The following is a 144,179-nucleotide window of genomic DNA, read 5'->3' on the forward strand; positions in this document are numbered from 1 at the left end:
CACCCGGCCAGATCAGAATCTAGCTTCTCTTGACTGCACACATATCACTGCCTCAAAATTCAGTACTTCATATAATTTTGATTCTGACAGTAAAGGCTGCACTGAAATCTCATCTGGGCTTGTTAGTGATATATTGACTTAAAATACCCTGCTTTAAAGAAGGCTAGGAAAGCAAAGGAAGAAAAACTCAAATCTTCCAATGAAAGCCAGGCCTTTCAAGAGAGAATGAGCAGTTTGTGGAATAGAAGCATTTTCAGTCCAAGGGAGACAGATAATGTGTATTTCAACAAAGCCAAAATATTTCTGGTTTTAGTGGTCTTAATAGTTCATGTTTTAGTAAATGTAGCTAGTGCCACAGTCTGAAGCCACATTGGTAAAAAACAATCACTCACCTCGTGCTGTCTATTACCAAATCCTTGCTGCAGCCTCCAAACAGCTTAAGCTGTGCTGGCTGTAAAAGAACTTAGAAAATTTTCCCAGTGCAGGCAAGCTTGAAGAAGAAACCAGTTTATTGCAATTCATGTAAGTGAAAAATACGTGACATTAAGTTGCTTCCCAGAGGCATTGCTAAATGAATAATGGATAAACAATGTCACTGACCCCCTGTCACTGAGGCACAAAACTGAGGCACAAAAAAAGAACAGCAGTGGCTGAAGGCTTCATTCAGCCTGGTGGGAAACTTCCCAATAGAAGGAGTTCCAAACAGAGAGGTATCTGGCACTGCTTTATATGGAGATTACTTTCCCCATGACCACTCATTTTGCTATAAATTTCTTCTGCTCTGCGGATTTACACACTAAAAATATGTAATAGGGAAGGAATATAAACTCTCTCTTTGTGGTATCGCTGGCTCACATATTGCAGCTCAGCAGTCATGGACAGCATCCAGCATTAACACTCAAAGGGACCTGCCATATTTATGACTTCTCCAGCCTCACAAGAGCAAGAAAGTCTGGCAGAGAGTGATTGAAGCACAGCTGAATGAAATGCATAGAAAAAGAGGGCAAAAATAAAATATTTTTAGAGTCTGAATTCCTAGAGAAATGAGATCTGTGCAATGCAACTTGTCTGGGCAAGGATGTGTGTGGTGGGTTGCTCTTTCCACAAGGCCCACACCATAGCTTGATTCTGCTCAGCTGCTGCCAATGACTTTTAAGAGGAGAATGTCAGCAGTTTTGGAGGCAATTCATTTGGTCCATCATGGATGGAAACAGATGCTTATGCCTAATAAGCTTATGCTTATTAGCCTTATGGAAAGGCTAACAAATTCACTACCATTAGGTGTCAGACTCCAAAAAGAGGGTAAAGGTTCTTGAAACTGCACTCACCTAGCCTACAAAACTTCCCCTCCATGGTTTAAAGTGGCTGAAAAATATCCCTGTAGGTGTTTCAAATGTATTTCCAGCTTATCCAGGAAAAAAAAAAAAATTGATGTACAGGACACCTGGGAAGAGGTGACTACAGTCACAGAGTCTTTTTCTTCTGCAACTGTCTGATTTCTCTGAAACCATCTGCAAATGCAGTTGCTCCTCTGTGGGAGCAAGGCTGCCATCACCCAGCCCAGGCTTTGCTGAGGGCACAGTGTGTGCTGCTGCTTGTTATTTACATCAGTGCACATGCACTGTGGAGAGGATCCTTGAACTGATACTATCTGTTCAGGCTTCTCAGTAAGCAGAGAAAGTAAACATCACCATATCTACAAGTTGGGCAAAGAGCATTGGGAAGGTTTTCCAGTCTGTGTTCTGCCACACAATGAATGATTTTTTTTTTTTCCCCACAAACATAACTGGCAAAATTTGGTTTGGGGAAGAGAGAGAAGTTCAAAAATATATAGTCAGACATTGTTTTGCAAGATCAACAATTTTATACATATCCAAATGAACTGCTTCCATTAAGAAGATCCCCAAATATACTGATTTTCACTGTAGGCAGAGAAATCCTAACAATTAATGCAATGACATCAAAGGCAGCCCATTACCAGTGTTTATAACTAATGTGAACTTGGTGAATCAGTGATGAATAGATATTTACTGCTTCTTATTGCAAACAATAGTGGTACCCAGGTTTTTGCACCCACATTTATAATGGAAGAGAGAGAAAATTGCAAAACAGTGGCTAATATCAAATACCTCCGTCCAGAGAAAGCTGTGAACATACTGTCTGATGTTCAGAGGTGAAAAAGCACCAACAGTTTCCATTTTTAAAATCAGATCACTTGTTCAGGTGCTGCTGTGATTGATAATGCCAGTGTTTGCTTCAGAAATGTTCAGGCTCGCACCTCTGTGAAGAATATCCAGGACTAGGAAAGAAGTTTTGGCCTACACTGCATCTGAATGAAGTGGAGCTCACACTGTGGTACTGATTATTTCAGATCTGTGGAATTGAAGAAAGCTCTCTCTCGCCACACGCGGTATCAGCTTTCACTCAAAACCCTCCCAAACAGTAAAAACTTTTGACTTGATTGCAGCCGCTAAAGCAGGATTAAATGTGTAACCAGTGTATGAACTGAGATCCTTTTGACTCTGAAGAGAGCCTCGAGCAATGATTCAAAGCTACATGAACTTTCAACTTCACTTCACTCAGGGCCGTGGGGTCTTCAGTTGTAAGCTGTGTTCTGCCAAGCTTTTTTTTTCTTCTTTTTCTTTTCCTTTGCTACAGGGTTCATTATTTTTCAGAGGATGGGTCTTTCTGCCCTGCAGGGATCTATCTATCACTGCTGACTCTCTGCATCTTCTCCACATGGAAGAAGTAATTGAATTGTATTTTCTGCACACAACCAAGACAGCAGGGGAAACCCACTGCTGTAAGCCAGAGAACCAAGCTGTCTAGAGAGTAAGTACCTGATGCCTAAGAAAACGAAATATCTGGGTATAACAACAAGATCTTCCCTTTCTTTCCATGGAGGAGCTGAGACATGCTGAACTGCATTCACCAGACTGCTCAGGAAGGTGAGCTCTTCCAGGAGCAGTGAAAAACATAAACACCCAGACAATCCCTTCAAAAATGCAGCCCAGGGGCATTAAATCCTAATCATGTGACTATACAAAACAATAAGTATGCTGTGGGATGCTAACATTTCATAAAGTTACAGTGCAATTATTGCAATATCCAGTAGCTTTTTTACACTGCCAGGGCCTCCATGTGCTGCCACATGGCTGATGTATATGACTGTGCAGGACCAACTGCAACACCAAAGCCCAGACAAAAAGGCAAAAAAAGCACTCTTATTTTATATATTTCCAGATTGCATTGTATTTATAATTACTATAATGCTGCAAAATGCTATGTTGTAGTCTTAAACATTGTGCTCTTTCTTTTTTTTTTCTAAGAACACCAAAATCCTGACATTATTATATTTGGGGAAAGTGATGGGATTGGCAAGGCTTTATGCTGTTAGTCTTTAAGAATTTAGTAGATGTATTACTTTCCTTCAAATGAATGCCTGCTTGTCATTGTCAGCCTTCTACTGTTTGTCACCCCCCCGCCCCCCACCTCCTTAGATCCAAGCCTAGAAAAAGTATCTCTTTGGAGCTGGATGTGTTGCTTGTAGCTATGTTAGAGGAACTGTACTATTCTGGGAACACTCAGGCTCCTCCAAACATCTCTTCCAGCAGTAACATCATGCATGGTTTTCATCTCAGCCTTAAGGACTTTCATTGATCTACTATCAGGCCTCACCAGCCAAATCCCAAGTGCCACAGGGAAGGAACTGCACTACACCAGAATGTCACCCCCAAACTTGTGCTTATCATCGTCATAATCATCATCACCATCATCGTCATCATCATCAGGTTTCCCATGCAGGTTGATTTGTTCTTTTCTCTCCAATAAATATTTTATCAACCTTGACTGGAATAAAAGCAATGACACAGGAGGAACACTGTCTGCTATTATTTTCCACTTATAAAGAACACAAATCTGCATGATGAGCCGAATTCTCCTATTGCAAAGATTATTTGTTACATGAAGTAGCTAAAACAGCAGAAAGAACCCATTCCTGGAATTTATGACAAAAAAAATTTTCTTTAGAGCAGCAAAACACCACAATTGTCCCACTCAGCATATTAACACTCCCAGTAGTGATGGCAGTTGCAAAAATGTGGGGGAGTATACGATTAAATCAGTATTTCTTAAATAGTTTTGGAGTGTGCAAGTTGATATTTTGGAACAATAACGGAGAATGTACAATGTTCTGAGCTGCCAGAGTTTCTGAGGGGGCAGATTCAAAGGTCTTGAGTCACTTAATGCCTCCCAGTCTCCAGATTAATGGAACAGGGGCAGCAGGACAGGGTGTTGTACTTGCAAGTTAGATGAGTTATGATTTGTTTTCTTTTTTCTTTTTTTTGAAGAAAAAACATAATTTAAATGCTGCTGTCATGGAATACTAAAATTACACAGTGCCATACACAAATTTCTTATGAATAATAAGAGCTGGTGCATATATGCATGCAGGTATTTGTGTTGTAATTTAAAACATAACATCACTGCAAGCTAAACAAGTTTAGGAAACTTCTCTGAGAGAAATTCTTTACCTCAGGAAGAGGATCCACGATAATGAAAATCAATGTGGCAGACAGAAATAGCATTTAAACCTTTACTAGCAAGATATGACACATCAAAGGAGTTAAATTGATCTTGCAGCCTTTTGTCCCAAATATTGCTGCTGCAAGATGAGCCTCCCTTTCTTTGTGCTGACAGCTACACAGTGTTCCTGTCCTCATCAGTGTACATTGCATGCTGTCTTTGCCACCCCCCTCTCTCCATTGCCAATCATCTGAGCTACAGTCAAGAGTTTTGCATGGGCAGTGATGCTGTGAAATCAATGAAACCCAAGAAATGTGGACCCTGAGCTTGTGAGCAGCCACAGACATTGGAATATCAGTAAGCAGCATGGCTGAGGCTAAACTTGGTATCATAACAAAGCGTGGCTCTAAATAAAAGCTGCCTTAAACTCCCTAGAGGTTTGCTGGTTCTACATGAGGACTTGTCAGAGAGTAGCTCTCCTACAGGAACAGCCATACCAAATATAGTGTGCTGGAGTAAATGCAAGAGGCATTGCTGGAAGAACACTAAAATTGTTTTGTTTTCTTGCCTTTTTTTTTTTTCATGGATGCTGCATCTTAAGACATGTGTGTATTTCCCTCTCTAGCTCTATGATTCCCTCAGTTATTGATACAACACAGCCATTTTCAGAAGCTCCAGGTGTTTCTAAAGGCCATGTTTTGGGCTGAGAGGCTCCGTCCTGTGCCAGCCCCAGAGAAGCTGGTGAGCAAGTTGCTCTCTGAGATGTCTTGTCAGCCGCCAGGAGACCCCAATCATGTCACCTTTTCTGCTGGTGTGCTGCTGGTCAGTTGTATAGTTAGCTTTGGTTTAGCTGTGTTTTCACAGGCAGCAAGGTGCAGCTAGGACAGGAAGCAGCCAGACACAATAATACAGACATTTGCCCACTTTACCACAATGTTGTCTTTTTATAGAGTGGTAGAATGCCTTAGGTTGGGAGAAACCTTAAAGACTATCCAATTCCAACACCCAGGGACATCATCTGCTTCCATGGGTGGGACACCTTCCAGTAGACCATTTCAGCAGGCAACTTCCCTGCTGCTCCTTCCCTGCTGCTCTGTTCAGGATGGCACGTGTTCCTCATGCAGCTGTTGTGACCTGCAGGAAATATGCAGGCATGTCAAGCTATAGGACCTGTAAAGACAGCAAGTAGTGACCTTACCTGGAAGCCTAGGTACACCAAAGATGAAGGCAAAGCTCTCCTGGTTCAAAGAATCCTGGATTTTCACCCATAGGTTTCAAGGCACAGCAGGCAGTAGCACTTATGGGAAGTTTCATTCTTTGGACCTTTTTATTCCACACAGTCTTCCTCCTCTGCATCTTCTTTTTAATTTTTTTTTAGTTTGGAGTTGCTCAAACTTCAGCACACAAAGCAGAATTTAGTGAACCCCTTGTATGTCAGTACAAAACCCTTGCTAGAAATGGTTTTGATTGAAGCCAGGCCAGGTCTCACCTGCCCCAATCCAAGACCCTTTCAGCTCCCCTGAGGAGCAGCCTTGCTGGAAAACTCTGCAAGCCACCGAGTCTGGTGCAGCTCTGTGGCAAGCCAGACTAAAGCACAGCCACACTCCTAAATTCCCCTTTGGGCTGTGAGAGGAATAAGATGTCCCAGCACTTTTGTGTCGATACAGAGTACATTTCCACACTGCAAAGTGTGGGTCTTGCTTGCTGTGGGGAGGGACAGAAACTGAGCGGTACCTTCCCTAATAACCTGTGCTATAACGCACCCCTGTGGGTGTCAGAGGGAGGTTAGCCTAAATAAAAGCAAGGCTTTGGACTGCTACAAAATAGGAGATGTCCTAGGAGAGGGTACATGCCTCTGAATGACAGCTGAGCCATCTGTGGCCACCCGCACGGCGGAGATCACCTGACACTTCAGACATCATCAGCAATCTCATCTATAAGCCCACGCCTTTTCCTTGTAAAATTAAAGTAATATTCTGAATAATAGGAGTACACTCATGCTTGGAAAGAGTAGAACACATAGGATCTTTTCTATTTCAGTGTTAGAAAAAAGAAGGGGACAAAGCAACAGGTATTATTGTTTCTTCGCTGAACTCTTGTAGACTGAGTTTTGGTCCAGAGTGGGTTTTTTTGTGTGACTCAGTGGGAAATTACTGAACAAAGAACTTTATGATATAGAGACAATACTTGTAAGGAGCTTTTAACTCTAGATGTGCTGGAGGTCATTTTGAGAACTTCTGATATCTTTTCTTTTCTTCTCACAGCAGTGCTTGCAAATGGATTGAAATCTTCCTTGGGGGTTTCTGTAACAAAGTGAGTAAAAATTTAAGTGCTTTGTAATCTCTATGGGAAGAGATAGTATCAGGTAGAATAGGTAATTTGAATTACTTAGAGCAATGATACTTTTGAAAGCCTTACTTTACTCTTGTGAAAACTGGTTGGTAGCAAAATTACATTCCAAAAGCTTCTCTGCATACTCCCCTAATGAACTTCTGATTTACGTGCAGTTTGTAGATATGACTTCTTTCTCCTAATGTCATTTTCTTCCTTTTATTCAAGGCAGATTTCTGGTTTAGGGGGAAATATTATGTAGCGTGTATAGCTGCTGTGGAGGAATTATTGCAAATACCTCATTTGTAATCCTTTTGTTCTCCCACTCTGAAACCCCACATCTCACTTCTCCAAGGAGGAGAGGATATTGTGTTTGACTTATTACAAAGCCTGAAGCATTCTTAGGATTAACTGCAGCTAATCACTAAAAATATGCTTTCTCATTTTGGAACTGTTGTGACTCTACAACATGGGAAAAGTGCTTCCTACTTAAAAATCTATTTTTGTTTCCCTCCCAAAGGCTGGGCCTGGGCCTGGGCCTCACCAGCGTGCCTAATAATGTCATCAGGACTAAGGACATGAGGAGGATGAGGTGTCCCCTACCCAGCAGTGAAACATCCCAGTACAAAGATCAAAACAAAATGTGACTGGACCTCAGACAAAGGAGGAGAAGGGAAGTTGTTGAAGTCCCCACACAGATGTCTGATTACAACTCCACCAAGGTGCATTTGAAACTGTGTCACAGCTCAGCCTCTTCTCCCCAGTGCCTGTGGAGGCACTTCCAGCATTACACATCACATCTTTGACTCACCAATTACCTGGCTGGAATTTCAGTATGAAAATTGGGCAGATATTAACTTCTTTTCACACACTGAAACTTTGTTCTACCTGTGAAGCAATATATTTATGTAATGTTTTCAGCTTACACAAGACTATGGGCTGGAGTGAGTAGGTTTTTGAAGGATAATGCTGAAGAAAATGATGTCAGATACTGTCAGCGCTGGGGTTTAGAAAACTGACCACTAATGAGTGTTTTCCAATAAGCCACCCTGATTTACAGCATGGAATAAAAGTTATCTCCAAAAGTCATTGAAATAAATTTGTTCTTCAAGGCATAAACAAGCTTCATGTGAGGTTGGGATAGGAACAATATCCCTTTCTGACACATTGCTTTATAACTGTGGAATGTGAAACTGCTTGCATCTTTCTCTGAAGGGTCTAGTTCGGGCACTTTTAGATACTATGTAAGTAATTTTTAAAATTTATAGATTCTCCTATTTCTTTCAAAGGAAATATAAGTTTTCAGGGATGTTTTACACTGGTCAATTGCTATGTAGAGACCAAGAAGTTAATTTCCTCAATCCCATTTCATTATTGCATTAGAAGGAGTTCACAGACGCCCAGAGACCGATGAAGCACACGAGGAAAACCATGAGACAACTTAGATGAAGAATCAGATTCTGTCTGACAGTTTTCTAACACCTGATGTGTTTAAATCGATGCTTGATTTTTGCTGTTTTTTTTGGTTTTTTTTTAATTGCAGAAGACATGCCTCAATTCAGCTTGAAAATAGGAACTTAAGGAAAGAGCTTGAAAGTCTGTGGCAAACTTATAAGGACTGATGTACGACACGATTGTAAAGTTTAATTCTATACTGAAAATCAATGGATAGACAAAGATTCATATTTCTAAGAAAACAAAGACATAAATCAACAGCCATTTTGACAAACAATGTGCAGATTTCTCCTGGGGAACATGCAAAGACGGCCCACACCTATGGAAAGGCTGTCCCAAGATTATGTCACCTACATGTATCATGCAAGAATTTTCTTCTTGGCTGCTCAGAGAAGGATTTTTAACATTTGCCTCCCATTTACTCCACAACATTTCATTGCTGAGTAACTTGTACTTCTTCACACCATTTTAATTTGATGGCATGTACGAGTAATGCAGAGACCTTTCTTTCCTAAGGGAAATTAAGAAAGTAATTCATTCTTTCACTCAGTAACTCAACTGAATTCAATTTGGGTTCACTGTTTTAGGAAAGGTGTTTACCTAGTTCTATCAAATTAAAATATGGAAGGAAAATGTCAATAATACTGATCATCTTGTCATCACAATTCTTAGTTCTTTCATGCCATGCTTCCTCCACAGAGACTTTAATTTTGCAGGGGGAAAAACTAACATAAAGTCTTAGAAGGCTTAAGTCACATCTGTAATTTCTTCATGTTACTAAATTCTAACATACACTATGTGAATGGAGCAAAACTTCAGTAAACCAGTTTTCACATTGATTTGTTTTTTTCCGCTCATTTGCAAAGTTTTAATTTTAATCTTTTTTTCTTACATTTACTTTGATATATATTTGCCAGATGAATTGTATGCACAGAAAAAGGTGTAAGAAAAGGGCAGGAGTATCAGCTGCATTATGTGTTCCTAAGAGACAGAGAAAGAACATTATTTGGAAATTTCTGTGGCACAGGGCCCTGCTGTCAGCTGCTGATCTCATTCCTATCCCTTCCATGGGGTCGTTAACATAAGGACACATATGGGAATGGCTGAGGACTGGAGAGGCCATGACCAAAGTGAATATTGATTCTCTCTTTCCTTGGTGTGGCTGCCTGTGTAGAAAACATCGATCAGTAGTGCAGCCTGAGAGAAGGCTGAATGAATTAATGGAAGAGAGAACCCTCTCAGAGCTACTGAATCCACAGAAAATCAGCCTGGCTCGGGATGTATCTGGGCTGCAAGTGCTTTGCAGTAGAGAGGAGAGGCTGCTTGCGGTTCTCCGGTCTCACGCTCCTCGTTCCAACATCAGCTCTAGGGCGTTAGCATTAGCTGTTCTTATTTCATTATGCTTTTATTTACTGTTGGCAGGAGAGGAGGACTGGAAGCTGCCCAGAGTGCTGGCTGCAGCCACCGAGACCCCTCTTTCCCCAGGGCTGGCTGCAGCACAGAATTGACGGGTGCTGAGTAAATGTGTTTCATATCCAGAGCAAATTTTCCAGAGTGCCTAAATGGCTTGAAACTGCAGGTTCTGTTGGCCAAGATCAAGTAACTTGCTTGGGAAACTGCTTCCAGTTAGCTTTCTCTCTTTTTGTCTATCTCCCTGTGTTTGTGCATTTTCAATTATGCAGAATGTATCCTTTAGCTCCACTTCCCTTTATTTAAGCAGGCAAGGAACAGCAAGCTTCAAAACTGCAGGATATCTTGAAATCTTTTAACTTCAGCCATTCTGTTTCTGATAGAAGAACATGTATTTCCTTTTTAATTCTCAGTCATGTTAACTGGTACTGGTAACTTTGTGCCCACAAGCACAGAACACTAGATGGATAGACTGAAGCAAAACGAGTTGCATTTGTATTTAGAAACAAGTACCTTTAAAAAATGTACCTGTCTGCCAAGACTTGGACAAATGAGAAAGCTAGTTCAGCTCAGTACACAGAGTAGTTCCTCACTGCCTGACTCTCCTCATGGCTGCTGGGAATGCCTGGCATGTCAGGTAACACATGCTGAGCAAGAGCCAAAAAGCCCTTCGTTGCTTGTAAAAATGAAACAAGCTCCTTCTTGGAAAACAGCTCTTTTCAGAGGCATTACAGCTGCAGATGATGCTGTAGCCACTCTTCTCAGCCATCAGGCAGAGTGCCTACCAGGGACCAGCTTTCAGCAGTGTCAGTAGGTAAGGTGTACAACAGGGATAGGTCCAGTTGTTCTGTGCCAGGGCATCCTACCTTTCTTTATACCTCCGCTGCACAAACAACACACACTAACAGCAAACATTTACATGAAAAAAGCAATTATTAAATATACCTATTTAATTGTTCACAGTCTGCTAAGTCAGGAGAGCCCCTGGGTCACCCTGCACTGTTTTGACCTTCAGTTCTTTCCTGAATCATCTGCAGCTCTGCTGTTTCATGTTGGGAGATCTTTCAGTTTTGGCTTTGCCCTGCCAATAGCATCTGGTGCTGTTCTCTCCTGGCATGACTGCAACTCTCTGCCCCTTCCTGAGGAAAAGAGATGACTTTTTGAGGCTGTGGTGATCTGGTGTGGCAGGTGCTGTACAGTCTCAGATAGAGGTCTCGACTAGCAGAGTCTCCTGTCTGTTCAAGAGCTTCCAAGCTGAATGCCTTTGTAACCTCCTCCTGGGCTTGAGGGTGGCATCAGGTGCTGGGCTCTCACACTTTCACACTGCAGGGCTCGTAACATCTGGCTGATGCCATGGGTTATAACAATAAATGACACCGCACACAGCAAACATCTCCAGGCGTTTCTCCAACTTCAGTCTCTAATCTCTCAGGCTTTCTATGCCCCGTATCTGTCTATAATGCCTTTGAAATGGCAGTCCTAGTGATTTTGACATTGAGGATTCATGTGAAGCTGGTGCAGAGGCTGGTAAGAGGCTGCCCTGACCCTCTGGGCCTGGGAGTGTCACATTCTCTCTGCATTTGAACTGAAAGTGGAGAGGGTATGGAAGGGTCAGACAGACATCCGTATGACCCTGCTTTCCTCTGTGTCATGGGACTTTGTGCACAACTGGCAATTACAGATATAGCCCAGAAACTTACACCAAGCTGCTGACCTGTTGTCACACACTATTTTATGCAGCATGTCATGTCCAACATGACTGTAATGTCTTCTGTCTTACTCACATCCAGCTCTGTCTCCTGCTTTTTTTAACTTCTCTCCCAGGAATTTCTCTTAGGCAGACTTTTCTTCCATTATTCAGACTCAAATCACTTTTCACCACTTCTGTTCCACATCAAAGCCTGTAGCCTCACCCCCTTTCCACTTACGGCTCCCAAAAGCCTAGAAAACTGTTCTGAGGAAGCTGGTCTTAGTGGAGTTGGGTCAATGAGCTGGGGTGGCTGTACATGTTCCTGTTATTGAAAGCAAACAGACCTGTCCACGCTGTTTCATTCCCTCCCCCCAGGGGTTTGGCTGGGCTGTCTCCCTGCCAGTTCACTGTTTTCTCTGTCTGATGGTGTTTGCTGTGGGCAGTCATGCTTGGCCAGAGGATATGCTCCATGGCTCTGCTCAGGCAAGCCTGTCTCCCACATGTTCAGTGTATGTTGTGTAAAGAATGCCAGACCTTTGCTGGAGCTACAGGGTGGCTTCTTAAGAGAAATGCTGGGACTCAGCGCAGGCACATCCTGCAGTGCCCACTGTGGGCTGTAGTGATTGCCGGAGCCTCCCTTCTGGGCTGTAAAGGTTTTGCAAATAGCCCTTCTGTGTGGTACTCTGTGCAGCGTATCCAGCTTGCTGTATTCCAGAGACATTGCTGGGCATTACCTTTGCCTCACCTGAGAGCTTTGGAAGCCCAGTGACATGTGTTATACTTGTCTGAGAGCTCAGCAGTGACCTTTTTGTGATGCTGGCTGATCTCTCCAGGGCTGGATCTGTTTCTCTCAATAATTTCACTTGCACTCTGGAATCCCAGAAGCAACTCCTGTTTTTAATTAGTGGCTCCATAATGTCTCCAAAGATGTGTGCAGTGTCAGAGATCTTACATCTGAAACATAAGGCTCAATTGCCTCATATTTTTATTTTTGGTTTTGAGCACAATTACTGAGTCCCTCTACAGTCTTATTCTGTCCAGGTCAAGTCTTCAAATAACTTTCTTGATGGTTCAATTGCTCCAAGTATTATTTTGAAAATAATAAGTGACTCTCTCAAGTCACTTATTGTCCTTTTTGTTCAGTGAGACAGTGAAAAGTTTTACTTCCATGTTTTCTCACTTTCATGGCCAACTCCATGTATCAATTCCCTGCTCACATGAACACTTCAAACTCGCTTTTTTAGCTCTCAGTGACTCAAGTCCCTTCTGGCAGTTTGTCTGCTTCATTCCCAGGATGTCTTTCTGTGTCTACTGCACTGGCTGATGACATAAACTCTGTCTCACCTCTCAGAAAGGGACAGTTGATCTCCAGCTGCAGTTCATCCCTTTGGAGTAGCACTGCTACTGGTGTTAATGAGAGAGAAGTCCTGTTTGAGTCTGTAACAAACATCCCTCAGGTAGCTGCAGCAAATGAGGAAATATTTACAGGTGAGCTATGTCCTAATATCATCTGTTGGAAAGGACTTTATGTTTCATATATTTCATGTTATTGCTCTGAAAGACTAAACGCAGGAGCACATTTCCAATTGAAATGCTTGTGGAAATTAAATCCATGTTTAAATGAATTTGAAACTTTTAATGCAAAATTGAGCACTTAGAAATTTTGCATCAACTCCAACTTAATTAAAATTAATAAGGTTTCAGAGAGTTTTAGTTGGGATAGATGAGGAAAGAATTTGGCCTTAAATGTGTAATTAAAATACAATTACTTTGGAAGGAAGTAATTATTGAGGTTGTACCTCAAAAGCATACCTAATGGGCTATCAGGAGACAAGGTTTATGTGTTTGGTTCACCAGCTATATAAGATATAAAAGGATGTAGTCACTGAAAGAAAGAGGTATTAGCAAGATCATTTAAGTAGATAGTAGCAGCTCTTTCATGATCAAATCATTCTGGCTACATTTAGGAAGGGGACTGCTTCATCTTAGTTTGGGGTGTGCAAGCACCTCCGTAAGTTTTCCTTCTGACACAGTAAATTGTTTCCCAGCCCTCTCATGGGGCTGTGAGAGAAGGAAGCATTTTTCAACCAGTGTCAGCCATTCTGGATGAGGAAAAAGTTTGCACTTGAACACCTCAGCTGTCTGATTTTAGGAGCCATTTGACAAAGGACTTCTCAAAGTCAAGGACCTAATCTGACCCTGGTTAAAGCCATGGAGGGAACACTCCTCTTGGTCCCTGCACCAGTCTGCATGAAACCCTGAGCTTAGAACCAGAATTGTGGTGTCAGTTTTGCATAAACCTAAACTTGGTGGGTTTTTTACATTATTGTCCTGGCACACCTATGAAAAATGGTTTAATAAATATGACATTCCACAACAAGCACAAAACAGACCAGGTTTGGGAGTTAGAGTTGAAGTGTGAGCATTAAAAGTGAGGTCACTTTGTACTCTGTGGAGACAGAACAATCCATCATATGTTTGATTTGTTTTGTTTTGTTTTGCTCTTTTTTTTTTTTTTTTTTTTTTGGGTAATGTGATATGTTTTGGTTTTGAAGTCAGTGGTGAGGTGTCTGTTGACTGTACTGAAGTTTGGATTAGGTTCATGGAAATAAATTAATTATATTTTATAATAAACTATATAGATAGTCAAAGATGCAAGGTTCACAAGCCCATTTGGAACAGCTCCTTTTCAAAGGTTTAGAGTCATGGATTGCATCAAATGTCCTGGAACACCTGGGTGTAACCTTGAGTTTAAATCACATCAAGATGATTTGATTGTAAGTTCTTGATTTAACCTTGTTTCTTCATATAACTTTCTGAGGTGTTTAACTGTGATTTTTACAAGTTCAGTGTGTATTGTAGAAGAATGTGGGAGGGGAAATGTGCATCTCTGGGCTGTGCAGTGTCCCCTGTGATACAGTATCAAACACAGTGTAAGTAGCCTGATGTTTTAATCAACAGATACATTGGCGAGGAAGTGATTTTAGCACTTAGTGAAATTCACTCTGCTGAACTGTTGACATTCAGTTCATAGTCGAACTTTTATTGGTGATGAGAAACACACCGTTTGTATTGAAGATTTAGCTCAGTGAAATAAAATTTGGTGACAGACATTTCTCTCTACCCTTACATTCCCTGTAGCAATGCTTGTTATTTGGATAAGAAACATGTAGAGCTTGACTTAGACTTTTTCACACCAAAACCAGATGTCTTCAGTTATACTCAACCAGGATATTTTTCAACTTTTTTTTTTTTTTAATGCAATACTTAAGATGTGGGATTGTCAGTGTTGTGGTACTTCATCACCTAAAATTGTTTCCACATTAGAGCTCCCAAAGAAGCCCGAGAAGGGGTGTTGCATGTATGACATTACCAGCACTTGTCAACAGTGCAGGACTGAGTGAACTCAGCCTTCTGTGGCTGTTATAGCACATGCACTTCCTTCGCTTAAATAGTTTCTTTATTTTCCCCCAGGGTCTTGCAGAAGCTCACACCTGAAATAAGCAGCCTTTATATCTTCCTGAAGCTAATTAAATACAGATTCAAGCAGAGGAGCAATATTGCTAAGTGTCCTTTTGTTAACTTGTTGGTCTCTGAAGGTTCTCACATTTCAGCCGTGACCGACCTAAGTGGCAGCAGAGTTCTCAGCCACGGAAACCGCATCTGGAGAAAGCCCACCTCTCAAAATCACAAAACTCTTAAGGATTTACATGGGGTGACATTAACTACCAGGATGAAATAAATGTACTGAAAACATGCTCCCAGTCACGAAGGTCACTGAAAAGCCATACAGGTTTGGCTTATGCTGAGTTTTGCCTTTTTGTACCCATATGAAACATTTTTTTAATGCTTCCAGAATGGGTGGAGAAATTCATCAGAGCAACTAATGGGCTGAAGTACACTACTGAAACAGGCAAAGACTATTGCTTATGTCCACACAGCATCAATATCAGCATATTTTCAGTGTGACTTGCCTCGTGCAATCTTCAGTTTGCCCCAGAGGCGCTGGTGGAGCAGGTGCTGTCAAATGGAGAGCATCATGATGGCTGAGCCCTATTAGATGTGTTCAGAGGCTGGATGGAGGCCATTCAAGCTTTCTCACCTGTATTTTATACCAAGTTTGGAACAATGTGTTTTAATTGATATGGTGGTGTTCAGCCAAATGTTGGACTTGATGATCTTGGAGGTCATTTCCAACCCTAATGATTCTATGAATATAGGTATTCACTGACAGACATCTGTGCCATTCAGTTTACAGGATTGTCCAGGTGCTAGGGATTTGTATTTTGTTGTATTTACACAGATTAAAAGACGTCTTTAGTCTAAGTTTCTAATTTTTAAGCCCTGTAACAAAACTGTATGAGTTATGTCTGAGAATGTCAGGAATTGGCAACAGTTTTGCACAGGGACATGGGATAATGCATACTTCCTTTTTTTTCTTTTACTCATTAAAGGTGAAACACAAATCTGTGCATTTTTAAGCAGCTCTCTGAAATTTCATGGCCTTATAATTACAATCTATCAGACTGAAAACTAAATCTGAAATTAGACATAAAAATCACAATATTACCAATCCTGGATTTAAGGCTTATATTGCTGTGAATTTCTACAAAAAATATTTAAGAATCAATTTAAATGCTAATGGACTTGTTTGCCATAAAACTAGGCAGTAGTCATACTCAATAGCTGCTTCAGAGCCATAGTATGGGTCTTTCCTTCACTGGACTTCACTTGTGACATTAAATTTAGAGATGTTGCTGTGAATCAGAGACCTATGCAAAAGCTGGGGGGAATGGGGAGGGAGGGAGGGAGTGTTTTCCTGAAACACTGAAGAAGGCAACTTCTCAAAACCTGAAATTGCTCATGTGGACTTTGAAAATCTGATTGTAGAGCCAGACATGAACTTGTGGAATCCTGAGGAAGAGTTGAAGGCAGAAGTACTTGTCTCTTCTTGCCCTGTACCTGGTGACTTGCTGTGGTCCCCAGCATTGCATGTGGGATGTCCTCTGTAGTTCAGACCCTTCAAAACTGGATCCCTCTGCCAGCTTTGTGCAGTTCCTTTGGGCTGCCTTTTTGGGGATCACTTCCGTCTCTGGGTGGTGGTGGGGTAACAGCCCATTAGAGGCTCTTTCCATTTAAATCAGGACCAGTTGCAGCATTGCTTCTGCAAAGCACATTCTGTGACCTCTATCACACCATCTAGGGCTGGCTCCCAGACCATGTGATGTAGAGGAGGGTGAGGTGACTCCTCTGCCCGGAACACAACCAGCAACCTTGTTAAACTTCTGATGTGAGGGCCTGGGAACAGCACTTTCCCGCACATTTTCTGAAGCAGTCATGGGCAGCGCTGTACAAGCAAATGGCCCTGGGTCAGGCCAGCCACACAGACCTGGAGCACCCCATTCACAATCACTACCAACTCAATCCTGAGCTGATGAAAACAAGTTTATTGTGAGGCTGTGTTCTGTGTTCAGGATCTCCAATGTCAGGAGATTACTTGGTGTAGGTTCCTGGCTCTCTGCTATCTGGCTTTCATCTCTGCTCAATTTTCAGGCATAACCATTATATGCATCCATCTGAGAAAACAAGATGTGGCTATGGAAACACTGTCACATATACACAAGCACAAGATGGTGGTGGCCCCTTAAACCATTTTGGCCTGTGCTGACCAGCACTCATCCAGCAATTCCTGGACATGATATAAGAGTCATATAAGGAAAAAGTTGTTGAATCATGTGGGCAAGAAAGAACTGTTCTGTGCCAGTGAAACAACTCCAGACATATTTAATTCATTGTTGGATTTGTAGCATTTGAAGCCACTTTCATTTGATCAAAATTGTTTGGAAACTGCCTAACAAATCCCAAGGTCATTTGGGAGAACTGGCAGGGAAAAAAATAGAGAGAGTGAAAAAGCAAATAAACACATTTGCCAGTAGCAGTTTTTGCTAAATAGCTAGGCTGGGAAAAAAAAAAAAAGGTGAAGAAAGCTCCCCTCCTGGTACTTGTGGATTGGGTCAAAACAGAGCAACCATAGATATCCACAAGCATGTTCATGATCCACAAAATGTGTATGCAAGGAAATTAAAGATCTGGGAGTGTCAAGTTGAAGGAGAGTGAGAAAGTTGCTCCAGTGGAGCTGTTGATGGAGGAAGGCTGCTCCTGGTGTGTCCCCACAGAGTGCACTCACCGAGACTGCTGAAACACCTTTGGACTTTCTGTCAGAGGAGGAAACGTGATTTTGTAATGCAGCTCAGTCTGAAAGAGGATGGAGGGACAGGACCCTTGTTAACCTGGTGATAGTACAGACTGTGGGACAGAGAAGATAGGGAAGCTCTGGAGAACCAGACACTTGACAAGCCCAGCAGCTGCACGGTGCATGGTGCCATCTTGTTTGTACTGTGTTTCTGCTGTGGTTGTACCCAAGAGAGCTGTGGCATGAGTGTGGCTTCTCTGTGCTAGGTGTCAGACACCCCAAAGCAGCAGAGAAACGTGGCCCGTGCCAGCAGACACTCACACCAGAGAGCAGAGACACATTCACTCCATTCTGCAGGCAGAGGGAGGGATGGGGAACCATGACATTCCTCCCTTCAATGTCTCAGTGACAGCAACAGCCTTGGGTGGGACCAAGGTGTGGGGACATTTGCCTGCACCACTTCTGAACAATTGGAGACTCATTTTGTTGATTGCTCATCACATTGATTGTTAGTGGGTTTGGAATTTAAATATTAAAGTACAGCTTCAGAATTAGGCAGAAACCTTAGCCCTTTTTCATTAAGAAAACATCTGGAGGCTTTTTTTTTGCCCTCCTGAATAAGGTTTGAAAAGACAAGTTGTCCTCATAAAATCTTACAAACGCCCACAGGACAATTTTACTTTGAAGTATCAATGTGACAGGGCAAAAGCAGAACAATTTGATAGTAATGATTTCAGTCACCATCCTAATGCTTCATGTTTTAAAGATCATTTTGCAATAAAGACATCATGATTTTACAGTCACATTAGAATAATAAACCGTAGCACTTAGTGAGCACTTTTCCTCTAAGACATGAAATAAATTGGAACAATAAGTGTTTTTCTCATTTTAGAGTTGGAGAAACTGAGGCCCAAGGACGTGACCTTCTCACAGTAGAGTCTGGGAGAACCTCACCTGTCTCCTTGTTCTGGGGCTGCTCTTTGGGTCATGCTGTCCCTCACCTGCTAGTCCAGACAAGATGACTGATGACAACTCTCTGTAGGAGAGAGCAGATGCAGATTGATGTTCTCTCTCCCTCCTTTGTAACTTCAGGCATTGCACCAAGACATCTCAGATAGGAGTACTGAAACTGTCATTAGAAACAAAATAAAAGCAGAAAGAAGAAGTGTCCGGATCCATTCACAATAGACAAGCTGAATACAATTCACCAGACCTGCTGATAATCTCAGGAGGGAGGTGGGGTGGCCACAGAGTCACCTTTTCCCATAATTTTTGCTGACACATTCTCTGTCCTTTCATTTGTCTGAGAGAGGCAGTAGTGTTGTCCCCAGCCTGGGTGGCTGCATCTCACCTGGTCTCACAACAGGCTCCCTCACTGGCATTGCAGTCACCAAGAGGTGGGAACACAGGGACGTGCAGCTGGTACTGAGCATCCCTTTGAGTGCAGCGAGCACAAAGGCAGGAGGCCGATGATATGTCAGATTTCTAATTAAGATTCACCAGTCTCCAACCTGACTCAATTCATTATTCATCTAGAAATTTTCCTCCCTAGCTTCCTTCTTTTCTTTTGCTGTCACCCACTAGGCAAAGCTATTCTTTCCCTCCCAGAAGCTCCATCTCCAACTTTGCTATGTCGTCCTCAGATTGTGACAGAAGAGAAAGAAATTGTTACAAACCACGTCCTGGAGCAGTCATCAATATTTACAGGGGTCTGACAATGACTTATCTTAGACCATTTACATTTAAACTACAGACATGCAAATGAGGTGTAGTTTGCATTGTGAGCAGCAAGGATGGGCTATTTCTACAGTAGTAGAGATCTGTTGCTCTTCCAGAAATATTTTTTTTTGTTGCTGCCCTGGCATCTTACTGAAACATGCAGTCAGGTATTTGGTTAGGAAAGGCAATGCAAAAGGCAGAGTGGGTTTCCTGGCTCAGAAACAGGTGTACATTGCTTAAAATTTTGGCAGAGGAAAGAAGGGACCAAGTCTTCACAGTTGTTCACCATCAGAGCCTCTGTTGAGCTCTTTTGTGGCAGTTACCCAGTGAGCAGTGAGTGATGAACTGATATAAAAGATTGATCCAGATAAAATATTTAGGGATTGACATGATTAAATATGCAGGGTTTGAATTTAACATTTCACTCTCCACCATTCTTCCCCAAAACATGATCCCATTTTGCACACTGTGGGTAAGATGGCATGGGGAAAAAGGAAAAATAAGGAAAATCTCTTAACTGGATGCTCTCATTTTGAGCCTTCAGAGGAAATAGAGTTTGTGCTGTTGGGGATGTAATCCTCAAGATGAGGTTTCAATGCAGGGTACCTGCAGGGAGAAGGAGTGCTGCCGGCCTCCCTGCTGCCCCAGGGAAGGGCCTGCAGGTGCTCTTGCTGTGATGGTCATGCTCACTCACTGCAGCATCCTGGCCCTGGGACACCATTTGAAAGCCATCCAGGGCATCAGATGGCACATCAGAGAGCAGAAAGCAATTTCAGCCACGGGATTGCTTCTGGTAGCAGCACTCATTGCCAGTTGAAGGTTGTCAGCCTCCCAAACTGACTTTTATTCTCAGATAGGGTGGTTGTTTTTTTTCCTTAACATAGCAATCTTTATGCTAGGCATCACTTGCAGAATTGGCTGGAAAGATATAGATTATCATTCCATCAAGTTCCCTAGATCTGAATCTTCATTTTTTTGGTCTTTGCATGACTGAGGAATGCACTCAGGGCTGCTCTGGGAGTAGAGGCTGCCCTCAGGAATAAGGAAAAGTCCCAGGAGTGTAAGAGATAATTTCACTACATCTTGGATGTGTGAGATGTAGGAGGACAACCCCCCTCCCCCCTTTTTTCGCTGCTTGCTTATATTGCTGTGTGAGTTATTTCCAAATGATGAAAGTGTTTGCCAGGATTAGACAGGTTGCTGTGAATGGCATAGCTTTTGAATTCTGCTTATAATTACCCTTCTTTCCTGTACATTTTTCCTTCCTTTTTTTTTTTTAATTTTTATTTTTAGGCCCAGTATCTAGTAGATTTCTTACACTAAAGTCTTAATAGTCCATTGCTTGATTTCCATGCTAATTAAGCGTGTGGCTTCTCTAAATAACTACCACATCCTCACTTACTTAATATGTACTTTTATACCCTTAGCAATGATCTGATAACATTGTCAGAGCAAAATACAGAACAAGAGACTGCAGGGATTAGATATCAAGGAGGACACTGTAGGGATTGTGTTAATTGAGGCAATCAGCAAGATTAAGATAAGTCTTGCTGCTTCTTCATATTGGTCTTAATGACACAACACAGACCCCAAAGCACTTTACCTGCTGTACAATGTGGTTAAGTCACTCTCTTCCCTGGGGTGTGTAATCTAATCTGCTAGATAAAACACTTAGCAAACTCAAACCAGCTGGTGTTAAAAGCTGTATTTCCAAGATACAGCAACCTGTGTAAGGCTTTAGAGACTACTAAAAATAGTGAAGGCCAATAAAAGTTGTCATTTGGTGTGTATGTGCATGCACACAGAGACAGAGGTGTGTGGGTGTGGGTGTGGGTGTGTGTTCATGGTGTGTGTGAGTGCACAGACTGCACTGACCTGGGTTGATGCTGTCCCAGTTTCAACACTGAGGCTTGCCCAGGTGATCCCCAGGGGATCCCTAAACAACATTTCCAATAGAATCCATGGGCGTGCATGTGACACTATTTAGCATTACAATTTTAAAAATTACTATTCCTGCTCCAAAAATATTAGTTTTTCTTCCCCTCCCCCCCCCAAGGCTTCTTTTTAAAATTAAAATGAAAATACCTGTAGAACAAATGATTTTGCATAAATAGTCTTTGAATAATGGAACTGTTGACAAGTAAAAGAAAAGCACTACCGAAACCTTTTCCAAATCAATTCCTGACAGACTTCTTCAGAGATAAACATTGCTTGTGTAATGATTTGCCACATGACCTTGCACTTGAAGTGCCAAGCAAGTGAAAAATAGCACATTCAAACAAGAAAAAATGCTGATTTTGATTCCCAAAATAATGTTTTTGTAGATGGAACTATTTCTGCTATGGACTAGCATGCACATAGAGAGAGAAAGTTAAGATTTTTCCTACCGTAATATATGACATTTCCCTCTCAGCTAGATAACTGAGAGGCTATTTGGGCTCACTAAAAATACTTCTGCACATCTGGGAGCAATACAGCTCAAAAGCAATTCTGGAGGAAGGATAAGTCTTGCAGTCAAAGTGGAGGATTAAAAAGGAGGGTTCAGTTCAACCCTGTCTTGACCTCTGAGCCAGCCTCTTTCTCCCTCCAAGCTTCCCATTCCCATGAGTCTCTGTGGGTCAGGTTTTTCTATTTCACCAGAGACCCTTCCCACCTTCTGTGTCATCAGAGTCCTTGTTTTGCATGCATTTATAGATAGCTAAGAGGAATTTGGGAAACAAGCAGGAGAAAATGAAAGTAATCCCTGATGGGAAGAAATCCAATGTAAGTGGCTGCTGAAACACTTGGGAAGCTCTGTATGATGTCAGTGCTCAAAGTGCTGGATGAAACCTGCCTGGGCAGGGCACAGGCTGTGAGGAGGAAGGTGACACATTCCCCACCATTGCTGGTTTGGGGATGGCAGGCATCAGGGACAGCAAACCTGCTGTGCCTCTGTGTCAGGGAATGGCTTCATAAACACCAGACACCTGTGAAACCAAAACGGTGTCCTTCGGAGAGAAGGGACCCTTTGCAGCCCCAGTCCTGGTGCAGATTGGTGGCCTCCTTCAGCAAGGAGAAGTTCCTGCTCAAATGGGAAGAACAGGCTGCCTAGGGATAGCTGCCATCACTGCCCTGACAAGCTGTGTAACTCCGAGTGCCACATTCACTCAATAGTTAAAGACACTAGTTTCCGAAACTGGAAAAAAGTTGCAAGTGAAACTGAGTGTAAAAAATTGTTAGGCAGAAGCACATATTAAATGGCCAAAAAGCCATTACTTCACAGTAAAGGAGCTGAATAATACTGGGGAAAAGTACATTCTCTTTCAGTGGAAGAGTGAAGGCAGGAATAATGAATTAAAAAGCAATATGCAACATATGGAAAAAAGGGGGAAGTAATAAAAATCCATATAAATAAGAGTTTATGAGGTGTAGAAAATTGATAAAGGGTACTAAAAACATCAGAAAAAAAAACTTCATGGCTGGTCAGACTTTGTTTAAGAAGGATTTTTTTGAAAACAAATAAATATTAGCAGAAAAACTATCAATGCCATAGACTCATTACTAGTTAAAGACGGCCCAGTCAGTAATAACAATTAAGAAGAAAACCCCCAAACTATTCAACAATTATTTCTGCTCTCTATTTGGAATAATGCATTTTCTGACGCACTAATTACAAAAGATATTGAACAATTTTCACTAGGGTTAACCCCTTTTTTAAGTTGTAAGGTCCACAAAAATGGCCCACATGAGCCAATGCAGGATATTTTTAGCTTGTGTATGTAAATTCTTAATATTTTGAATAATGGGGACATTCTCATAGTTCAGTGTCAATACTGTGCAAAAATTCAGACATAAATGAAAACATGCAGGTAAATATAATCCAGTTTACTTGATATCAATATCAGTCAGAGTATTAATGAAAAATTTAATTAATAAGGAGTGATAAGAGAGGCATATAATTAACATGGCCATACTGAGTGGAGTTTGTGGTTTCAGCCTGACCACCTGAGGTGGGAAGCATGGTTGCTAGAGGGTGACCAGGCAGGACCAATCTGTTCAGTGCAAAAGGCTCGAGCACGCAGCAGAGCCAGGACCAGCACAACAAAACCCAGTGTGCTGCTTCCCTTCATCCAAGACAAGATTCTGTGATTCCTCTCTCCAGCTGAGCCCCAGCCCTGCAAGGGCTGCGTAACCCCCCAGCCGGGTCACACAGTGGTAGGTGGCACTAAGGAAAAGCCACAGGAACTAGGGATAGAGTCTGAAATGGTTTCCAGAGTGGAAGGTGGAGGAGCCTGGTGGCTCCTGGTGGCAGGGGGAGCCCAGGTGGCCAGGACAGTGGATGCAAGAGGGCTGGGGCTGAAACAAAATGCTGGGCACCAAGATAGGGACAGGGCGTCACTGAGACAGGAGTAAAGGCAGCAGAAAGGCAGTGGGAGCTGTGGGAGGAATGAAGAAAGTCTGAATTTGTCAAAAAGAGAGCATTTTCTGAAAGGGCTACTTCCTGGGCAAGAGGTGAGACAGGCTCCCGTGGACAGAACCATCAGGTCTTGTGCCTTCACTGTCACATGTCACATGCATGGTCTTCATAAAAAAGGCAAGCTTTCAACATTGACCAGGAAATCTCAAATGGCTTTTCTGTTTTAATTTGTTGTTCTTTAACACAGAAAAGTCATTCAGGTAAATAAATAACGTGGTTGTGCAGAAACTTGCAAAGCCAAAAATGAAATGGGGGCAGGAAGCAGGGCAGTTTAGGTGCTTCAGGAAGCGAGGGGAGCAACTGGGCTGTGGGATGTTCAGTTGGCAAAAGAATGAAAAAAGGAAAAGAAGGAAAGAGGCATGTGATACAGACTTTAGAAGTTTCATCAAATGCCCTTAACCAGCTTTCATAAATGACGAGTGTGTGGCTGAACTACCCTTTCAAAGGAGTGCTCCAGCAGATTGGAGGGGAATAAAATGAAGGGTCATTTTTCTCTTGGAGCTCTTTAATTCCTTTCTTTTATTGAATCAGTGAATTGCAGATTTTGCTTATCAAAGGTCCAGGTTCCTTTGGAGATGTTTGATGGTGAGCCATATTCTGCCTTGACTTCCATCCCAGGCAACCCACCAAGTTCAATGGCATCTTGTGGAGAGTAAAGCAGGACAGACTTTAGCTTGATGTCCTTAACAGTGTCGTGGCTGCTAATGAAGCATGACCTGATCTGGTACTGCTGCCAGAGTCTGCAGTGGAATAGACTGTCTTTAATGTGAAGATGTAAGTGATTCATCAGTACATCATGTATACAGGAAAGTAGAACAAGTTTTCTCTTCTGTTTTGTTCCCATTGAAGAGTCACTTGGACAAAACATGCAATAAATCATTTGGGCATTATAGGCAGTGAAAAGGTTTCTTTTCCCCTTCTCCTGCCTCACCCAAGAGTAAAGGAGCTGATTACCTTGTTAGATAACAGTGGTAAGTTTTAAGACTCCTATAAAATAAAGGATAGAAATGTTGCTTTTATAAGGAAGAATTGCAGAACTGGAAATGATCCATATTTGGGACATGAATGCAAGCTGTTATGCAGATCAAAGTATCTATTTGAAGCTGAATTACTCAACAGCATCTATCTATGCCTCTTCAGCACCTGCAGATTAGCAATGTAATCATGTGGAGGTTGCTATAGCTACATCTCTAAAGCAGGTGGAGTTCTTCATCTCTTGGAGCATTATCTTCATTCTTTGCAAATAAACCATGTAAAAGTATATTTAAAATGCCACCTTAGTGGTATCAGCTCCTGTCTCTTGCTGACAATGTCATGTCTAATCTGTCCTTACCCTATTAGTACCTATTGTTTTCCCTAGAAACAATATTCTGATGTTTAGAAACAAATGCCACTTCCATCTGAGCATCAAGCCTACCTTACAAATACACGGGAATGAGCACCAGGGCCTTGCCAACCCAGACCTAGTAAGGTCATAAAGCAAGTGCTTGAGCTCAAGCTAAGGAGGACTGCTCAAGTACAGCTAGCAAATGTGTAGGCTTGCCTTGGGGCTGATGGCATGTAAGACTGTAAGCTGGAGCTAAATACAGCATGTAGCAAAACTACCAGCCTTCAGCAACAACACTTTCCAAGGCCTGAAAAATGGTCAAACAGCAGGAGTGCTGGTTGTGATGGTTTTCAGCTGGTTTTTGCCTAAGTCTCTTTCAGAAGAAGGGCTCTGATCACTCTGTTTTGGGTATTTTCAGTTGTTTTATATTTTTTGCCTGGAATACTTTAATCTTCTTGTTTGGGTTCCGCTACTGTTTACTAAGGCAAAGGGCTATACACATAACCTTTCCTTCCAGCTGTCTTTCTGCAGTGAGTGGCATATACTGTAACCCTTAACCCTCTGCCAATCAAGACCACAACATGCTAACCTGTGTGAAAACTCAATAGCAATTCCTGTGCAAAAAGCTGATAGTCTAAAAGAGGAGCCCTGAAAAGTAAAAAAAAAAAAAAGTGACAAGAAACTAAGAAGAGAAAGTACCAAAGAGTAGATAAAAAAATCATGGTGCATTGACTTGTCTAATTTTGTCATTCTCCTTGTTTGTCTTTTGCTCTAGCTCTGCATCAAGTGCAAACTTTTCATTCCCCAGTGAAGGTAGAGAAGGAGAGATATCTTCCTAAAAATTGACAACAGCAACAACAACAGAGCATGTTCTCCCTCTGTGGCAAATTTTAATTACTAGACTAGAAAGCTGAGTATCAGAAAATGCTCCAAACATAACATTACTTCAATAGTTTTTCAGTAGAAAACGCTGTTTTTTCCCGGAAAGCTGATGCTGTTGAAAGGATATTTAGCAAAATAGTATAAATTTTTGCCAATGCTCTACTTCATTCTCAGTGCTGGTCTGTTTCCACTTGCTTCTTATCCCTCCAGCTGTCCCTTAAGTCATGTCTTTGATACACTGACTTTTAATATTTTTACAAATTACTGAAATATGGATGCTCCTCAGAGCCTGCTAATTTTTGTCTGCCCAAAAAGCAGTGCTGTAAAATTTATTTCTATAAATGCAGGCAGATAAAAATATCCCATGTTGCTTTGGGAGAAATCCATCTTCAGGTCAATTGGTGCATTACATGTCCTAGAATCATAGAGTCATAGAATTCTAGAATCATTTCAGTTGGAAAAGACCTTTGTTTCTCTCTCTGTCTTCAGGCTTTTTCCTTTCTGCTGTTTTCTTCGACACGTTCTCCAGACTGCAGGTACTGATGACAATAACAAAGAGGCCACTCATTAGGAGAGAGGCTGTTTAGTGGCAGCCTTTCCATTTACTTCTCTAATGGCTGTTGAAAAAAGGTGAGCCAGACAAAGGCAGCATAGAGAAAATCACGTCAGCCTTGTCCTTCTTTTCTTCTGATGCTGTCATTGTCATAACCAGCAATCAAAACGTTGCCAAACGCAGCAGTGTGCATTCTGGCTTTGAAAAGGGCATGGCTTTAAAACACGGAGATGAAGCCAGCGACAGTACCTGTGCTTTGAGAAATGGCTCCTCCCATCTAGGTGCCGAATTCCCGTCAGGATTGAGCCATTACAGAACAGGAATTAAGCTCTGGTAAATGTAAGACTTGGGAGAGGTGTGCCCATGTGCCCAATGTGAAAATGGATTTGTTTGTTTTTTAAAGCTCCAAGTCCAGTAGCTTTTTTTCCTCTTTGAGCTGTTTTTTCTCTAAGGTCTATTAAAATTTGTAAACTGTTAATTTTGTACTACAGCAAATTAAGAGTAACATTTGTTCATGATTTAGCTGCCAGGAACTTGATTTTGCTTTTTGTGGCCTGCCTGACAAACAAAAGACACACACAAATTTGCATGACCAAGGTTTTCAAAAGCAGTTGGCAATGTGGGCGACTGTGTCTCCCCACCAATGTGGACGACTGTGTCTTCCCACCCTGAGACTCCTGCAGTGAACTTCCTTCCCTGAAATCCTTAAGATATCTCCAATCAAGCCTTCCTTAAGATATCTCCAATCAAGCAAACAAAAGGCATTCCCCATATCATTTGTCAATTGTTACCATGATATTTTATGAAAAATCCTTTGCTAGGATTTTTCCCTCCTGAGGAGCTGGGAGCCTCAAGAAAGAAATGTAAACAATAACTATCTGCTGCTGTGGAATGCAACAGGTGCATTTTTTAATAGTCCATGTGGATTGTTTTCAATTGATGACCAATCACAGCCACTTCTGTCGAGGCTGTGAGCAGTCACAAAATTTTGTTATATATTCTATTCTTGTTCTTTCAAGCTTTCTGATCACTGTTTTTCTTTCGGTTCTTTTAGTATAGTTTTAATGTAGTATTTTAATATAATATATATCATAAGATAATAAACTAACCTTCTGAAAGAAGAGTCAAGCCTCGTGTCTCCACACATGAAGAGTCCTCAACAGTCAATATTAACGCACGCCACCTTAACCATCAAAAATGAAGAACATGGTCCCAATAATTGCCACTGTGCCTCAATTGCCATGGGCACTTGCAGAACTTCTCCTGAAAAGGAAAAACTCCTGCTGGTAAGTCTCCTGGATGACTTTGTTACAGAGAAAATAAAAGAAAGTCAGTCCGTGTGAAGTGGTAGCAATCAGTACTCAAGCTGAGGCAGAATCTTTTTTCTTTTTTTTTTCCCCTGAAAAAAATCCAAAGGGAAGAGAAAAGCCCACAAAACATGGCATCTGTTTCTTCTGAGGGGGAGCAGAGTGGGAGGAGGAAGCTAAACTCCATCCCTCGGTGCAGCACTGTGCTCACAGCCCCCTAACTGGGCTTGGCCAGGGACAGAGCCTGTGCTGTGCCCTGCCCTGGGGTCCATCAGTGGCAGCATAGTCCCGTGCCAGCCTGGTGCATCCGCAGGAGCTGTGGGTGGCAGCCCCAGGCACACCGGCTGGCCCCTCGCTGCCGGGGCAATTCAGAGGCCAAAGAGCTGCAGTGGGTCGCCCACAATCTCCAGCACAGCTTCCTTTCTATTCCCATTGCTATGGAAATTGTTTCTGGAGGCAACCCTAATTTTCTTTTCATCAATCAATTAGGGATAGGCTTTTCACTGGGCTGTTTGTTTCCCCAGCACTCCTCCATTTGATATTATTTTCTCCATGACAAATTAACCACAGCTGGACCTGTCTGAAATTGCTGAGAATTCTCTTATATAAAGTGAAGGAAAAAAGGGAGAAAAAGATAGAATAAGCATGAGAAGCAGGAATAAATTGATATTTCATAGGAGAAGGAGTGGAAATAGCAGGGACCTGACAGCTGCCAAGGGAAGAGAATGTCCTCTGATTGCCTGTCTGGTCAGGTCCCACCATCTCCCAGGGTCAGGCAGGCTAACAGTGTGATTCAAAATCCATAGCTCCTGGGTGTATTAGTGGTGACACTTCTTGTTATGCTAAGCCATGTAATCAGCCAGAAGCTTTCTGGATAAGTCCAGTTGTGAGGTGGTCCCATATCCCTTTACCACAGACTCGGTCAAGCCAAGACTCCCATGTTCTACATAAGGACGTGTCCTCCCAGGGAATAAGGAAAAAGCAGGGTGGGGGGGAAGTTCTTTTTATTTGCTACTATAAAAGTCTGGTACAAGGAGCTTTGAAATTCTCACATCATGAGTTCCTTCAGTTCAAACAAACTTGTTTCACCTTCCCTCTGCCTTCCCCCATCTTCTATGCTTCCTTGCTGCAACAGTCTCCCATAACACATTAACAGATTGAAAAAAACCTTCTGCCACCCTTCGTCTACTTTGGCCAATTTAAAACTAAACAAACTACCCAACTACCCCAGGCACTGTGGAAGTAATGTGCGCACATGTGTGTGCATATGGGCTCTGACCTAAAGGGAGCAACTTGCCTCAATAGCAAGAGGCAAGAGGTTATTTTTGTTTCCAAGATGTCTGATTTTGCACCCTCCCTTTTCTGCTAGTTCTGGTTTTTTTCTTCTGCTAAGACAATCAGCCAAAGGTCTAGAAAAGCAGTAATTATAGTTATTGTGTGACAGGAACAATGATTCCTGAACAACCGGATGCAAAAAAGACCCTGTCAACGCATTCATCATTGCTGAAGTGATCGGGTCCTAATGATTAGAGCTATGTGAGCAGCAGAGAGAGAGAGATGCAGAGAGAGATGCATTGAAAGGCAGAGCTGTGCTTTGAGTTGGCCCTGGGTGCAGATATTTCTCTAAGAGTTGTGTGAAAATGGCTATTAGCTGCCTTCCTGCACACCCCGCCTCCGTATGAAGTATTTTGAGGGGACCTTTGGTTCAGAAGTGTCAGCAGGGGAGTGAGCACAGCACCATATGCAGAAGCAGTTACAGTCCTAAGGCAAGAGCAGCCTGTGCACTGCCTGCATGTGATTGCAAGAAACATTTAAGGAATCCAAGGAATACAGGGCTTTGGAACAGCATCATGGGAGTTTTAACAAAATTAGAGTAACTGCAATGTCTTTGTGTGCAGGATGCGGCTGGACAGGAGTAAAAAATCTGTGGGTTATGGGGGAAAGAGATGCTGTGATCTATGTCCTTGGTCCACCCAGCAGCTGAATGACTCAGGATACCTGGACAAGAACAACCCCTGCACCCTCTTGATACACAACACCCACCTGTAGGAAGGGATTGCTGGGCCATGTAGGTGGACAATTGCCATCCCAGCTGATGGTCACCACTGGTAGCTCAGTATTCTCTTCCACATGTCTCTTCAACATGCCCATAAACTTGGACATGGGACTTGGAGGTATAACAATATGTTTGTTGCTGACAGTAAACTGGGAGAAGCTGTTGAGTACCTCAGAGGCAGAGAGACCCTGCAGAGAGACCTTGACAAATCAGAGGGCTGAGTAATCACCAACTCTATGAAGTTTAACAAAGGCAAGTGCTGGATTCTGCACCTGGGATGGAGCAACCCTGGATGCATGGACAGACTGGGAAAGGAGATGTTGGGAAGCAGTGCCATGGAAAGGGACCTGGGGGTCCTGGTCAATGGCAAATTGAACATGAGTCAGCAGTGTCCTGGCAGCCAGGAGGGCCAAGCATGTCCTGGGGGCATCAGGCACATCATCACCAGGGGGGGGCAAGGGAGGGGATTGTCCTGCTCTGCTCTGCACTGGGGCTGCCTCACCTCCAGTGATAGGGGTGGTTTTTAGTGCCACTGTATGAGAAAGACATTGAAATATTGGAGAGTGTCCAAAGGAGGTCAACAAGGATGGTGAAGGGTCTGGAGAGGAAGCCGTGTGAGGAGCAGCTGAGGTCACTTGCTCTGTTCAGCCTGGAGGAGACTGAAGGGAGGAGACCTCACTGCAGTCTGCAACTTCATTGTGAGGTGAAGAGGAGGGGCAGACACTGACCTCTTCTCTGTGGTGACCAGTGACAGGACCCAAGGAAATGGCCTGAAGCTCTGTCAGGGGAGGTTTAGATTACATATTAGCAAAAGGTTTTTCACTCAGAGGATGGTTGGGCACTGGAACAGGCTCCCAGGGGAGTGGTCACAGCATCAAAATTGACAGAGTTCAAGAAGTATTTGGACACTGCTCTCAGGCACATGGTATGACTCTTGGGGTGTCCTGTGCAAGGTCAGGAGTTAGACTTCAATGATCCTTGTCCAATTAAGGGTCCTTCTCAATTAGTGATATTCTACGATTCACACAAAATGTTTTGTGTAGAAACCTAAGATATACAAATCCTTTAACAAGGATTTGGAACAGATTTTTCTAAAATATTTAATAATTTGCTTCAATCATTTGTGATGGTTATTAAGTGGTGTTAACCAGGTTCAATCAATCAATAAATTGGGCTGGATGGCAAAATATAGAAATTTCTGGGTAACCAGGGCTGACACAAAATCTGTTTCCTCATTGTGCTCCCTTGAGAACATGCAAAAATCAATAGCTCTGAAAGCCCTTCAATGCCTCTGTCCCCACATGAACTCTATTTTTTCCCAGCTGCTACTCATTTACCTACCAAGGAAACAGATGCTTCCTGAGGTTTGCTGCCAATATTGTGCCATCAAAGGTGAACTGGTGTCAAGACACAACAGAGTACATGCTGAGAGACTGAGCTTGTTCAGAAGCCATGGTTTGCTTCTCCCATCTTCACACACATCTGTACTTATTCATGCATGCACACATAGCTAGAGGAGCACCTGTTATTGGGAGAGCCATCTCTGCAAACTGGTGCATCCTGTCTGCTTCCCTCAGTCCACAACTTCTGACTCCCTTCCTTTGTGAGGTGCATCAAATTTCAGAGTAGACCAAAAATGCTATTAATTTGGACCTATCCAAGAACTGAACTTCATCATAGAAGCATCTCTGCCCAACCTGTAAAGTGAGGGAGCTTTGGAGGATTGCTTTCTCCTCTGACTTTGTATAGAGCTGTTCATTGCATGTGGAAAAATACAGTATCTTGTTACACAAGTCCTGGGGCACTGGGTGTCATGGTTTACTTGAGGTGTTAGGGCATGGGTTGGACTCGATGATCTTGAAGGTCTCTTCCAACCTAGAGATTCTGTGATTCTGTGAATTCTGTGAATCTCTCTGGTATTGCTGCATGGCTGCATCCCTGGCATAAATCAAGGACTATAAGGTCCTGGTGACCTAGAGTCTGTCTTGTTTGCTGCATAAAGCTTTCAGTGATATATTTAGGATTGCTATTATTTTTGTTCCCTTCATCTGAATTTAAAAACATTTCCTGGCAATGGAGTATTGAACAAAAGCTTTGAGACTGACGGACTTGGTTGCTTTTGTGGGGGAAGTAAGGACGTTTCAGCTCCGACAATGGTTCTTCAAATCCCCTAGTTAGCTAGCTGGGAATTTTCTTTCAGATTTAAATACTCTTTAGGATGGAATTAAAATAGTGCTTTTCAAATTTAGTGCACATTAGGACTTGTAAATTCTCCACTGGTACACTAGCTGGGAGAAGATGCTCATTAATATATGTTGTTTTCTTACTGACAGTAATTCTTAAGGTCTGTTCCACAAATACTTTGTGCAAAATGCTCGGTGGTCATTTCCTCAGAGCATTAAGGATTATTAGGGTGATGAGAGAAAACAGTTACAGCCTTGCCTTTTTTTGGCTTGCTCTACCAAATCACTCAGAAAAAAAAAATATCATCAAGACAGTAGCAGTCATTTCCATTCCCCCACTCTGCAGTCCTGAACTAATAACTCCCATCTTTCCTCTGTGTAGGGGCCAATTATTCCATGCTATTATAAATTCTTTCAAAATTAGGCCTTTTTCTTTGTGCATGAAAATTTTGGCATAATATTTTGCAGCTTTCAGCACTACTGAGCAACAACTGGAGCTCTCAGCAACACTGCTTTGGACTTGTGGGGAGAAGGTGGTGAAGGAGCTCCCTACCTGGATACCTTGGAAGGGAGGTGACAGCTCTGGGTAGGACAACGCAGGTGACATGGCCACCATCCTACAGCTTTCCTTCAGCTTGACTGGAGTCAGAGGAAACCTCGTGTCTGTGCCCACACAGGTCCCACTGCAGTCTTGGAGATCACTTCACCTGGATAAACCAGAGGTTTCCTCCTGGTGGGCACTGTCATGCTCTCTAGCAAGCAGCCTCAATTCAGGAAGCTTTTTCCAGTGGTTGGATACCACCTGATTGGTACAGGACTCCTGGGGTGCTGGAGAGTCAGATGATGAAATGCCTAACCCTTAGCTGCTCATGGTCTCATGCTGCTTCCTCTCTGCCATAATGCTCCCACACTGACATCCATTTACTTATCTAACCACGGGATAACTTTTTGTCTGTTGTTTTCCTAAGCTGTTGTGGGATTTGTCTCCAGTAGGCGTATTTCTTGATTAATGATCTTTCTGTTAACACTTGCTCATATTCCATATGGGATCTTCTTGGGTTATCTAAATGCACAAAATACTTAAAACAATATTTTTTTTTCTCAGTTCATCACTGTTTTTAATAACACAATTTATTTTTCCCTCCTCCAAAGAAAAAAAAGAGCATTTTTTAGTTTGCTCAAACTCATGCTGAATGCTATTTGTGATTCATGTTATCACCTTGTGCAATACTCTTAGAAAACAGAGCATGGACAGGCTCTGTCAGGAAGGGTTTTGTAATTTATTTGTCATTTCTTTTCTGTATAGATTAAGGGCTAAATATTTTGATGGTAGATGAATTTGTAGACCCCATGTCTTTGAAATCATAGCAGCTATTCAAAAGAGAGAAGATGCTTTTCTTTCAACCAATGATAGTAGCACTTTCCTGGATGCAAGCTGAAAAATATTTACATCAGTTTAAATGAGCAGTGTGTAACTATAAATAAAGAACACAGGTAATGAAGTGTTATCATTGAAGTTGAAATTAAAATTGAATCCTGCCAAAACCTAAACACGGATCATGATAGAAAAATCCAATACTGTTTGGGGTTTGGTGTTTTGTTTTTTGGTGTTTTTTTTTTGTTTGTTTGTTTGTTTGGTTTTTTTTTGTTTGGAGCTGCTGTAATTATAGACTAGGTAAAAGAAAAAAAGATTATACAGCAGACATAATTTGTAGTGATTTCAGTAACATTTCTGATGCACTGCAATGAAATGAATGATTACCTGTTTATGGGATCTTTACGTGCATCTACAGCCCACCTCAGGGAGGTGCCATCGGCAGCACTGGCCTCTTAACCTGAGTGATGTCACAGACTGTGTGACCATGGGCTATGTGACCATGGGCTGTGTGACCACAGGCTGTGTGACCATGGGCTGTGTGACCATGGCTGTGCGATCATGGCTGTGTGCCCACAGCCCGTGTGACCAGGGGCCTCTTTCCACAGGGGATGCACTGGTGCCCGCTGGGTGACTCCTGCCAGGGCTGTCCCTGACCCTGGCTCCCTGAAGCCTGATGCCCCTGCCCAGGGGTGCCCCTGATGGAAGGTAAATTAAGAAACCCTAGGGCAGACGGATGTGTTCACTGTCCCTAATTCCAAGACATTCATCTCAGAGTAAGTTAATTTATTGACAGGGCTTGGTTTGAGAACTGTGCCCTCCACTGTCAGAGCAGGAAAAGATTTGCATCCATTGGAAACACAGAACATTGTGGAAAAGTGCAAGTGGGCTCAGAAAGGCCCTCTGAGATGTTCACACTGAAATGGAAAGCATTCCTTTTTAGTTACCAAGGGTGAAATCTCTTGTTGCCTTTCTGGAAAGCCAGGCTCCAGGCAACTTCTTGTACTTCAATAGCTGAAAATAAAGCCTTAAAAAAGAACATGTCAGCGAATTAAATGAGAACCACAAATTTAGCAGGTCTAGTGATTGCCCAGGAGAATACTGAGGTGAAATGTATAGAAAAGAGGGGTTTTGAGACAGAGTTAAGTGAATTACTGGTCCCATCTATAACATCTGTTATAGTCTTGGCTGCTGGGTACTTACTTCCAAAGAAATCAGCTTCCACTGCTGTCTGCTGAGGAGCCCTAAATCAGGTGTGCAAGCAGAATTACTGAAAATGAATCTGTCAGAGCAAATCTCAGGTAATCATGGAATCCTGATTGGGCTCCCTTCCTGCACCCTTCTTTGCTTTAGGGATAACCTAAACCAGTGTTCCTCAAACTTGATGGGAGTATGCAACACAGGTAGAGGGCAGACTTACTAAGAAGGTTGAAACTTTAAAACATTGTCCACAAGCTGATAACGGCATCTGGGAGTCAGCCATTCACGGGGCATGTCAAATGGTGCTCTCTTTGTATCGCCAGTAAAAGAATCAGGGCTGTTTTAGTGCCAAGCAGCAGACATAACCTGATGCCATTTTCAGAAGTACCAGCAGCCCCTCGTGGACAGCCCATGCCCAGAACTTCTTACACCTTCATGCAATAGCAGGTACCTGTTCTGGCAGGGGTTCGGAGCACAGGGCATGAGAGCTGATTTGTACATCTGCATATTGCTGAGGAATGGGCGTGAGACACTAATTTCCTCCTCTGAGCTCAGCCCATGGACTTGGGTCTCTGAGAAGAAATGCCTTTTTTCATTAACTAGACCTGTGTTTAGCTGTGCCTTTCTTATTATAGATGGGATTCCTCCAGCTTGTCCTTTTTCCTCCATCTATGCATGAGCAATTTCCTCCACAGTTTGTGGAGGAAATTGCTCATGAATATATAAAAAGCCAGGGACAATGTCAAGAAATGAGTATGTAAACATTTCTGGTTTTCAGATATATTTTGGGTGGTTCTGGTTTTTTGTTATGGTGATCTTGTTTGTTTGTTTGAATAAAACTTTACTCAAGGGACAGCTGTTGAGTGAAGTTTGCAGCACGCTCTTCCTTCAGTCCCTGCTCTGCACATGGAAGCCCATTGAGCCATCGCTCCTGATTAACTGCAGGCAAATGTTTCAGAGCCCTCCTGAAAGCGGATGAACTGTTTTCCAGAGCAATGATTTCTGTGCTGTCCCTTGTGTGAAACAGGCAGGAAAAAAAGCAGGTATTGCCTTCTCACAACCTCTGTCGGAATTATCAGAACACCTTTGCTGCCAGTGGATGCATAACTCAGATGAAAATGTTAACATAAAAGCATAGGTCTGGCAAATATTCTCAACTTTTTTTAAAAAAGAAAATATTAGGTCTTTGGTTTTTGGTTGTTTGTGGGTTTTTTTTTGTTTTGTTTTTTGTTTTTTTGTTTTTTTTTTTCATCTTCTATCCATTTATTCAAGTTTGCACAAGGGGAAAAATTAAAATCCAGTGGTTATATTTCATGAGAAAAGAGTGTGTTCTTCGTGTTTGTTTGTTTGGTTTTTAATCCTATTTCAGCTTCCAATTATTTTTCTGAATATTTTTATTCCTGTCTCTACTCAGGTCATTTGATTTATATGAGGCAATGCTGTGTTTAACCTTACTAGCACTGAAAGCAATAAAATATGAAATGGATAGGTGAAAAGGGATAGCAAATCCCAACTGTAGAATTGCCTGGCATGTTCTGAGCCATGGGGAGATGTTAACAAAAGAAAATTTACTTAATAGTGATGAATGCAACAGTACTACACCTGGAGAGAAATAACAATAATCAACACAAATATTTAGGAAATATTATTATAGGAAAATACCTTGGGGTTATAGTAGGTAATGAAAAGAGTTCTCATTGGGAGGAATGTTCCGGGGGTATAAAAAGAGGTCTGCCCTGTAACAAAAAGGGAGTGATGGGTGCAGCATTATGCAGTCTGGGTAAGGCTGGAGCACAGCACATATTTTTAAGCCTTGCTTTCTAGAAAAGACAGTGAAAAAGTGACAGAGGACCTGAGGATGGGCAGCAGGAATGGTGAAGGGAACCACAGGTGGGGGGAGGGTGACAGAAAGCAATTCACAGGGCAGGAGGAGCCCCAGCTAGCTCTGGGATATAAACACTTGTATTTGTGTGCTGTCAGGATGGACCTTCCCTGCAGCAGAGATGGAAGAAGAGTCTTGGATTAAAAGTGGAACAATTCCATTTAGATACAAGAGAAATGACTTCATAACAAGGGCTATTACACACGCAATAGAATAAGCTGAGTGATGAGCAGCTGAACATGACTCACAATTGGCAGAAGGTTTCCAAGGAGAGGCTGGAAAATGTAGCAGTGGGATTACTGTAGAAGAGGCCTCTCAGCATCATCTGAGCACGGCTGATCTAAAAGCTCCTCTGCTGTCGTTTTCATTTGCGATTCTGGGATCTCATAGGCTGCAAAAAAATGACTGCACACACAACAGAAGAGCTTTATTAATTAAATGCATCTGCCATATGTGATAAACCTGGACTGTGATTGGGGCAAAAGGTCCAGCCCTGCAAGCCTCACCATGGCTGTCCCATCTGCTTTACAAGCATTTGCAAGTGCGGGTCCAGAGGCTGGAAGCGCTGCGCTCAGAGTCGTCCGCAGAGGTGGCTTTTACCTCACGCATCTCCAAAGAAGGCTGACACAGCTCCTGCCTATTTTAAAATGTTTGCTTCTGGAATTCGCAATGCTTGTACCAGTTAAATACTAAATTATCATAAATGTAATTTACATGTTTCCCAAATAAGGGAATGCAAGCGGAGAAGAGCTTTTCTGAATGTTCATATTTCCAAATTAAAGGAATGTAAATGAGCCTGCTGTTCAATTCAGTGTGTAATGTGTTATTTCACGGTTGTCTCCTTGATATTACAGTCCCCCTTTACATTAGGCAATGTCATATCCCACCCAAATCTCTATGAGATAAAGATGTTCCCCTTTAATGTAATAAAGGACAATGACAATATTCCAACAGAGAAAAGAGCATGCATTCTGATTTGTACAAATGCACCATCTCCCACTGGAAATACTCCACCTTGTCCCCTCCACTACAGTGTGCAGTGTTGTGCAGCACCTTTCAACAAAAAGCCCTTTGTGGCGAGGCTCCCACTGACTCCTCATCCTTCCCTCAGCACCCGACACCTTTGTGAGGCAGCAGCTGCTTCAGAGGGACTGCTCTGCTCCTGACAGCACAGGTGGGATGTGATGCTCAGGAGCTCTGGCAGCTTCTTGCCAGAGGATTTCTGCTCTGCTCGTTTTTCCTCCTGTTCTTATGGCCAAGCAGAGGGAAGTTATAGGATGGCTCAACATTCATTCATTCATTAGGTGCTGGTGACAGCTGTTCCCTCCCTCTCTGTAATCTTTAAAGGAAAAGCTGTCACTCTGTGTAGCGTGGTTAAAGGGACAGAGGGAGGAGATTGATTTGTTAGACTTTAAAGCAATGATTTGTTAGACTTTAAGTCAATCATAGCTTAGTCTGGACAACCATAAAACATCTTTACTTCCACCAATAGGTGAAATTTATAGTGCTGCTTACTGGAAAGTAAAATGCTCCCACAGGGTGAGGGGAAATCCTGAGAGTTTCTTTTTCAAGGGAGAATATGGTGCTCCTTGCTCTTCCCTCCCCAGATTTACTTTCAGCAGCCAGCCAAGTGCATCTGTTTTGGTGGCAGCCCTTTGGTGGTGTAGAGAAACAGAGAGCACATTCCCAAGTCACAGTGGTTTAGGGATAGGGAGATCTTACCCCTTGCTGTTCAGGCAGGGCTTCTTCTGTCCCTGCCATAGTCTCAAGTTTTTCCCCCAGGTTGGCTGAGGACAGCCCAGGCAGCTGCTCTGGCCAATTCCTCAGCTCTCTGGGCTGCTGGATCTCTTGGGGTGCACCCAGCACCAGGGCATGGCAGCTGCCCCCCTGCCACCAGTATGCCATGGTCACCCCTCTGCTTGGGCCTGGGTGAAAGTGGGAGAGGAGCCTCCGGTGCTCTTTGTGTTACAGCCACTGATGTCCTGCTGCTTGCACTGTACCTCAGACAGAGGTTTCTCCTGCTGGATCCACCATTCTCCTCTCTCAGCTGGGCAAGCATGCACATGTCCTTCTGAAAGGGTGGCCCAGAGCACTGGCTCCTTGTGCCCTCTGGAGTGCTGCCAGGTGACATGTTTTGGGAAGAAGGGTGACTTCTTCACCAAAGAGTACAAGCAGCATCCAAGGCATGAAAGGGAAGACCTACGTTATTTCCTTCAGCTCCTGATACCATAGGTAAACTGTAAAGACAAATTTTTTTTGGAAGAAGATAGGTAGAGTCTTCCGGCTGGACAATAGCCTCTTGCTGTCCCCAGGAGCTTTTGCACTGAGCTGCTGTAGGAGTGGCTCTGCATGGGGGAGCTGACTGTCTCCCAGGTCTCAGCAGAAGCAGGCTCAGGGCAAAGTGATCCTATTACAGTGAATCTCTTTCCCTTTCTAATATTTGCTTTGCCTACACAAGTATTGCTTCATCTAAACACAACTCCTGCATGTGATATGGCCACAGCCTACAGAGACACAAAATTACTCCCCACAATGCTAACCAAATTCTGTCTGGGTTACCCAGATGTAATTGCAGCCCCTTGACACATAAAATCATGCAGTCATCCAGATTCACAGCATTGGATCTGAAAACACTCACTGCTGTTAATACTGCAGTTGCTCTCCACAGCCAAGTCTAAGGCAAAGTGCTGAATGTGCAAAACACTGGAAGCTTATGTCTCGCATCCAGCTGTGCCACAGGTTTCATGCTCATGACATCTTGTCTTTCCTCTCTGAGAAGATGATGCTACGATGCTGACTTGGGGGTTGGCTGGTTGGTAAAATAATTTTTTCTGACTGTAAAACTGTGATATGACAAAACAAGTCTTTCCTAGGAATATATATGTCATAACAATTTCTCTGTGGCAGGCAAGTTTCTTTGGTCCAGAGGGAGGTGTCCCATTTCATCAGAGAGAGTGCTCTACGTCAGCTGTGGAGGAGTAAATGGAAAACAACATCTTAGTGCTCCATGTAAGGCAACAGGGAGCTGGTACAAGTTGTAATTCACAAAGGAGAAATAGGTGAAGACCCTCTGCCATTTACCATGTCACTGGAACAGAAGAAGGGGCAGCATTTCCTCTTGCAGAAGATGGCAGACCCAAACCAAACCTGCATGAACCAAGATGGGGATTTGGAAGTTTGGCTGTTTCCATCTTCCAGCCAACTGCTCAGTCACAAAAGCAGGGATCCTGGCTCGTCCCTGTCAGTGTGACCATCTCCCACCACAACAGCAAAATCACTGCAAGCAACAGAGTGGTTAGGGCACATTTAAATGCAAGGCCTACTCTGGGCTTGAAGGCAAATCTCCCTCAGCTTGGATGTGCTTAACATATGGTGTGCTAACAGTCTCCTGGTTTTTATTAGCATTTTTGAAAGGCTGGATTTGCTTCTACTTCAGAATGGAAAAACCCTGAATTTTTTTTTTAATGAACCCATATCTGGTTAGCCCTTCTTCTGATCAGAATGAAATGCCTTGAGAGTTATCCACTAAGAGCACTATAAAAGAGGCATTATTTTTCAAGTGTCCTGGAACACTTAAGATTTACTCCGTGCTCTAAAATTGTCACTAGTTTGCTTATTCAAAACACCAAGCATTTCAGGCAGAACAAAGGCAGTGCTCTTCAGCAAGTACTAATTTCACAGGAAGTTTTAACTTCTAAGATTTATCCATATTTTAGCATAAGTCTCATTTGCAGTTATTTCATGCAGTTTTCTGCTTGAAAAAACAGTCTTAGCTTTAGGAGATAGTATATCTTGTCAGCCTTCATAATGCAAAAACTGTTAAAGCCATTACTTGGCTTAAATGCCTTGGAAGAGAATTTCTCCCCAAAGAAGTTTTGCAAAAACTTAAAAGAAAAATGGGAACTGAAGTTCAGAATGGAAATAATTTTGCAGCCTGAATTGCAGTGGAGGTGAACGGCATGGGCTAGAACATAAAATCCTTATTTCTGCTGTTGCAATGCTAGAAGGCAGACGTTATTCACCAGAAAAGACGAAGACCATAAGTCCAGCCAGTCAAAAAATAAAAGGACTGGTCTCTCACAGTGGTTTTCTTTCATAAACAGCATTGTAATGGCCAAGTTATTCTGTAGTGCTGGCTGACTGAGGCTCTCAATTGCATTCCCTCTGGCAGCAGGAATACCACTGGACAATCAGGTTAAAGTGAGGAATTTTTAGTTTAACCCATGAGCCACCATCCAGCAGCAGCACGTCCCAACTGCAGCAGAGCCACTTTGAAAGTTGTCCTTCTACTCTTGTGAAGTGGCTGCAGGCCAAAAGGGATTAAATCTGCTGCCGCTCATTTTTCTAACAAAATGGAAATAAAGGTATCAAAACAGAAGAGTGTCCCAGGATCAATGCCTCCTGCTTTGAAAATAAACATCCCGGCTTCCCTTCTCTATTTACTGCATTTACCATTTATGCAGCAGCAGGAGACCGTTATTGTGTGACAATGTTCAGCTCTACTGACATTACCTCTTAATTATATCTTCATTAAAACCAAATTAGAAAGCGGTCAGGAAAGTTAAGCCAACTGAATTGCTCATTTGGCTGAACACCCTGACACTTTTTTTAGAAAAGTAATGCTGGCTCATACAACAAAATGTTTAATGATCTGCCTCACTGCTGGGAAGTGTTGATTTTCACTTTAAATGGTGAACTTGCTGCTCAGTCACACTGCATTCATTCTGAATGGACACTGCTTAGCTAAATGCTGGCATGGCAGTACAGCTGGTTTAGCCCGTACCTGCAAGGTGCTGCTGCTGGATTGGGTTTGCTGCTGCAGTCTCTTGACAACCTTTCTTCATTAAAGCTGCAGGCAAAAATAATCCATGCCTTGATGAGCACAGAAAGAATCAGGGAATTGCATTCCCCAACAGCAGAATCGGTACCTCCCCTGCACTATGAGGAGGGCAGTGAGGGATGCTGGGGCAGACACCGGCTCAGCCAGCTGTGGGAAACCTGTCCTGCTCCTGCAGGGCAGGGCAGGGCTGCCAGCCAGGCCAGATGCAGCACTGCTCCCTGCAGCACACCGCCAGGAGAAGGTGCCACACGCTCCAGCACCGCACAGGGACCATTGACATGGACCAAGCTGGGCTGCCTGCACACACCTTGCCTGCATGTTGGGGCAGGACAAGGGCAGCGTGGCTCCTGAGGCAAGTCTTCAGCCAGCTGTCTGTCCTCCCTCCATGCAGACACCCTCTCTCCCTCGTGTGCTGCGGGAGGCGAGTGAGAGACACCCACGCTTCATGTCTGTCTGTCCATATTTGTGCCACAAACATCAGAGCAGAGCTCAGACATCCAGCCCTTCAGTTTTGCAGTTCCCAAGTCTTTCTCATGTCCCAAGGCTGCAGCACCTCCTAACAAAAGTTTCTCTATAGTCTACAGCAGTCAGGATCTTTGGGAATGAGTTGTACCATCTAGACCTATGAGCTCAGGTTTTACCTGTCAAGTACATCCACAAGTCATCTGACAAATATCATCAGCCACATGAGCTGGGGAGACAACCTCTGTGAACCTACAGACACAGAAAAGGTGTGACAATTGCCAGTGCCCAGCAGACACACTCCGTATTACCCAGTGTTTCTGTCATCACAGTGGGCTGATTTCCAGGGAACAATCAATTAATATCTAGGTATAATACAGGGAAAAATACTTAGAGGGGAATGTGATTTTTGAGGAGGTATTCTACATAAAGCTATGTAGGAAAGAAAAAAAAATTCATTTTGAGCACTTGATCGAAATCAGATTCCTTATGGCACAGGTCTACAAGCAGAGAGGGTTTGCAGAATCTCAAGTGAAGAAAGCCAGAGGCGAAGTTTACCTGCAAACCTGAACAGTTCAATATAATTCATGCTTAGCAGCTTTGACAGCGAGAATCACATGGAGACATGGGAATACTGGGATCGTGGATCCCTTGGTTCCACTGGTCTAATATGCACTTGCAGCTGCAGTTTAAATAAGGCAAAAGATATATTTTTGGTCCGAAAATTGAGAGCCAAAGAAGAAAGAATGTGTGAAACATGTCTGGCTTCTTCTTGTTCAGAGTTTAGAGGAAGGGAATTTTTAACGGTAATCCATGGATGCTACAGGGCAGAGCAGGCAGAATAAAGAAACCCCGCCTTTTCGGAAACAAGTTACCAGCTCTCCATTATATGTTTGTCAAGAAGTTCAATATGAAATTTCCAAAGAGAATCAGTGCTGCCACAAATGTTGGCAGTCAGTGAGTGTGCCACATATTTACAATGTCTGACATAAAAGAGAAAGCCCTGCAGTTTGGAGCCCTCAGTCCAATTTCTCATATTACTCTGCCTCTCAGATGTATAGATGCAAGGAAATGACTCCACTTGTCACTAAGTGTAGTAGGGGAGTCATCCTTAAAAGACGATGATCTGCCCAGGATGCAATGGATGGATTGTGTTGCATCTGGGGTGGGGAAAATAATCAGAAGGAAAATGAGCACAAAGAGAAGGATACAAACCTTTTAATCAAGGAGTGATAATGAATCTCTTTGGTTTGGGTACTCTAACCCAAACCCAGAGAGGAGAAACTGTTTGTGTTCAGCCAGGCTGTTGTTTCCCTAAGGTCTGTACATTATATTTAGTAGCTGAATTTTGTAGATAATTTGTGATGCTTCATTTTCAGTTCAAAACAAATGTGACTTAGAAGAAAAAAAGGCAGAGAGCAGGAACATGTAGCAGAAATTAAGTTGATGCAACAATTTCCAGTCCTGAAACAGAGCAAGTAAGATAAGGATGTGGCTGGTTTAGTGATCGCTGTAATCAGCATGACTGACTGCTTACAGATGACTAATTTTCAATTCTAGGGAGGTAAGTTGAGGCTTACATAGTTCAGCTTTGTGCTAGCACTAAAGGTAATGTAAGACAAATGAGCTGTGAACTCCTAACACCAAAGAAATTGTGTATTATAAGAGAGCACAGAATGTAGACCTGGGGTGAAGTTACAGCAATACAGATTTGGAATCTGATGAAGTTTTAAACAAGCCTTGAGGTGAGTTTTCTTTCATTTTAGTTTTTGCTCAGATCCATTCAGGCCCATCTGTATTTTAAACAAAAGTGATCATAACACTTTCATGGTTAAAGGGAAATGGATCTTGATAGATGGTCATTATATTTCATTTCATTAACATTTGAATAACCAACAAGAAGAATTAACTTAATAAAGCAAGAATTGAGGTTCTGAGAAAGAGGAATGAAGAGCAAGATAAAAGATTATTGAATTAAATGAACTAGAGCTGTGCTGGACATCCTAATTATAACACATAGAGGGACAATGAATCAGGGGGACACAAGTATCCACAGGCGTAGATAAATAGCACAGAGAAGGAAGAGAGCGTGGGAAGAGCTGAAGTTATTGCAGGAGAAGAGAGGTAAGACAGCAGACAAAGACAAGGTGCCTGAACAGAATATGCTTCTGTTCAAGAAGAATAAGGTTGCTGGGAAGAGAGAGACCTAGGGCTGAGTACAAGCTCAAGGACTGTGACTCCAGGAGCACTCAGAATGAGGCAGGTTGGAGGTAGGACGCTGCAGTGGCAGAAGCTTGCAGAGTGCTCTGACTGAAATAAAACATTACTGCTCTTTTGCTTCCATTCCACACTGACATTATAACCCCCTGACTAGGAGGGGTTACCAGGCACGTCCTAGTGATGGGAAGACATTCCGTTCAGTGCTGGATAGAAACACTTCACAGCAAAATACACCAATGTAATTTTTTTACACTTTTCCTGAGGAATAAAACCCCCAACCAAACAAAATCAACATGAGTGCCAAACACAACTTTGCTAAAATGCAACAGGAGAAACCTTCCTGGAGAAATCTGATCCTCCCTGCTGCTGGGCGCTAACAGCCCCAGTAAAGTTGCATCCATATTGGTCGTCCAGGTGGCCCTTGCATCTGGTTGTGTCAAGGAAAATCACCAATGAGTGCTGTCATTTACAGTCCCTGTTTCTCTAGGCAAAGTCTAGTCTTAACCAAAGGCAGTTCTTATCAGAGGTAAGAGAGTACAAGAAAAGGGGACCCCCACTCCAGCCCCTCCCAGGTCCTGTCTGGCGCAGGTCCTTGGCAGTGGGCTATTGGCTGGGCTTTGCATCTGGTGAGCTGCAGGGGCACAAAAACTACAGTGGTTTTGACCTCCAAAACTGCCTTCCAAAGAGGGAAGGCATTGTGTGCTGCCACAGTCAGTGGGTGTTAGATCCCCGCAAGGGAGCGAGAGACAGCCTGAAAAGGAGCACTGAAATAGGGCAGAGTGGGATTGGTGCACAGAGGAGGTCATGGGTGGGGGACAGGATTGGAACAGGATGGAACAGGCTAGCATGCCTTTGTCTTACAGCTGTTGTCTTTATCAGGACATGCTGAGGGAAAAAGGGCAAGTTATAGAGGAAAACAAGCTGAATGAGTGACCTGAATGAGTCCATGCTGAACTTCCAGTTTTATGAGGAGCTCTTCAGGAGTAGAGACAAATCCATGGAAGAGGAGGGATCTAGAGAAGCAGAAAAGCAGTACAAACAACACATAACAGTTACAGGTAAGTCAAACTGAAACAACAATGTGAAAAAGAAAAAATGGGACAAGGTGATGTTTAATGGCTCTACTTTCCATGCTGAAAGGGCAATGGAGTCTATATGCAGCTGGTGAGAAAAAGCTTGAATTTTAGCACATCTTTATAATGTGATGGCTCAACAAATTGTGTTTTCTTTACTCTACTGTCTTTCTTCAATTCTTAAGCTTGTTACTAAGCCATAGACCCCAGGAAAAATAATTAGATTGCACACGGCTAAATTTTAGCTGTTGTTAGCACTGAAGTTGCTAAAGTCAAAGGGGCTTTTCCTGCAAAACATACAATTCTTCATGAAAAGCAGCTTTCTTCCTACACTGGTTCTCTTCTGTTTTTCAAACACATGAGGTGTTTGAAATATCACCATTTTAAATCAAAGCCATTAGTATCTTAGTATCTTCACAGTGACAAATGTCTACATTATCCTCTTTCTTGAGGAAGGCATCGCAGCCACGAATTTTTCATGTCAAAGCTATTACAGTGACCCATTGATTACATAACACTGTTGAAAAAACAAACTAGATTAAAGAAAAGTAATTTTAGCTTTTTAAAAGACAAGCTTATCTTGAAAAGCATGGTCAAGCTGAGTGGTGGAATGATGGGGACACCATCACAAGCAATTCTCCATGCAGTGGGTGACTGAGATAGCACAGTTACTGTTCGCTTTACTTATCAACTCTGAGCATTTTACCTCTAAAAACTTCATGTGGAGAGCAGTGCATTCCTCACCCTCAGTGGATGGCACATATCACAGCGACATCAATGTACCCATAGCACCTCTGCTGCTTTCAAGCTCAGCAGGGTGGTCTGCAGACTTTGGGCAGCTGAGGGCTGGGGAGAAAAGGGGCCCACCTTGGTATTGAACTTTTTTCAAGTGTGTGAACAAGTCCAGTTTCACTAGGAATGGAAACCTAGGCTTTAGGGCAGGCCCACAAAGAAACTCTCTATGCCCTGCTCCCTATCAGCTTTGTTAAACTCATGTGAGCAGAAGTCAACAGCAGAGCAGACCTGGTGGTGACATTTAATGTGTAAGGGACAAGCAGTCCTTAGTCCTTGGCTTATGATTGGAAGTGCAGCTGAAGAAACAGAATCCCACAGCCTGTCCATGAATGGAAACAACACAAATTTCTGCTTCTTAGATATACATTATGCATACAAAGACAGCTTACCTAAAATGCGGGTCAGGTTAGGAATTTTTGCTCATTATCCAACATAGATAAATATGTTGCTTCTATGCCTTCTTTTTCCATATCATCCTGTATTTCCAAACCACAACCCTTCCTATGACATTCCCATTCAATGCTTCCCATTTTTCAAGTCCACTGCATCATGACCTCATGCCTTGGTCCTTCACCACATCATGAGAATGCAAATCCTGCTGGGTTCCTCTAGGCTTATTGATAAAAGAACCTCTGCATTAGCTGGAGAAAGGACACAAAATCCCAAATAGTGGCTGCCAATTTCCTCCTTTGATGCTGCTTCACAGGGCTTGAAGGAATTCAGTAGGACCTGGGCATTCAGATATAGGCTGTGTTTTTCCACTGTGATAGGCAGAGACTTTTGGCTGTTAACAAATATGCTTGAAAATTAATCCAACGCTTTACATTTGAGTAAATATGGTGTATTTTTAGCCTTGCTGGAACCTAACATCACTGCCTGCAGATGGAAGGAGCTGTCATATTCCTGCAAGCATTTTTATTCCTATGGAATTAATTACAGCATCAAATCAAATTTGACTCTCCTCTGGCACCTTACTTGCAGCTGCAAGCCAGCAACTAGACATGATAACCGGAGTGGAAGGACAGAAGCCCAAGTACAGCTTGAGCCGATAAACAGAAACCTATGTTTTTGAGACTGTGTATTGCAGACAGCAGCACTGTGCTCCCTTTGGCAAAGAAAATCATCCTGAGGAAGAATTTATCTAGTGACTGACAGGAAGCAGTGGGCTATGAGCCTAGAAGATAATATTTTGGCTGGCTCATTTCTTCTCCTCAGAAACTCTCTCCTGTAGAGCTCTGTGCAGCACAGCACTTACCAGGGTAACCGGTAATGAGGCTGCATTTTGATCTTGTTTATACTTTATAGAGGCTTTTCCTGTATATAAATTTACTTTTATAGACTACAGAAGATGAGTACTCTCTGATCATTCAGCTAAAAAGGGTTTGCTTCTAATACAGAGTCTTCCTGTGCTGCTTACATCATATCTGGTCAGGACCCAGACTTTATATCTGGTTGCCTCAGAACATTTATGCTTTAAATATCCCCTCACCATTGTATTTGTTACACTTACAGCATTTTAGATTCACCCTGAAAACAGAGGTGGACATCTTCCCACCTGCTCATTTTGAAATGCTTTTATCAGAGATCAGAGGTTATGACCATGTTTGTGCCATGATGAGCCAGGACAAAGGAACCAGATATGGAAGTGAACTCAGCCCAGCACTCCTGACTCCTGACAGCACAAAGCATGCACTTTTACTCTGCTGACCTTGCCCTTAATGAGAAACAAGGCTGGGCACTGCTCTACTGATGCAAGTCTGTACTGTCAGAGGTACATGATCTTCTCTTTGCTGATGAATGATTGTTGACCAGAAAAAAGCAACTCTGCACAAAACGCCCTACTTTCTAAATAAAACAGAGAGGTGGAAGTAAGTAGATATTCCTTGGCTGACCCATTACCTAGACCTAGGCTGATGAGAAAGCCATTGCCAGCAGAGCCAAACCGAGATCTGGACATGTGTTTCCACACAAGGATTATGCACCTGTTCAGCCATGGTTTCCTTTCCTTCTTCAAGGTGAGGTATGAGCAGGTTGTTGCACTCTTCCATGATCAAAGAGGAATTAGGTTGATGGTGCCTAGAGGAAGTGTCTCTTTCAGTCAAAGCTCTGAATTATTAGTGCTGTGATAATACGATTCATTAAGGTTATCTGAACACCTGTTCATAAATTTCCTAACTCATTCAACAAATATGTGACCTCAGCTGTGCTATTCCTTAGCTAAAACATGTAACAGCTGACTGATATGCAGGCAAGTAACACTGCTGGTTATTGTAGTTTAAATTGAAAGGACACATGGGTAAAGAAGTCATCTAAGGACCAAAGTAATTAGACAAAATTATGCCCATCAGCTGCTGTGAATTTATGAGAATGTGGGGGTAGATTAAGAAAGGGCTTTACCCCCTTCAGAACATCTTTCATTAGCAGAAAGTAAAGCCTTTGTGAGAGTGAACCACAGCAGCATCCAAATTGCCTGATCTGAAAGCGCTGCTTCCTGTTAGCTGTCACTGTTTCCTCCAGCTTTTCCTAGGCTGCAAGCCAGCAGCAAGCACATCCCGACAGCCAGCCCCAAGCTCAGCTGTCTGTGTGTGTGTATGGGCTTTTATCATGTGTAGTCTTCAATTTGCTCCCACTAAACTGCCATTTTGGGACAGGGAGTAGAAGAGGAGGAACATTTAACAACATTTAGGTTCCCAGTATATAGGACTACTGTTTTCCCTGCTGGGTCATGGTGTAATGTTTCTTCTTTGTGGTCATTCCAGCTGCTCATCAAGAAGAGCTGTCCCAGTGTAAAACAGCTTGACCAGTGGCAGGTAGTTCCTCAGGTTCTGGGTTGGGCTCACTAGGAAGGGATTTACACAGAACCACAGCATTCACAACAGGGAAGACCAAAGAGCAGTCAGAATATCTTTGCCTGTCCCTTCACCCCTGCCTCTGTGCCCCTCCCCAGCTGATAGAAAGCTCCACACTGGGGTGATGGATAACAGAAAACAGAAGCATTGGAAGGACAGTGCCACAGTGAGACATTTCTCAGCCTCTCCTCACGGGTCAGAGCATTATCTCAGAGATGAACTCTGTTGTGGCAGCACACAAGACAGAGCTCACTCTGTTCCCCTGATAAAAGGAAAAAACCCTTCCTTCTCAGTTCTGCCATCCAGAATAGTGTCAAGTCAAGGAGAGATGAGATGCCATTGCCTCCATGCATACACAGGAACTGTGGCACATTCAGTGATTTTCCAAATCCCACTCCAAGATGCTGTGAACAAGCCAAGGGAGCAGTGCCCAGGTACACAAGCATAACATTGTGTGCCCAGGGCACAGACACACAGCTGATTTACTGAGGAAGGTCACTAAACTGGCTAGAATGGAGTGACAAGAAGAAAGAAATTTTAGCAGCTGGCAGAGGAGGGATAGGAAGGCAGACCACATACAGCAATGCCTCAATGACAAGATGGCTCTTGGCTGGCATAAAAAAGAGCAATATGCTCTGAGACAGGCTTTCCTACATCTTTCTATAGCCAAGAAACCGCCTTATAAAATTATTATTGTACACCTGCACAGAAATTATTTGGGATATTATTAAAAGGCTGACTTAATCATCAGGATTTAGGGCATGGCTAGGACTTCTCCAAGGTGATAAGTCAGAGTGTACCAAGTAGAAAAAATCAAGTGCAGCACCAGCTTGATTTAAAAATCATCCAAAGTGAATCAGAAAGCAGATGTGCCTTTAGCTGATAACAGTGAGGAAATGAAATCTCTAAGATCTGGGTCTGAGAGGTGGGGTGTAGGAGAAATAGATTTAGCTAGCAGCATCACCTTGTGGGAAACTTCTCAGGCGAAATGTGTTCTTTCATAAGTACATTTAGTTGCCAGAAATTGAAAGTAAAATCTGGGGCAAGCCCATGTGGGGCCTGAGGAGAGGTTGAGCGAGGAGGAACTGTTCAGCTTGGAGAAGAGATGGCCAGGGAGATCTTGTTGTTGTGTATAAGTACCTGACTGGAGGCAGTAAAGAAGGTGGAGGCAAGCTCTTAGTGGTGCCTGGTGATAGTACAAGAAGCAATGAGCACTAATTGAAATTTTAAAAATTTCAATTTAAACATAAGAAATAAAAATGTTTTTGTAGTTAAGCTGGTGAAACATTGGGACAAGTTGCCCAAAGACACTGTGAAGTCTGTGTTCTTGGAGGCATTCCAAATCTGACTGGACACAGTCTTGAGCAGCCCGCTAACAGTCCTGGTCCTGAGCAACCTGTCTAGCAGATGCTGCACTGAGCATGGGGCATTGGACTGGACAATCTCCAGGGGCTTCTTCCAGCCTCAGCCATGCTGCTCCTGTTTCCTCAGGGAAAACAGGACAGTGGGAAAGCTGACAGAGTCCTCCAAAGGAGAGAGGCTGAAGGGTAAAAAAGGGGCTTGTTTTCTACAGCATACTTCCAAGTGGCACTCCCAGCTGAGTTATTACACTGGTGGCCTAATTAAACCATATCCTTTCCATCTTGTTTTTTTCCCTCCATGGTTATCAAAGACAATGTTCTCATTTGAGTAGTACCATTCTAGTTCTAAATCTGCTCCTACATCCCTTCCAGTGCTACATACAATATTCCCTGTTGCCAGAGGCAGCTACATGAAAACGGGACTTTAATTAGCAGAGAACATTTCCTAGTCTCCTCACCTCCCTAGGCCCTGTCCTGCGTCTCTAAGGGCATCTGTGTATCCATTATTTACCACCACAAAGGCTCAGGGACCTCCAGCAAGGATCATATTTTCCACAAAGCAGGGTGTTCCCAAAACCTTTGATGGTGTATTATAGGGCTTCAGAGAAAGAATTCCACTTCAGGTGAGAAACTTAGGCTAGGACCTGCCTTTCAGAACAAGGATGCCAACAGTGCAAAAACCAAATGCATGCCTGGAAGGGCGCCATTCCTATGAGTCTGGATCCTCACTCACTGAATGTCTGTGTCACTGCCCTGAAGGCAATAGACCTGTGATGCCACACAGGGAGGTGCTTGTTTGCCTTGTATGATCCATGTTTCATTGTTAGTGACTGTACTTGCTTTTACAGATTTCAGTTCTACTAACAAATCGAAAGATAAGAGGTAGCCCCTCTGTAAAATATGGCTTTGAACTTCACCAGCTGCAAAACAAGTAATAGAAAATGCACAATCTAAGCAACCATTTCTCATCTGTGTAAGGGCAGTGATACTGTGTGTCAGGTCACAGCCTTGGCCCTGGAGAAGTTATGCAGAACTTCCTTGCAGAGTTTCATGTAGGATGTTTTTTATTTTTTCTTGAATTATTCTAGGTAGATGTGACGAGATTTCCTGCTGCACAACATTTCCTCTGAATGCACGTAAGCAGTATCTTCCTCTTCTGCTGGGCAGGGCACTCAAGTAGCATTTGCCAGCAAACGTGAAAACTCCAGGAGCCTTTTGCTTTGCAGGCATTGTTTCTTCAGTTCATTATCTATTTATAGTTCTTGCTTTTGATGGATGTTTGTATTTAACCTTGTATTTCTTAATTTGTAGGTCAGTCTGCATTTACCATGGTTAATTTATTAGGGCAGATTCTTTTTCTAAGTCAGCTCATTGGGGGAGGAAAGTATGTTTAGGTGCTGTAAATCATTCCAAACAGATCTCATCTAGTAACCTTAGTAACCAAGTTTTGTACTGGAGCAAGTAATATTTTTATGGTGATATTTTTTCACTGTGAATAATAGAAAAGTAATGATAAAACAACACATTTGAGGATGAACTTGCCAATAAAAATTGCTATAAAAGCAGCAGCATTGTTTCAGAGCAAAATTATAGCCAATTCTTTCCCAGAACCTCTGTAAATTGTCTCAGAGCAAAGCTTTTCTCCTGTGTACACTATAAGCTAATTCCTCTATTACTGGATCTTGTAATGCAGGCTCTTAGCATATTTTACAGAACCTCAAGTCACGAGCTTCGTTAAACAGTAATGCATGCTGCTTGGATCGAAAGGATCATGTGGACCGTCACTTTCATCAAATATCGCTTTCTCTGATAAAGAAAAGGCAAATGCTTCAAAAGACACCAGAAAGCTTCATATCAAGGTAATCCTGAAAGTCTGGATAAGCACTAGTTCTCTGCATGGCGTTGCATCTAAAAGTGCCATTAGAAAAATCCTCATCTGGGCAGGGGGCAGCCGGACTGCTGACTTACAAGGTGTGATTTCTTTCTCACTCAGGTGTTTCAGATGTCTAGAGCTGAGTTTTTGCAAATACTCCTTCCTTGAGCTTAACTCGTGTTCTGTGTCCAACTGTGATCATGGAAACAGAATGGTTTCAGTTGGAAGGAACCTGAAAGATCATCCAGTTCCAAACCCCTGCCATGAGCAGGGACACTTTCCACTAGACCAGGTTGCTCAAAGCCCCATCCAACCTGGCTGTCAACACTTTTAGGGATGGGGCATCCACAGTGTCTCTGGGCAACCTGTTCCAGTGCCTCATGACCCTCACAGTAGAGAATCTTTTTTCTAATGTCTACTCTAAGCCTACTCTCTTTTAGTCTGAGCCTTTTCACCTTTGTCCGGTCACTAGATGCTCTTACAGATAGTCTCTCTTTATCTTTCTTGGAGGCTCCCTTCAAGAACTGGAAGGCCAGAATTAGGTCACCCTGAAGCCTTCTCTTTTCCTGGCTGAACAATCACAATTCTCTCAGCCTTCCCTCATAGGAGAGGTGCTCCATCCCTCTAATAATTTTGGTGGCCTCCTCTGTACCCACTCCAAAAGGTCCATGTCCTTCCTGTGCTGGGGACCCCAGAGCTGGATGCAGCACTGCAGGTGGGGTCTCACCAGAGCAGAGCAGAGGGGCAGAATCCCCTCCCTCACCCTGCTGGCCATGATGCTTTGGATGCAGCCCAGGATTCCATTGGCTTTCTGTGCTGTGAGTGCACATTGCTGGCTCATGGGAATTGGACGTTTAGCTGTGATCCACAAAACAGCTGATCTGAGATGTGATTTCAGAACACATTTAACTCATGTCACATCCTCAGACATCACTCTCTTTTCAAACCAAGTCACAAGAGGAAGACAGAGACAGCAGGTGGCCAAAGCCCATCTTCCCCTCAGCACTGCCCTGGGAATTAGGAGACCTCAGCTGAGAGGGAGGCAGGCCCCCATATACAACATCTCACCTCTAGTCTACACTTCCTAATTAGTGTGGATTTAGTTCTTTCAAGACAGATGAGGAAATGAAATCTTGCCTTCTTGCCTCTTGGGAAACAACTCTTGCCTTTGCCTCCAGGACCTCTGCTCATTGTTTTCAAGGAAAACACGGGGAAGAAGCTTCTGGAAGAAGCTTCTGGAAGAAGCTTTTCTTCTGAAAGATGAATGTACCCTCCTACTGCCTCAGAAGTGCATCCCTAGCCCAGGTTACTCCTCTGGTTAGCATTGGCCACATGCTCAGCATGCTGGCTCGGAAGCCCCTGTCAGAAGCAGGGGACTGCACAGACACACAGATGTCCAGTGTAGGGCTCCAGGTTCTGGATTGATCATTGCATTATCACATGTTGCAGCCTCTGACTTTCAGACCTACTGGTACCTTTTCAGGTCTAGCCTGATGGAGCTTTTCTCAGCATACTGTGAGGCTTTGAATACAAACCACAGCCAGGGTGGCTCCTCAGAGACTCAAGTACTTTGTTAAGTCAGCACTAAGTTACGTTTTGTCACAAGCCTTGTCATACCTCTGTGTCTGAGCTGAAACCATTTGCTATTCAATACAAGAACTGAACAATTATTTGGGCCAAGAACAACAAAGTGCCATGGAAACTGAAGTGGGACATTACGTGTTCACACAGGGCAGGAGTCCTTTGCTCTCTCTGTGCAGAAAGTGCCATCAGCTCTTGAATAAATACGGGCAGTCAGGACTTCATCTTCTGCTTTACCAGAAAAATAGACCCTTCAGCCATGTCAGACTCCTGGTACTGTTCTCATCCAGGAAAGCTTAAAGGTCATCAGGACAGCACAGGGAGAGGCTCTAATCTTCTGATAGAAGGGTATTCTGGGTATTCCACAGAGACTTCTGGATTACTCCCTGAGTGAAGACTGGGCCAGCTGTGACTCGCATACCAAGATATTCACCTACGCCTTTTCTGGGACACCTGCTTTTCCTTCTCACCCATTTCTGTGCCACACACAGCAGCTGACCTGCTTCAGAAAGATACTCAACCCCACTCACCTTCTTTGACAGGAGATAACATCCTCTGTGAGACACAACCATAGCGCAAGGTCTTTTCCAGCTGGACAGGTTTGGCTGGAGGATGGACCAAAGCTGCCTCACTCCCATCCTTGTCTGGTTTGTACATCTGTCATCATCAGCGTGAGAGTGTAATAATGCCCCAGGCACCATTTCCAGCAAAGGACATCATCAGCCCCTGCCAGCACTTTTTTTAATGCCACTGCAGATTTACAGAATGAACTTTTAATGATTTTTTATTGCTAATTTCAATTTCTATCACTCTGCTCATGTACTCAGACCATCTTTTTAGCCTTCTCTGTGCATGAGATTAGCATCCCATTTGAAACCTGAAGCAGAAGTAGGCTCTGTCCTTTCTCTGCAAAGAGCAGGCAAGACTGAGGAAGGGGCTTGGCACAAGAGGCAAGGCAAGAAGGAAGTGAGAGGAGTAAGAGCAGCCTTGAGTTAACACAGCAATTCTAGTTTGAATACATGGTGGCAGAAATACTTACAAGCACGTCTACCATTTCTTAGGTGCTGGATAATGTCTGACAGAAACAGCAGGAGCTGAGGGCATTAAGCATCCAAGCATCCAGAAATATTTGATCTTCTGAGATTAAAAATCAACTATATATATATATATATATATATATATATATATATATATTTCTTTGCACAATCCAAGAACCTTTCTCAGAGACCCAAAGGAGAAATGAGGATGGTCAGGGTAACTTCTGAATTTTGGCCACTGGCCTTGAGGTTTTCCTAAGAGATTTTCTTGTTCTGACTGTTTTTTTCTTCCTTTAAATATGGAAGTGAGTTGTATTTCACCTTAAAAATGTCAGAAAAGCCTTACATCAGACCACTTGAAGTATAGCTCTCCCCTGATATCAAAACCAAGAATTAAAGTTTGCTTTTGGCAAGCTTACAGAGAGTCTTCGTCCCTACCTGCTAAATATGTTAGGTTTCCAAATAATTTCACAAGCTGTTCCAGATAATCACACAGTAAGTAGGTTAAGCAAATAGACTTACGACTTCTGTTTTTTTCCCAGTCAAGCTTTTAATCTCAGAAGTTACAGCAGAAAATCACTTGGATATTTCTGTTACTGGTGACTTCTGGACTGTGCTGGCGCAACAACAAATAAGTGAAGAAGGATACAGCAGCACTGACATGACCACAGTGCCCAGAAACAGAAACCCACATTCCCTCACACTATATGGGGCATGGATTTATGAATGGCACATTGGAAACATTTGTGGCTTTATTGTTGTTTTCAAAGCTCACAAAGTCAGCCTGGAGTATTTGTTATTATTGAGTGGGTAGTCGGGGTGGGAGGAGGTGGGAATGGAGGCGAGAGTCCATTCTGCATTTGAGATGGCCACAGCTCCTGGTGCTTTTGTTCAGCCTCTATCAGAGTGCTAACAACAGGGAAAGAGACTGCAGCTTGGAAATTTTAGTTCTTAAATTCATTCACTCATGATCAACCCTGAGACCACAGAGGTTACATTTATATTAGTTTAATATTTATGAGCCATGAAACAAGATGTTTCTGGTGAATAAAAGGTGAACTTCTACGTGAGCATGTACAACTGAACTCTGTTTGGCCTTGATAGTTTGAAGATAAAGTGTTGAACTTGAACCTAGAAGAGGAATTTGTGTAGACCCTCCTGACCAGAAAGGTGACACACGCTTGCCCATGTGAATTAAATTGCTGTCTTTAACCTCTTGGTGCTACTACTGACACTGACATCACTTTGCTGCAAACAGTCCAACCCCTTTGTCAAGGAACTCCAGCTCCTGTCATCAAGGGGTTCATTAGCTTGAAATGAGGAGCTCTGACACAGTCTGGGCTTCTTCATAACCCTGACCTCACTGTTCACTGTGAAGCAATCACATTACTTTAAGTGCTCCCCTCTTGTCAAGTTGCCTCCCCTGTTACACTGGTGTTCCTGTTTTCAAAAGTGTCTTTCATGTAAGAAGCCAAATAGTTTCTGTTAAATTAAACACGTGCTATCATCTCCCCTTTTCTTTCACATCTCCCAGGAAAATCAAAACCAAAGAACAACAAAACCTGTTCTATTTGGCACACAGATCTGCCCCTCATTGCACATCATGCCAACCTCCAGTGAGAGAGACAGTGAATTCTGTTTGCAGGCAGAAAAAGGGGAGCACAGCTCCTCCCACCTGACCTTTCACAGCACTGGTGCAACTGAAGGCTTCAGCTACCTCGTGCAGCCCAGCAGTATTCCCAGTGTGTCTGCTCTGAGTTTGCCTTCCTGAGAGGAACCAGTGACAAAATGTAAAATATGCATAAGCCCAATCTTATTAAGAATGGCTTCCTGACTGCTTCTGGGTTCTCCTGGCTTCTAATCCTAAGGCTGCCATCCTCTATTCCCCGTTAACACACGCTCAAGTAGGGGTGGGTGTCCCACTAAGCACATTGTCACCAGCTAGCAGTGACTGCCTCCACCTCTGTGCCCAGCCAGCACAGCAATTGCACACAGCATTTGCACTCAGAGCTTCACACCTAGTAATACTTCAGCACCTCTTTAACTGCTTTATCCATTTTTGCCCATTTGCAAGCCTCAGGCTTCTGACAAGTAGATGGTAAGTGGAGCTTGTAAATTAAAAACCTACATGCTTCAGGCTTTTAGCATTAAAAGACCCCAAAGTTCTCCTAGTTCATACCATTTTCCATTAACATCGACTCCACTGTCAGCAGGTAAATCTGATGGTAATATTTGCCTATTAAAAAGTCCATCACTGGCTTCAATTCACCAGCATTATCATTTTCCAGTGTTAGAGAGCAAGTTCAGAGGGTTGCAAATACCTGAGAGTGTTCTGCCCAAGAAAGATAAATGTCCATTTTTAAATCAATGTTTGGTGGCAGAGAACTGGAAAGGACTTAAAAGAAAGAAGGAATTAAATCTGTATGTCCTGGTATAAATGAGTTGCTGTTAATGGGCTTTTCTGATAACACAGAAGAGGCACTTGTGTCCAACCACTGCCCCAGGAGATAAGAGCTGTATTCTCATCTTGAATCAGATATTGATGTGCTGGGTAGCCTGGGGCTTGCTGACATCTCTTACTCCTACTTCTCTCAGCTGATGGCAGGACTAGGAACCAGAATAAACCAAGTGTATTTGCACAGCAAGGACAGTCATACAAGTGGCCCACCTTTAAAACATAGATCAAACCCTTTTTTTCTTTCAGCTTCCTTATGACCTATGCTCTTCTCTGGGAGATTGTTTTCACTGTAAATTGTAACCAAATAAGTTCATGACTGTGAAAAAATTAGTGACACATTCTCTCTCATTCTGTAATGTGTTTGAGAAAAATGGAGAGAACACCTGCAACAGCTTTGAAACTGAAAAACTCAAGTCAGATTGAATGCCTGATATGAAAACATTTTGAATATTTGTGCTTTAAACCTTGTATTTTCTGGCCTGCTCCATGGGAATACTATACATCCTACAGGAATGATGTGAAGAGTACCTAGAGTATCACTGGGACAGTCAGTCATTTTTACAGGGGATGAAGATGGGCCATGTTCTGTTAGGGAACTTTGGAGATCTCAATTACCATGTAAGAACAAAATGCTCTTGAAATGTCAGAAGTGTGGCAAGCCTGGCAGTGTGGGCTGATTCCAAGGCACAGGGCAGAGCACTTCTGGAGCACTGAAATTATGTTTGGTGCTTTAGGACATATAATGAGCACAGAATAAAACCCAGATCAGATAAATAAGATCATCTTTCTTATGAAAGAGAAAGTGATATTTAATATTTCTCCCTCAAGGTTTATAAACAGCTGCCACTCAGGCAGAATAGAGAATACAACTTTCAGAATAATCCATGAAATCAGGAATTGGAATATAAACCTTTCCAAGTGTAGTTTTTCCTTCTGGGTACCATGACTGCTCAGTGCCACTGGAAAAGGGGGCTGTTGGCCCCCTGCAAGATGTGTTCATAAATCACAGAGGAAGAGCCTGCCTAGAATGGAAAGGCAGAAGGATATGTTAGATAGAGATATGCCAGCACAAATCTTTAAGGATCAGTTTATTAATATATTCTGGTGTTATTAAACTCTCCTCAGATATTAGTGACATCCCACACTAAAACCAGGTAGATTTTACTCTTGTTGGCAGGGATCAAATTCAGATTCTGAGCAAATTCAGATGCTTGAAAAACTATTCAGCTCTTTTGCTAACTCTTTGCTCTTCGTTTTTTTTCTTAGTAACCTCACAAATTCACTGGAAATTGCCAGAATTCTGCAGCTGGGGCAAATATGTGTTCCTCATGTTCCTCCTCAGTAAAGTATGGAACCCTCACATCAGACTAGTAGTCCCTCCTCTCACCTGCTCTCTGCTTACCCTGCTCCTCAGCCTTCCTGGCTGCAGCATTCCTGGAATAAGGAGCAAACCCCACTGGGAGTGCGACGGCCTCAACAGCAGGCAATGGCAGGGATGTGCACAGGGAGCATGACTCCAAACAGTGGAGAACTGTTTTCCAGGGTCTTCTGCAGCTTTTAAGTTTGGGTGGGATCAAGGAGGCAATAAGACAAATGTTTCAGTGGCCAACCTGCTTGTGTATGGAGAAGCATTATCTCACGGATGGCTGGCAGCACGGTGACGCTCATGTTATCACTTAGGCATCCGAATTCTGGCTGCAGATTTGTTCACTCTGTCACAGAGAAAGACATAAGCACAGAAAAGCAGAAAACAGCTAATTAACTTTCTCAGTTGGCCAGGGAACCAAACTGATATGTTTCAGAGAGAATCACAGCCTTCAGGCGGAGACCGTGGGTGACAGGGATAAAAAGTGGTGAAGTAAGGTTTTTCCATAAGAAAACTAACTTGCTAGTGTACTGTGTAAAGTTGATAATGAGCATTGTCATGGCAGCATTCAGCTGAATCACTTCCCAACAAGCTCTAGAGCGAGCAAGCAGAAAGAGGCTGAGCCTCCATTTTCTCTCCTGGGTTTCTTCCTTGGCCAGAAATGGAGAACAGAACTAGAGCACAGTGGGAGTGAACTCAGGGAATTCTTCAACTCCTTGCAGCTTTCTGTCTATTCTACAGTAGCCCCTGAATGACTGGGCTTTGGAGTATGGATGCTAAGAGGTTTGAGCTGGTTTTTTTGCAAATCCTACATTTGTGTAGGAGCTGGAATACTTGCACGTGAGGAATGTCTTTCCTTAAGGGTTTTCCTTTATCACACGATCAAAACCAGCCATTACCCATTGCGTGTTCTGAGATCACACACTGAAATTTAGGTGACCACTGGTGGCCTGCTCTGCATGAAGAGTGGATCAATGAAGTCTGCAGAATATCTGCTCAGTAATATTGGGTTGGGCTTCCCACCAAGGAGATTGCTAGAGATTGCTGGAGACTACAAATTACATTGTAAACATAGGTCTGTGAAAAACTTATAAGCAAGAAGGGAAGTGAATAATTCATCTTTATTCACAGGGAAACATCTAATCCTTTTTTTGCAAGCTAAGCAAATTAAATCCAGGAAAAATATTTAAGATTAGAGATGTACTTTACATGTAAACTTCCACAACTTGAGTATTTTTTTTAATTTCTTCTTTATAGAAAGTTTGGCCAGGAACTTTTCATTACCTGCAGCTTTGTATTGGCAGCCAGGAAGGAATCCCTGCAGCAAACTTCCAAGATATTCCTAATAATGTGATCCTCAGAACTTGTTCCATAAATAAAATGAGAATTCCTTATAAATGTGAATTACCATGACCTGAACCCTGTGGTGGTATCAAAAAAGAAAAAAGAAAAAAAAAATCCAACAAAAGGAAAATTTAGTAGTAGAGAATTTATCAGAGAGAGTTGCAGCTTTCAGCTGACTTCAGTTAATATCCTTTTTTATCCTTGAACCTCTAGATTTCAGTGGCCACTGTCTGTCAAAAGTTGTAATTGTTACAGGCATGGAGCCTAGATCAGAGTGAGAACATGCTAACTCGGTGAGATCCTTTTTGCTGGCTTAAGCCAGATCTGGGACATTGCTGTATCACAGTTTGCCTTTCCTATCTCATGCATGCTTTCTTCATACTAAAGTTTTCTGGGGCATATTCCTTAGAAATAGAGAGTTTTAGAGACAAAGAGCTCTCTGCTGGGCATATCTGAAACTGCTAAGCCAAGAAATAAAATAACTGGGCCTTTTTATGCATTGGGTTTGTTGTAAGTGCATGCCAGAAATTGCCATGCTGTTTCAACAAAACACAACTTGTCCCAGGCCTGAAAGACAGAATTTCTGCAGAGGTCTACATGTTCTGGTTGTTTAAGTAGGATCCCAAACATCTGACTCTGATAAATTAGAAAATGTCAAATTTAAAGTATGGGAAGCTCTGTCTCTAATGCCTGGTGTTTTAAGGACCTAAAATTACATGTTAGCAGGTCTCATGCTCTTGGGGAGCATGCTCTTCTTTGTTACTCTTCTGCTGTGTCCAAATTCCAAGATAAAATTATAAATTCAGTAACTGGCATTTAGAAAAGGCTAAATTTCTTAACTTATTATGCAGGAAGATTATCTCAGGCTGGCATGTCATCTTAAAACTCTATTTTTATACAGCTTGAAAATTAAGTCTGTATTACACTTGATTATATCACATTTGACCAGCACGTTGTCATACAATCTATTTTAAACATCCAAAAATGTCATTGCCACTATTATTATTGTTCATTACCTAGACTAACAGGAGCCCCAAGTTCCTGCCAAGGTTCCAGAGCCAGTAAAAAAGGAACTTTCCAGTTAACATTTCCTATACAGTTGAAAACCTGAAAAACCTTTCAAAACTACCTTTAAAGGAGGCAGACCTCTTTCTTCAAATTCTTCTCAGAGGGGCTTTTTCTTTGTTTGAAAAGAACAAAGAACCATATTTTAGATTTGCAATCAGACTGAGACTGAAAACAAATGCAGCCATATAACCTGCTGTGAGGCAGAAAGTGTATGAAATTATTTTCTGAACAGTGTTGCAGCAGAAAATAATTTTCGAGCAGATAAAGAGGAACCTCATTAAATAACAGGACTAGAGCAAAGTCTGAACAACCAGGGCTTGCCTGCTTTTCTTCAATTTTATACACTTAGTCTCATCATTAGTCTTAGCAAAACACCTACATCTGGTGTGGAATTGTTATCTTTCAGGCAGCCCATAGCTACAAGATTTAGGAATGTGGGCATAAATGTGACAAAATTAATATGACACACTTTTGTGTTACAGACTGAAAGGCAAACAGACCCAGCATCAGGGAGTAAATGTTGAATGAATGCGTCCTCCTGAGCTGCAGATTTGGTTGGTTGTAGAGGGACTTTCAATGGATGGCAATGTCTAAGGGAAAACAGCCAATAACCAGCTGGGTGCTGGCAGAACACATCCAGCCCCTCTGCTGCCGTGAGCTGCAGGAGGATGCACGCCTGCCTGTCAGTGCAGTGTAACCAGGAGCAGTCCCCTGGGGCCTTCACAGCCCTCCTGTGAACCATCAGTCTAGCCAAGACTGAGACACAGGCTCCAGCCATCTCTTCCCGTGTCTGAGGGGACAGCTTAACCATACTGTGTGCTGAATTTAAGAGTCCTCTGCTATCAGCCTTCTCCTCAAATGGTTATCAAGGGGACATGTTCAAGCCACCTTCTAACCTTCTCTTGGATAATTGAACTCCTGGAGGATGATGTCTTTTGTGTTCATATTGTCCTTTTTTTTGGCTTGTTTTTAAAATTTCTTTGCATCTTTTCATCATCCTTTCATCTTTTCATCGTCCTAGCATCAGGCGCCAGTACATGCCAGGTGTGTCTTCAACAGCTCTGCACACAGAGGCGAACCTCAGCCTCTGTGACAATGCGTGCATCCTCCTAGGTATTTACCCAAAACCAGTGTTTGATTGTTCTCTCTTTGCTATCAGCTTTTGAGGACCTTCCTTTCCCTTAGCCATCCTCCACAACATCCCGTGCATTTCAAGTGGGAGTGCCTAAAGAATGGGGAGTTTTCAAGCCCTAACTGATGGCTGAGTGTGAGGCAACATGGCAAATATTAATTGGGACTCTATTCTTGATGTGCTAAAAGACAGCAGGGAATAAAGAACAAAGTCATAGTGAGCAAATTGCCTGGAAGAAAAAGATGCTGCCACTGACTACAGCAAGTCACCTACTGTGTTAACAAGCTGGACCTTCATTAATGTTTTTAAGGTTTAGTGTGAATTTCCTCCACACATAAAAATATTTACAATCATGCAAGGAAGAAGAGGCCAACTTCACCCACTTTTTTTCAGGGCAACAAAAATGCCCACCTAATGGGAATGCTCACAAAAGAGCTGAAGAGCAGAGACTGGGCAGTATGACCAGAGACAGTCACTGCCAGTCCTTTACCAGGGTCCTGAAACACTCAGCTTCCTCGTTCGAGTAATGATGAGATTCAAACAATCTGAAGCGAAACATCTGTGAGCATGGAAAGCTGGGGACATGAACAGCTTCTGTCAGAGCAAGATGCACAACCTGCATTATGCAGAAATATAGTGAGGAAAGCATGAGGCTCCTGGAGCTGCAGGGTGATAGTGGTTATGCAGAAAAATCTAGACAGTGTACAAATTAAATTGTGAGGGGTTATTTTCCTTTTTCTTTCCTTTTTTCTTTTTTCTTTCCTTTTTTTAAAATTTTAATTAACCACCTTGTTTCCAACTACACCATCTGTGGTATCACGTTTGCTCTTTATAAGGTACTCTCAAAAGAAGGATAATTAGGAATTTAGTAACAAGATAGTACTTTTAATATTTCCTGTAATATGTTTCTAAGGTCTTATCCATATGTTTTGAGAAGACTGTATCATAGACAATCAGTGGGAAGCCAGGAACATGACAATAAATGCCTGTGGTAGAAAAGCTAAGAAAGAAAATAATAGTGGTCTCCCCCAGACCTGTTTTCTGCACTCTCTCTAAGGCAATAGGTGGTAGCATGTTTTCATGTCCAAGTATCTGGTCAATGGAGCAAAAAAGCAGCCTCCACCATGAGGAAAATGGGTAAAATAGAGGCATGCGAACATGAAAAACATCAAAGAAGAGAAGAAACAATTTTCCTCCTAAAAATCAGTTCAGTTTTAGGGTAGCAGCAGCTTCAAATGTGAAACAGGTTGTGTGAGCTGCCTGACACACCACATTACATTACATTACCCTGAGGACAACATGATGACCCACTCTAAAAGCTGCAGAGATGAGTCTGAGAGCTGGTACCACAATGACAGGAAAAAAAATCTGCCCTAAATCTGGGAAGAGTTTTTGACAATTATCTATTCAGAAATACTTCAAGCACAACAAGAATAGTGTCCAAAGCACAGCTTGTAAACTGCCATCATTTATTAAAGTGAGGACATTTTGGGACCTGGGAGATATAAAACTGAGCCTCTGGGAAAAAGAAAAGACTAAGAAATAAAAGAGTCAGAGAGCACTGCTGTGAAAGGTAAACCATTTTAAAAAGTTTAAGATGGAAAAGTCCTGCTAGGTCATGTAAGTCAGTGCCCTTACAAGTGCATGAGAGAGAGACACAACAACAAAAGCGCTCTGGGCTCGAACATCACACACTGGCTGAGGCTGAAGTGACAAATTACAGGGAAAATGGCCAGCCACCTCCAGGGAGGGTCTCTGCTGTGACCTCAGGGGAACCAGAAACAGAGGGCTTGCTTAATCTTGACACCTGCCTATTACATCTCTCTTGGGAGGAGAAGTATCTTGGAAAGACAATCATAAATATCTCCCTAAAGCTATACCTTTGTTTGTTGCTGATAAATAAAAGACAGTGAAAAATTCCAGGTATGAGAGGATACCAGGTCAGTGACGGTGAAATGGGAGAGAGTTTGGTAATGGATTGGATCCTTCTGGCCGAGTTATGTTTCCAATTATTTGTAGGAATAGGTCAGTGACAGCGGTACAAGCTGCTTTGCTCAGAGGTAACAGAACCCAGAAATGAGCAGCAGCAAATAGAAAAGAAATTGGAGAAAATGGGAGAAAAGAGAAATGACAAGGACAGGAGAAACCTAGCTGAATTTATGCTAACCCAAGCAGTACTGGGGAATAAAAATGGCTTTCACAAATGTCCTGTAGGGGAAAGGAAAGCCAGCCAGAATGTAGTTTCATTAATGAGTGAGAGGAAGATAAAAAAACCCAGTATTCTTCCAGGGCCAAATCACCCCCTATTTTTTTTTCCAAATAAAACAGGAAAAAAAAAAAAGGATGTAACAATTGGAAAATAATGAAAATCCTATCTAAATAGCCAATAGTGTAGTGCAGGTTGCAGGAACAGTTGGAAATTTTGAATATCCACCATACAGATCAGCTGGTTGCATTCATCCTCAGGTGATGAGGGAATTAGCCAATTAAGTTACTGAACCGTTGGCAATTATTTTTGAAAGTCATGGAGAACTATGGAAGTCCCAAAGGCTTGGGAAATAAAGCAAATATAGTATTGATTTACACAGAAGGAAGAATGATCTTGGCAATTACTGCCCAGCACTTTTATCTCCAATCTCCAGTAAAATAATCGACCCAGCAGTACAAAAAGAGCTATTAGAAAACTTCAAGAGGGCATTGGAAACATGAGCAACAAGTGATGTGGGATAAAGAAAGAATCCATTCTAGAGGGAGTTATCGATGTTTTATACATAGAAGACTAGAATCAAAAGGTAAGGGATAAAAGTAATTAAATCGGAACAGAAGCCTCCCTTCGGCACCACTTAAGTACATGCTTAAATCTTTCCAAGTCAGTTTTGAGCAAGCATTGCATGAAAGGACAGGCTTGTTTACATTCACAAAGTTCACCAACGAGCATAAACAATTTGCTTAATAAAGACCTACAGGAGGAGCAACAGCAGAAGGGAGAGTGATAAGGAGCCCTGCACAAAACTGCCGCAGAGAGACTGATGAGGTAGCAGGAGCAAGATGTTCACAGGGTTCCTTCCAGTTCTGACTCTGAGTAATACCTTCATTAGAAATGCAAAAGATGTTGCAAAGTGCACACTCAGGAACTGAGGGGAAAGGGCAAAAATACAGCAACACATATGTATCTAGAGAATTACAAGTGAGAAGTAACAAAAGGAAATCCAATGTAAAACAAAACCTGCACTAACCCCTACTAAAACAATAAAAAGAAAGGTGTTTCAAGAAAGAGAAGCCCAAAACAAACAATGTCAGGCACTCAGGAAGAACAAAACTGGACAGCAAATTGTTCACTTCTTGAAATTATGGATAAAGCCAGTAGATCATAGTGAAGAGAGGTGATGGACTTTCTCACCTGCTCCATGCTGGGGAAGGGGAACAAGACAGAACCCTCATTAGATACCTAATTAGAAAAACTGTAGAGGGTCCAAAGGAAAAAAGGCAAAAATGAATAAGATGTCAAGGCACAGTGTTTGAGGAGAGACTATGACATTAAAGTTTCATCATACAGCTTTGCTGTCTTACAAGACTTAAATCGTGCCATCCACTGCATGTCCTATACAGAGAAAATTGCAGAATGGTGTCTGAGAGCTGCTCACATACAATCACTTTTTCTGATGTCTGTAGCTCCATTTCTGGCACAAAGGCAAAAAGTATGAATTTACTACAATGCAAATACCTCCACACAAAATGGAAAGGTAAAGAGTGAGATTTGTTATGCTTCTTGCAAAAGCAAAAATCAGATGTCATGGCTTAGAGAAAAGGGGAGTGACACAGATTTAAGGCATGAATTCCTGCTTCTAGACCTGAATGACTCCAAAATTTTATACACATAAGACAAAATTACCTTTGAGATTGCCCTGTGGACTATACAATCTCTACAGCATTACCTGAGATAGATGTTAACAGCACATCAGACGTATACCTGGTATGAGGGTTCAGGGTTGGGGTCTCTCAAGAATACTTGCACAGGTTCTGCAATCATTTTCTAACTTTACTTTTTCTTACTGATGGTAATAGATTTTTCCCCCTTATATTATTTCCTATATTTTTTGCCATCCCTCATTCAGATCATCCCAATTATTTATCATTACTCCTTGCTATTTTTAATGCTTAATATCTGCTTGAAGAATGCATACTCAAGCCTTGAAAAAGTAATTCTGCCAATTTATTGCAGAAAATTATAGGTAGACAATGGTGAGAAAATAATGTCAGAATAACGTAGAAATGAGGGAACATACACGGCTGGAAAAATCTGATATATTAAATACCTATATAACTGCTTGGCAGAAGGTCATGTAGGTGGTCAGCTATCATTCCTAAACCCCTGATTTAAATCAGGCAGGCCAGAGTTGACAAAAAACTTAATAACCATTAATGATCTCGTGCTGTCAGCTCAGGTCTGATCATTAGCAGGTAACTGTCCAAAAGAGGTGTGGGCTCACATACACGCACAGAGCAGCAGGCTGCCTGATTACCTACTGCTAAACAGGTCAAGACGGGTATGAAATATCTTTTTGATGGCATCAAAACATCAGCTCAGAATTCAGGACTGAGCTGTGCCTGGATGATGTTGAGAAAGAACACTCTAGCTGCATTCACTCTCTGGCTTTTCCCTTTGGAAGAGGATTTACCAACAAGGCTACAAAAGACTCAAAAGCACCTCCTTTTGCCTGCCTGCTGCTACATGCCTGTATCCTGACATGGATGTGGAAAAGCAGCTGTGCTTCTTCAGGGTCCACTCTTTTTATCACAACTCCCAGCCCCATTTCAGTCTTCCAGTAATGTTATCAATCCTCCACCTTTTCTAGATATAACTAAAACCACCATAGCCAGGCACAGTTATGGCTGCTGTAGGATTTTGTTTCCAAGATCTTATTTTCATTTTTGCAGAAATATCTCTATCTTGAGCCAAAACTTCCCAAGACTGCTCTACGCCTGAGGGAAAATTTTGTTTTGTCTTTTTGAAGGCTTGATCAAATGCTGTACAGCCAGGGGTTTAGAACAAGGAGACAAAAGAAAAAGAATGTGGCTTTTTTTATAGCAAAAATAGTTGTGACTTTATTTGAGCTTTCTTTATAGTTTCAGCCACAAAGAGATCAACTGCAAAAATGTTTGACAGGATGGTAGCTTTTACAGAAGACATTATGAGGTTTTGAAAGTCTTATTTAGTGACGCAGGGAATTTTGTGCACACGCTCTCCTCTCTCAGCTCCAGCACCTCTAATAATACAATTTCCAAACAACATTCTCTGAGAGGGCTGCTTGCTGTCTCGTCTTTCCAATTTTGCCTTCTTTTTTTTTAAATTTTGAAATGCTTTATTTTAGATTCAGAAAGCTGATGTGAGTTAAAGAAATGCTCGCATAACCTATCTGCATTCAAAACAAAGGAGTGAGAATGGGAAGAAATACAAAAACGCCATCTCACAAAATAATATATTCAAATCCTTTAACAATATTAAGGTAGCATTATCCCCGGGGATTACCTATTTACTTTTGACACTTTTTTGGCTTAGTCTCTGCCTAGATGAAACACTAACTTGTGACCAGTTATAGTTCCAGCCTCTTAGGAAAAAAAATAATCAGGCAATGGTTAATAAAAGCAAGCAATATGTTATTTTCCATCAACTCAGCTGAAGAATTTCTTCAACCAAAATGCCTGACACAGCAGCTATCACATTTCTGAGGACTCTCCAAAGATTTACAGCAATTTATTCTCAAAAAAATTAAAATCAAATCTGATTTTAGGAGCAAAGAGATGGGGGAATTATTGCCTGGAGGATTAAAAGAAAAAAAAAACTCACTGAAAGTCTGGGTAATAAAGTGAGTCTGGCCATTCATGGGTGGCATTTTTCAAATACACATGTATTAAAATATATTAATATTTCTACTGGTATGTGAAGTATTACTGACTCTGCCACAGCCATTCCTGAGGAAGCAGTCTCAGATGCCAGTGGCAGGCTTCAGCAGCCACAAAAGGAAGCCTTCCAGCTCATCAAGGTGAATTAGAAGCCTAGCAGCACTGTGTTTAATATCCCCCTTGGAAAGGTACAATTCTGTTAGCAATATAGCACTCAGGAATCCCTTCAGAGTCCTAGTCTGGAAATCCCTAGGCCATCCTATTTCTTCATGCCTTTCTGAACTGGCTGCTCCCTTCCCTCAGACGTCCTGAGGCAAGAATGCCTGCTCCCCAAAATAGCTCAGAGCTGACATCTTCACCTGCAATGCTTGCTCAGCTCCACGGTCTCTGATGCTCAAACGAACCAACAGTGCTGAAATGAAAGATAAGAATTTTTTAATTGCAGTCGATGAACTACTAGGATTGTGAATCCTTTTTACATCTTCAGCAATTTTTTATTAGCATCGCTTTGAGGAACATTTAAAAAATAAAAAGTAGTTCATGGATTCTTTTGGGCTTCGCTTTGATTTTGGGGTTGAGCTAAATGTTAAATCACAAAGGACTAAAAATATTTCCTACTAGATTTTCTTTAAATTTAGAATGGTGAGCAACAATGCAATTTCACTCCTCTTTAGCTGGGACTGGTCAGGCTGCATGGCAATTATTTGGTCCAGCTTTGTGTCCCCAGACACAAGGATGTTGACGAACAGAGTGAACTAAGCAGAGGGCCACCAACATCCTTCATGCTGTGTGATATAAGGCTGAGGAAACAAGGCTCTGTCATGCTAGAGGAAAAAAAACCAAAACAACCTACTAGCAGCCAGCCAGTACTTACTGGTTACTGAGGTTAATGAGAAGACGGAAGCAGGCTCTTCACTGAGATGTGTGATCATAGAACAGGACTGTGGCTATAAAATAAATAAGGGGGTGCCCAGACAGGATGTAAGGAGAAACTTCTCCCCAATAAGACAGTCAGATTTTGGTGCATATTACCCAAAAATGTTGCGCAGGCTCTGTCCTTGAAGGTTTCCAGTGCCTGACTGGATAAACCCAGAGAAGCCAGCTCTGTCTACAGCAGGCTCTGCTTGGAGGTGGGATCTCCCTAAAGCCCTTCCCTCCAGACTATGTGGTCCTGCAGCTCTGACCTGCATTGTGGCCACAGCCTGTGGTGACCTTATACAGTGATAGTCTGGGTGGAGCTCAAGGGCTAGGGGGAGGCCTTGAAGGCCTCCCTCCTCTTTTGCTGCACATCTGGGGGCTTCAAGAAACATTGCCTTCAAGCTCTGGAGCATTACTATAGCCCATAGTGTTAATGACCTAGTGTACTGACACTGCATTCAAGCCAATCCTTTAGATATCCTGGATGAGTCTGAATTATTTTAGTCCTCATATTCTGTTTCATAAAGCAGAAACATCCACAGAAAGAAGCAGGAAACTTTCAGTGAGATTTTAATCCAGTGCCTTGCTACAGAAGGCTGCTTTGTCCTGCTTTCCATTTGCACAGCTCCGGGAGGCAGTGTGCCATGGGGATATGCAGCTGGGGCTTTAGCTGGGGCTCACAAATACAGCTGTTTCCATAACTATTTTTTGACGTGCTTTATTACTCTGTTTGGAACCATTGCCCATTTAAGAATACTATTATTAACTGCTCATGCAATTACAGCGGTCCAGTTTTGCAAAAGGCGCTTCTCAACGCTGTATTGAAATGTCTAATGATTTGCACAAAACCATTTTTGTAGTTACTGAGCAGGCACACACAGCCCCACACCTGTCAGAAACAGCACGCTGAGAAGCCAGAGTTATCCCCTCACTTGACTTGTTCCTCTTGTGCCTACTTTCTGAAAGTAAGGGGACACACCAGAGACTTTTCTGTCTAAATTGGGAAAGTTATTTTCAGCATGACTAGTCTCTGCCATACAAGGCAGTGGAGGTGGAGGTGTTCAGGGCTTAGGGACTGAGCTCTTCCATATTCCCACTGCTGGATGGAACTCAAATGTTTTATCATTCTGGCCTCCTTATCCATCCAAGCAACAGTTTCTCCACATAGCAACGTACAACCCTCTGCTAGAAAATTAATATATGTCCCAGAGCTGTGGAGACAGTCCTGAGGACTTCAAAAATTGCTCTAGATTGTAGGCAGATCCATGCACATACCAGCATGATTTAAACAGGCACTCTCCCCCTCCAAGCTCATGCTCCTGTTTTATCTGTGCATGCAGCCACAGGCTGCCTGCCCAGACAGCTGAGGACAGCGATCTGGGAAGTACACTGGGCTCCTCCAACCAAACCATCCACAAGGAATGGTGGCGACAGCAAGGCAGGCTCCAGTGCCAGATCTGGCACAAATTCATGGCTTTTCCTGCTGCAGCTCTCTCTCTCTGCCAGAACCCAGTGCAGGGCTTGGTTTGGGTTACCTTACTGCAAAGTTTCAGAGCAGAAGGAACTATGACATTGTTTAATGGAACCTCTCATGTATCAAAATTACACCTCTTGTGCAAAACAGAGAGTAGACCTGGATTTGATTAAAGACACCTGCTGGACAGCCATTTGTGGCACAAGAACCTCTGCCTGGAGTGCAGACTTTGGCACCAGGAGCTGCACTGCTGTTTGCCCGGGACAGAGAACCATCTGCAGTGTCTGAAGAAGGAGGGAATAATAGCAGCCTTTTCTTTCCCTCTGCTGGCAGAAAGGAGAGGAGCACTGTAGCTTTGTGCTCATCCTGAGACTTCAGAGCTGTTCATAATTCTCATAGTAAGGGAATGTAACTAAAAACAACCATATGGATTTTTCTCTTCTTTTTTTTTCCCCCATTGTTGAAATTTACCTCCTTTATCAGACTCTGTGCAAATTTTTTAGATTAGAACAAGTGTTTGCAGCCTGGTTATATACTCTTGACAACAACGTTTTATAATGAATAGACTTGACAGCCCTCTAACTATTGATTCTCACATTAAAAGAAATGGATTGAGATTTCTAGCAGAATAATTATACACATGTAAAATCAGTGATTAATGAGCTTTTTCTAGGAGAGCTAAAACCACTGAATCATAACATGTAACTATCATACCAAGGGCAACAATCACAGTGTCAGGAATTTGTAGCCATGCATTAAAAAAAAAAAGAAGCCCAAAATGTGTACTCTTTTTACAGTTCATGCAAGCTATCAATTCCTCTGAAGAAGCGTGGGATGTATGTCAGGGGAAATTTATGCTGCACAGCTTCACATTAGTTTTTATCCTGATATCATCTCTGCATTGTGAGGCTTCCAGTTGATCCAGTGGCCCCCATAAAAATCAGCCTGCTCACATAAAATAAGTATTCACCTTTGCATACTTCCTCTCCCAACCTCCAAACACATTCTTGTAAACCTCAAAAAGGAAACTTTGGCTGGCTAGGAGTTTTGTTGTTTGCAGTCTGGGCCCTTAAACATGTTGATGACAAAGGACAGAGGATGGGGAGACTGAGAGCCTGCCCCCACATACCAAAACCCATCATGTGCTTCTGCCACTTCTCATTTGCTGTGGACAGGAAGACAAAATGTGGAAACAGTGCAGGAAAGGTCATTCTCAAGTTATTTCAAACCCAGCTGAAGCTCTGATCTGCCAGATGTCTTACAAGTAAGTCGAGCTTTTTCATGAAATTTCGTATCAATTTCCACACCAAAGAGGTTCAGATAAGCTTACATCTCTGCCTGAACCTCCAAACTTTTTGAAGTTTGCCATCACTACCATTTTTCTCCTACGCTGCTGTTTTCTCTCACTCTGACTTAGCTCTTACAGAACTACCCAGGCCTGATAACCATGAAGAAAATGATAGGAAAGAGGACTTAAAAATAGAAGCAAAAGTAGTGTTTTCAGAAATTACAGGCTGACACATAGAAAATTATGGCCAGTGATCCAGGGAAATTCTAACACAGGATATCTGGTAACTGTGACTTTGAGCACATGCCAGTAAACTTAACACAGACATTTGCTTGTGTTATTTTATACCTCTGCTCATGCTCACCTGTCGTGCTCAACCATTTAATCTGAGATGGCAGAAGGAAGACCTCCATGCAGAAAGATATGGGCCTGGCAGTCAGGAGATGGCGTTCAATTTCTGGCCCTGTTACCTGCTGCGCTGGGCAGGTCACCTCGCCTCTTACTGTCCTGACTGTACACAGAGGAGTCAGAAGATCTCTCTCCTTCCTAGGGTATGGTGAGGCTTCACTCATCTTGCCCCAAAGGCAATCTTCCAGTGAACTGCTAGCATGTTTGACTAATATGAAGGTGGGCCAAATTTTGGTGCTCTAATTCATCTTGGAACATGCGAAATCCCATTTTACCCCCTGAAAAGCTGAGATCCTTAAAGAAGTCAGATCAACACCTTCTTCTCTGGCAGTGTAGATGGCAGAGAAATATGAGAGGGCAGAGGTGAAATTTTGAATAATGAAAATAAACTAGGAAATTGAACTGTTGCCTGCAAACCAGAGGCACAATTCCCTACAGTGCCTTTTCCTGGGGCCAGGAGCACAGTGGCTATTTGTTATGAGCAGAGGTGTAGTGCTGCCATGGTAATTGAAACAGACTGCTCCCTCCGGCATACACCAAGCAGCAGTGGTTTACTGTGAGGGAGGGCTAGACAAGTAAGAGAATGGAAGACAAAACATGTTAAAATATGGGTAAAAGTGCCCATGAATAGCTAAAAGCATGGCCTCGTTGTGTTCAGCATCACACCAAGCCCAGCAATACCAGAGGTGGCAGATCAGCAGAGCCTATTTACCTGCAGCTTTGCTTCCAGGAGAGCGGTGCTTGCCCTTCACTCTCAGAGCTCTCCCTCAGGCCGACAGGTTGGCTTGATCAATTGCTGCTTGATCACTGGAATATTTTATGCAACAGGAATCTCCTGCAGAGATATGGCAATGCAGTCCTGGCTTCTCCAGCTATTTCTCCCTTGGTTTCTCCAGCTGTTCCATGCCCAGCTATAGCTTTGAGCATTGTAAAGTGTTAGCTGTTGATTGTGATGAAAACATCTATGGCTGGAAGAAAAGAGAGAGAGAGATTTGCTTCACTTCTCTATGGTCAGGACAAAGATGGACAGTATTTTGATGGTAATAGGGTTTTGTTCTGTGTTCTTTTAATGTACTCCCTATACTTATTCTCTGTAATTTGTCACCTTGTAGAAAAAGACCTGTGGGTTTCCTTCAGCTCTCTGCCAGTATCTCCATAAAAACTCTGGATACATAAAAATATGTTGATAGCGTACCAAAATAAGTACTCTTGACCCTTTATTGTTAGTAATTGGGAACATTGTTACTGCTCAGAATCACAGCGACATTCAAAATGTGCTGGATATTGGTGGGCAAGATTCAAGAGCACAGCTCCAGCCCTGGGTGAGCATGGTCTGGGATACTGCAACAGCCCATGGAGAGACTCAGATCTGGGCTTTGATGTTTGGTCCTACTCCCTGGCTCCTACTCACTGAAGTCTAGAATCAAATGTAAACCTCGTGTCTCAAATTATCCCTCTTAAAAATAATATTCCTAGTGATGTTTGGACCAAAGAAACAGCAGTGAATAGCTACAATTCTGCAATACTTTTTCTTAATGCACACAATATTTCATGAGGTCTCAGAAGGGAACTTGGATGCTAAACTCCCACTTCCTTAACAAAGGCAGGAATGCATTGGTGGAGTGACGATAAAAGCCAGCAGTTGCTTTCATCATTTTGTCTTCCAGAGTGGCAATGATAAAGCTCTGGGCTCCTGTTCCATGGTGTTTCCAAATGAACAGCACTTCTTTTGCAGCCACTAAGCTGGGAATTTGCTGTGTCATGCTGTTCTGGAAGCTCACCAAGACATTGAGAACCACTCTGGATTTTTTTCTTCCCCTCATACCTTTACTAGAAATAAAAGTTTTAAGAGCCTGATTCTGGAGTAGAAGCTTCCTTGCCACCATTCCACCTGTTAGACATGAGCAAGTCCACTTCTTCAGTAACAGAATCTTGGGATCTGTGATGATAAGATGAATAGGAAGCAGCAAAAGATATTTTAATTACCAAAGATAGAACACATTTGGAGGAGAGATCTAAAATCTACTGATCTCAGTGGAAGCGTTTTTCCACTGAACTAGGCAGGCTTTTGATCAGATCCCCAGTTAAGGAAAATGGTGTTGCTGCTATTTAGTTCTTTTTCACCGTAGGCTGATCATCCTCTGCCTTTGTCACTCATCATCTCAGAGTTGGCCCTCTGACCAGCCTGCACAGAAACTCTGGCTTCTTGGCTTGGCTGGTTGTTCTGCCTTTTACTTCACCTCTCCATTTTCCCTGCTGCTCTTCCAGGTTGCTAAATGCTCTTTTTGCTGACTCCCAGGGGAAGAGAAAAAGTTTTACAGAAGAGCAGTGAAGCTGAAATGGCTGCTACTGAGAAAGAAATCCCTGGGTCTTCACAGTCCTGCAGAGCTGCTGAAAAGTACAATAAAGATGAGAATGGTGAAGAATGTATAAGAATGGAAATTGCTTTAAAGGGACCACGAGACTGATAATGCGCATGGACTATAAGACACCACCTCTCTAAGTGGCAGGGACAGTTTCTCTACTCTCTCTGAGATCCTTATCCTCCTCAGGACATCTGCAGGAGACCATTTCTGTAAATTGCAGTTCAAAAGCCTGTCACCTGATGTGGCTCCTGGGGGCAAAAGCAGCATCGCTTCAATGCAATCTCAGCATGAAAAAGTTAAAAAAGTGTATCTCACGGAGAAACCAATTGTACCTGCAGAGAAAAAAAAGTCACACATGAATGCATGAAAACTGGACATGCCGCATAAACTGCTGATTGAAATCTCCTTTTCACTCATATGTGAACATACTGAGTGTAAATAGGATCAGGACACAAAGAGAAATAAGACTGACAATTTTTCAGAGTAATGAACTTGGCTGCATTTTCTTTCATTTACTTTTCCCACAGTACACTGGCTACTTAGATGTTAGGTGGACTGGACACACTTTCTCCTTCCACTGGTAATTAAAATACTGAGACCAATATTACGTACAGGAGAAATAAAATAATTGGGACTACTGGCTTCTTCTTTCACCATGTGAAATTCTGGAAGAATTTGATGGCCTTGCCTCTGAATTTCAAAGCAGATGTTACTTGTTGCCAGCAGTTGGATCAGTCTGTGGTGTAAATGATTGTGAGCACAGTGACAGTGCCGTTGATTTCATTACGGCTCCTATAACACTGTGTCTTGTGCTTTATGGTCTTACAAACAACAATTGCATAAGCACAGCCTGCAGTGCCAGCAGTTATATTATCTCCAGGACAAAGAGAGATGCATGTGGACTTAATGATGAGCAAGTGAAACATTCGTTAAGACTGTAAATGAAATAGGAAATTATTTCATCTAGAGGAGAATATTGGGTGCCATTGCTTTGTTATCTGATTTCCTGTTGCACTAGTAGAGACAGTGTGTTTTAATTAAGGTTTTATAAAGACTTCATTGAGAAAAGTTTTATAGAACCAGATTCTGTTATTGCAGTTCTATCAAAACCAAAGGGCTGTATGGAATTGCCTAAAATTTTCCAGAATTTCCTTTTAAAGGCAAGCTGGGGAAAAGCTATGATTAAAATATGCAGACATAGCCTTTCCATACAGTCATATGACACTTCTGTCATCCTGATTTGAAATAATTTTTTGTCTTAACATTTTAACAAATTTCATGTTGTATAATATAGTAGATTGCACATAGTCATAAGCATATTCATAGCACTCCAATTTGCCCTTTGTATGTTTTGCACATTATTCAGTGCAATATAATGCAAAACTAGAAGTCAAATCCGTAAGGAAACAGCTCTAACTGCTTTAAAAGCACTTGTTTCTGTGGATAATTCATACATCTTTCAACATAGTTCTTATTCACAGGAGTGATGCTCTCCAGCAAGTCAGATGTTCATCTTCCTTCATAACTTAGATTCAAATCAGATGAAAAATGAAGAATGGGAAGTCAGGAAAGCCATTTAAGAAGACAGGAAAGATAGAAAAGCATTTTTACCTTAACACTAACAAAGCTAGAAAGGCACAAAAAAGGTTACTGGAGAGACGGTGTGCACATGAATACATGCACACACAGACCCATCTGTGCAGTACGGTATAATCCTTGCTCAATTGATGAAATGACACACACTGAAAGGAAGTGCTTTTTGTCCAAAGGTAGCAATTGCAATACACAGGATATGAAGGAAGCATCATCACCTGGTGGAAACCAACCTCAGAAAGACAAAGCTCACAAAGTCAATGATGTCCCTTTTAATCACATGACAGTGGAATGCCTAAATGTGTTTGAAGATTCGCCCCTAAAAAACAGCTCCAAGGATCCAAAAAAACATATAGCTGAGGGGCGCACATAAGCCAGATATTTTTAAAGTCCTAATGGAATGCTTTAGCCACAAAAATCAGTTTCCTCCCCGCTTGCATGAGACTGCTGCTCATGTGGCATTCACTGCCTTATGTTCTCCTGCGATAACGGGTTGTAAACCGTATGCACAGTAGTCTAAGCTGCTCTCTAGTAACAAAATTATCAAAAACCAAATAATGTTCAGTGCCACAGCCTGCTTCAGCAGTCATAATTGTAGAAACAAAAGAAATCCTCTTTCATTCCTCATTAAATGCTTTGATGGTGTTAGAAGGAATGTCCTGAATTTCCTTTTTTATTATATTACATTAATAAAGCAAAGAATTCTAGGGAACTGAAAAGCTTTGAAGAAATGCACTTCGATCCCAAGCTGGAAAAGAATATCAGGAGTAAGCCTAAACTCTTTACAAAAAAAAAAAAATGTAATTTAAAGTGACCAGAGAAGAGTCAATGTCCACTGTTATGGGCTGCATCATTCATACAGAACAAGACACCTGCTGAATAACCCAGAGCTGTTAAGGACAAGATTTTGCTCAGAGTAAGGTCTTTATCAGAACTGGCAGGAGAGAAATGTGCAAATGCCTGAAAAGCACATAGAGATTGTGCCACGGTACCAACAGTCTGTGGAATATTTCTCCTTCTAAGGTATGTGCCATTTCATTTGAAGGTCAGGCCATTTTCACTTAACAGCAAAAGCTGTAGCTCCTGGAACAGAAGAATTAATTAAGATCCAAATGAGAGGTGAGTTTTTATTAATCACCTTGAAACTTCTAACTTTTCCCAAACCATCATACTGGTATGTGAAAAGGCTGTTAGCCATTTCTAAAGTCAAAATTGCTTAAATTGCCTTCACATTGGCATTAACAAAACCTTCCTAAAGTCTCTTTTTACTAAAGCACGCTGCTCTTTCTCATTGAATTAGTGCCAAGGGTGCATGGAGTCCTGCCCAGACAAATTAAACAGGAAAAGAGGGAAAGCTTTGGCCCCTCAAAATCAATTGAAACACCTGCACAGGCATCTGTGTGTTCAGGATGGTCTTTTGCTCAAGAAGGCTACAGCTGGAACCTATATTTATCCTCTGTCAAACATGATGGAGAAAAGAGAGCCTTTCCCAAGGCAAATATTTTGCCCTTAAAGACATCATATATACATAGCTGAGTCTCCCCTGGGTCTGAGTGCAGTAGCTCAGATGCAAAGCTGCTTCTTAGGCACCATGTCACCCAGTTTTAATTTATGTTTGAAAATCTCGGCATTCTAAAGGAAGAAATGTTATTGCTGCAGCACCTGCACGGGTGAGCACCTCACACTTGGTACTTAGAGTGCTCTGTGAAGGCTTGTTCCTGTCCTTATGCTAGCTCTGGCCCTTTCCCCAACCTGCCTGAGAGGAAGAGTCTCCTCTGGACACAATCCCACCACTGCTGCAGTTAAAGTTTGATGTCAAATGGAACAAGTTGTCTTAGGAGGGAAAACATCTCTGTTTCAGGGGGCGGAGTCAAGCTGCAACAGAGGGAAGATACCAAGTGATACAAAAGTATTCTAGGCATAGGAGCAATGCAGTGACCCTCAGGGGGGATACTGTGGCTTATCCCTGTTCTCCAGTGAGTCATGCTGCCATTTTCAGCTGTGTGGGAATAGGGCACAGCATTATTCAGAGGAGTTTCTACTCACATCAGTGACTGAAAGATGGGAGAAATATTATTTTAGCTTCTAGAAAAGTTCCAATTAAAATTAGATTTTAAAGTAATGCCGAGTTATTAATTAACCAAAAATTTGTGTAGATAGTAAAAATGCAATCTCATTTCCTGCAACCAAATGGAAGCAAGGAAGCAAGATAAAATCTTAGAAACCTTCACGTGCTTTTGTCAGATGCTGATGACCACCATGCAGGAAGCACGTTCCTTCCCTGTCACCCTCCCACTGCCTGCTAACCCTCCACGAGGCCCAGCAAGCAAAGTGCCACACCACCAATTCACCACTGAGACACAGAGGAAGCAAGTTTTCTTTCTTCTTCCTCTGTCTGTCTATCTATCTATCTATCTATCTATCTATCTATCTATTTATCTCTGTATGTATGTATATATGTCTATATATGTACATATATGTCTATATACATACATATATATACACATATATGTGCGTAAATATGTATATATATGTACATATATGTCTATATATGTACATATATATATGTATATATGCATATATATGTATACATATACATACATATATACATGAATACATATATATAGATATAAATATAAAAATGAATAAATAAATAAATAAATAAATGTATATATAAATTTTACCATGCAACTCCTTCCTCAGTGGAACGTAGCCCAGCAGTGCTATGGGCTATGACTGGAGATTGGAGACTGGGAATGCTCCTTACCAGCACAGCTGGTGGCACATCTGGGCTCACCCCCTCTACTGCTGTGAGGGACAAGCTTGAAGAAGGTTTTCCAGTGCAAAAAAGGAAGTGAGCAGGGACATGTCTCCAAAAAACCACCCCATGCTTCAAAGCATAACAAAGAGCCTAGTGGACAGGTGTGCAAAGACTGGCTTGGGTAAAGTCAGTTTAATCATTGAAAAATACTGCTGCATGCTTTTCCAGAAAAAACACCTTTGACTGCTTGAGGGATTATAACTAGAAAAATGAAATGTGAAATCTTTCCAGACCTGATATGTTAAAAAAAACCCACCTTTTCTCCATCAATTTTTACTGATACCAAAAACACCTGTGAGTGGCTTTAGGGCAGAAACTTTCCTTGAAATGTTCTAGGATGTTCTTGGACATTGAGACTGAAAATGTAATTTAATAGTCACATAAGAAAATAATCTGGAAGGATGAGATCATCCAATCAGAAAATAAACACAGGCTATGTATCTTATGATTGCAAATAAAATTCAAGAAAATTTGAATTTCAAATGCATCCCATGACTTGTTTTTGAACACCCACTGATAGTTTGAGACTCTCTTACATATTATTTTTCTTATATATACAAATAGCAATGAAAACAACAAATGTCAAAATAGAAATTATTTCAAGCACCTGTGAGTCACAGATAATATTCTTCTTTTTGCAAGAAGCAGTCCAAGAATATCTACATCCTATGGTACTATAAAACTCCCTTTCAAATTCTCCATTATAATAACACGTTCTGTTAAATTTAATATTTTTTCCTGATCACATAATTCACAGAAATTATTAGTAAAATATTTCAAACAACAACTAAATTAACCACGATGTATTAATAGACAAACTGGTAAAGAGAAAACAGAAGAGAAATTAATTGAATAAATTATTCATTAGAATTTATTCACTCAGCTTTGATTTAAATGCTTGTTAATGCTTTGAGGGTTAATGTAGTACAATGTTGCAGTAGCTCTGGTCAGGAATTCCAATAGATGAAGGGTGATATTTTTTTCTGAAAAGCAACACTCAGATTTTCCATGAAATGCCAAAGCTGAATAAAAAATTATTTTTGGGCTCTCAGAACATATTATTTCAGTAGTAGTTTTTTCCAGCAAGAAAATAATAATTTGTTTCAATAATGTCAAAACATTACAGTATAAAGTACTAATATAAAACAATAAAATAATACAGTATCATAAACCCCAGAAGTATAATAAATGTGCCAGATTTTCTCCAATAAAATAATTTATCAAAAGTGATAGCTGTTCTGTGAAAGATTTGGGAGGACTGAACTCTCTGCTGACCTTTCTGCCCTGTGCCAAAAGTTCATGCTTGCTCTCCATGTCCATAGTGTATGGCAAGAAACCCCTATTCAACACAAATCATAATTCATTAATTATAATTTCTAAATTTAACTATGAAGCTTTATCAGAATAACTCCTCACAGGCACAGTGTTCAGCAGCCTAGAATACGGTGTTGGCTTGGCTGGATAGGCATAGGAACAGTCAAATATCTTATTTCTGTAAGGGCTGCCTCGCATCTTGACATGGAACTCTTAGCTTTGGGTCCATTATTATGACACCATCTCATAGCAAAAAATCAAGTGTTCACGAAAAAATAAAGAAAGATTCACATCACACAGATTTAAATACAGATCACACACTTTAAAGACCAAAACCAGTGTCAGAAAGAGCACAGACCCAAGTTTACACATCCACCTGGGCTTTTAATAAGCCACAAAAGGGCTCACACTCTGTGTTTCCTGCTGTTAACAAGCTGTCTGAACACCTGTAAAGCCTCCCGGCAAGGATTCAGCTCCTAAGCACAGTGACCTTTCCTGAGGATGCTCCTGATGTGGAAATACACGGTGCCTGTGCACATAAACCTTTCCTTGGCTGCAGTTGATCAAACCTCCTGTGTAACTTTCTCCAGCCTATAACTTGAGCAAGACATAAGTTTTAACTCTCCTTCCAGAGGCTTATTGACTGCCCTCACCTAAAAATGAGCAATGCTCTCTCCTCTGGGGTCTGCATGTGTGGAATCGCCTCCTGTCAAAATGACAAAGGGCTGAACTAACTGCAGGCACAGCAGTGGCTTGCCAGGAGGTTAAACACCGCCCCTGACCCGTGGAGGCCCAGCTCAGCTCCTTCAAACCAGCACATCCACTAGACATGGAGAAATGAGGCTTGCAGGAGTCCCTAAAGGGTGATGTGCACAGCATGATGGATGCTGAGCATAGTATGGGCAAACACCTGGAGTGGATGTGTGACACAGCTCCAGGTGGGAGGCTGCAGGGGACTCAGCAGGAAATTGTCCCATCCCCTCCAGAAGAAGAAGAAGGCCTCTCAGCTACCTGAAACCTATGGAGAGGGCTAGCAGGCAAATCTCAGGGGCAGCCATGATTTCTCTACAAAGCTGTACAGGCTGGAAAACAACACTGCCTTTCAAAGAAAATGACACTTCCCCCTCCTCCTTCCCTCCTGGGCCTGCTCATGGGGTCCAGCGAGGATGGTGCGGGATGGCAATAAAAGATGGATAGCATGGGCAAGCTCTCTCGTGCCTGCATAACCTGGCACCAGCTGGGACTGTGGCACCAAGAGCTGCCTGCTGGGCTGAGATCAGAGTGGAGGCAGTGCCCAGTCCCCAGCACAGACAGACGGGCAGAGGTGCTTAAGCTCTTGTGTGTGCACAGCGTATAATTAGGGATAACAAAGTCTGGTGTTTGACGGCTCTCTCATGCTGTTCAGTTAATTATGATAGGTAATTTATATTTTTTATTGTTCTGTGAACTCGAAACTTCTATTTCAGTGAGACTGGAGCGACAGCTGATGTAAAATGTGCTCTTGTAAATAAACATGGGTTGTGGTAACTGAAGGGAGGATGTTCTACAGCAACAATCATTCTCGGTTAGAATATTGGGGGAAAATTGCAGCACATTAAGAAAGCAATAACGCTCAACAGGGTGTGCATTCATCAGGCAATATGTATGCACAGGGAGCACGCAGGAGCACGGAGAGCAGCCAGCCATGCAAGCTTCGGTAACAATTACTCTGGTGAGGTGAGTCGGGCCCTGCTGATCAATGCACAAAGCAGTGCCAAGAAGAAACATCCAGCAGCTCAGCTCTCACACGCTCCAAGTGCCACTAAGGATTTGCCACACCAACAGGGCAAGTCACACGCTGCCTCTGGGGCCCCATTTTCCTAAAAGATGAAATGGATTAAACTGATTGACTCTCCCAGGGGAGTCACTTGTTCGTACCAGGAAGAGTGGCAGTACTGCTGCTGCTGCTGACCATGAAATGAGGATAATGCATCTCTGCAGATGATGGTGGGGAAATTCCAGGCTAGCACAAGTGAGTCACTCACTGTGCAGGATTGGTAGGAAGGGGGAGCAAGCCGCTCCATTCAGCAAGAGTGGTGTTAATTCCCAGAAGGGTCTTTGCAAAGATCAGAAGACAGAGCAAGCCATCAACATCTACTCAAGACTTCTGCTGAGTCTGACCTCTCCTGCAGTTGCCCAGGGCCATTCCTCAGTCAGTCATCCACAGAAGCTGGCTCCACAATCACATGGCACCCTGGGATGAACTGTTCTGCAACTATAAGGAAGACATTTGAGACACAGACTACCCTCCCTACATTCAAAAATACTATCAGAATTGGAAACAACTTATTTTGAGATTCATTCCCCCGCTTTACATTTGCAGCTGTGCTTTTTTTAGGAAAAAATTGCTTTTCATATGTGCTGGGTTTTTTTTTTGTTTTGTTTTGTTATGCTTTTCATATGTGCTGGGTTTTTGGTTTGTTTTTTTTTTTTTTTTTTTTTTTAATTTATTTTTTTTAAGAAACCAAAGCAAATAAAAAAAGAAAAATATTCGTTCTAAAAGGAGAAAAAAATTAGCAAGGCACACCTCAGGGAATCAGGCAGGCAATCCACAAAACAGCCTTCAAATACTCCAGCTGATCGTTCCTCACACTCATGATGTATGTGCACATGATATGCATAAATCCACTCGCCTCACACAGAGAAAACAAAAAGGCAGTGAGTTCATGGGCTGCTTTTCATTCACTCATCATACACATGTTTCATTGCTGGGCATATGTATGCAGGGCACATCCACAAAGAGCAGCAACAGTTACATATGGTGCCTACTGCTGTTAAGAGGCTGTCACAATGCACTTCCCAGTGTTTGAACCAGGGTAGGCTCATTTGAAAGGATTTTGCCAACCACTCAGACTTGCATTTTGGAGGAGATGGATGGGAGAGGGTTATAGGACAGCTTTAATGTTATTTTCATGCACAATCATGAAGCTAAATTCCCTTCCTTTATCTCTCTCCCCTCTAGCTGACATCTCAGCATCTACTTGAGAGCACAAATTGACCAGGAGTCTGCATCTGCCAAATAACTCTCCTTCTTAAGTTGTATTCATTAGCCATCTCTTTTCATTCTCTCCCTCTGCCCTTCAGGAATTAATTCAGTGTATTCCTTACAATTATTTCTTTCTACAAACTACATTTCTTTAATCTAAAAGTAAGCCAATGTCCTGAATCAGGGACAAGAAATGCCTCCTTCTACTGTCCTGCCAACATCCAGGCACAAGTAGACCAAATACACAGTGTTGTGTGTGAATAGAGATACAAGTAAGATAATTAGTGGAGGGCCAGGTCAGAATTTTAGGGTGTAATTTTCATGTGCATACCCATTTCAATGCTCTATTCCTTCTCCTTCCAACCTAGCTTGTCAGTCCATTTTGATCCTGCTGTTTACCACTGTTTTTTCTGTCTTTTGTGGTGCCGGACATGGCCAGAGTTCATGATAATGTGAATTTACCTGTGATACACCAAGGTCCTACACACATCACTAAAGGGCTAACACAACTGAAAGTGAGCTTATTGCTCCCCAGCCCTTGTGCATCCCCTCAGAAAGAGCACCAGTGCACTACAGCAGGCATCAGGATTGGCCCTGTGCGATTCTCAATTCCAAATGACACACAGGTAAATTCCCACCAACTCTATTTGTGCATCAGAAATATGACACAAAATTGGAGGGATGGAATACCTCTTCTATGAAAAAAAAGGCTGAGAGGGTTGGGTTTATCCTGTCTGGAGAAGAGAAGGCTGTAGGGAGACCATAGAGCAGCCTTCCAGAATGAAAAGGGGGCTTGCAAAAGAGATGGAACCAAATTTAAGACAGGACAAAGGCTTTCAAACTAACAGAGGGTTGATTTAGATTATGACAATGAGGGCTGTGAGACATTAGTACAGGTGCCTCAGAGAGATGTCCTATCAGTGGAAACACTCAAGTCAGGTTGGATGGGACCCTGAGCAATGAGTTCTAGATGAAGATTTCCCTGCTCATTGCAGGACGATTGTACTAGATGACTTTTAAAGGCCTCTTCCAAACCAAACTATTCTATGAATACAACAATTTTTTATTAATTTGTAAACAGACATAGCCATTACCTTTTATTAAAATAAATAAATACAAGCAATGGCTCAGCACATATAGAAGGAATCTAATATCATCACAGTTAAGTAGAAAATATCCTGTTATTATAAACCTGATCTTGTCCTGTATTTAGCTTTGTAACAGTTAAACCTGTCTTCTTGAATTTCCACAGGCCAGATTTGATGATAATGTGAAATATTGCTGGAAAGTTTGGAGGTAAATGGAATAAGATACTTTGGTGAGGCAGCACTTGCACTACTTCCTCTCTTTTCCTTGGCCATCTTTAGATGCATTAGCACGCTGTGAGGAACCACCATTTTTCCCTTTCTCCTGGAATACCTAGTACCGCTCCCAAGGAAAGGAAAAGAAGCTGTTCTCATGCTCTGCAAAGACCTTATTAGTTGGCCCATGCTTAGCAGCTTCTGCTCAGGACAAGCACCAGATGAAACAGGAACTTTATTTTGATGCAGGGACAGGCATTTATTAGCTAAGAGGTCACCAACCTCTCCAAATCTCAACAGCCCAAACCCAGGCACAGCTTCAGAGGATGAGATTGGTGTGGGTGGAACAGGAGAGCAAAAGCCACATGCACAGAGGAAACAGACCCGTGGAGGGGTGCAACTCAGTTGCCTCTCCTCTGTGTGCAGAGCAACAGGATCCCTTTATCTCTTTCAGCTTTGGATAAGCTCGAACTCAGATTTCTGTTGCTGCAGGTCTTGTCCTTTTTTTTCTGCTTCTGAATGCAATAAAGAACAATGTTCTACAACTCTGTAAGCATTTTAAATTACTTCACATATGGTTTTGAATGTTTGACAGATTTATATTAAATATAAATTATTTTTATGAAAGATTTTTATGAAAGTGTTTCTTTGCAAATCACTGTGTCGGCTGTGAGCAGAACTTAAACCCAGGGCTTAAATATACCAATCATAGCTTCAATTTTGTGTTAGGCTGTCTGAAAAACCTCTGGGAAATAAGAACCAAACTGACAAACATTTCAGCTTACAGTGCACCAAGGGGTTAAGCTAAAGGACAAAAAAAGAAATATAATTTTAATTGTGCATATTTTTCCTAGTTACTCCAGTAGCTTTTGCCTCATAAATTCTCATGACAATTGCATAGTGCTGAATTTATCTGCTGGGAATCCCAAAGGAAAGGCTTAACCCTTTTACTTTCTTGAAGTTTGCTAATTAATTCTATTTCTTTCAGCAAGAGGAGACAGCTTACCCAAATGACCAGTCCCGAAACAAATACTGACGTAGGTACTGTACTGTACTGTATGTGCTCTGTACTTTCAATTTGCCTGCCTGGGTCACTGAGGAATAGGCAAACTCATTCAGGTAAAATTAGAATTGACACAAACCTCGCTATTTAAATAGGTTTTTGAAACACGGGGGCCTATTAACCATTGCTTTGTAGGATGGATCTGGGGGCTTGTGTTTAAGCTAATGTCCCACTGAATTCACTATGGGAAGGGTGGAATTAGGCCCTGGGTAGTTTGTTTTCCCCAGCAGTGGCTGCCTGCTAATTGCAACTGTTGAATGTATGCATATTCATTACACCATGGAGCTTAGGAAGCTGCAGCTAATGTTCTGAATCAGACAGTAAATCAGACTGATTAAGACACACTTTGGTTTAAAAGACACACTAATCACACAGCCTTATCTTTGGAGCTGACTTTCAAGTCACAACACAAGGGATGCTGTAGGGAAGGCAGGGACCTGAACAGGTGTTTAATGTCAGCCTCCAGGAGCTGTGGGACCCTGGGGGATCCAGGTGTCTCCTGCAGGACTGACAACTTGCACAGCCACTGCAGTGGGAGGACTGACACTGCATCATGCTGAACCCCAGTGATCTTAGATTTCCCACAGCTCCTCCTGGCTGTTACCACATACCAACAATGGCACAGTTAGCCCCATCCCATAAGCATAAAGTCTTGGGAGACTCCAGCAAAACCCCCAAGTGCAAATTTTGCAACCCAGGAGCTAACCCAGACCAGTGTTTGCCACTCCTGTTATTTTTAACATTACTCATCAAGATTCTTGATGTGGTAAATCCTTGCTTTGTGATAAGCTGGAGGGCGTCAGCTGGAAAACGCTTACCCAATTACAGAATAATTGTCGCAGAATATATACAAGTAGCTGAATCTGCAAGCCATGCCTCATGCTTGGAAGCCCTGGGGAGCTTATAGTACGAGATTTTGGGAGGTGTGCACAGGCACAGATGTGCTGGGACCTATTTCTGCTCCTCTCATCCTTGTTTTGTGCTACAGAAGAAAACATGCATGAAGGTGCCCTACTGTATGCACAATGGGGCTCCTTTTCACCTTAATGCACATTTCTTTACTTGGCTCTCAAATACGCTGTGGGAGTTAATGCACTCTCAAGGGGTGGCTGTGGAGAATAATTGTGGATTCATTGTAGAGCACCTCTGCAATAATATCTGCTTTTAGTGTTAGCCATTTCACGTCTCTCTGTCCTATAGGAAAGGAGTTCTTCCTTACACAAGTAGTTCTGCATCTGCCTGGAAGTTGAGCGTGGGAGAAGAACGAGACCTCTATAAATGTGATCAGTGAGTTAAGTTGTTTGTTTTAGGATAAAGAGCATGTTATGCTGATGCCTTCAAGTCTTTAACATTCATGACTCACAATTTAAAGCCTGAAACATATAGTGGTGTTTGTTTCCAGATTTAACCTTCTGAAGCCCCCTTTGCTTTTGCTTCAGACTCATTTAGCTTGACAGTTATGTGAATTCCAGCCATTGGACTGAAATTTCCATCCTGGTTTGAATGAGCAATGCCTCCCCTTCACACAACAACCATGTCTGAAAAGGTGCATGCACACAAAAAAAGGCACTCTCTGGTTTCAAAGTCTGCCAAGTGTTTGCAAACACATCTCATTTTTGTCTGGTTCACTCTCAACCTTCTCTATACAGAAGTGAAAGTAGTGGGAGGAAACCTTCCTCCCCACTTCATCTCTCTAGCTATGCTCCTCTCAGCAGCAACATACACAAAGGCACTGCAGTCTGTACGGTGTGATTTGAAGGATGTATTGGACTTGCCTGTTCTGCCACAAATTTTGTCAGATCTGACAGCTTTGTTACTTTCCTCTGGCTCCCCATAACACAGATACCCAACATAGGAGCGTGTCTGCTGTGTTTGTGCGAAAGACACACATGCTAGTGCAAATGGTGAAAAAGGTAATTTCCAGGAGACATTTCTAAAGTATCAAAGACTCAACAAATGCTGTGAATTAAACCCTCAGTCAAAGGATTCTGCATCTGGGGTGAGCTTGTATCTCATTCTCAGCATTAAGCATCTTCTTTATCCTAGTTATCTGACACCAAACTCAACCCTTAGCCGTCCTTAAACCTGCAAGTGTTCAGAGTTGTACCTCAGCACTTCAGTTCTGTGTTTAGCAAGTGCTAATGCTTCTGGAATACACTGTCTTCCATCTCCAAATAGCCACCATGCTCACTGCCTCTGCATTACTCATCTTCACTTGAATTACCCATACAGGAAGGCTGGGAAGACAGCAGAGATGAAAGAAACAGATGCAATACATTAGTCACTCTAATAATAATAATAATAATAATAACAACAACAACAACAATAATACTTATTAATTAATAATAATAGCCAAGGAAGGAAGCGGTGAATTAGGAAGCAGAAATGAGGAAATATTTCAGCTGAGGTTTGAATTCACACGACACAAGTTGGCATAGAGTTGAGAGAAGACAGATCTCCCACCAGCCAAATTTAGCTGTATGGCAGGTGAGAGGCAGAGAAGGACAGAGAACTTAGCCTGGAGCAATCCACAAAGAGTTTTGAAAAGAAGAGTAACTTATAGGCAAAACACAACCTGAGTGGGCAGTGCAGTTGTGGTCAATCCCAAATTAGCAGAGAACTCAGCATGGAGAAGTGTGATCATGCCTTGAAATAATACTGGTAAAAATGGCAAAAAATGGAAAACAGCACCATTTGGCACAGCTTTCAGTAGCTGCAGAGCAGGCAGCAGGAACAGTCAGAGAGGAATGACTATTGAAAACTATTCCTGTGAGATGGAGTGGCAGAGTTGTACCCAGGACAAGAAGGAAATCTGTAACTCTGATTTTCTGTGACCCTGCCTGTGTCACTAAGCAAGGAAAAATCCATGACAGTGTGGGGATAAAAATGGTGTGTAAATCCCAAGGATGGCTGACTGTTTCAGCTACCTCGATCACTGCGTGCTACAGAGACTCTCTGTTCTCACTCAAGGTACTGACCCAGTTGCTCAAGCTGCCATCTCTACCACCTACCTAGCACCAGAGAGGATCGTCCTCTTTTTCAACCACATGATATTTTCCTGTGCCCACAGTTCCAGCAACTGTTTTTTCTTCAAAAGGCACCTTGAGGCTAATGTCCTGAACAACCCCTCTTTCACAGGTCTCACACCTTGAATGGCAGTCAGAGCAGCAGGGACAAAAAGCACTACAAGAGGAGCATTCAAGAGAGGCAAAACAGATAAAGGACCTCTTTTGTGCTTTCAAAGCCTCTCCTATCAAGTCCTGCAGGTTTCTAACAGTCACTGCCAGAAAAATTCACATGGTAGAGAAACTCTCCTCATCTCTTGCTTGGCAGCAGGCTCCGCCTCAAAAGCAGATTCTTGCACTTGCTTTTCTGTCTCCACTTTACAATCTGATTTTGCTGCACAATGGATCACATTTAGGATACTATTACATTAAACCGTGTAACTTCACTGCCTTGTGCAAAGCCTGTTAGGTATCTATAGGAATAAAAAAATATATCACTTTAAGGTACCTAAAGAAAACGTTATTAAATTGGCAAATGACACTTCCTTTCTGAGATGAAAACAAACAAGCGTTTCAGAGGAAATGACTTTTAATACATAATTTTCAAAAGTAGATTTTATAGGTTGATGTAACTAGACTGTGTTCATAAGAAGATATCATCTTAAGCCTAGGGCAAGGGAAGAGGAAGCAGCAGCATGCTGCATAGGCAGACCTTTTGCCAACAGCAGAGATTAACTAGCATGCAGATATACTTTATAAGGGTCCAAATGGATGTTGAGCCACGAAGAGAGACTGCAGTTAAGTGGAAATAAGCTTTGCTGAATACATGAAATGCCAAAGGATCTGCAGAGGAACTCTTAGCAGAAAGAGCCATTAATCACTGTAGCCAGCTGCATCCCATATACAGTGCTCACCTTGTGAACTTGAAAAATATTACTGTAATAAGAAAAAAGATGTCCTTCAAAAGCTTCTTCAGGTGCCCTGTGCAGAGACTGCAGTAACTCTTTGGGACAGATTATTTTCTGGCTTTATTTCTTAGTAGGCGGATTCCTCTGCTCCATTTCCAACAGTAACTGACATAACTAACATCACTTTCATCTGTCGCAGTCACCTTCCCCTATCTTTTCCTTACAAAAAGAGCTTAGACAAGTGTGGGAATGGCAAGGGGGGGAGCTGAGGGGGGGAGAAATGAATTGGCTTATCCAGTTGTAAACTTTACAGCCTCCCTCCTGCCACAGGTAAAGCTAAAATTCCCAAAGACCTTTCATGAAGGGCAAATACCATGCCTTCTTTTTTCTCCAATTCTTTTGATGTGGTTGTGATCCTAATCAAGCAGTGAAAAATAAAACCCCATGCACGGAAACAAAATCACCTCTGGCTTCAATCTGGCTTACATTTCCATCCCCTGGAGTTGAGTCAGCATCAGGTGTTCCAGCTGCTTAAAGAAGAAAAAGGTGATCTGCAAATATTACTCACAGGCGGAGGCAGCAGCAGGCAGGGACAAGTGAGTCAATTCCCAGCTGGCCCCAAGAGTTCCCATCATCCTCTCTACATCAGCACATTTTAAAGTAGGTCCAATATGACCTTGTAAATCCCCTCCTACGTCACTACAGGGGCCTTGAGGACCTCCTCCTTCTTTACAATTCAGCTTTCATCTCTCTCCCTTTCTCATGCATATTGCATTTTATAAGTCACTTGCCCTAAAAAAGGTACAAAAAGTTGCCTGTGTATGTCAAGTTGCCTACAGAGAAGGGACTTTTCTAAGCAAGGGCTCTAAGCTGGGACTATTCACATTAAATTGGAAGCTAACTCCTGAGGATACCAGGATTGCTGTCTGGAGCACCCACTTAATTTTCTAAAAATAAATTTTTGTTATTCATAGAATACTAAGTTGAAAGGGGACCTCAAGGATTATTGAGGATTATTATATACCTCCAACCTTTCTTGGCCAAGTGATGGTAGCAGCATGATCTAGATAAGATAGCTCAGCATCCTGTCCAGCCAAATCTTAAAAGTGTCCAATGCTCAGGAATCTACCACTTCCCTGGGGAGGTTATTGTTGGCTGATTGTTTTCATTGTGAAAAATATTCCTCATATGTCCAATCATGACATCCCAGAAGTTACTTATATCCATTACCCCCCATCTTTTCTGTGTGGCTCCTTGTAAAAAGAGATTGTAGTCTTTATATGCTGAAATGTGGTGACAAGGTCTCCCTAAGCCTTCTTTTCTCAAGACTGAACAAACCCATTTCTATCAGCCTTTTCTTATATGTCAAGCTGCCCTCTATCTGGCTCATGTTTGTGACTTTTCCTCTCACACCCTGTGTAGGGAATCCAATTGCTCGATCACCACTCTAAAGTGCCTGTACATAAACAGGCACAGCATGAGGAATAAACAGAAATAGAAATCTGTGTGTGGTCACAGGGCCATGATCTCATTGCAATTACAGAGACACAGTGAGACAGCTCACATGACTGGAATGCTATCATGGGTGGCTATGTATTTTTTAGAAAGGACAGGTCAATGAGGGGCAGTGTTAGAGTTGCTTTTTTATATGAGAGAGCAAGAGGAATGTATCGAGCTCTACCCAGGGCCAGAAAAATGAGCTGAGGGTTTACAAGTGAGAATTAAGAGACAGGCTAATATGGGTTATGCTGCTGTGGGTCTTTCCTGTAGGTGACCCGATCAGGAGAAAGAAGTTGATAAAACTTTCTATGGACAGCTGAAAGTACCATCAGAGTGACAGGCCCTGGTTCTCCTGAGGGACTTCAACCACACTGATATTTGTTGGAAAGACAAAATGGCCTGGCACAGACAGTCCAGGAAGTTCCTACAGATCAATGATGAAAATATTTTGATGCAAGTTGTGGAGGAACCAACAAAGAAGGGTGTGTTATTGGACCTTGTACTAAAAAACCAGGAGGAACTGGTTGAAGATGTGAATGTTGTGGGGCAGCCTTGGCTGTAGTGATCATGAGATGGTGGAAATCAGGATCCTGCACAGAGGAAGCCAAGCAGTAAGCAGGACTAGAACCCTCAACCTCCAGAAAGCCAACTTCAGCCTCTTCAAAGACCTGCTTATAAGAAACCCATAGGTTAGGGCTCTAGAAGAGAAGGGGGTCCAAGAGAGATGGTCAATATTCAAGCATCACTTCCATTAGGCTCATGACCAGTGTGTACCTATGTGCAAGAAATCAAGTAAAGGGGGCAGGACACTTGCATGGATGAGCAGGGAGCTTCTAGTGAATCTCAAATGGAAGAAAGAAATTTATGGAATGTGGAAAAAAGGGAAAAGCCAAATGGGAGGGCTAGAAGAACATCAGAGTATGAGAGGATAAGATATGGAAGGCCAAAGCCCCCTTGGAACTGAGCCTGGCAAGAGATATCAAGGACAACAAAAGGGGCTTCTACAAGTGCATGAACAGTAAAAGGAAGATTGGGAAAATATGAGGCCACTGCTGAATCAGATGTGTGACCTGGGGATGGAAGACACAGATAAGGCAGAATTACCAAATGCCTTATTTTCTTCAGTTTTATTGCTCGTGTCAGCAATCAAGAATAACAGACCTTTGGAGGAAAAGAAACTGGAGAAAAGAAAACTTAATAAAGGTTGTAGAGGGCTAGAGACTTGCTAGACAAAGTTAAGAATCATAAATCCATGGGACGTGATGGGATACATCCATGGGTGCTGAGGGAGATGTTGTTGCTAAGCCACTCTCCATCATCTTTGAAAAATAGGAGCACAAGACAGATACCTGATGACTTGAGGAAAGACACACTTTCAAAAAGATGGGTGACCTGGGAAAGAGTTGGACAGTCTGACTCACTTCCACCCTTGGCAAGGTGATGGAACAGATTACTCTGGTGGTCGTCACCATGCGTGTAAGAGAAAGTCATCAGGAGTTGTCAGCATGGATTCACCACGGGGAAGTCACGCTTGACCAATTTGATAGCCTTCTGTGATGGCATGGCAGGAAGGGTTAATGAGGGGAGAGCAGAGAATATTATCTACCTCAACTCCAGCAAGGCTTTTGACACTGTCTCCTATAACACCCCCTCAAGTAAGCTCAGGAAACATCTGTTAGATGAACAGACAGTGAGGTGGATCAAGAATGGCTGAACAGCAGAGCTCAGAGGGTCATGATCAGCAAAGCAGAACCCAGAATGAGAAACAATGGCCATAAATTTAAACTTTATGTTGAGGGCTGCAGAGCACTGAAATAGGCTGCCAGGGAGATTGTGGAATCTTCCTTTCTGGAGCCATCCAAAACTCACCCGGACACATTCCTGTGTAACCTGCTCTATCTGACCCTTGGCAGGGGGTTGCACTGGATGGTCTCCAGAGGTTCCTTCCAACCCCAACAATTCTGTGATTTTATGATTCATTCCGTAACTTTCCCAGAGGTTCAAATAAGACTGATGAACCTATAAATGCCTGGATCCTTCTTTATAACTATCTGGTAGATGGGGGCAATATCAACCTTCTTCCCATCTTCTGCGATAGCTGCAGTCCCCAGATTTCTCAAGGACTACAGAGAGTGACATCACAATGATGTCAACCAGCCCTTGGTTGGGTAAGACCCTTGGATGGATAACATCAGGGCCCATCAATTTCCTGTTCACACACCAAATCTTCTTTAGCTGACAGTACATCTGTGTTTGCATCAACCTGGATTTTTTTAATCAAAATAATAATGCTGGTAAAGCCAGAGATGGAGAATGTGCTGAGAACGTTTTCAGCACTTTTAGAAACTAATTCACCTCTCTTGTTTGACAGCAGGCCAATATTTTCCTTCTGCTTCTTCTTGTTGTTTACATACCTTAAGAACTCATTCTTGTAGGTTCTAACATCTCTGGCTAATTTCAAGTGAAGAGCTTTTGCTTTTCTAATTGCATCTCTGTGTGTCTTGGCAATGCCCTTAAAATTCTCAACCATGACTCCTTCACAACTGACTTTCATGTGAAGTGTGCCTGGTACCCTGGTTCAGACAGACCACACAGTGCAGGGCTCACCTGGTTGCACTAATGCCTTAGGATAGTCTCATTTACTGAAATGTCTCTTGTGAAATGCCTGGGACATTGGAAAAGCTGGAATTCCTCATCCAGTTCACATTCAGACTAGCCAAAGGAAGTGTGGATCAGGGTCACCAGTACTCTGGTGTATTCCACAAACTCACAGCCCTTGCAGGAAGAGATGGAAACTGCTGACAGGTTTTATTCTGGCACTCAGAGGTTCTCTGAGGTTGTCTTCTTAACTAAAACACAGTTCCTCGGCTATTGTAAATTGCTTGAGACTCTCGGGCTTTCACAGAATAACCCCAGTTTATAGCAAGTGAAAACTGAGATGAGTTTCCATGCTTTTCACAAAAGAAAAAGAAAATAGAGACCAATAGCTTGCCAAGTGGCAGACACTTCAAAGTAATAATGCTTAGGATGTCTTTCTGTAAATTTATTTATTAATTTATTTTTATGCCTTAGGTAATAGCTCTCAAATTTTGTATCTAGCATTGTCCTCTGTCTAATACAGTCCTTGAAATGTCGTCTCCCTCTTGTAGAGAGATTTTGCTCTAAATGTGCTCTACAGCTGTACAAGCTGTGTAACACAAGACACCAGACCCTATCTTACTCACACAGGTGTAGGTGAAATTGCTCACACTTTCAGAAATGGCATCATATAGTGAATGTAGACACCTGAGTCTTGTTTCCCTTATTGACAGGTACACTGTCAGCTCATTAATCAGTTGCTAATTTCCCTTCTTCCTGTATAGTGTGCCAACCCTTAAGGGCATATACTTTATCATGTTGAGAGTTTGTTGACCCTCCTACACCTCTTTATAACAAGCAGCAACACATCAGAAAGATTACCCTGTGTCCACTGAGTTTATGGTGATGACTTTCGCAGAAACACCCAAAGGAAAGCAATGAATGTTTTATACAGAAGGATTATTTCACACCTACCAGTGATGGATTTGCATCCCCTCATTGCTGCATGATTCCCTCAGCCGAATCCTCCCCAATGACTTAATAACCAAGGTGATTGCCTCAAGCAATTAAAAACTCCAGGATCTATTCCAAATTCATTTTCTTGCCAAGTTAACAGTACAGTAACAAAGGTAATTTAGAAGCAGTGAGTGTTCTTCACTTACCATTTTCCTCTTTGGTTTCAAGTCACTTTGAGGACACCGTGTCCAGAAATGGGAGCTGAGGTAACAAGCTGAAGGAAAATGTGGAAGAGCTTTTCCCTAATGAAGCCACTGAGGGGCAAGTGCAGGTGGGACATAGCTGTGTCCTTTGGCACAATTGTTTCCTTCCATCCTTCACACCTTTCTGCTGTTTAGGGGTGTAATTTCTAGTCTGCAAGACTAGAACTAACATAGCCTGACCCAGTCTCTGACGTTCAATTCTAGCCTTTTTCTTTCATACTTAAACATATACACACTTTTTAGGGAAAAAAAACCCCATGAGTGTCTACTGTACTTCATAGGTCTAAAGAAGAAAAATCTTCCCCCCAGTTTGGAAAAGTTCCTGTTATGAAAATCTGCTGACCAACGCACAGAACCGTGGCTTCTGAGATGTTTTCCTACAGCCTTTGAAGTAAAGCTGACTTGAAAATAAAAAACTATGCTTTTGCACATAAAAATTCAAAGGGAACTTTTGAAATGAGGTGTAGAAAGAGTGGCTTTTTTTGAGGGGAGGTTAATCAAAAACTGGGGAAAGTTTTGGTCTTGAGAAATTTTCATCCTATTTTGAAATAAAATATATCTAGGAAAAGTTTAAAAAACAATTCAAGCAGGCCTACATTTAACTACTTGGAAAAAGTAATTTCAGTTGGGCAAGTTAACATGGAGACCTGCAAGGTGATTATGAAGGTAAAAATTAGAAGTATTCAGACTTAGAATTTTCAATTAAATTTCCACATCACATAAACAAAAGGACGACATTAATTCTTGATATAAACATATCACGTTTGACCAGGTGGGGAAGAGATTGAAAAATTCTCAAACTTTTATAAGCATGTTATAAAAATATCATACTTAATAAGGAAAAGGGATACACTCTTTTGTAACTCCAGACTGTCCAAGCTTTGTTGAGAAAAAAAAATATATGTTCTGAAAGACCATATACACATCTTTGCCAAATCAGAGGGGAAAAAATTATCTGAAATATCTGCCACATTTTAAAGTTAAGTACATTTTTAACACTACATGGCCTCCAACTCTCACCCTTTTTCATCCATCTCACCTCCACCAGATTTGTAAAAGTGGTAACCATCTAGTTGGCCTGATTTTAGCTCAGTATTGTGGCAAAGTATTTCCAGATAAAAATAATGGCATAGCTAGGTAGCTGTGCTCGCATTTGTAAAGCAGCTTGGTATTTCTTTTAGGGAAATAGTAACACAAAGTGAGTGTGGGACACACATAAATGCAGACACAGTTTTATTTGCTTGTCTGTATTTATCCCCCACTCTCAGTTTAATTTACTTTTCCAGCCACTCCATGGCTTTGTTCTTTAAGTTGTTTGAAACAGAACAAACATGAACATACATTTTCCATCAGTGAGACAAGATATTTGGACTATGCTATAGGAAGATAGTGAATAGGGTGTTAATTGCCATCCCCAATCCCCTTCCAGCCATTTAAAAAAACACAAGCTGTCTATTGCCCTGCTATAATTGAGATGAACCTTTACCAAATGTTTCACACACCAATCCAACACACCACAGTGTAATAGTCTTTGACATCTTCCTGCTTTGTGGCTTTATGAAGGCTAGATTTACACTAATTTGCAATTAAAGGAAGGATGACTTTCTGCCAAATATACACTTTTGAACCCCAGTCATGTCAGTACTACAGCTGTTCAAATAAAGTTAAATATCCCTAATAATTGAAAAAGTGTTTTTAGAAATATTTTAATGGTGAAATGTCTTCACTGTAGGCTTGGGATTACTTGGACTCTAAATGAGTTAATTAGTAAAAAAAAAAATCCTAACAGAGAGTGGAGCTGTTGATCACATAGATCATACACGTGGATCAAAACATGAAGAATACCAACACCAACAGGTTGAGTAGTCCAAGGTAGAAGCCAGTACTAGAGGGATACCCGGATTCCCATGAGCTCAGCCAGCCCTCCACTTATCCAGAAAACAGAGAAAACAGCCTAGTGAATGGGTATCTACAAAAGAGGAATGATTTGTGTTTCCTGAATGGATAATCAAACTCTATCCAAAGCAAATGTAAATGTATGTTGTATACTATGGGGGGGGGGAGGGGTAGTGGGTAGGGGAAGCCAAATTCTTCTGCCAGTCTGCTGCTCTCCCTGTTTGTAGTAGTGTCCAGTGACATTTGGGTGCTTTATCATTTCTAATGTGGCTCTCACAGAAAGAAGTCCTGGAGCATTTTTGATTCAGACAACATTTTCTGGCTAGGGGAATCGGGGTCATGATCTGTGAGAGGGGCTTGCTCTGGAGAGAGAGACAGAATTTGCTGTCCCTTCCCAGACTTTCCAAAAGTGAGTCAATGTTCCATCAAACTGTAAAATGGTATGGGTTGGAAGAGACCTTGGAGATCATCTAGTTCCAAAATCCCCGCTATGGGCAGGGACAACTTTCACTAGACCACGTTACTCAAAGGCCCATACAACTTGACCTTGAATACTTCCAGGGATGGGTCATCCATAACTTCTCCAGGCAACCTCCTCCAGTGTTTTACAACCCTCATAGTAAGGAGTTTCTAATTAATATCAAACCTACCCTCTTTCAATTTACAGACATTCCTCCCTGTCCTATGACAACATGCCCTTGTGAAAAGTCCCTCTCCATCTTTCTTGCAGGCTCCCTTTAAGTTCTGGAAGGTGGCTGTAAAGTCTCTCAGAGGCACTCTGCTCTTCCCCAAGCCGAGCAAGCCAAACTCTCTCATTCTGGCTTCAAAAGAGATATTCTCCATCCCTCTGGCTTCAAAATAGATATTCTCCATCCCTCTGTTCATCTTTGAGGACTCATTTGGACTTGTTCTAACAGGTCTATGTCTTTCTTGTTCTGGTGGCCCTAGAGCTGGACACAACACTCCAGGTGGGCTCTCAGCAGAGCAGAGCAGAGGGACAGATCCCCCTCCCTCACCCTGCTGGTCACACTGCTTTGGATGCAGCCCAGGACACAGTTGGCCTTCTGGGATACAAATGCACATTTCCAGATGGTCTACAGAGCTCATCCACCACCACCTTCAAATCTTTCTCCTCAGGGCTGTTCTCAGTCTATTCTCTGCCCAGCCTGTATTTTCACCTGGTTTTGCCCTAACCCAGGTACAGAACATATACAGAGTCCAACCGAGGCACTCATTTTTCACTGAGTCTCCTAATTTGTAGTACAGCTGGTTTTTGCCTTAAATATCTAAAAGATAACTTTTTGGAGTGTAGATGTTCAATATTTTTCTGCAGGAACCTGTGTGAAAAATCATTAAACACGCCTTAATATCAAGCTATATATATTGACTCTTTCAGACCAAAAACTGAACTGTTCAGAAATTTTTATCCAGATGTAAACATGGAGCAGTAGGAGGCCATCCACTTATAAACTCACTGCTGAGACCATGGATGGGGGGCAGTTTCCCTCAGTGGCCAAAGAACAGAAATGAGACTGAGTTATTCAGCACTTTGGAGCAATAAATGGCCTTGTGCCAGTGTCCCATATGAGTGTCAGAAAAACACCAGCCAAAATTTAACTTGTGATGCCTTAGATGCAGAAAACCATTGCACAAGCATGCTGGGAGGAGAAAAAAATGTAAGAAAAGAAAAAAAAAAAAAAGAAAAATCCTGCAGCAGTCCTCTCAATTCTTCTTTCCTGACAGTTTAGTTTGTCCCACAGCTGCTCCTTTCGGACGATCATCTTTCTGCCAAATATTTCTGAGAAACCCAAAGACTGCAGGTCATGAATAACTAATCTTTCAGTAAGAAAGGCATGAAAACATGCTGGCAGAAGAGGGAGGTAGGAAAGGACTAAAAGAAAAAGGCTTTACAATCAGTCTCTCATACTTCATCAATCATCTGCTGAGAAGGCATTTGAGAGGGAGAGTCTTTATGTGCCCTGCGCCCTCTAATACACTACTCAGATCCACTATTGACAAGAGCTGCTACCAAGGTAAGTATGCACAATAGTTCATTTAAGAAGAAATCAACCTGAATGGCTTTCTCCTGGCTCCAGGCCCAGGTGCACAGGCTGCAAGGCACATTCCATGAGCTAGAAAGATGCAAATAGCAAATAATCCTGGCTTCAGGAAAATGCTATGGAGACGTGCAGAGAGAGCACTGTGTGATGGTTCTGCACAGCACTGAGCCAAGGCCTTGGGCATGAGCACCATCCCTTCCCAGCACTGCAGGAGCAACACGCAGCAGCAGTGGGGCACAGCTGAGATATTTGCTCCATCACCTAAGCACGTCTGGAGTAAACCCTTGCTCCACCACTTATAGAAAGGAGTAGAATGCATCTTATTCATCTCCAGTTCAACTGTACTGACACCTGTCAGGCTACACCATGATAAGCCACTCTGTGCATTCATTTCTGGCACAAAAGACACCTTAGCAATTTCTGTGGTACCATGTACATAAACAAAAAGGGATGCAATTGAACACAAAGGAAATGTCATTTCCTGTGCCAGTTAATTTGTCTTGAAGGTGAATCTTGGCACAGCTGTCCCTATTCTCTGAGAAGGCAAGAAACAGCTCTAACAACCTAAGAGCTTCACAATGATACATACTGTATCTCAAACAACTTGACATTTTCTCTAGTGCCCCAAATATGTCTACAGTTTAAGAATAAGCTACCTGTAAGCTTAAAAATATCCCATAGCTAGACACAGAAGACTAGAAGAGTAAATTCACAGAAAAGGTAGCTTTCCAAAGTAGAGTCTGAAGGTCAAGAAAAGCAAGGTGCTTCTTCAACTTCTGCAATTCAGTGAGGTTCCTGCAGAACATACAGCTCAAATGGGAACATCTAAGCAGATTAATTTAACATTTCTAAACAAAGTGCGTTACAAGGCAGAATCTAGCAAAGTTCCCTGTTTGTCCTGTTGATGCCATTAAATTCCATACCAGAGAGGTGTGATAAGAAGATAGACAATGATTTTTGACACCAGAACAGAGGCTTCTGCCAGCAGTCATCAAGGAAACCCCCTGACAGGGTGCCTGAGCCAGGCTTTGACATGTTCTGTGCTGTGAAACACACCTGAAATGTTACTTCTGCTCAAGGTGTAATGTGCACAGAGCGGAACATCATTTGCAAAGGTAATTTATAGTACAACACAACCTCACAGAAACCTACACAGGTTCAAAAGCCTTCAAAGTTCAGGACCCAGTTCAGAGGTTTGATTGCTCACTGAAATGCTAATACTTGGAAAGAGAGTTTTAACTGCAATGTAACTCTACACTCCTCCCTTCCTGCTTCTCTGCCCCTCACTTCCACCACGTTTCATAGTTTATAAAAATTCTGATAACAGCAATTAATTTTGTCACTAGTAATTAACCCTTGCAGAAGACAGAAGTCTGACCCTGAAATAATAATCACCCTTTCTAGCTTTTTTTTTTGCCTGTACATCCTGTGTTCATTATGTAAGCACAGATTCTTCCCTTGTTTATTTTTTTAATGCTTTGTTATGCTACAAATGCAATATTTGTACAAACAGAAATATAATGTTGATATAAGTGAAGAGTCTTCATCACAGAACTTTTTGTTGTCATTCAGTTCAAATGAGACACTTGCCTATCCCTATGCAGTAAAATGGTTCCTGCTACCATTCGTTCAGTACAACACAAAACCTGAAATAGTAGACTGTGGCTTTATATTTTGATTCTGTCTGTAAAAGATTAATGAATGCCATGATCAAGCAACACTTGAATGGGCCTGAGACACAGAGGCTATTTGTCAAACTTCTTAAAATCACAAGGGCTACAGTGAGAAAAACACTTAGAAAGGTGTCAGAGGTATTTGTTGTAAGAGCCCAAGGAATGTTTCTATGTTCCTGAAAATCTGCCTTTAAGTTCCAGAAGAATCATTAACCATATTTTGGGCATTGCCATTTTCTGTAAGAATAGAAGTTTTTGAAACTGATTACATCAGAGAATACAGATTTCATGCCCCTTAGTGTGAGTTCTTCAGATTTTCCAGCTCAAACAGGCTTATCCACATTTACAAGCAAGAACTGGGGCAAGACTCTTCAGGAGCAGATCAGCAGCGAGTCCTGCAGCACCACCCTGGGGTTCAGCCAGTCCCCCTGTCCCTTAGGTGGTGCACAAATGCGACAGAAGAAACTGCTCAAGCCTCAAAGGGAGGAATCCAGTTGTTGCTGGGGACCACTGAGGCCAAAAACCATCTCAGTGAAAATCTCAGCAGGGAATATCTCAAATGTAGACAGGTGTTTTACCATGCTAACACAGCTTTCCTAGAGGAGGGAAAGGCCCCAGCACCCTCGCTCCCTCCCTAACACCACCCCACCCCCATGTGTAGCCAGCAGGGCTGCATCCATCCCAGTGCATGGCCCATCTGCTCAGCATGAATTCCATGATCTGTCCATGTTTTAAGAGTAAAAGCAGCTGCAGTAGGTGAGATCAAAAGTCCATTTAGCCTAGTACTTTATATCCAATGAGTTTTCAAAAGATTCCATCTAGAAAAGAGTTTAGGAGCTGGCCTCTAACTTTCCCCAAGCACTCTCCCATGCACTATACATGCTTCAGGAATTTCCTGAGCCAGGCACATTTCTAGATTTTTATATGCTCATTGCATCTTACCAATATCTCTGTGTCTCTTTGGCATTCCTCCCTGTTCTCTGCCCCTTTCCTGAGGCAGGTTAGCACAGCTGTGTTGACTGACTTCCGTCATGCTCCAGAGGCTGAAGTGAGAAAGTAGAATAAATTCCTTGCTTACCCAGTACTGCTCTGGGTTTGCTCATATTCAAAAAAAGAGGTTCCAGGAGTCTCCAAAATTAGGGGGATGGGGGGGAACCTCCTCTGCTCTAAAAGAACTCAAGTAAAGAATAAGGAGTTCCTAAGTGAAAAAGCTTTTCCAGAAAGGTAGATGTGCTGCTGGGTAAGATCAAGACAGCCATCTTCAGGTGGAGGTTGTAAGAAGAAAACCAACTGCTGGTGCAAATGGAAGTGACTGCTATCTATCAGATGGAAACAATTCTGGGAAGAAATGGGTTTGAAATTCAGCTCTTCCTTGCTTGCCACAAGAAGCACTGAAAAACCACGTTATGATCAGCCAGAGGAGAGGACATGCTACATGAAGTACAGCATTTCAGCTTGGATATAAACCTGCTCAGAGTCTTAACAAGCAGCCTGGAGAAGGTGAACAAGGGACTGTTATTCAATTTCATAATGTATCACCATGGAAAGAGTAGGAGGGAACTGGGGAAATTATCAGGTGGCAGGTTTAAAAAGAGACACAAGGAATTTCTCTTTCACACATGTATACATAAGTGTGAAAACCACTGATCTGAGACATTGCTGACACCAAAAATAAAACCAGGTTAAAAATAAAATGGTTAGACAAATAACAAAATAGGTTCAACATGGGCTTTTAAATATGTGATGAAAATACATAAAGTCCATAAACCACAGGCTGCTAGAAGGTAGGACAAGGTCAAGGAAAAAATCACCCTGTGCTCCCTCGTTTCTCATGTTTTCCTTAAATCTCTGTCACTAGTCATTAAAGAGAGAAAATACTGAGTGAGATGAACTTTTAGACTGACCCTGAATTGCTGTTCTTATTCCCAAAATTCAATTGAGTTTTTCAGCAACTACTTGTAAAAACATTTGCTTCTGCTGTCACTGTTCTAATGGAGTGTGCCAAGATGTATGGAAATTAATTATGCTTTTTTATTTCTGGAATGTAGGCTGTGGGGATCTGACATTTAATGCATCAAATGCTCTGCATACATTCTATATCTGGTAAGTGCACTTCTCACAACTTCATCAACAAGTTATGGTTCACAGTCCTGATATGATTATAACATTAATTCCTACTGTCAGAGGGTGTTTACTGCACCAGCTTCCTGAAGATGGCTCAGAGCCACTGAGTGCAGAGAAGTTCTGTTTCCTCTAATCAGTGACAAACCACAGTCTAAACTCGGAGGAGAAAGTCCTATTTTTTCACTATCTCACACGTCAAGAGAAAAAATAACACATTTGTCTGAACTGACTGCATATAAGAAATCCTCCATCAGGATTTAATAATGGAAGATGATATCATCTTTATCTTGCTGCTGTGCTCTGGCCCCAAATCATTGGACAAATGTTATCTGGCAGTCTAACAGGCATGGGGAAAGCTGCACTTTTCTCTAGGCCAAGCTCTTTGCAAAACAAAGTACATCAGTTCTCCTTAGGGCACATTTTTTGTCTGTCCTCATTCCCTGCCACTTCAGAACCTCTCAACCACTTCCCACTACAGCCCCCAGGGCTTGCATCACATGTCCCTTTCTGCCCTCACCCTCAACTGTTCTCTTGCCATCTGCCCATGAACATGTCAGCACCTCTTCCCCCACCACCCTGCTGCTGCCTGGGTCCTCTTTCCCTCTGCCCCATGCCAGTGTAATTGGGGCACCTCTTCCACACAAGGTCAGCAGGAGAACCGGGACAGAAGAGAGGTCAGAATGCTCAGGCTGGGAGTGTCAGAATATCATCCAGCACCAGCCACTGCCTCGCTAACTGCAGTGTTACTTGGGTTTGAGCTCCAGAGAGAACCAGGCACACTGCAAGACATCTGCCCTTCTGCTTCTGTCAGCTGTGGAAAACCACCGGCTTGCAAGCTCATGTGCCCCCAGTGTGTCCCTGAGCCTAGGCTGGATGCTTGAATTCAATCACATATCAGAGGTTTTCTAGTCCCCCTCCTTCCTTTCTATTCCATGAGTTTTGCCATTTTACTGCCTCATCTCCCACTTTCCCTTAGCAAAATTATTTTCTTTTACCCACTGAGCTGGCATGTTATGTTATATATTGTTCAACAGACGTTAGATAAGATAGGGGTAACAGTCTGAGACTGTTCGCTAGGGTAGCTTCCCACCTTCTGCCTTGTTTTTTAACCTCTAGAAAATACTCAAGAGGCTTGAAGCAGAGTGTGTACTGAGATTTAGTCCCTTTCCTTTTTTCCCACTTAGTGACTTATCACCCCTAAACATTCTAGTTCTGCCCCTAAGCACCCAGCTTGTCCCTGGAAATCCTGGATTTAGTCTAGTTCAACATTTAAAGGATATCACCACCTCCATTCTTTACCACTTACCTCTAATGAGCCCTCACTGGAGTGCTCCTAGAAGCAAGGTGCAATGAAAATAAATTAAATGGAAATAATTCAGTGGGGACCCTCATGCAAGATGAGACCTAAACTGTCTTTTCTTCCCGGCCTGTGCTCAGCTAACGCCACCTGCTCCATCTGTTTTCAAAAGCTGGACCATTTTACTGATGAAATAGCTACAGACATTTTGTGCCCATTTCATATTTATCAGCAGGTTGCTAACAATGCGGAAATGAGCAGAACAGCAATTTGTAGCTGTGCTGTAATACAGCAGCCCTCCTCCTTTTGATTTATGATCTTTTTTTCTGTATGGATCTGTCTTAATGACACTCATTTATTGACAAAATTCTGCCTTTTATAGACTTGGAATTATTTAGAGGTCAAAAGAATAATTCTTTTAATAATACAGTTTCTGCTTCCTCAGCAATAGTATTTATGAAACCATCTTTCTTTTGCTAGGTTATTTCCCTATCTTTAGAATAGCCCATTTCCCTTTTGCTCTGTTAGGCATATTTTAGCAGGAGCAAATGGATTATTCTCTCATCACACTCCATCGTTCCTCTTGACCTCATCTCTGAAAATAACAAAGTGATGATCAAGAAGCCACTGAGAATTTAACTGATAATCCTTGAAAGAATGCAATTTTTACCTGCACAGCGCTGGGATAGTTTAGTTAAACCCTCCACAAGCCCTTGAAGACACGTGGACTGTGCCCATACTGCAGTAAAATGTTCCTGTCTCAGCACAGAGGCCTGGGCTGGCTGTCCCCAGAGCTTTGTGCCAGAGAGTGGCTGCATCCACACTTAGAGAGGGCTCATTTCAGGCCAAGACCCACCAACAGACATTTACAACCCATATTCACCAAGGTGAATGCTATCAGATGAGTGAGATACAACATAAATTTTATGCTAAATCGTGTAATTTTTAATTTATATAATAGTTTTCCTACAGTTCAGTCAGTTAAGGATTGACTCAGTCACTGGGCTATTCCTGACTGTGGAGCAAGTCCCACATGATGATAAATGCTGTGCCCAAATGGCACAGCTCCAGATTCATTCAGCTGTTGACGCTGACCCACAGTGCTGGCTCCAGGCAAGGGCTTCTCCTCTCAGGGCTGCCCCTTCCTCTCTCATGCCCGTCTGGATCATGGACCCTTTGCATAACCAGCCCATCCTCTACATGTTCACACCTGCAGGAGCTGAGCCAGGAGACCTCAGACCCAAGTCTTATAGCAGCTAATGTCACGCAAATAATATTGTCATACAAAGGATAATATGGCTATCTAACAAAAAGCAATACATCACACTAAAGATAATATACCACTACTAAGAGAAATAAAAGGAAGAAAGATTCCAAGGAAAATGAAAATCTAAACAATTCCAATAGGCTCTATAAAGTCTAATAAACCAAAAAGACAGAACTAGGCATCAAGCATGCAGCAAACAAACCAGCCTTGAAAACAGCATTTTTATTCCCAGCTTTGGACTAACAAAAACTGTTCCAAGCTGCAGGCTAGAATAGCTAAACTCTTAATATTTTCTAAGACCCTCATGACTTGTACACATACATCATTATTCCATCTCTAAGATTTTAATTTATCAAATGGTAATATGACTTTCCATCCCTATTTCAAGCCTATCATACCAGAAAATAGGCTTATAACAGCAGACTCCATCTTTCAATAAAAGAGCTGATGAAAACTAAAGCTTTTGCCAAATGTACATTTTAAAGGAATATAGATTCTTTTCTGGGCAGGTGTAGGGATTGGCTGGTTTTCAGATTTTTTTTTTTTCTTTAGAAAACATACAGCAACACAACAGTAGCAGCTAAGCTCTCCCTTTCTCTTCCCAACTCAAATCAGTTTCCTTTTCATCATAATTCACCATTTCCTTGGGTTGTTTGGTTTGTTTTTGTTTTTTTTTTTTTATGCTTTTTTTCCCTTTTTTGTTTGGAGGGGAGGCTATTTTTGTTTTGGTTTTTTGTGGGTCTTTTTGGTATTTTTCCCCATGAAAATGAAATAAAGAAGAATAAGGAAATCAGAAAAAAGTTGTTGAAGTTTTTCCTTGTAAGCTTGTGATACATATACTTGTGAAACTGTGATACAAGATCTGGTCCAGGTCCAACTAGGAGCAGCTGCAGACAGGGCTGGAGGCAGGGCTAGAGTTGGACCCTACAGCACTGTGTATCTAAGATCCATCCAGGAGAAAAGGTCCTAGACCAGACTGGAGACAAGCTGCCCACAGAGAGAGACTGATGTAGGGCAGTTTTGGATGGGATGCCCTGACCTGAGGTGGAGACCCCAGGGTGCTGGAGGTGTCCCCAGCAAGGCTGCCAGTGGCCACCATGAGCTTTAGTGCCCCCGAGGCTGCCTGCCATCCCACCTGAGATGATGAAATAATGCTCTCATCCAGCTCATTACCATGACTCGTCATGTTTCCTTTTGCTGTTTTTGCTGGATAAAACTGTGGTGAGGGGAAATCCAAACTATCTCTGCTCTGGCCATGACACGCTAAGTTTGGGCATGGAGCAAGATCTGAACTCCCCAGGGTTTCAATAAATTAAGGCCAGGATTTAGGTTTAGGCCTATTTCTGTTGACTTTCCTTCAAGTGCTGTCCTGAATCAGGGAAGGAAAAAACCTAAACACCCCAGAAACACTGTGAAGTTACCTAACCTCAATCTGAATTCAGCTCTAGTCACACAGCTCTGCAATCTTTCTTCTCCATTCTCTGAAAGCCGCTTTCTTCCCTCTTAACATGAAACAGTCTAATAAATACATTGTTCATGGAGTCCCTTCTGCTATTTTTTTCCTGTTAAACTCTACCACTTCACACCTGACACCTTCTGACTGAATGGCTCTTCTTAGCCTACAAGTTAGAAAAGGAATCGGAGAAAGAAAAGGACGAGGTGGGGGTGGATCTCAAGCACTGCATTTATGCTAATGCAACATGAAGCCACAATCAGGAGCTGCCAGGGAAGGGATGATTAATAATGAGAGGAATATAAGACTTAATTTTGCAAACGCACATTATTTCTCACACAGATTTAAAATTTAGGGCTCAGGGCTGGAGAGCAGCAGTTAAGGGAGCAGAACAATCTGTACAGCAGGCAGAGGTTATAGCTAGGTATTGACAGCACAATCATCATATACCATTATAAAGCCACTGAACACAGTCATAAAAACTCCTCTACCATGTACCCAAGGCCACAGGCTGTGTGTTAGGATTATATTGAAGGTGAGATATGATGATGACACAGTGTTTCCAATTTTTATTGACATTCTGGCCTTGAGAGTTAGGAGGTGTCAGAATGCATCTGTGTATTCAGAGGAAGACAGTGATAACCCCTGCCCTATCTCAGTTATACGCAACAGCTTACTCGGACTGCAGTGCAGGTGAAAATGAGAAAAAGCCAAGGAATGCCACATCAGAGTATTGGCAGCCCAAATAAGGCCAGGCATTCCAGAGTCATCTGCTAGAGCATGGACAAGAAAACCAATTATTAACTACATGTCAGTACAGCACAAGCTCAATACACAGCAGCAGGTACTGCACATGGGTGTATCACAAGCTGACTTTGACACAGAGGGTTTGAAACACACAGATTAGAGGACAAACAGCAGGTGAACACGAAAAAGAAGTTACTTGGGTCAAAATGATGTATGTCTGCTAAAAACCATTATCTCCAAGCATTGTTGAATGCATTTGATTTTCAGTATTTTTCACTTCTAGGTTCCCTCAGGAACTGTTTGCAATACACAAAGGCTCATCTTCTGCTGTCTTTCACTAGCATACCCCTCCAATAAGAGAGGGAGATCAGAGCCTGGTGCCCATTCACTCCAGAAATCACAACTGTTACATGCCCTTCTCAAAGAGATCAAAATGCAGATTTAAATCACTTGCCACAGCTATTAGCAGGACCAAGCTCTGATCTAGGAGTCCTGCCCACCAGTTCAGAGTAAAATCGTTAGACCACATTGCCTCATGGAAACCGGAGCTAGCTAATTATTTCCTGCTTGTAATTACTTCAAGCCTCATGCTTCTTTACACATTACCATGGCCCATGAGGGCAGAGCAAGTTGCAACACTTTTCTTGGGGCGCTCACTGCTGAACAGACTTGGGTAATAGCCCTCATAAGATTTTGTCTGATGTCAGAGCTGATGAATGCCTTTTCCTCTTGCAATATTGTAATGAGCAGAGAAAGCACAACAACATAAATCTGCGGCAGTGACAGTGACTGCGGCCAGAATCACGAACAGCTCGCGCATAACCAAACTCTGAGAGAGCGCTTGGATTGCTCCTCTGAAACTCACTGCTGGGTGCTGCTGGGGACCTGTGTGCTTCCCTGCTCCCCATCACCATCCTCTGGTTATCCAACAAGATGAAAAATAACCTTACTGATCTAATGACCTCTTAGTGTCAGAAAAGGGGAAAAAAAATAGCAGCAAGTTTAACTGTGCATTGGGACATTAATTTTAAAAAGACTACTTCAAAGGCATGCAAGCACACTGCATGACCCAGAGCAGTCAGTTTTCTTCTGTTCTTTGAGGAAATTGCTAACCCAATTTCAATCCTACAGATAAAAGTATTTTATGGTTCCAAAAGTCTCTCTTTCAAGTGGGGTTTAAGCACAATCATGGGAAAGGCTGCATCATGTGTTTGTGAACGTTCAGTGCCACTTTTATCTCTGGTTTGGGGAGTAAAAAAACTGAAGAAAAATTATTTAATCCTGTCATTAACTTTCTTGTTAATCTCAAAATGAAGGCTGAATAAAGTCAAACCCCAGTGAAACAAGGGCCTGAGATTTGGATGGAAAAGTCTAACTCAGGACAAGGAAGGAGCTGTTTCTGGCTAGAGAGCTGACCACTGTGGTAACATTTGTATAAGCAGCTCTGCTTATACAAAGCAGCCTTCCCACAGTAATTGTCTAGTGTGCAGTACATGAAATGCTGTGTTACGCATTGGCGTTTTTTGAGGCCAAGTTGCTGCTGTAAGAAATCCACAGGCGGCTCTGGGGTGGAATAGAGACTAAAAACTAAATTTTTGTTCCCTGAGATATTTGGAGTACCGCCCAGCCCCTGTGCTGGGATAGGTTTTGCCCCACTGCAGGGGCACGGATACACATCCTCCTCCTTGGAGCTGTTTGCTCCAGGAGAGAAGGTCAGCTTTAGGGCCTCGGGGACAAGCACATTCCTGCATAGATAATTGCTCACAACTTTTGTGGTCCAGAGCTGGCTTTAACCTCTCCACAAAATGGTTTGTGAGCTGGGGCGTATCCTGTGAATTGTGAAAGGGCAGAGTTGCTGGGAAAATCTCAGTGTAGAGCAGCCCCAGAGGCAATGAGGGGTTATTAGAGCCCTGGGCCATGCTCCTAGCCCAGAGCATTTTCTCCTCTGCTCTTGCATAAAGGAAAGTCAAAACTATTTGTGTTCTTGTGGAAAAGAAATCCCTAAGAAATCTGTGGAGCAGAGAACAGTGCTGCATAAGCTGCCTTAGCAATGTTAGAACTTTTCTTGTGTTTGCAACCTCCTTGAGGCAAGAAGGGGGAGCCTTCGTAGCCATCAGTCTCTTAGAAGAACCACACAGCGCCCATCAAGTCACTGGGGATTCTTGTTACTTGCAAAATGGTGAGTAGGTTTTTAATGTAACCTATTCAGTGGGCATCCTGACAGCTGATCTGGGGTCAGAGAAGATCATTATAGGAAAAGCAAAAGCCAAGCAGCCATACTTGCTGCCAACACATCAGTATTTTTACAATAGCTAAGTAGAGGATTCAGAAGGAACCACTTTGCCTTTAAACCTTTTCCCTTCAAACAAGTGCCAGCTCCATTTCCAAAATTACATGCTGCTGTCTAAAGCAGTCCATACAGTTCTGCCACAGTCCTGTTATTAACTGGTGTCTCATTAGCCACTCTTGATTCATAGCTTTGTGCTGACAAAATAAAATGATTGCTGCAATGAGGATCACCATACCTGGAATTTTGCTGAGATGGCTGTATTGCAGATATTGGTTCCCATCAATACCTTCCTTTGCTTCTGAACTGTAATAGCACAGACTGCAAAGCAGCTCCCTGAAAACAGACTGTTGTCACTATAGATTACTATCTGAAATTAATGCTGGCTTTTGCCTCCAAACTCAAACTGTCTCCCAGGAACTCTCATGCACACATTGTATATCTGATCGTTACACCAGCCATAACATTTTTTTTAGTATTTCTTGGAAAATTTGGGAGCAAATCAGCCCATGCCAACTTGAACTTCATCTTCTAAATTGTCTCACCTCTGAAATGGCTGAGGCACCTTCTAGAGCCAGAGGAACATCATTCCTCTCTCCAGCCTACTCAGAAAAAACAGCTGAGATGCTCTTTTTTGAATAAACAGATTAGAGCTCATCTGCACTTATGAAGGTGTTTTGCATTTTCAATTTACCTTTTACAACAGGCTGAATGTTTGCCAAATGGGGAGCTTTTTTCTGTGGGGAACTCACAGGCAAATCATCCAGGTTTACTTTGTTCCTTTTAAACTATTGGGTGCCTCCAGTGCTACTGGTGAGCAGCAATCGCTTCCATGGTACCCACCCAGAGCAGCCTGGCAGGGAGGACAGGCCACTCTCCCCAGGCTCCAAACAGCCATGCAGCAGGGGAGACCTGACTCAAGCTCTGCTAATTCTCTTCTGATGCTTCTCCTCCTTTGTGGACTCCCATTGAAAATATGCTAAGATAAAGCCCTGGATTTCAAGTCCCATTTCCAGAGCAGCCGTCACAAAATTAACTTGAAAAATTCTAGTCCCTTCTAGACCCTTCTGGCTCCTTGGGGTGGTGCCACACACCACACACCTTATTCCTCCCTCAAAACCAACCTTTTCACCAGACTTCTCTCTGCAAAACGCTCCCCTGCCCTGTTTTCCTGCCCCTGTGACAGCACAGCTGTTGGCACCATCGAGCACCTGCTGGCATCCCAGGGCTGTCTGTCTGTCTGTCCCATCCTGCATCCCTCATGAACATAGCAGGGTGCCACAGCTTGCAGGCGAGAGCAGCTATTCACTCCATTTCACTTACCCCCATTTACCTCAATTCCCCCATCTGTAAAACACAGATAACATTTCTCTAGCTTGCAGGAGACGATGATCGCATTATTTATATCCAGACTCACGTTCAGACTACGCAGCTGTAAACAGCCAGTGATATTACATAAATGGCATTAGTGTAACCACTCACAGGAACGTGGGAGGATTTGTGTAAAGGCACAAACAGGGACTTTTAGCGGAGGAGGAATGCGTTTCTATTCTGCATGAATCTGAACACAAATATATATGACAAAAATTAATACTACTGTGCCTTTTTTAGGTCCCTCCTGGCAACTATTGCAAGAAATTATTTCTGTTGGAAAGTTTAGCATTTGCATTAGTCTTTGATTTAAATGAAAGACAGAAAAAAGGCAGTGAGGAAGGCAAACACTTCTCTAGTATTTGCTATTTCTTGTTCCTAAAGTCTGCTCTCGCTTACAACAGAAAACTAAGCACAATTTTTTTCCCTCCTTCTGAAATTCCCTTCAATCCTCTGAAACTGTAGTGGTGACTGCTTAACATTTGAGTCATGGACTGATGCTCATCCCAAATCTCGGGGCTTTTGAAGCTGCCCAGCCATAGCCAGGTCAATAGACACACTAGGTTGCGCCAAATTGACTCTGAAGGCTTTCTGCGCGGACTCCAGAAAGAAAGGAGTTGCTCTATTGGATCAAACTAAAGGGGCACGTAGTCCAGGATCCTGTTTCCAATCCTGGACAATACCAGATGCTTCAGAGGTTAGATGCCATTTAAGCCCCAGCGACTTCTTTGTACAATAAATTTGAACAGTGTGGAGTTATATTGCAACCTGCTGAGAAGAAAATTGAAGATATGGAAATTGCATTTTGTGGCTGAAATGCAATTCAGACCAAAGACATTGTGAACTAGAGGGCTGAGAGAAATGGTCTGAAGGTCTGGAAAAGCAGAGCTGTGGAATCCTGTGCGGTAGTGTAGCCATCTAGTGATCATTTCAAGAAGACTCTCTTTTTCTTGGGGAAATGTGATGCGGCACATTGGGAGACAGGGACCATGATGCTGTTTGAAATTAAGAAGTAAGGGCGAAGATCTGAGAGTAACAAGATTCTGTATGTGTTGGAGGTAACATTTACAAAGCTGGAAAACGTGACTACAAGAGGTTGGTATTTCTGAAGGATCAAAAGGTTTATCTGCAGCATGCCTGCCACCTGCAAGAGCATTTGCACAATACAAACATTAAAAAAAAAAAACCATCATCCAGAGAAGAGAGAGCTCACATGCCAGAAGATATTCAGAAGTGCTCGCAAATTGCCAGTGAGGACCTGAAGAGTAAGACTTGCACAGCAGGACCAAAATTCTCTGCCATGTTTCTCACAGGATGCCTATTCAATTTCAGTTGAAAAAGATAAATCCAACTGAAAAGAAACACCTTTTCCCTAGACCTCAGGTGGAAGATTTTCTTCTCAGATGGAAAAAGAATGAGAGATTCCCCCTAAGTGCAAACTCTCTCAGGGCATCAGGAAAAAGGATTGTATGTTTGACCAGTGCAGCAGGGATAATTACTGTATTGATGCATTTATGCTTAGGCAAAGCATGGTGTCAAGCAGCAACATACTGCTGAAACCAACAGCCCTGTGCCGCTTTACACCACACAAGGAATCAGAAATCAGCAAAGCAAGTACAAAACTAAGAACTCAAGTCACTAAACCAGAACCAAGATTAAATGGTCCCACACCTTGGCTCCAGCCATGGCCTGCACCTTATCACACCACAGTTTTCTTGTGAGCCATGTTCTGTCCCACATCATCTCTGGTAGCTGAAGACTAATTTAAGCTCTGAAACAGGAGGCTTAAGAGATCTGTCCACCCCTCAGTGTTTTTAACAATGATCATTATGGTTGCTGTGAGTGTTCTTCATAGGGAGACATAAGGAAATCAAGAAAATGTAGCACAAATTACAGTAATTAGCATAATAATTCAAACTAAAGGCTTGATAAAGTTTTTCAGTGTTCATACTGTGACAATCTAGTCTATAGTTCATTTATAAGCAGACAGAGAAATAAGTATTCCATTTTTTTCAGTACTGAATTCCACCTCCTTAGTCTTATCATTCTCATTCATGAAACAGGGAAAATAGAAGTGCTATCCTGACTTATATCTCTGCTGGTTTTCCTTCTTTTATTTTTATTCTTCATTATCCTTAATGAAAACCACTTTTATTCATCTTCTTTCTTAGGGACATACAGACCCTGTCCCATTTGTGCTGCTTTCCTCATGCCCTTAAATGACCACAGCAGCCATTCTTTGGCTCTGCACGTGAGCAGAGCATACGGACCAAACTCCTCAGGGACTCAGCATCCCCAGCTAGACTGGTGCTGTGCTGGGTGCATTGGGCTGTATCAGACCTCTCCTCATCGAGACAGCATCACAAGTCACCAGTGGGTTGTAAGGGCACTCAGGTCTAGCTGCAGCTCTGATTTTTCTTGCTTATTCCTAGACTGCTCTGGGTTTAGGCCATATATAACAAAAGCACTGAAGTGACAATAATTGTGTCGTTTCCACTGCACTGTCACAATGTTCAGAAGGTAGCTACACCCATGGAGGTCTCTGCAACTCAGCTGGATGCTGCATCCTATCTCTTTCTGTCCTGTCTCTAGTTCTTATGATCCAGTAGACTTTGTGAAGCAAAACTCCTCAGCAGGCTATAACAGGCATCGAAACGCCTGCTGGTTTTTGGCAGGGTTTGGACTTCCAGCTACTCTATAGTAGATAGCGACATCTGGGCCCAGTCTTAGAAAAGAGGGGCAAAATAAGTGCTACAGAGAGAGGCTGGAGATAAAAAGAATAATTGTGTGTACAGTCACAGAGACTTAGAATTAGATATAGGAATAGTATTTATCCATTACTGAACAACAAAGAAGCTAACAGTGCTAAACCTGAGATTAATTTCTTCCTCTCCTCTGCCCAATAGGTACATTAAATAAGCAGGGAAAAAAAATATGAACTAACAAAAGAAAAACAATAACTGAGTATAATTCAAGTTTTAACCCAAACCTTGTCCTTTTCTTTATAAATCCCTCCTGCTTCACCAGAATTTTCCAGGAATTGTGTCCAGATTTCCACCAACTCTCCTGCTGGTCCTGCACATGACACTATAAATAGGGAATAGATTTCTTAACTTTCTCAGTCAAAGAAGCTTCCAGCAGGATGATCTCAACAGGGCCTAGTGGGTTATCTACATGTGTCTTCTTCACACTTGTTATTTATCAGGAAGCAGCCTCTACTACAGTAAGCATGATCTAAATTCTCCAGTTCTGGATGCATGACCTTGAATGTGGAGGTATTGAAGAGGATTTAGCTCAGCAAAGTCCAGCCTTATCAAGTAATTCAGTTCAGTCCATAGAACTAGACTGTCCTTATTTTTCACCTTTATGTCATCCACAAACTTTATTAACAATGACTTTATATATTCTTATGAAAAACTAGGGGAATACAAAAGGAACTGAGCCAAGAAATGACCCCTGGGGAACCCTTGGGGATTACTACTTGAGATTTATTGGTGAGATGGCTTAATCCATTTTAAATGTGCTACTTTTAGTTTACCCTCTGCTAACCTTTAATTAAAATCTTCTGTGGCACTGAGTCTGATGTCCAACACATGATGAGAAGCACATCATGTGGGCATCATCAGTGAAATTATAATCACCTCTAAAAAGTTAAGTTCCACAGGACGTGTTTTCCACAAAAAAAAATTGAAATGTATCAGTTGTCTTCCTGTTTCTCTTCTCCTCTAAGTCTTTTTCTTTTTGGACTATATTTATTGCTGGGCAAATCAAATTTTCTTCACCTGTGGTTTCAAAAGTATCTTTTTAAAAAATTGGTACAATCTTATGAAATCAAGTTCATGTCTGAGCACACCCTTCTCTGACGTGCTCTTCACAGTTTTCTCACAAGCAATGTGTGATCTTCTTGTGTAAATATTTTCTGAACTCCTGGGTGAAACTTATTTGGTCATGTAAATTTTAAGATGCTTACTGTTAACAATGGCTCTCTAGCATTTTCCTTAGCTACTTCCAAAACAGAATTTCATTCTCACTGTGACTCCCAAATGTATGACAAAGCACCTTCCCTTATCCATAATGAATATTCATTTAGCGGTTCATTTTTTTTCTGCAGTAGTGCCAATTGTACCAAGTAATGAGCCCATGTTTTCTTAAGGGATGGCTTTCATTTCAGTATCTGAATCCTTATTGTCCTCCACCTCCTTGGCATATGTACATAGAAATGTTAATTACTCTGCAACAGTTTTGATTGTGGTGGCTGTACATAATCCAGACAATTCCAAAACTGAAAAAAAATTCAAAGTCAAAAGGTACATGTTTCTTTTCAGCCTTCACAGTAGTTTTTTCATTGCACTCAAAATACATTATATTCTACTTATTCTCATTTCAAAGCATTATATGCACTAGGAATATTTTGTTAGCATCTCCACAGAAATTATGTCATCCTAGCAGGAAAATTAAGTGTACCTTTGCTATTTTATGGCAAGCAGCAAATTTATTTATTTGATTTGACTCACTCATGGGAAATATTTTTCATGGAGAATATCCCCTAAGCATTAATTCTACTAAAATAACCATAAAGAACATCTAACACATGGCTCTATAAATAGTTGAAAGCAAATATTCATTGGATCATGTCACTACTCTAGCTAGCCTGACAGCCATGCTTGCTGCCATACCACCCCAGACATTTCCTTTCCCAGCCCCCTGAAATCCCACCTTCACTCTCCAGCACAACAGCCTTGGAGCCAGCAGCACTGCTGAGCTATCAGGAACAAAGCTGGCCTTAGCTATAGATCCCACATGTGCCACTTTGCCCAGGGTGCTGGAACAACCTGCTGGCTGGCAGGGCCAGAGCATGAACTTGTTACCATGAACAAGCCCTCTGCTTGCTGCTGTTGTCCTTCTATCTTTCACACTTCTGCCCCTTTTTCATCACCATTTCACTGCCCACAAAATCAGATAAGGATGGTTTACCCGTGAGTGGTCTCAGCACAACTGCTTCATGGTGGCAGAGGACACTACAAAGATTGACCCTAAACAAGGGCATCGAAACCCCAAGTTATAAAGCTGATGGATATGGATATCCAACACCCCAGAGCAGAACAGTGAAAAAGTACATGCAGGAGTGCAACGCAAGCTGAAACCACCAAAACCTCACTGAACCAACGTGGTACAGCTCCAGTGTAACTGACAATGCACTGAGACTACTTTTTGGATGAACACTTTGGCTAGGGACAGCACTTTTGTTTTTCAGGGTGCACTAGGGAATGATAAGGCAACAAAGATTTCATAGGAGTCACATCATTGCCAGCAACAAACTCAGAGAGATATACCAGATGGGAAGTTTGCCAAATGCTGACAATAAACACTTCCAGCGAGGATCACTTCTTTTCCACTATTTCCTGCACACTCCAAGGGATGGCTTACAGTCTGCAGAATGGAAGGTTAAGTTTCTGTGTTTCCCGACCTGCTAGCAGATCCCACCATCTTGAAAGTTCACTAAGTCAAATCCACAAACTCCTTGCCACCAGTCTCCCATCTAAGCCACACTTCCCCAGAGAGAAATTACAGTTTCTTGTCCACAAACCCATTTGTCAATGGTGAGTGATTCAAGGTAATATTTGTCATGGGCACAACTCTCCCTTTTCATCTCCAGCTTCTGAGCAGAAATATTAATCTTTTCTCTCTTCCCTTGACTGCTTAAAACCCTTTTCTCCACTCTTCACCTTTAATATCTCTGTCTTGGCAGAGCAGGGCATGAAAACCAAAGTGGTGCTGAACAAAAAATGTTACTTCTATACTCCCACTGCAATGATAGCTGCAAAAACAATCAGTTCTGTTACATTGACCATGATCACATCAATCACTGAATACATCAAGTTATGATATTCCCTGTCTTAAGCTGTGATATATACAGTCCTGGGAAGCTGGTATTCAATTTTTTATTCCTGTATTGGGTAGTAGAAATGGTCCCGAATGGCAAATTTGGATGCAGACCCTTAGCTGCCCTGCAGTTTAAGATATTTGGTTTCCAAGTTCTGGTTCAAGTGCCTCTCCTGCATGGTGGATACTAAACCCAGCAGGTTGTTAACAGCCACTCTGCTTTCTATATAATACACAGAAACCTTTCCCATTGCCCCCTCCGGCCACCCCCCAACAAAAAAAAAGGTGAGAAAGAAAAATCAATGTGATAATTTATCTACACTGCCTGAAAACTCACTACAAACACACACCACAAATAACCAAGTGAAATAGAGAGAGAGAACTTAATGGTGACAAAGAAACTCTTGTGCAATTTAGTACAGTCTACACTCCAGTTTCCCTCTGCAGCACAAAGCAACATGCCACCTCAGTCTGGCCATAAAAAAAAAAGCATGAAGAATGCTTTATTTTAAAAAAAAACAAACCTTTCTACACTCTTCCTTCTGTCTCTGCTGTATTTGCCTTTCCCTTGATTTTCTGTGTGTTCATCTGCATTCATTTCTCTCCCTGATTTGCCTTTTTTTTCTAAAAAAAAAAGTGAACCCCTGAGCCAAGGCATATCAGTTAATCTAACCCATCTATCAACAGTTTCTGAGCCACTTTTTCAACCTATGCACCCAGGGATTTTGGCCAGGCTTTTATCATTCTTATGTGCGCTGCTGCCACCCGCTGTCAACAAGGTCACCCTTGGAAATGATACTATGCCTCAGTGGGTACTTTTTCACCTAATAAAATATATAGCACAGTGTATATCAATCAGATCATCCAGGGACCAAGTACTGAACAGTCAAAGGGGGGTAAATGCTTCCCTCTGGATCAGTTTTTGACCACATAGCAAGGGTAACTTCTTTGTCAATGGGAGAGACAGAAAGTCCCACATTTGACTATGGGGAGCCCCTTCAGTAATTTTGGGAGCACAGTCTCTCTTTGCTCTCAAGCATTCAAGGGTTTGAACTCAAAGATCTTGTGAACAAGGCATGTGCCAGACTAAACCATCCCAGTAAATTTCACCCCCAGCACTCAGGCACTGTTTGGTCCATCAGCCCACCTTGCACATGGGACAGTGTTTGGACTGACCTCTGCAGGGTTTGGAGCTCATGCACGCTGAAACCAGGAGTCAAAACTCACTGAATAGCACGCACCCAGGGAGAGAGCCCCCTTCAAGAAAATGCATTTTGGATCTCTTGCTGCACAGTTCTGGAGCTGGCTCCCAGTTTTACAAGCAAACAAGCAGCAATTAAGGGCGAATTTGCTTTAGCCGTTCTGTTTGTTGCAGAGATTCCCTGGACCCAGAAAAAGCACCCGATAGATGTAGGGTCATGTTTCTGGTGACCTCCTTTTCCTGTAAATTAATGTTTGTCTCTCCTTTTCTTTCTTTTTGGCTGTAATGTAGTTCTAAAAGCCCTAAAGACAGAAAAGAAAGAACACCAGGAAATACACCTCCCAATTTATATAAATCACAGTGATATAAAATCCTTTAGAGTGACAGAATTAAAAAAAAAAAAAAAAAAAAAGATATCTTTACAAAAGTTTTGTTTCAAACTCAAGGGCCACCATACCAGGAGGAGAAGACAAGAATTGAACATTTGCTGCTGCTGCTCATAGCACCATGTCTCAGCTCACACCAGCATCACGGCCAGCAAGCCTGGCAACACAGTGCATTAGGTAGGCAGGTACAAGTCCAGCCCAGGGGTCCCACAGAGCTCACCCACACATGGAGTACTATTTCTGCTAACTGGGCAGACACTGGGCTTTACTTGTCTTTGGAGCATCAGGTCTGGACACAGAGCTCAAATGCTGGCTGTGGGGGGTGGTGGCTCTAAATTCCTGTTTGTGCCCAGCCCCAGCTAGCTTGTACCCCAATCCTCCCATCCCTGCAGCCACACTGCTAACCCAAGGAGATCTATGAGTTCACATACAAGACTTTTGTCTCTCTCTGGTTGTCAACTCCCCTCCCCTGTTACTCCCCTCCTCCAGAAAAGAAATGAGCTCCCTGCCTCCCAGAGCCAGCAGAATTAATCCCTTCCCAGCAGGACCAGTGCCTGCTAACAGCACGAGATGTTTCTCACAAGCATTGCTAGCCAGTTCCATGCTGTTTTAAGTGAAACACTTCCATCAATGTTACAGGTGGGCTCCAAATACAAAGTTAACTGCTGTATCTGAATGTGACCCATATTTGGGGGCAGCTTGCTACAAAGGTGAGCCCAAGCTAATATGCCTTTCCCTTAAGTGGACACTAATCTCTTTCTCTCTATTTAAGGCAGAGGAAAGGCATCTGTAAGCAGGGAAGCCAAGTCCAGGTTTGTTACAGCATGACTTCCCTGTGGTCACATTTAGGGATATTGCTAGCTTAATGCTGCTGAGGAGTTCAGTATTCAACCATGGTCTCTGAGCAGTGCAGGGAGACCCTTCCTTGGCACCATCCAAGCAGGACATGGCCTTATAGGACAACAGCCTTACAAAGGCTAAAAAAATCACTGCTTAAAGTTCAATGGCAGATCTTTGTTATTCTGTGTTCTTGAGGATGGCAAAATTGAATCCTGTAGAGTCCATCTGCTAGGTCCTCCCCTCCCTGCTTGGCCCCAGCAAAGGTTTGTCATGGTGCTTTGCCAAAATTTGCACTCCAGCATTGCTGCCAAGCAGAAGGAGAGAGGATGATCAGCCTTTTCTTATAGCTGGAGGGCAAGGTCACACAGTAGAACAGCAGGTGGGAGGGCTGGAGACTGCAAAAGCTCCTATGTGCCAAACTTCCCATCCAGCAGCATTTGCACAGCCAGGATTGCCTTAGGGAAAAGGTGAGGCCCACCTCACATCCCTGATCTTTGCTGCACCACCTTCAAATCCACAGGCAGGCAACATCCAAGGACTGGGCACAAAGAGGTGTTGGAGGTGTTCCTCTTAATCTAAGAAGGAATAATCTAAGAAGTCAGAATAAGAAGGAGGTCTGAGTTCAAGCAGGAAACTGAGCAAGCAGTCAATGTTTCTCTCAGATGAGGTACTAACAAGAGGCATGCAGAAAAGAAAAGGGATTTTTTTATGTGTTGGAAAAAAATTAATTACTTGACCTACTGGTCAGACAGAGCAGGGGTCAGTTCCTGACAGCAGCACAGTTTCTCGCACAAAAAAAGTCATGACAAAGGTAAGAAAGCAAACAAAAAACTTAGTTTTCAGGCATGCAAGCAAATAAGCATAATGCTTCAAATTCACCTCATGTAGCTGTAAAATCACTTTTAAGGACAGGGTTAGATGGTTCCCATCTCACTGCTGTTCCACTCCAAATAATAAATTGAGTTTATTCAATGGATTTTCTGTGAAAGACTTACAGGGTAAGGAATACAGCTAAGTTTGCAAAGCTAAGTTTGTGTAAATCCACTGTGCTATAATAAGCTTTTATTAATACAAACAAATAATTTGTCCCTCTCATTCCAGATCTCCTAAGACACAAACTAAAGAAATGGCGCAGGACAGTGCAGGTCAGCTCCCTGGAATTTTATCAGAGTGTACTGAACACCACTGTCTGATCTATTCAGCCCCTCATGCCAGCCATTTAGCCATCAGTCCCACTCCAGTGAGCAACTCCCCTCCAGCACCAGCACTAGCACCATGACTCTTCATCCCTGGGATGCAACTCTCCTCTCCACTTTCTCTTCCTGTGACTAAAAATGAGAGGAGCTGGGACATTAAATCAGCACTTGCCTCTTTCTTTCTGGCACCAAACCTTACTTATCATGCTCTTCATCACGTCACTTAAAGAGACTGCAGAGATTGACTTATCCAGGCATCAGCCAAAGCAGAAATGCAGAAGGAAAGGGTCTAGGACTGGTGTACCATGATGGAATTGCACTGTGTCTCTGCATCCAAGGGAAGGAGAAGCCCCTGTGGACTGCATGTAGACCAAATGCTTGTCAGCACTGCAATATTTTAAATCTCCTTATTCTCCCTTAAAAATATCAGGGAGTCCTTTTTGTCCCTGCCATATTGCCCCTATGAATCCAAAAAAGTGAAATCCGGTAACTGCATAACCCCAAACCTGGCTTCAAGTCTGCCAGAGTAGAGGAGGGGACCTGGACCAGAGCTTTTCAAGAGAGCAGCATTACCAACACAGCTCTGGGCACTAAGGGGTAAATTTATTTCATTTTCTCCACCTGCTAGAATTGATAAAATTTCCACAAAGTCTCAAACATTCAATGAGCCAGATCAGTTGTCATCTGGTGAGGGCACTCGGCTCAGAGGAGAAACCCTTATGTTCCAGACTTTGTTCCAATAAACATTAAACTGCTTTACAGACACTGGAAATCTTTAGCTGGAGAGATGGCATTTCTCCATCCCAGGATACTGTCTGATCCATGGTGTTTGCTAGAGGAGTCTCCAGGGACCTGAGGATGCAAATGATCTCCCATGAAAGATGAGGTTAAACTCATGAGGTGTTCTCCAAGAGCTCTGAGCAGCAGAAGAGGTGATTTCACATTCAGTTATATGCGTGAAGAGGCAATCATAACCCACAACAACCTGCAAGATGTGTCTAAACCCAGCATTTGCTGCATTTGTCTTGTTTTTGCCAAGGGATGCTCAGAATAGAAACAAAATTAAATTACTTGAAAGAGCACTTCTTTTGTTCCAAGCTGCAATCAACAGTGTTCAGTTCATTAGGAGTAAAATAGAACTTTGTCATTTTGGCCTGGATCAAACTGGTTTTTATTTTCTCCCCATTCCAAAGAAAAAGTTTCCCTACTCACTCATGAGAGGGAGCATCTCCTACAGAGGCAGCATCCTTACCAGTTTTTGTAAAGATAAAATGTAAAATACAGTATACAGTGTACTAAGCAAACCAGACAAGATTTCTTTAAAAAATGTTCTCAAAAAATATTTCTTAATATTTTTTTCTTTTTTTTTTTATGAAGATATTTTCACAAGAACATTACCTTTAAATAAATTTGAGAAAGAGGAAGCTTGGATGTGGGCTGGAGTGTAGTTTCAAGTGCCACAGTTTTTTTCAGTAATATTTGAATATATAATTTGGATTAATCAGATTACTGGGCTATATTCTGCCTGCTGTCATATTTTAAAATTGTGCATACCCATTTTATAAAACATTTTGTCATTTAGTATTTGGACATGACCTAAAAGGAACAAAATTGAACAACTTGATATTGTCAAAACTCATGGGTATTTCCAAACTGCTTTTTCTTTAATTTGTATTCTGCAGAAATAGTCACAATTTTCCACTTTTCTGTCCATTTTGAAAGAAAATAAATCTGAGACTATTTCCTAAGGGACAGGATTGTTGTAATCCATAATGCTGCAGTAGAAATGTGGCAGTAATGCCTCTCATCTTGTGGATTATGATAGGTTCTAACTGCTAGAGCTGGGGGCAATGCCCTTGGGGCAGACTGACGGCCAGAAATGACATTTGCGGCCACGGCAGAGCGCTGTGCAAGCGCAGACCTGTGGCCATGGCAAGGAGGATGCACCTCCCAGGCAGACACAAACCATGGATGTGGATTCCTGTGGTGCCTCCTGTCCTGGTGGCTCAGGGAGGGAGCTGCCTGTGTCCACGGGAGTGATGCCTGGGAGCAGCAAGCCCCACTGCTGACTCTCCAAGCAAGTGGAAACCCACACGGCTCATGGGAATGAGGAAACCTCACTCTAAGACTTAATTTTAAAAAGAGCCATATGATGGGGTGGACTTTTGGCTGTTATTTCATCATTCCCCAACAAATTTCAATAAGTTCGCAACAGCAGCCTTGGGTCGAGGTGCCTTTACCAAGCTTTTCTGTGCAGCTTTTTTCACAAAAATCTGGAACATCATGCTATGGCAACACTGAATGCAGTCTAAATGCTTTTCAAGAGCTTGTTTTTAAAGCATGTTAACTTCTTGCCCAGTGCTTGGCTTCTTGCAGAGGTTCCTCCTGAAGGCTACCCTGAGGTCTTCTGGGGTCTGCCTTCAGTCATCAGGAGTTCCCTGACATCATTTTCAGTAAAGAAAAATTAAAAAAAAAAAAGCAATCTACTGCTATGTTGACATGTGGCAGAAGCATCCCCAGTCTGACATGATTTTCACCTAAAGCTCAGGAACAAGAGCTCAGGCAGTGTCCCCATCCCAAACAAGAGACAGTGTATTTGTGCAGGTGAGGGAAACCCAGTTAGCTCCCAGATCACCTAATTCCAGAGGGGACCCAGTCTACAGAGAGGCTCTGGAGACATTCTGCAGGGAGGCTTTTGGCACCCAGCAGCACTTCAGCCACCCCACAGCCCCTCCTTGATTTCAAGGCTGTCATTATTTCAATATAAAATCCACCACAACAGATTTTGTGTCGGGACTGAAGATATAGCAGGAGGGTGGGTTGTTCTGCTTTGTTGGTTCTTTTTTCCCTGAAGAGAGGTTCAGTCTCTAAAATAACCTGCAAATGGCAATGATTATAACAATGTACATAGGAAATAATAACACACACCATTTTCTATGTCCAGTGATGAGACATGAACTGAGAATGCAGCTGTATTGGCCTCAAATTTATATTATTTTCTATTTCCCTCTTGGCTGCTACTCTGATACTGCTTGTGAAAACACAAATACAAGCATGAGTTAGTGCCTAAAAGGTTGGGATACAATCTGGGAAAGGGGATAGTGTGCAGCTGAGAAATCTGGCAGAGCAAGAAGCATTCTAAATAGGAAAAAAAATTTTAAAAAGGAAAGGGAAAAAGGTAATCACTGGTAAGAAAACCTCTTCATTTTAAGTAGCCAGCAAACAAAACAAGAGGAAAACAAACACTCAAATATGACAGGGGAAATCTTGAGAATTTAATGTTTTAAAATATTCACCAAGAAGAAAATTAATTTCATAAGGTGAGCCAGGGATTGTTCTCTACCTAAACTGGATAGGGGGTGTACAAAGGGCTTCCAGTTTCATCTAAAAATGAATTTTATGCCCCATTTACATTTTCATTATTTATGGAGTTTTCCTGATAATCCCTCCTGCTGGGAAGGAGATGACCACAGTCCCACATCTGTTTACCTTTGTTTACAGCTGGGAACACAGCCATGGATTTGTTCTGCTTCAGCGGGAAGGCAGACTGATTTGATTATTGCTTTCTAACATACCAAAAGGTTGTTGCTAAGAGTCTCACTTAGGAGAGAAATGACAGAAGGCTGGTTTTAGCAAGTTATGGCAAAGGTGGAGATGAGAAAGCCAAGGCTTAAGGTGGTTCTTTCACCCTTTGGTCCCCAGCTGCCACCACTGAGCTTTGTCAGACAAGTTGAGACCAGGGCTCATATAATTGCTCTGAACAGGACTCCAGGTTCCACCACTGCATGAGTGTTTACTCTGATTTCAGCACAGCTGGCACCTGCACACACCACTCACCTCTCCCTGAGGTGTCATGCTGTTTGTGGGGATGATCCAGAGATGCAGAGGCAGGGAAGGCTCTTGCTTGATGTTTCCAAAAAAGCTATGGGCAAGACTCTTCAATGAAGAGAATCCCCTTCAGAGCTGCACAGGTACGTGTAGGCAACCTCCAAATGGAGGCTTTTCAGCTTGTCCTCATCCTTAAATGGATGATTCCTCCCTAAATTATTCTGCCAATCTCCACCAGTCCTTTTTCTGTCATCCCAATTCTTGTGGGGTGGTTTCTGTTTCAAAGGAAGCCCAGTGCCTCACCCAGGAGTGATCCCAAATCAGAGCTGAGATATTACACTGGGATTTCTTTAGCTTTGAGAAAATAATATGGTCTTTCCACAGACATCTGGGAAGCAATTCAGCTTTTCCAGTGAAGCCTTCTTTCAATAATCAAAAGAGAGAGAGAGGAAAGAAACTTTAAGAATTCCCAGTTCAGCTATCATCTGCTACCCACTCACATTGCCAGGACAAGCTGTAGATCAAAACCTGCTGAAGGGTTTCTGACAAGCTGACAGGACTTTTCATAAAAGATCCTGATTACCCTGAGAAGCAGAGGCACTGATCCACATCCTGCAGCTGGGGCTGGTTCTCCTCTGCTCCTCGCCCTCCCCGCATCGCAGCCAGCCGTGTCTCTGCTGCAAGATCTGTGAAGGTCACGGTGCAGCAGCCGCTTGCCGGAGGGTGAAAGGCTCTACAGGAAAGGGCAGGACCAGCAGACCAGAGCAATCCAGAAACATCACCAAAGCTCAGCTCTTCTGGAATGGCAGCTTCTCTGGTGATAATTTGCTTTACTTCTGTTTCCCTTGGCATGCTACAAGAGTAATTTTAGATAGATCACAGCAACAAGCAGGTTTTCTATAAAGGACGAGATATGCACTGCCCTAATGTGAAATTCACTGGAAGGGACAGAGGCCTTGAGAGGGGCACACACGATACGGGAGTGCTGGCATGGGATGACGACACAGGGGACACAGACTGGGCCTGGGGATCCCATAGCTATAAACAACTCACCAATAGCCAGTTAAAGAAGTGAAGACCTGGGGCTGGAGAAAACTCATTCTAGGGGTAAGGAAGAGAACAACACACATGAAAGGCAACATATACAGTAAGTTTCAGTATAACATGGAGCTGTAGACAATGAGAAAAGAGCAAAGTCTAAAAGGGTGTTAGAGTCAAAATGGCAAATCAAACATGGTGGAGAGAGAAAAAAGAAGGAAAAAGTGAGGAAGAAACTGTTGGCACCACTTTCCTCCCTGCAAAGGGCACTGGGCAAACAGAGGTTTTCTTTCTTTCATGATTTATAGCATCAAAACTTGGTGTCCAAATATTATGTAAGCTAAAAACATTGACATTTTCCTGAAAAAAACCCAAATATACATGTTTTTAGACTCTTGAAAATTCTCAAATTTTGCCAAATTTGACCTGAAGTCACAAAACAGCTTTGGCTGAACTGAGCCAGAAAGCTGAAAAGAAATACTCAGTAAAAAACTCAAATTTTAGTCATAGCCAGGCATAAGATAACAGGAGGGGTACTAGGCAAGAGTTAAAATGTCACAAGACTTTGGGGGTTTGGGATTGGGAGGGGTTGATGAAGATTTTTTTTCTTTGTTTTGCGAAGGTAGAGCCTTTTTTTTACTAGCTGAGGAAGCTTATGAGTTTATCTAGAGCATTTACTATCCTACAGCCTTACACAGAATGCTCTGAACACTAAATGTCTGCAGGACATTCTTCAAAGAAAGAATGGATGAAAAAAAATCACTGATAAATACACAGATTCATTACCTGGTTGAATGAATACATTATTAAACACATAGAAAACATATCTGGCTCTACAAAATAAATCTTTGGAGAGTATCTGGGGGAAGCAGCACACACAGATTTGTCCTTCATTACTTCCTAGTCATCCCCCAGAGGCCAGAGGTCATCACAAGCAGTGGGGCTTTGTGCAACTTTGGCCTGGCTGGGGACATCCACCCCTACACTGGATGTGACATCTTGGGCAGACTGAAATGTTTCCCTACCTCACTGGGATGGGCTGCAGGAAATAAAGCCACACAGCAGGTTTGTAGTAACATGGGATTACAAATGTGCTATCAAAGTCCATCCAAGGACCTAGAATCTTATCTTTCCCCTCTCAATGGAGCACACAAAATGGATGTCAGGCAAGGAGAGTCTCCAGAAAACACACAGCCTTGGGAGGCACTGAAATCCTTAAGGAGAGTGAGCCAAGCATCACTCTTGGAGCAATCCCACCGCAGTTTGTTTACTCAGAGGTATTTACCACCAGCCCCAGGTCTTTGCACACCAGTTGCTGCTGCTGCTTCAGGCAGTTAGTCACTTGCCTGCTCTCCAAATACTATTTATTACCAACTCGTTCCCAAGGTGATTCAATTAAGAAGTCAGAGAAACAGCCACATTGCTCACAAAGCAGTAAAGAATTTCTTTTATGGTATAGTTTGTCATGAGTTCTTCTCTCCTGTATGTAAAGGGAATAATAGGATGCAATAAACAGCACTAGGCAATAAACATCTGTTACAATTATTTAAATGCCTCATACTGGCTTCATTGTTTAATTGCCTGCAAAGAAAGCAATTTAATGCCCTTATATATTTTTTTCCCCTGCCAGAAACACTGTCCTTTAAACATAAGATAAAACATTTTAAAATGCAAACGTTTCTTATGATCCTGCATTTTAAGTGTCATGCTGTAAAACATATCCTGGCTTCAGCTTTCCTGCATTTAACACCAGTCCCTTCTGCAGGTGCACAAAACTCCATGGCCTTGAAAAGTACAGTAGTGGGGTGGTGGTGAGTGGCCAGCATTGTATCCTCACCACCCTTATTCCCTGCAAGGGAAATAAAGAGAAATCATATATCATTGTAACAAACCACAGCTGGACAAAGGCAATGCATGCCAAGAAAACTACACAAAATAAACACAAACTCCAATAAAGTGGGATTAAATGGGAGAATTCAGGAGCACCTGATGCAAAGTAAAAATAAAATAATAAAATAAGCAGTGCCAGTAGTCAGTACTGACCTGATAGATGTCAAGCTCAGCAAAGACAAGCCAGTGCAACTCTTGGATGCCGTGGAGGCTTCAAAAGCTGGGGAGAGAGCAGGGCTGGCAACTGAAGCATCAGCTCTGAAACTGCCAGCTGACATTTGTTGAGGGGTTGTGCAGGTCCGAAGGCAGTGAGGAGAGGCTCAAGTGCCAGTTGGATAAACTGGTGTTGGATAAACCTGTAGGAAACCCATGGCACTGGCCCATGTTTCCTGTCCCAGAGAGCACACGGGTGACGGAGAGATGAATGTAGGAAGGAGATGAGTGTCAACAAGAGAAGTGGATTATTTTGTTTACTGAGCTGCATAAAGTAAGATGTGTGCTTTTAATGCGATGTAAAGGTTGCATTATGGAAGTTATTACCATGCCATTACAAACACAACTACATCTGAAAATCTACCTATTAAAGCAGAAACTCGGTGACTAAGAAATGTAAAAGCTAAAACCACCCACACAGCTTTCTTACTTCAGCTTTGAATTAAAATACAGTCTCTAATTACGTGATTGCAGATGATATTTTTATACAAAGCCCCTGTCTTCCTCAGTCAGTGACTAAATATTTTTGTTTATTTCTGCTGTGCTACTATAATGCACATCCCTTATCCTTGTTTACTTTACACCATCTAAATCCTACCTCAGAAAAAAAATTATGCTTTCCTTCCAATTATTCTCACTGCAGCATCTTGTACTCCACAAATACAAAGAATTCCTTGTAGTTAGTTTAGGATATTTAAGAATTACTTTCCTCAGTTTACCAACAAAAGACTAGGAGATGGGAAAACTTAAGTATAGGCCTAACAACATCACCTGCAAATTTTAAATAATGAGGCTGAGACCCCCATTTTCCAGAGTACTGAGATTTCTTGTAGCTCAGCATTCAGACAAAGGCCCCACCAACCGCCTCTGCAGTTACTTCTTCTTAAAAAAAAACTACAAAACTCCTGTATATGTCTTACCTTGCACATAAAGAAAATGAGAATCATGCACTTTGTGGTCAATTTTTCTGTTTATGGGAGAGAGACAAAGTTTGTGGCTGAGCAAGCTGTAGAACCTAGTTCTCCACAAAGGCATCAAGCATCTCCTCTGAGACCATTTTATGTCTTTCTGCAGCATCCTGCCTCATTCATTATGCATTTGCAGCCTTCTCCAGCAAGCACAGCCAGGGTTCTCCAGACAGAAAGTGCTTTCACTACACAGTCCTGCTCATTCTCATTAGTTTCTTGTGCTCTTCTCTTGGGCACATACCGAAGCAGCCGTCTGTGGAAAAAAATAACAGAACATGATATTTTAATTAAAGTCAAATTACTGTGCATACAAAGGGCCAAGTTACAGTTATATTGTATTTCTCTGACCTAACTGCCAGGAGGTTGTGTTTGAGCCCAAAGCATTCTTCCCATCCTCGTTTGTGCACAGTTGGGAGGAGATCCCCAGGTTTTTAAAAACTCACCCAGAGCGTGGATAAGCAGAAAAGAGTTGGAAGATGCATGACCTCTCTGCCTGCACAAAGCTGCTGTGAACAGAAAGTGTTTTGTGCTGGAGCTGAGGGGGCACTTCCCACACTTGGCAGTGAGTACCTGGTGTTCCTGGTACCAGCCAGATGCTGGCAGTGGATTTCAGATGCTTTTGCCATCAAGCATATGAGACCAGGCAATAAATGCCCCCATGTTCAGAAAACAAGGCATATGCTTGCATACATGTGTAAATATATGCAAATATATGCAATTATAGTTTTCAAGTGCATTGAAAATCTGCAGTGTAGGCAGGATGGCTGTGTTTGAAGCTACTAAATGAGCAATATATGGTAGTGGGTCTGCTGTGACCTTCTCTCCAGGCTCAGCACTGTGTAGCTCTCACTGTTCACACACATGGCTCCAGTCCCTGCAGAAAACCTGCTCTTCAGCCAGCAACCTGTTGTCTTGGTTTCTGTATTGGGAACATTTCAGAGGAGAAGGGGGTCATCTAGAACATGCGGAGGGAAAAACCACTGGACAAAAATTCTTCTTTTCTTGACTTTTCCAACAACTTTAAACCTTAAATAAATTAACCAGAAAACTAAAAAACAAACGTAACAATTCAGAATTTTCACAAAAGGAAAAAGCAACCAAGTATCCTACCTGATCTGTGAACAGCAGAAATCATCAAACTTTCTTTTCCATGGATTTGTGACATATCACATAAAGTTTCTTCTTCTTGTAGGAGCAGTAACTGCTTCTGCCTGCTCTCATTTGCCTTTGTTAGCACTAACAAAGTGAAACATCAGTGGCAGCCAACTTGAAAGCACCTGTTGGCCAGCAATCACACACACTGAGGCACTGCTGAAACCTTCTTGATTTTTTTTTCATTGGTTGGTCCCAGGCCATTGACAGGACTTGGCTATCTGGGGACTTTGATGTCCATTTCAAATGAGACTGAAACCAGCCAACAGAAAGGACAGGGACACTCAGGGACATGTGTCACATAAGGCATGGGAGAACTGGCCAATAAGGTTCCCAGAACCATTCCTTTGGTTCAACAATCCATGTGGGTATCTACTCCGCATAGTTGGGAAGATGCTGATATTGTAACTTGTTGTTGCATCATTAATACAATAAAAATTAGTAAGCCCAGGTTATTTCCCCTGTCTTCTCCCCCATAAGCTTAGATCAGCATAACATGCTCAAAAAAGAAGAGCCATAATGCTGGATTTGTGCTGTAACTGGAACTCCTATTTAGGACAACAGACTATTTTCAATAAGAGCATCCTCAAACATTTCAGATGGACTTGGCATGAGTCCTTTTATGGTGCCACATTTAAATACTCAAAGGACATAGCATTGTTGTCTAGCCTGACTGCCTTTGCATCTCTCCTAGGCATCACAATCAGCTTCTCTGCTTAATGGACCTCGAGCTTTTTATTCCATCCTTAGGAAGTCTTGAGCTTTCAAGGGGAACAGACTAAATCAGCTCTCTGCTCGTTGCAGGACCCTGGCAGCCACCACGCAAGGGCTGTAATCAGAGCTTGTCTGTTCGTGTAGTCAATACCCCAACAGAACACATTAAAGACAGATTCAAATCAGAGGGAAAATAACTTGTCAACTAAAGCAAACTCTGTAAAAGATACTGCTTTCAAAAACACAAAGGAATTACTGCTGTGCTCCCCATCTGGCAGAAACGAGGAATCAATAGATATTCAATTTTCCCTAAAAAAGGGAAGAGAGAGGTTTCCAGCATGGACATGTGTACTATTTCATCAGCTATTCTGTTTGTACATTTCAGACAGAAACTTGGCCAGAGAAGTCTGGGAGCCCTGGGTACTGTCAGTTTTGTGAAAGTACATTTAGGCAAAAAAATAAAAATCAACAAGAAAAAATCAACAAAGCAACAATAACAAAAAAACACTGACAAAGCAGGATCCTAGTCAGCTAATTAAATCAAGTTGCCATGTTTAGAATAGCTGCAGCCCCAAAAATGAGCAAAACCTCACTCAGACAGACAGAGCCTCTAGACCAAATGTTGTTTTTCTCTCCCATCTGTTAAAAATAAAACCTACAGAATGGCATGCCAGTTTATCAAAGTTCATCCCACTGGAATATTAATCAGTGCATTGTATTTGATATTTATCTACCTATAAACATTCCTTAATATTTTTCCTGCCTTTGTGAATTTTTTGGTATTGGAAGTATGCTTATTCTGCAGTCTCACCATCTACTTGCAAAAATCATCTTTGCTATGCTAAATAAACACGGAGCTTTATAACTTTAAGCAATATGGTCTCTGCTCCTAGATGGAACAGAGTTCATTGATGTGGTTAAACTGACCATGAAGAGAGGAAAGGAAGGGTAAAAAAAAAGAGAGCAGACCATATCATCCTATGCAGAAAGCAAACCAGCTTTGTCTAGATATTCATTGGAAGAATAGGGGCATGAAAACAGAGCAGAGTGCATCCTGCTGGCAGACAAGTGCAATGGGAATGTGGAGAAGGAAAAAGAAAGATGAAGAGAAAATTTAGGGTTAGTGCAGTGGCAGCACCCAGAGGTGGAAGTGAGCTTGAGGTTTTGCTAGCAGAAGGGGTCTTTGAAGGTGCCAGATGGGAACAAAGCACTCAGCAAGAAACAGCTGCTAGCTAAGCAAAAAACAGAGGTTGGATCAATCCAAGCTGGGAAAAATGGTGATATAAGCAGCACGGGAGACAGAAAGTAAGCAAGAGACTGTAGAAATTCAGTAGGAAAAGCAAAACCTCCCAGTGCAGTCCAGCAATGGGTGCAAAATAAAGAACCATTTATTTTCAGCATGACTGAAAGTTCAACACCAAGGAGACCAGCAGACTTATCAGGAGCCACAAGTGGAGACATCAGAGAAATGTGGAGACACTAGATTACTCCATGTTCAGCCTGCTCCATGAAGTCCTGATGGGGAAGAAAAAATAAAACAGCGGGAGAGAGCAGAGTAGAGAGGAATCCAGGCTGAAAGGATGTCAGTACTTGGGCAGCACAGCCAAGACAGGATTTGTGCAGGATCCCCACCAGGTCAGTGCTAACCTACATGAAGCTGCTTTACTTCAAAACACAACTCTCCACCTTAGGGGACTGGCTTTATAGCCAGCTTCCCCCACCACACGAGCACCTCCTTTAATGTTCTTTTAATTAATGCACTAACCATTGTATCAAGAGCAAACCACAGTTACAGTAAGAAACTAACAGCACACAAATAACACACAACTGGGACCATGTCATCACCTTGCTGCCGTGGATGATCACCTCCCTCCCACATGGCAGTTCTACCTTGACACACCTATCAGAAGAGGGTGACCCATCTTTGGTCATCAGTTACTCCCTAGAAGAGTTCAGTGGTTTTTATTTATATAAGTCACACACTGAATGCACAGACAGACAGACAGACCGACCAGTTTCCTCTGGGCCCAGCAGCTCATTCAACCCAGGGCTCTCCTACTGCCTGTAGTGATGCAGGCATGTGGGATATCTGTCACCTCCCTCACCTGCTGGCCACGCTGCTTTGGATGCAGCCCAGGATATGTCTGGCTTTCTGGGCTGAGTGCACATTGATGGCCTCTCACCCACCAGCACCCCCAAGTCCTTCTGGGCAGGGCTGCTCTCCATCTGTTCAATCCCCAGCCTGTGCTGGTACTGGGCATTTCCCTGACCCAAGTACAGCACCTTGAGCTTGGTCTTGTTAAACCTCCTGGGATTCCCATGGGCCCACTTCGTGTGCCTATCTAGGTCCCTCTGGATGGCATCACATCCTTCAGGAGTGAAAACGGCACCACTCAGCTTAGTGTGATATGCAAATTTGTTGAGGATGCACTTGATCTCTTTGCCTGTGTCATTAATGAAGATATTAAATACCACTGGTCCCAATACGGACCACTGAAGTACATCACTCATATTTGATATAGCAGCCTTCCCATCCCCATCAATATCAACAAGAATGTATTTTAGAAACCTGCTTCCAACAAGCATAAGTGTCAAGATTCCTCTGAGAAGAAAACAATCATGAAAGAAGTGACTTGTAAATGAAAGACACAAAGGACTTTTACAGAAGCAAAAGTCTGCAGAGATGTCCCCCCTTCCTGTTCCTCCACTAGACCAGGGGGGATCAAAGAGCTGTGGATTTTCATAGCCAGATGGAAAGAAATGTGATGAACACCTAGGTTAGAAATAAGGCGATATTTGATCAGCTCAGACTAGTCCCATGTCAGAAACACAGCACCAGCAGTTTTAATAAAAAGCACTAGATGGGAGTAAAACATCAAGCAAAGTCTGCTTGAGGAGCAGCAGGAAGGTTTTTACAGACAGAGCGAGTAAGCAGGAGGTGCTGCTGTGAAGTTGTGCCTTATTCTGATGCAGCACCAGAGTGGTCAAAGTTAACTTAAAATAAATGTGTCTGGAAGAGCTGTAATAAAGTTTGGTGCACAGACAAATAAGCAGAACTTCCTTGACAAGATGCAGAGACCTGGCCATCTGTCCAACACAGAGTTGCTGCAATTAGAGGGAAATAGAGCAGCTACTTCATAGACTAAACAATTTCCTTCCTTAGGTAAGTGTCTAGAGGTGGTGGGTGTTCCGAAATGTAGGGGGTATCTGTCATTCAGCTGGCAGGGGAAATTGATGAGCAGAAGTCACACACCTTGGTCAGGAGGCTAGAAACTCAGAAATATGGGAATTTTGCAGGTTTTGCTTTAAAGAAAGAAACAAACCAGAGAGATGTTTACACACTTGCAGCACATTAGCAATGCAGCTTCCTCCTCCTCTAAGCCCATTACCAGAGGCAAGCAGTGCTTTCTTTACCTTTCAGAAAAGACTAATTGAATTTATTCTTTTTTCATGGATTCTCTCAATTCCTATTTGCACAGAAGAGGATGAGCTCATCTCCCAGATATGTAAATGGTGTTTGCAACACTTCCCCTCTCTTTCCCCTTTCCTTTCTGATGGCCTTCAGGAGGAAGCTGTGTTTTCCCAGAGCACGCAGCCATTCTGAGGCTATGAGGGGTTGTCACATACCATAGGCATCAGTACATTCAAAATCACGCACCTGGGCTGACCACAGCAAGTGTTGGCAGGGAGACATAATTTCTGCTTTTGATTTTTTATTTTACCCCCACTTAGGGGAAAAAAAACCCAAAAACCACAAAGAACTTTGGAAGGGCTGTTGACGTGACTTTAGAGTTGATGAGATATACCCAGGACACTTCTGACAAATGAATCTCCCACGTCACAGTAGTGTAGCACTTCTCTGCATGCAGGTGCTATTATCTGAGCACTGAAGTCAACCAGAAATGAAACCCCCTCTTGTCTGAGCCCTGTGCAGTTTGTGACCTGGGGAACAAGGCAAGAGGTCCTATGGGTATTCAGCTTCCTCACCATTTTCCTCACCAGTTCAGTGCAGAAAGTCTCTTCCCTGGGTTGTAAGGCTAAGCAGGGCCTTCCAATAACTCTCCAGATGGACCCAAGCAAGCTGTGGGACACTGTTGTGACTCTGCCATGCACTAAGACCCCCTTCCTTTCCTCCTGACCCAGACTAGAACTTCTTGGGCTTTAGGAAAACCCCAGTGCCAGGGAAGGTTAGGAACAGGGCCTACTCATGGCCCAGTCAGGAAAAGGTTTTGCAGGAATAAACCGAGGCACAACATCAGTGCCCTCATGGACAATTTGTAGCTGTTACGTGGTGCAGGCAGGGTGGAAGGGGGAAGCTCTCCAGCCACACCACAATGCTCCCCACAGTGAAATGAACACCAAATCATCCTCCAAGGAAGGACACAGCACACTGCTGCCTCCACACCTCCATCTCCAGGTGCCTGGAGCCATGTGGGTGCCAAGGCTGGGGCCCTGGGGCCCCCCCTGCTGTTGGGAGTATTGAGGTTGTGGAAGGTTACTCCTTCTTCCCTACTAGCTGCCTTTGCTGCTGCTCCTTCCTCTCTCTGTCTGCACATTCCCATCACTTCATCTCCTTCTCTTTGCTCTCATTTCTCTTTCCCTCTTGCAATTTGTCTCTTTCCCTGTAATTTATTCTCTGCAGTGTAAGCCTTTGGCTGGCCTGTCAAGGCCATGGCTCCTGGAGAGGGCATCCTGCCACATTCCAGCACACAAGCCCAGCAAGCTATTAGATCTACACTTGCCTACAGCTCTGCACCTGCAGCACTGACAGTGCTGTCTCCCTTTCCCACTGCTGAAATGAAAACAGGACCTGCTTCACGTGAGAGCCAGCAGCTTCTTCACCAACAGCTCCTGCAGGGCTGATAACAAAGACCACTTCCAACACCCACAGAAGGGCAGTTGTGCTGCACAGGTTCTCCTACCCTCACGAGTAAGCAACAGGCACATCAAGCAGAGCGCAATCTGTCACTGACAGGCAACATTAGACTAAGGAGCTTGGGGGGAGAAATACAGCAATAACTCACAGGAGACAGAATTAAAACAACTGTAATTAAATAAACCTTCAGCATCAAAATGACATACATCAAACAGGAGCAGTCTGTTTTTATTTAATTGGGACCAGCCTTTCCCAAAGACAAGGGCTGATAGGTAGGTCATTTGGTTTGTTTCAGACTTAAAGTCCAGTTGTATTCCATTGGTATTAACTATTTGTTCAATTTCTCTGTGCATAAATGATGGGACACACTAGCACAAAACAGTGACACTTAAAGCTATATCCACTAATCTATGTTTTGCATGGAGAGCAAAAATACTACTATGGATCTTGCATTATCATATGATGTAGGAAATAGAGAGGAAATGGCCTTTTCAATTCTCCAAAGCATGCAATTTGACAATTCTCAAGTCTTATCTTGTGCAGAGATTAGAACTAAGCAAATAAATTAAAGCAGTGTAATCAATGAATGCATTCCTTTTTCCTGTCTGTGAAGAGGGGAGGGAGGCTGGGGTAACATCAGGCAGTCAGGTTAATGAATGCGTTCGCAGGCCAGAATTACTAAATGAGTATTTGTGCACACACACATACACTGAGCTATTGATTACTCATAACCCTATTTGCAAAGAAAACTCCTCTGAATAGTTTGCAGTTCTGATTAGACATTGGAACTGTGAGGCTGTCCGTAGGGAGTGCAATTAAAAATATCTGTACCAGCCAAACTTACCAAGTTTATTGATTTAACTTCACCAGCATAAAAATCTCTCGGCTGCAGGATATTGCATTGCATTACAGGTTAGAGCTTGTATCATTACACCAGGTTAGCTGAACACAGGCTGCATTGTTCTACCTGTGATCTGCCTGAATGACCCAGCTCCAAGGGTGACTTGAAAGCCTAGCAAAAAACACCAGATTGGTCTCAGCTACAAGATCAAACATTGCAGTCAAACATAATTTTTAAATGTGCAAATATTGCTGCAAAAGTAAGGTGATAGGAAGCATATCTAGATCAGATACTCAGGGCTTAACATTTTCTGCACTGCTCCAGGCTCCCTCAGGGTCAGAGTGTGAGGGCTTTTCTCATCAGGAAGCTGAGAGAAGCATACAGAGCTGCCCCACCTGCAAGCACATTGTAAAGCAGGGGTGTTAGAGGGTCAGACTGCTCCAGAAGCAAAGGCAGTACCCATCCCAAAAATGCACAGAGTAATCCAGATAGACAGCAAACAGATCTATTGTGATAGCTGAACCATCTGATCTGGCTAGCCTGTGTGCTATCCCTTAGGGACTGTAGATTATCTCCTCTCTAATCTCCTCTCCCCTTTCCCTAACCTGCAGATTGCTACCTGCAAACACACGCTGTTTGGTCTAGCCTTAAACTGTTAGCTGTTTGCCTCAGGGCCCTACCTTCTATTTGCTCACAAAGCCCCTGGCACATTTTGTCATGGCATAAAGAAGAGGAGAACTCATTTGATTTGCTCCTCCTTGACAGCTGCAACTTCCTCAGGTTACCTCTTTGTTAGGGAATAATAGCGCTTTTCATACCTTGGATAAATGCCGTCAATCCTCTTATAATATTACCCCACGTCTGCACATTCACTTCATCTGTTTGTCCTGGGATGCTTCCAGCTATTTTCAGTGTCTTTCTATGGACATTCAAAAGCAGGTCTTTGTCTCCTACAGCAAGATGCCTGGTGTAATGCTGAGTGGTGTCCAGCTGCACCGGTCTGGGAAGTGGCAGCTTTTTGGATTGCCAGACAGAGTGGGGGGCAGGAGGGGTCACCATAAGGTAACTACAAGCCCATTTCTCTCCTAAGTGTCCCACTGCAGAGGATGGGAAACAAGCTGCTAAAAGATCCACCCTTTCACTCCCTATTTTCAAGTCTCCTTCTCCAAGGTAGCAGCTGAGTGAAGCCACCCAGATGACAAAAGACAGCCTGCTGCCTTCACCACCAGTCCCTTGCTGCTCCCCACCACCCCCAGGGCCCAGACCACCTCCCCTGCTTTCCCCAAAAACTGGCTTCTTGCCCTTCTCTGCAGGTGAACTCTGCTGACCTGCGCTCCCCCACCACCATATCAGGCTTTTCAACAGGAATACGAAGTAGTTGAATTTGCTGCCAGGGCTGTGCAAAGCTTCAATTCACAAGTGCAAGTGCTGCCATTCCATTTGTAATAACACCCAACGCATTTCTAGAGGGAGCCATTACAGTAGCACTGAAAACTGAACAGTTTCTTCCCCCAGCACGTATGATGCACAAGAACAAAACCATCAGGAGCTGTTTGGTCACACTCCAATATTTCTTTTTCACTTCGCATTGCAGTTAAACATAGCTGAAAACCACTTTGCAGTGATACAAGCTTTTCAGAACATTTTGGTAACATCAAGAGTTACTTGCTGGTATTTGCCAAGCCCTCAATTGCATTGCCATGCAGCCAGTTAGAAAATAGTCCCACAGAAGGGTGATATTTGATGGTATAACTTTGTATAGCACAACAGAGAAGAAGAAACCACGGTGCTTTTCAAGTGAATTAATAGTGTTTTATAATGTTTTTTAAAATGGGAAAAAATGCAGGAATAAAGCAAAAAAGGAAATCAAAAGCACACCACAGTGTGCAAACCTCTCCATTCAGTCACTCCAGCAAGAACATATTTGTGTGAGTCGGAAAGTAAAGTCTGCCAAACCCTTTCCCAGGAAATTATTTCAGGGAACGCTACTGAATTCAGAATAGCAGCAGCACTGTTATTTAACTTTAACAGGGAGCTAATATTTTAGTTTGATTTTGCCCTTTGCATCTCAGAACCACCAAAAAGCAGCCATCCCTGCAAGGGGAAGGGGCAGTGCCTGACCACACACTAGAGAGCCCCGAGGGAACCTCTGGTTAACGATTCACAGGCAAATCTCTGCCCTTGGAAGAAAAGCTTTAAAATACCATTAGACCTTTACTAGAGCAGACAGTCTTTGATTAATAAGGTCTCATCCAAAAGAATGTTAGCTATTAGACCCGTTAATAACAGAGAGCAAAGATAAAAGCACAAGTATACCTGAGATGTGCCTCTGTGAGATCCTTAAGTGAAGGGAGAAAAACAATTGAGAGCTGTACAGCTGAGAGAGATACAAGTCCTGCTCCTGCTCAGACTGGAAAACAACACTTATTCTCTGTAGCAGGAATAAGAATAGGCCACAAATCATCTTCATTGCTTCATGTATCTTTCTGAATGGGAAAGAAGGCAGGGAGAAACATGCAGATACCAAAATCATCTGCTGAGAGGTTGCATGAAGCTGGCTCTTAGTGCTGAGCTGCCCTATGGCTTTCTTTTTGCTGTAGCAGCTTCCTCAAATAAATTATGGTTCTGGGCCTGTTAGATCTGAATTTATGGTTTAAAAGGCCCAGAGAACCTGAAAATGGTTCTTCAACACCATTTGACTGGGCTTCTCTCTTTGGGAGTAGAGTGCCCACAGTGATGACAGCTCAATCATCTCCTGTCACCTCTCCATCTCCCTCTGTGCTTGAGGAACACACCGTGGGGCACAGGGAGCCCTTCTCAGCCATGCTCTGACAAGGCAGATGGTAACTACTGCTTGGGCACAACCAAGTGCTCTCTTCCAGCCTTGCTTCAAGGCTATATAGTCACTCACTTGCCTGTGGACCTGTGCTTGCACATGTATTTTATTGTAACACTTCCCCAATGCAGCCCGATGGGGAAGGGGTTGCCTTTAGAGATGATGTTTCACTGACTAGAAACAGCACCAGACAAAAAAGCATCCAGAAAACCCAGATTTCAAAAAACCAAAATATACATTCAAAGACAGAATAAGAAGATATCGACTAGAAACCTAAAATCAGACCTCATTTTCTGATATTCACAGCAAAAGAGTGAATTTACATTTTTTCCTTCTTTTGAAGCTGGCAAGTGTCTCCCAGCTCTATAGTGAAGACATGAAGGTGAGGAGAAAACACAACAAGGATTAGCGTTTTGTTGTTTTCCTGTGATGCTCCAAGGCAGGATTTTTCTTATGCTACTGTATATGAAACATTATTTTAAAATGCAATTTGGGAAATTTCCATCAAAATCACCACAATTTACAGATAGAAATCAGCATATCTGTTTCATCAGGCCCTTATGAATATTTGCCTGAAGGGTTTCCTATACAATCATGACAGATGCATAACAACATTACTAAAAATGCAGCAGCTGTTACTAATGCATTTAATGTATATAATATTATGTACATAATATTATACTGTATCTATTATCAGAGAGCTGTCTCACTGCAGTGGATCATCCCTCTTTTCTCCATATAGTAAAGCATGCAAAACCCATATTAACCTCTTTTTAAAGCTCCTGGTTGCAAAAGATCTGAGATGAGAAGGAGCACTGTGAAGCCACTGAGACATTCTGTCTAATCAAAATCAGAGTGCTCTTCTTGTCTTCTTGATGGGTAATTTCTCCACAGCACTGTCATCATCTCCTTTCAGGAGAAAAGAGGATTTTTTTCACTCAGGTAAAGCTCAAAGCAAATATTGTCCTAGTCCTGTTTCTCTCTCCAGGCATGCAGTGGGTTCAATGACCCACAGGGTCCTTATGTTTCTACATGCAGCAGGTGGTTTCTTGGTGTTTCCAGACAAAAACACACTAAATGAAAGAGTCCAAATGACAATGTTTCTATGAGTGCTGAGGAGAACATCCAGGGGCCCAGAGGACCCAACCCAGCAGTGCTCTCTGCCTGTGGAGGACAATGATGAGGAAGAAAGGGCCAAAGTACTTTTAAGATGACTTACTCCCAGAGAAGAATGGCAGACAGGGAATTTAGAAGGAAAAAGTGAATATTAGTTAACAAGAGCAGAAATGGTGGTCAACAATCCTGATATTTTTATACATATTTCATATTTTAGAAAAAAAAAACCCTGTAACATTAGAACTTGAAAATCATTATGGGCAGCTGGGAGAGATGAGAGATGTGGACAATCTGGTCTGCAGGTCACCAGCAAACAGCATGGAGAAGAAATTTGAGCCTACTTCTGAACCCTGCCAGGATACAGACCATGTTTCCCTGTGCTGGCATGGCTGCTATTTTCCAGGGACAGGATCTGAGCTGGTTGCTGCACTCATTTCCTCAGTAGTTATTTTCTTGGAACTCAGCATAGTACTTCATCCTTTTTTTTTCTCCCCAATAAAAAAACATGTGATGTTATTTAACATGACATGCCAGCTTTCCCATCATTTTAATTTCTTTCAAGGAGAAGCACCCCACATGGAAATACACAATGCTACACAATAGCAGGCCAAAAGGTCTGACTGGAGAGCAGGGAACTCTTTCAGAGCATGTCTAAGAGGGTGACATGTAATTCAGGTTTTTTCTTCATTTTCTTTTATTTCCCCCTCCTTTCAAGGCTTCCAGTCAAGTGACATTTTGTTTGATATTCACATCATTTCCCAATTACAGTTCTTCTAAAATTCTTGTGAACAGCTGAATAACTCCTGGTGTGGCTTTGTTACAGCTCATTTCACTGCATTAGCTTCCACTGCCTCTCCTCTTCAGAGGCTGAACCTGGAGATGCGGTTCAAATCTCCCCCTCGCATCACTCCCTCTCCACTTTCACTTTTACTGAAGCACATCTCTCTTATCTCGAGTTCCATTTCACAACATTTCTATTATGACCAGGTTTAGTGTAATTCTCCCAGTGCATGATAGCTAAAAGAAAGGTTAAAAGGTATCCCAGAGGTATAATTGCCCCGGCAGCTCAGCACTACTTACCTGAGGCATTCCTGAGCATGCAAGGAAACTCATGGATGAGAAGGATCAAGAGCTGTAACATGACTCTTATGTTCAAGACTCTCCAGCACACTTTCACAGTTGAAGGAAAGCAGTGCATTCAGGGTAGGATATTCAGAAGCAGTAAAATAAAGGAGCAATCAACTGTTTATGCCTTTGAAAAGATAGATGCTTGTTGAACCTCTCTCCTGCAAATATTTGTATTCACTGGCAACTTCACAGATATAACACAGCCCATTGAAAGCCACTGGCAGGGCTCTCTCAGGTTAGACTGTTCACACGGGCAAGGATTTTTTATCCAGGCACAGCAGTATAAAGACTGGCCCAGAGGCCACCCCAAATAAATAAAGCACTTCTGGCCCAGCAGACCAAGTGTTTAGCAATCTGCCTTCTCTGATTTCCCTCTCCCCGTATTAAAATAGCTGTGCAAAAGCAGAGTGGAAAGTGACATGCTCAGGGAGAAGATCATGGTCATTAGTGAGTTCACTTGCACATGTAATATGGATTCTGGTGGTAACCAGCCTCAAGTCTAAGGGATTTTTCTGCTGTACAGGTGTTACATGCTGATCACTCAACCCCAGGGCTAAACCAAGGTTCTTTTGCTCAGGGTAGGCCAAATATCATCAAGAGGTAAAAACATTAAATTTTTTTTAATGGCAAACTATAGGACAAATGATAGAAAATTAATGAATATTGGTAAAAAAGTAAATACAATGCAATGTCATTTATCACAGCATAGACTTAGCCCATTGAACACAGAAAACCTTTAAAGGCATTTGATGCTATGTAATATGAGAAGAGAGTTAAAAGGAGAAAGGGAGAAAACCAGAAAGACAGTAAAGATATAAAAAGCCAGACACATAGCTATGAGCTCCTGGGTTGCAGCGATGTGAAACTCCAAGATGAAGGCAGGGTAAAAGAACAATGTGCTTGCCTTGGGGTCAGGTTTTTTAAAGCCTTGGCCCATCCTGGGCTTTCTTCCCAGGAGGGATTTCTTGTCTTTCAGCCTCTTGGGGACAGAGGTAGGTGACACTGGGGCTGCCTCCACCGTGCCATGATTGACAGACACTGGGGCTGGGGGTCTGGGGCAGGGCACCACCTCACCAGAGCAAAGCCTGACCCACTCCTGCCACTCATTCCAAGTCCCCAAGGTGTCTCAAATCAGATCACCTTTTCCAGTCTCTGACAATGAGCAGATCACTTTTGCATGCTGTGACATAATGGACACTCAGTGGGGCTGGAGGGGAGCTTCCCAAAACACATGAGGTTTATTTAAAATGACTTAATGCCTAGAAAGAGACTGAGGAAACACTTCAGTGCAGCTACCAGTGTGTGCACTTTGGGGATTTTTTCTTTTTTACTGAAGAGGTTGCAGGTAGAGCTTAAGGGGCTGCTAGGGCTCAGTAGAAAAGGCACCAGGGTGGGGAATCAGGGGCCTTCCACTGGTATCTCAGCTGCACTGCTCATGTTATGCACTTGAGAGTATCACAGTGACCCTATGCAAAGAGAATTCTGCATCCACAGGCTGGTCTCAGCACTGAAGTTAACATCATTTTTTTCACCCTTCCCTTCCTCTGTTCATACTCATAGGGAACAAATTCCTCCCTCACCCAGAACCCTCACACCTCCACCTCACACCTGTGCTTAGAGGTTGAGATGTCCTTCCTTCCTCAGTCTAGAAGCCAAGCAAAGATTATCTTAAGGTCACCTTTTCAGCAAAAGGCATATTTCTGAGAACATTCCTGACCACAGAGTACCCACCATGCTCTGCTTCTGCTGCACTGAGCCAAGAGTCTATAGATTTCCTGCTCTTAAAATACATTAATGTAATAAAAGTCAGAATTACACAGCCTGGTGTTTGTGATTTACAGTTCTGGGCCAAACACAACAAGTAAGAAATAAGAACATCCTGTGGCAACTCAAACAATCCAAGACTGTTACGCAGGAAGGTGAACTTTTTACCTGCAATGAGCTATTGTGTCCATTACAGCCAAAACAAAAGTGACAGAGAAACATCTGCAATAGCTTTTCTCTGGTTTTCATGTGAGTAGATCAACATTGCTAATGACTGGCCTTGGCAGATGTCCTGTCTAATTACCAGCTGCACTCCAACATTATCATCTAATATTAATACCACTGGAAACCCTTGTTACATTCAGTTTATCATGATGTCATGTCTGGCTTCATGTCTGTCTTCTCCAAGTCTGTACTGTTAACCTAGACCCATACCCCTCCCTGTTTCCAGACTGAGTGGGTATTCTCAGACCCTCCTTGTTGGAGGTGGTTTTTAAGAAAAACATCACAGGACAAGGAAATCACTGTCTTAGACATTCAGTGTTTGTTCCACAACCACCTTTATTCTGTCCAGAGACATTTTTTTTCATATGCACATCAGTAGTTAGTCTTTGTGCACAGTCACAACCCTGGTGACTAATTAATGAGGCTGAATTTTAACTTTAAAATATGTTCTGACCTGACCCTGGCACTGACTGAAAAACATCTGTGAAGGGCAGCACTTCAGCACTTCAGATACCTGTAGCACCTAAGAGGAGTAACCCTGAGACAAGACCTTTGCCTTTCAAGCCTATGTATCAACAGCAGAGACATGCTTTTCTGACAGCTTCAACAAGCAAAAAGGGAGAATGGTCATTTTAAATGCATTTAAATTCATTACCTTAATGACATTTCCGAAGGGAGACAAAGGACTAGTCCAATTCAGTAGAAAACTCAGGCTGAGGATACACTGTGCTGTGTGTTTGAGGCTCTACAAAAGCACCAGGAAAAGATGCATTGGAGTTCTCGCTCTGGGTCTGCATGCTCTTCTAAGGGCAATGTAGGTTCTGAATGTCACGTTGAGAGCACAGAAAATCAAGGTATTGTATTGATCTCCAAGTTAAATTTGTGGCAAACAATATGAGTTTGTTTTTTCTTGCTAGCACACTTCATCAGCCAGACACCCAGAGGAACACGCCTGCAGGGATGGCATGGGGGGAACCAGATCTTCCCTTTGAAGCAGAGATGTTTCGGCTTCCTCTTGGCACCACCTTCTAGGAAATGGCTCCTGCTTCCACAAAGATGAATATAAACTGGACATTTTCCCTAAGTTAGTCAGCTTGCTGTTGTTACCTATGAGCTGCTTTTTTTCCCCCACTCTTGCCAGACCCCAGGGGACATGAGCCCCAATTCCTTCAGCTTTGCCACCTCAGCCCCTCTTCATCCTGCTGGCAACAGCTGCTGTGGC

The 144,179-nt window shown here is 42.5% G+C and overlaps 1 long non-coding RNA gene across 1 annotated transcript; it reads left to right on the forward strand.

Annotated features, from left to right (window-relative positions):
• Positions 1 to 2,779: 2,779 nt before the first annotated feature.
• LOC121337822 lies at positions 2,780 to 7,854 on the forward strand. Its single transcript, XR_005952950.1, has 3 exons — positions 2,780 to 2,832; positions 6,789 to 6,837; positions 7,376 to 7,854. It is a non-coding gene; the product is annotated as an uncharacterized LOC121337822 (long non-coding RNA).
• The last annotated feature ends 136,325 nt before the right edge of the window (positions 7,855 to 144,179 follow it).

The sequence above is a fragment of the Onychostruthus taczanowskii genome, unplaced genomic scaffold, assembly GCF_017590055.1.
Source record: "Onychostruthus taczanowskii isolate IOZ18803 unplaced genomic scaffold, ASM1759005v1 scaffold29, whole genome shotgun sequence".
Taxonomy (NCBI): domain Eukaryota; kingdom Metazoa; phylum Chordata; class Aves; order Passeriformes; family Passeridae; genus Onychostruthus; species Onychostruthus taczanowskii.